Raw genomic sequence first — 142,105 nt, 5'->3', positions numbered from 1 at the left:
CAGAGCAGTGTCCCTTCACACCAGGGTGCTGTGTGCCCGGGGCAGTGACTCTGCTGCCTGCACGGGTCACCACTACCCAGAGAACTTCCCATGGTGTTGTGGGGAGAAGCTCTGGGTGGTAGGAGTGACCGCTGGTAGAAGAGTTCATTCTTTTGAGAGAGCGCTGTGCGGATCAGGGCTGCTCACAGCTCTGGTTCAGGCACAGGACATTTCTTGAGGCGACTTTGCAAAAGGAAGGCCAAGACAGATGTTTCCTGAAAGAAAAGGCTGTTTTCTGAGTTGGTGCTTTAAGTTTCCTTCTAGCTGGCATGGGGAAAATGGAAATGGAGCTGTCAGGTTGGGACAAGGGACTGAGATTCATTAACAGTTTCAAAGAGCAATCAATAGTTCAGCTAGGAACTTCTGAAAGACCCTTCAGCAACCCCTTAGTCTATAGACAGCAGCAGACTCCCCTTGGATGGTCTCCTCTTGAGGGTTCATCTGACCTGCTCCTTCTCACCTGCACGCAGGGGAATGTCCCTGGACAGTGCGCTGCTGCTGGGAGGTTTGTGCAGGGCAGACCTGAGCACCCTGGGGAAGGCGTTGGCACTGCACCACTGTCCCTGATTTGCCTAAATCCATCCTCCCATGCTGTTTCTGTTAGCAATCCCCTCTCATTCCCTGCCCATCTCTGCTGCCTGGAGCTTCCGGGACAGGGCACTGGCCAGGGCTATCTCTGTGCTCACAGGTCCTAAGGAGTGGGTCAGAAAAACCCTCTTGTGGCTGTGAAGGTGATGCTGGTGCTGTCTGTAGGCTGAGGTGGGGATGAAGGGACCTGCTGAGGTTTCTCACAGACCTTTGGATCTGTCTCTCCCTTTAGAGTCTTAGTGAGCTGTCTCCCTCTTAAGTCTTAAGGAAAGCCCATGTTTGGGACCCTTGACAGTTTCCCTGGGGTGTCCTGCCAATCTGCAAGCTGTCGTCCAGAAGAGCACAGCTTCCCTCTAGCATTTTGTGCTATCTGAGAGTCCTTGCTCTGGTCCTGTGAGTCAGAAGCCTTCTCACACTCTTCATTGCTCTCTCCATATCAGGCCTGAGAGAGAAGAATTTGGAAATCTTCCTTTTAAAACTGTACTCCTCTGCTCTCAGATCTGTGCAGTTTCAGAGGGTCTATCTCATTGGAACGGAGACATCGAGAAAGGAGCAGGTCAGCGCCTGCCTTCACCTCAGTGTTTCTTTTCCTTGCTGGAGTGGCAGCTGGTGTCACTGATTCAGATACAGACACCTCTGTGCAAGAGGTGCTCAAGGGTGGGGGAGAGGAATCCCTCACAAGGGTCTTCTCTTTCGGAGACAGCTGCCATGAGTGCTATATTCATCTCTCATTATGGAAAAAAGAGAAAATTCCCACTGGGTCACTGTACCAAAACCCATCCGTTCAGCTCATGGTGTCCGTCCATGGGAATCCCACCAAATACCTGGGACTCTTTGACACCTCCATTTACACCCCCCAGCAGGGCAGAAATGACTCCTCTAGAGACCACGGGCAGAGGCCCCTGCTCCGCACAGCACACTCAGCCAGCGCAAAGCAGAGCTCCAGACAGGGAGCAGAACCTGAATGTAAAGGACAGAGAAGACATGGTGGTTTCTATGAGAAATGGGATGGGTTTGCCTTAGAGAAGCCTGCTCTAACTTGTCGGTGTTATTTCCTCCTTGGACAGACGCCAAAGGCCAGAGGAAGTAAATGTCCAACAGCAGTTCCCTCAACAAATTCCTCCTGCTGGCGTTTGCAGATACGCGGCAGCTGCAGCTCTTACACTTCTGGCTCTTCCTGGGCATCTACCTGGCTGCCCTCCTGGGCAATGGCCTCATCATCACAGCCGTAGCCTGCGACCACCGCCTCCACAACCACATGTACTTCTTCCTCCTCAACCTCTCCCTCCTCGACCTTGGCTCCATCTCTGTCACTGTTCCCAAATCCATGGCTAATTCCCTGTGGGCCACCAGGGCCATTTCCTACTGGGAATGTACTGCACAGGTCTTTCTGCTTGCCTTTTTCTTCTCGACTGAGTATTCTGTTCTCACTGTCATGGCCTATGACCGCTACGTGGCCATCTGCAAACCCCTGCACTACGGGACCATCATGAGCAGCAGAGCTTGTGTCAAAATGGCAGCAGCTGCCTGGAGCACTGGTTTTCTCTATGCTCTCCTGCACACTGCTAACACATTTTCCATACCTCTCTGCCAAGGCAATGTTGTGGAGCAGTTCTTCTGTGAAATTCCCCACATCCTCAAGCTCTCCTGCTCAGACACCTACCTCAGGGAAGTTGGGGTGCTTGTGGTTAGTGGCTGTTTAGCTTTGGGATGTTTCGTTTTTATTGTGCTGTCCTACGTGCAGATCTTCACAGTTGTGCTGAGGATCCCCTCTGAGCAGGGCCGGCACAAAGCCTTCTCCATGTGCCTCCCTCACCTGACCGTGGTCTTCCTGTTTCTCAGCACTGTCATGTTTGCCTACCTGAAGCCCCCCTCCCTCTCCTCCCCAGCTCTGGATCTGGTGGTGACTGTCTTGTATGCAGTGGTGCCTCCAACAGTGAACCCCCCTCATCTACAGCATGAGGAACAAGGAGCTCAAGGACGCACTGAAGAAACTGGTTCAACTGCTACTACTTCAGCAGCGATAAACTGCCCATCTCTCCTCACAAGGGATTTCCAATTTACCTGGGCAACTCTTGTGGGCATTCTCTCTGTGATAATTCTGTTTGTAAATGCTTGAATTCATCCCACTTCTCCAGCAGCACAGAGCCCATCAGTCTGGCCTGGAAGCCTTCTATAAATCTGCATAGCACTGTGTCAGGGCTGGCCTCCCTGACAGCATGTCTGTAATAAAAGGGGATTTCCTCAGGACAGTGCCTGAAGGTTGGGCTCTTCTTCCCAAGCTGGAGCCAAGAATGCGCTCAGGGAGTTGCACCCAAAAAGGCCCTTTGCTGTGCTTGGGTTTTCCATGGGCGAAGGGGCATGAGCTCACAGGGTGATGTGTTTGGGCAGGAGGGCTGGAGTCAGCTGTAACTTGTGGGTGCCCAGTGTCCCTGGAGCAGGTGAGTGGTCAAGTGGTGTCTGCTGGGGACTGTCTGCCATATTACAGGGCTGGTGAGAGATGTCCATGCTTCTGGAAGGGAATATGGAGCCACCGCGAGAGCACAGGGGATCTCCTGGGACAGCATGTGCGTGGGATGGGCAGTGAGTGGAGACTCCCAAAACCAGGTGGAGTCACCCAAAGGTAAAGGGCTAAACAGAAGAATGCACTGAATGAGAGCTCAGAAATCTCAGGAGAAGCAGTGGGCACCCAGCAGGCACAGGGAAGGGAGCCTCAAGAGTGGTTCATGTCATCTAAAAGGAAGAAAAAGCCCACATTCATTCTGCCAAATGACACGTGAACACCTCCTGAGCCATTTGATATGCCCTGTGTTTGCTTCCAGCATCGTCCACAGCCACAGAGCCTGGGAGGGGGTGGTCAGGCACAATGGTGCTGGTCCAGCTGGGTCTGCCCTGACCAGCACAGCCAGTGCGGAATCACCCTGTGGCCCCACAACCCGCTCACTCTGCAGAGCAGCACTGCCAGCCTGGGGCCCTTTGGGGAGCACAGGGGAGGGATGCAGGAATGGCCAGCGAGGCCAGCATGGACACACTCCCCTGGGGAAAGGCTCTCTGGGAGCAGAGACATCGAGGGGGGAGTAGGGGTGCATGTGTGTGCAGGGGAGGAACACCAAGAGAAACCCTTTCCTGTGTGCACCAGCTCGGGGCAGGCATCTCTGTTGCTGGGGCAGCAGGATCTGCCTGAGCAGCCCTGGGACCAGGACTCTGGTGCTGTCCTGGACAGGGGCTGGGGCTGTGGTGCAAGTGCCCAGAGCTCTGCAGCCACCTGTGGTGGGCACTGCTGCAGGGCCCCCCTCAGCCTGGGCTGCTCTGCTGGGTGGTCTGGGGAGAGGGTAGGGGAGGTGGGGAGAGCTGGGGAGTTGCTGAGATGGGCTGGAAAGGGCCTGGGAGAGGCAAAACGCCAGCAGGCAGCTCCTGTGTGTGAACAGCAGTGTGGGAGCACCCACCAGTGTGCTTGCAGACAAATGCAGGTCTCCTGGGAAAGGCACCAGGACATGGAGGGTGCAGAAGAGAAGAGCCCAGGGTGTTCCCTGTGTTGCATGGACACACTGGGGAAGCTGCCCCACAGCCATCGTCCTGGACCAGCCCCTCACATGGCCCCTTTCTGCCGTTGGCTGCTCACCCCAGCTGTGGGGTGGTGCATGGCCAGCTCCATCCTCCTGCAGGTCTCCATATCCCGATGGAGGGGAAAAGGCCGGCCTTGCATGGTCACTCTTCTGCACCAGACTCAAGCAGATCTGGGAGCACGGCTGTCTGCTAACAGCTGTGGGGGGCCCAGCCCAGACTGGTCAGGGCCCGGGTGCTTGGATCCCCCAGACTCTGGGGATCATTTCATAGTCATTTAATAATACTCCAGCCCTTTCCATGTGCAAGGTCTCTGGTTCCATCTCCAGCTGAGTTCTGGCTTTCCTCACTCCATCCCTGTGTGCACGAACTAGGTCTCAATGCTCTCCCTGGGCAGACCGTCCCCCTTCCACCCTCTGTGCGCTTCCATCCTGGCACTCTGAGCATGGGTGCTGCTGCCAGGGCAGAAGTTCAAGATCACCTGGGGCAGCTCCTCAGGGAGATCCCCAGGGAAAAGCTTAGCCCAGCCCCGGCCTCATGCCCAGCCACAATGAGGCAGAGGGGAGCTGCCCTCTCCCAAGCCACCCTGGCAGTGCACTGGACAGGTGATGCCTTTGTGGCCAACCAGCCTCCAGGTTCAGGCTGGATGCCAGCTCGAGGGTAGGAGCGCTGGGATTTTCATGGGCTTCCAGTGGTGAAGGCAAGTGGGCAAAAGTGCAAGTGCAAAGGCTGGGGGTGGAAAAGGCAGTGTGGGGCTGGTGAAGGCCCTCCCTCTGCTCCCCATGGGGTGGAGAGTCCCCAGGCAATGCTGAGCTCCACTTTGTCCAGCTGGAGGGGAGCACAGGGCAGGGTGGAAGAGGCAGACGGAGCCTCTCGGGATGCATGAGGGAGTTTTCCAAAGCCCACCACTGAGCCAGGGACATTTGCATCTTACCCCTGACTCTGGACCAGCCAGGCTCACTCTGCCCTGCCTGAGGAGCTCTCATCCCTGAGCCAGCCATGCTGGAGCAGAGGCTGAGAAGCTGGAGGTGCCTCAGGCCAAGCTGTGCCAGCCCCGGGGAGCTGTCCCTGAGTACAGGGCAGGCCAAGTACCTCCTCGCGCATCCCATCCTGCTGGGAGGGCAGCACAGGAACGGGAGAACAGCCTGTTCCAGCCTGGGGGTTGTGCGGGACCTTTTGCAAGGGAGGTGAAGGTGGCAGCCGTTGTGCTGCAGCAGCACCCGCTGTGCCCTCTCCATGAGGCCCCTGCTGCTTCCCTGCCCACCCCTGCCCCTGCCTGGCCTGTTGCCCCCTCACTCCCACCCCTGGACCCTCTCCTGGCAGTTTGGGGACCAGCTTTGCAGGCAGGACCTCCCTGGCCCCCGACCATCCCCACCTCTCTCCACATCGGGGATCCAGCACCATCCAGGCAGCAGGACACCTGCTCAGAGGCAGAGGAGGACAGGGGAGAGTGGGGCTGGACAAGGGCTCTTGCTGCTCCCAACAACATCCTCTTTGTAGCAGGAACCCAGATGCAAATGGTGCTTAAACACTTGAGCTGGGATACAGAAACACTTGCTCTCGTAACTATGCATCATCAAATCAGACCCCAAGTGGCTGCCCTCACCTTTTCATTCAGCTGTTCGTCTCTGGGCAGTGTTACGTGGGTAGGGGCTGAAATCTGAAGCCCTCCTTACACCTTTGAATTGGCTTTCAGGCAAGAGTTGCTGTGGGGATATGCGGTCACCTTTTGTACCTACAACCTTCTCTGGGATCTGCTCGGATCCCAGCTTCCCTTGCCAAGACTTTCTTGCCTGTAGTGAGGGGGCAGGTCCGAGGCAGAGATGGGGAGTCAGGTCAGCAGGACGGGGCAGGTCAGGTCAGCACCCGAGAGGTGCAGGGCCAGGCACAGGCATGTCACAGCGTAACTCAGGCCAGGCCCCAGGACAAATGGAGCAGCTCTCCAGCAAAGAGGAGGAGGCCCCGCAATGAGGCCGGTCACTCTCTGTCTGCCCTGCTCTTGTGTCCAGCAGATCCCCCTCCCTCTCTGCCTGCAGCCTCTCTTTGCCCACCCTGCTTCCCAGCACAGCACGAGAGCCCTGGCCCTGCAGCTCCTCTGGCAGCTCCTGCTGCCCCAGGGACAGAACTGCCTGCCCTGAGCTCGTGCACAGAGAAACCTGTTTCTTGTTCTCATTTTCTCTCTGTGAATGCTGCCCTCCTCTTTTCCTGGGACGTCCCTGCTCCCCAGAGAGCCTTTCCCCAGAGGAATATTTCCGTGCTGGTCTGGCCGGCCGTTCCTGCATCCTCCCCTGTGCTCCCCACAGGGCCCTGGGCTGGTGGTGCTGCTCAGCAAAGCGAGCAGGCTGTGGGGCCCTGAGGCCACAGGGTGACTCCAGACTCTGCGCTGGCCGTGCTGGTCAGGGTGGGAAGCAAAACCAGCTGGACAGGGCTCACCACCAGTGATTCTGCTGCCACCCATCCGAGCTCATGGACTGTGCTCAGAGTGAGCCCAAGGTGTTTGCAATGGCAGGAGATGTGTTTGGATGTGCATGAGCTGCAGCCTGTGGTGTTTCACTGAGGGTGCAGGAATCACTCTCCAGTGCCCCTTCCCTGGGCCTCCACTGCCTCTCCGAGATTGCAGAGCCCTTCTTTCCCTATCCATACCTGGGTTTAGTGCTTTACCTTCTGGTTACTCCACCATGGACTGTCCCTCATTTTGTGAGGCTCCACTCACTGCCCACCCCAAGGCACATGATGTCCCTGGAGATCCCCTGAGCTCTCCTGGTACCTAAGATCCCTCTCCAGAAGGATGGGCATCTCTCATCGCACTGTCACCTGTGGCACAGCCCTGAGCAGGCAATTCAGAGACCCTTCCCCATCGCCACTGGCACTGGTCACTGAGAGATGAGCCCTGGACCCAGCCCTTGCTCCCTAACAGATCACTCTGGCACTCTGAGCTCATCCTATGGAGCCCACAGAGTTCACAAGCAGAGCAGAGGCCCTTTTGTGGTGCAGTTCCTTGGGTGTGTTTTTGGCTCCATCTGTGAAGAAAGGCCTGAGATCAGGCACGTCACAGGGCAGAGCTCCTTTTATTATGGAAATGTTATTCTGGAGGCCAGGGCTGGCAGAAAGGTGCCCAATGCCTGGTTCCCTTGGTGCTCACAGGAATGCACCATCACCACCACATTATGACAGCTCACAGGCCATATACACACTTCAGAGCACAGCAGGCCAGTGTGGAAGTGAGGAAAAGAAGCCCTGAAGAAAGAAAGTCCTGCTACTGTTGGTGGCTGTGTCTCCAGGAGGGCTGCAGCCCCCATGCAAAGGCTGCAGTGAGGAAATGTGGGCTGTGGTAGTGGGGGGATGGTCGTGAGGAGCAGAGGGTCTGTCCCCACAAGCTGCATCCAGACTGCCCTGCTGCATCCAGACCCTCCACTCCAACTCCACTGTGAATGATGGGAGCACAGTATGGGGAAGGGACCAGCCCACGGTGACTCCTGGCTGCCACCCTTGCAGAAGAGGTGTACGAGATCACACCCTGGCTGTGGCCAGGGAAGCTGAGCTCTCCTAATGGACATGGTCTCACCCTGCCTGTACTCACCTGAGCTCCCTTGGTGTCAGTGCCAAGAAAGACACTGCAAAGGGAAACTCTGCTCATTGCACTGGGGGCATCAGAGGGAGCTCAGAGTAGCAGGCTCTGAGGTTCCCCCATCTCTGCTGATGAAGTGGGACGCCTGCCTTCCTGGTTCAACACAAGCTCTGGCTCAGATTCAAATGAGAGATTCCTGAGGACAACTGGCATGAATAAGTGAGAAAGAAAGAAATGAACAACACACATGCTTGATGCCAGATACCCTGGGAATGAGAAGTAGACGCACACGAGACGCACCTTTTCCCCATTGAACCATCTTCCCCAGCACATCCTTGAGCTCCTTCTTCCTCATGCTGTAGATGAGGGGGTTCAGTGTTGGAGGAACCACTGCATAGAGAACAGCCACCACCAGATCCAAAGCTGGGGAGGAGAGGGAGGGGGGCTTCAGGTAGGCAAACATGATAGTGATGATAAACAGCGAGACCACGGCCAGGTGAGGGAGGCACATGGAGAAGGCTTTGTGCCGGCCCTGCTCAGAGGGGATCCTCAGCACAGCAGTGAAGATCTGCACATAGGACAACACAATGCAAATGAAACACCAAACAGACACTAAACACAAGCACCCCAAGTTCCCTGAAGTAGGCATCTGAGGAAGAGAACTTGAGGATGTAGGGAACTTCACAGAAGAACTGCTCCACAACGTTGCCTTGGCACAGTGGTGTAGAAAATGTGTTAGCGGTGTTCAGGAGACCATAGAGAAAGCCAGTTCTCCAGGCAGCTGCTGCCATTTTGACACAAGCTCTGCTGCTCAGGACGGTCCCATAGTGCAGGGGTCTGCAGATGGCCACGTAGCGGTCATAGACCATGACAGTGAGAAGAGAATACTCTGCTGTGAAAAAGAAGAGAAGCTGAAAGACCTGTGCAGCACATTCCCAGTAGGAAATGGCCCTGGTGTTCCAGAGAGAATTAGCCATGGATTTGGGGACAGTGGCAGAGATGGTGCCAAGGTCAAGGAGGGAGAGGTTGAAGAGGAAGAAGTACATGGGGGTGTGGAGGCGGTGGTCACAGGCTATGGCTGTGATGATGAGGCCATCGTCCAGAAGGGCAGCCAGGTAGATGTCCAGAAGGGCAGCCAGGTAGATGCCCAGGAAGAATGCAAAGTGCAAGAGCTCCACTTCTATATTCACTTTTTGAATCAGATTTAATCCACTGCTCACGTAGAAGGGCTTTCAGCATCTTTACTGCCAGTTCTAAATAATGGGAGTTCATTAAGAGTTTTAAGGATTTGTTTGTTTTCTTTTCTTTTCTTTTCTTTTTGGTGCCCTCATGACACCCGAGGAAGATTCTTACAGACAGAAATCCTCAGCACTGCTGTTGCACTCAGAGTGACCAGCTGTGGTTCCTGAGAGGCCAGAGGATTCACTGTAGCTTTAGAGCAGAGTGAGGAGAGCTGGTCTGACCATCCGTCTTGTTCCCAGCTGCCCTGTGCTCGCACCTCAGAAGTGGAGGACAATTGCACTCATGTTACCCTAAAAAGAAACAACACCAGTAAGGGCAGAGGAAGCCAGTCTCAATGTGCAGATCAACAAACTCAGCACCCTTTCCTTGAGCATCTGATAGACATCTCAGCACTCCCCTTCTAACCAGGAGCACCTTGCACTCATTCCAGTTGCCCACATGCAGCCTGCCAGCAGTATTTCCGTGTCTGCAGTATCTAGGTGGCTTCTCCATGGGGCACCTAGATAACACCAAGATGCAATGGGGGATCTGTGCCCTTCTGGAGGGCAGAGTGCAGCCCAGCTGGACACCCCAAGGAAACAGTGGAATGTCCTAAGATGGGGTGTCCTGAAGAGAGAGTTGGCTCATTCCCAGTCCCCCACACTGCATTGCCCAGAGCCCCACACGTTAGAGGGGTGCTTGGGCACCTCAGTGTCAAGGACACGTCTGCATGGCAGGACCCACAGGGTGAATGTCTGAACTGCATCAAAAACCCCCCTGCCCAGAGAATCCAAGGGCAAGGACAAGGGCAGCATGGACAGGTGGGTACCGGAGAGCAATCCCATGATATTTCTGCTGAGGGAGGGAAGCAGAGGGAGCTGTGCCATAGCTGCGGCTCTGCAGCCCAAATATCTGCAAATGTCTTCAGCCTGGGGCACAGGCAGGAGCAGGTGGAGATGCACAAGCTTTCACAATGCTGCCACATGGCTGGAATAGCTGAAATGTGTGGAATTGCTCACAGCACTGGAGGGCTGTGATGGCAGGCTACAAGCTCTTCAGGAGAGATTGTTGTGGAAGATGAGGAGGGAGGATGCCTTTTGTGTGAAGGGGCAGCTTGGATGTATGGAGGTCTTGCCTGGGATGGAGCAGGGGCTGGGTGAGAGCTTGTGGGTGAGCGTGAATTTCAGACCACTCAGGCTGAGGAGGTGGATGCATCTCCTTGAATCAATGAGAGGAAGCCTGTGGATCACAGCGCCTGCTTCTTTGCAGGGAATTTCATGCCCCTGTCACAGCAGAGTGCAAGCAGTGCAGGAGGTTTCTGGAGAGTGTCAGGACATTGAGAGGGCTGGCCACTATCACAACAAGGCTCTTCTTTGAAAGGTTGTGGAGATCGGGGGAGGTGCCAATGGCGAGAAAAAGGAAGATGTTGTGCCCATCTGCCAAAAAGGCCACAAGGACAACGCGGGGAGCTGCAGGCCATTCTGCCTCACTTGAGTGAGGAGTGTGTCATGGAGCGATTCATCTTGGCTCACCTTTCTGGCCACATGAAGGAGAAGAAGGTGACTCTGAAGAGTCCACATAGATTAAGTGAAGGGAAATCATTCCTGACCAGCCTGATTGCCTCCTGTGATAAAAGACCAGTCTTGTGGAGGAGCGGAGAGAAGTGGAGATTCCTTACCATGACTTTAAGCAAAGTGTTTGACACGGTCTCCCACAATATTCTTGTATACAAGAAAGGTGTTGTGACAGGCTGGGTAGACAACCAGATGGCAAACAGGCTGGCTGGATGATCGAGCTCAGAGGGTTTTAGGAAGGGGTCGTTCTTTCCCTGGAAGCTGCTGACAAGCGGAGTATGCAGGGGTCTCTACTGCCACCTGACCTGTCTAACAGGTTCATCAGTGACCTGGAGGAGGCAACTCTCATCACATTTGAGATGACACCTCATCAGGCAGAGCAGTCACATGCTTGAGGACTGCCATTCGGAGGGACCTCAGCAGGGAGGAGGAATGGGCTATCAGGATCTTTGTGAAATTCAAGCAGGACAAATGCCACGTCCTGCACCTCGCATAGACCAACACCCTGAAGCGATACAGGCTGGGGAGTCCCTGGCTGGGCAGCAGCTCAGTGGAAAAGCACCTAGGAGACTTTGAGGGCAGGGAGCTGACCGTGCATCAGCAGTGTTCCTTGGCAGCCAAAGAGGCCACAGCATCCTGGCCTGCATGAACCAGAACAAAGGCAGGAGATTGAGGAAGTGATTATCCCCCTCTACTCTGCCTCATTAGAGCACATCTAGAAGCTGCATCCATTTGGGGGCCCTGTAGAAGAGCACTACTGATCACTGTGAGTGATTTCAGTGGCAGGCCCCCCAAGGTGATCACGGGCTGGAGTACTTGTCCTGTAAGAAGAGGCTGAGGGAACGAGTTTGTTCAGCCTGCAGAAGGGAAGGCTTTTGGAGCGACTTGGAGCAGCTTTCCAATTCAAGGTTGCCACCCATAGTGAACCAGGCTTTTACAGGGATTCATGGCAAGAGAATGAGAGAATGAATCAAGGTTTAATTATGAAGGACTGCTTGTCCAGAATGGGTCCTCCTCACCGTCTACAACACCACTTCACTACAACATGACTCCCAGTGAGTGTGATGCATGCAGAAAGTCATGGCATGAGGGTGATTGCACTCTAACAGGCCTCAGGTTCTTTGCAGATCCAGTAAAATCCAGAAGGATTGGGAGGGCCTTCAACACCCTAGGCACACATTTGTAAGGTCAACTTTGTCACTGTGGGAGGCTGAGGGAGCTGGGTTGGTTCAGCGTGGAGAAGAGGAGGCTTTGGGAAGACCGAATAACAGCCTGCCCATCCCTACCAGGAGGTCATCAAGAAGATGGAGCCAGGCTCTTCACCGCTGTGCACCATGGGAGGATGAGGCCCAGTGGGCATGAGCTGAAAGAAGAGAGGTTCAGGCTGGGGATAAGGGCCAACGTTTTACTCATCCAAACAGCGAAGCACTGGGGCAGGTTGCCCAGAGGGTTTGTGCCACCTCCATCCTCAGAGGTTTTCAAGACCTAAATGACTGAAGGCCTCATCACGCTGGTTGGAGCTGAGGGCTGAGCCTGCCGTGAGAAGGAGGTTGGGCTAGAGACAACCTGAGGTCCCTTCCAGGCTGAAGCATTTGGCATTTCCTTCCACCCTGGGCCTTCCCTTCTTGATCTTAGGGAAAACAGTCAGCTTCCCCATGGCCATAGAAGTACAAAAGTATGTCAGACAAAAGGATGAGCAGATCAGCTGCATGTGTCTTGTCCTGCTCTGGTCAGAGTAGTTCAGATTCAGGGCTGCTTGGCAGGTACCCCCACATAGCCCTGGGCTTTCATTTGCTCCACCTTTCATTGCATTCTCCCCTCTTTTCCACCTTACAAGCTCTTCTCCTTTACCACCCTGATCTCCTCCCACGCAGTCAGCCCACCTCTCTTTACCCTGTCCCCATTGACCCTGCTTTTGCCGCCTTTGTACCTTCCTTTGCCTTCTCCGAGATGGTTGCCATGCTCATTTCCACCACTGCCAGCACTTCCTTTAAAATACTGCCCCCTTTATTATCTGTGGTGTCCTGCAGTTCGTCATGCTGTTATCCTGTGAGAGGCCTGGCAAGATGGGAAGAGGCATCTGCACGCACACATTCAGAGCTGACAGAAAGGAGCTTGAGTGGAGAGGGAGCTGGAGAAGCTTGGAGATGAGGCCAACAGAAGCCTGCTGAAGTTGTGCAAGGGGAAGTGGCAGGTGCTGCCTTGGGGGAGTGACCCTGAGGAGAAGGGCCTGGACATGACGAGGGATGCCATATGAGCCTGTGGCGCGTGCTCACCACAGATGAGGCCAGCTGCATACGGGGCTGCATGAGGAAGCGTCTGCCCACCCAGACAAGGACAGTTACTATCTCCCATCGACTCAGCACTGGCGTGGCCACATCTGGAATCATGTGTGCCAGTGTGGGATGCCTAGTGCTGGAGGAATGGGGAGAACGTGGAGAGGGTGCAGAGGAGGTCTGCCAAGATGGTGCTTGTTGCCTGCAGCACATGACCTGTAGAGGGAGGCTGAGGCACCTGGGCTACATTATCCTGGTGAAGTGGAAGCTAAGGGCAGTACAGTAGTAGCCTGCCCTTTCTTTTGCTTCTTTTTCGTTGAGGCTGCCAGGTTATTTCATGTGTCCCACTGCACTTGCCCTTTTATTTGTCTGTACTCTTCCTGATACAAATCCACGATAACGATGGCCATCTTTGCTACAGGAGCACCCTGTTGACTTCTTGTCAACTTGCTGAGCACCAGAACACCCCAATCCTTTCCTGCAAAGCTGCTCTCCAGCCAGTCTGCCCCAGCTTGCCCTGCTGCACGGGGTTATTTCATCCCAGGGACAGGACTTGCTTGAACTCCCCGTGTCCCTTTCAGCCCCTATCACCAGGCTGTCACTGCCCCTCAGCTGAGCAGCCCTGCCCTCCAGCGTGTCAACCACTCCTCCCAGGTGGGTATCGTTCATGAACTGGCTGAGCGTGCGCTCCATCCCACCATCTTAGTCTTTCACAAAGACAAATGGCATTGGCTCCAGTATTGACCTCTGAAGAATGTCACTCCTAACCATTAGTCACTTGGACTTTGTGCCGCTGTTCTCCACTCTTCGAGGCAGGCAGCCTCCAGCTAGTTTCCCCCACGTGCCATTGCTTACGCCTCCATTCTCCATCTCCCCAGTTTGGCTACAAAGGTGCTAGGGAAGACCATGTCAAAGGCCTTCCTAAATTTCAGGGTGTACAACATGCTCTGTACTGGTCCACAGAGCCAGTCATCCCATCACAGAAAGCAGTCAGGTTGCTCAGACACAATCTGACTTGATGGCTTCATGCTGGCTTTTCCCAATCCCTTTATGTGACTGGAACAAGCATCCCAGAAGATTTGCTTCCCAGGGACTGATGTGATGCTGACCAGCCCTCATTCCCCAGATCCTCTTTCTTATCCTTTTTGAAGATGGATTTAATATTTCGGGAGGAGGTGGGGAGGGCCAGGGGCTGGGCAGGGGCTGTGGGGCTGTGGCAGCTCCTGCTGCACTGCTGGTCCCTGCAGCGTGCGGAGGGGACAGGAGCTGGGGCAGTGAGGAGTGGGGGCAGGTCAGCAGGGACATGGGCAGGAGGGCAGTGGGGGCTGCAGCAGGAGGTTGTAGCTGGTGTTTCTGCAGGGTAGCAGCTGTCGCGTTCACCTCACATGCAAAAGTCCCACACTGAACCCAGGCAGAAGCGGGCCATTTCCCTGGTGCCCCTGCCACCCTCCCAGCAGGACAGGGGCATACAGGAAGGGTGCTCTGCCTGTCTCGGTGCTCAGGGCAGCTCCGCGAGGCTGGCACAGCTTTGCCAGAGGGACCTCTTGGTCCTCGGCCTCTGCTCTGGCATGGCTGGAGCAGGCACAAGAGCTCGTGGGGCAGGGCTGGGAGAGCTCTCCTGCGAGTTCCTCTTTGGAGTGGAGTGGTGAGGAGCATCGGGGCTCCCATCTGTGCCCTGCCCTTGCACTGGTCCAGCCCCACTGCCTTGCACATGGCCCCATGGCCCCGCTGGGCAGGCACTGCACAGGGCAAGGTGCGTTCAGGGCTGGGGAAACATCCCCCCCACCACAGTGCCCACAAGAGCCCTCGGTGCCCTGTGCCCTCTCTGCTCTCCTCCTTTGGCAGCCTCCCCCAGTGCCTGGGCCCTGCACAGCCCCAGCCGTGTCCCACGTAGGGGTTAGCACACAGCCATCACCTGCTGTTTGCCAGGGTTTGGGTTGGGAGAGAGGCTGGGGAGGGCAGGGTTGGCCCTTCCCCTCAATACAGGCACTGATCCCAGCAGGACGGAGCTGGGCATGCAGCAAAACACACCCAGAAACCTGGGGTGCGTGGCCAGGGCTGGAAACAACCAATGTGAGAGGCTGGTCTGTGACGAATGCCTGGGGACACCTACCTGCTCAGTCCATGCAACCAAGGGCACAGACCGGCCTCCTCTCTTCTGCACCCAGCATGTCTTGGTTCCCCTCACGGAATCACAGAATCACAGAATCACAGAATCGCTGAGGTTGGAAGGGACCTCTGGAGATCATCTAGTCCAACCCCCCTGCTCAAGCAGCGTCACCTAGAGCACCTTGCACAGGATTGTGTCCAGGCGAGTTTTGAATATCTCCAGAGAAGGAGACTCCACAACCTCTCTGGGCAACCTGGTCCAGTGCTCTGTCACCCTCACAGTAAACAAGTTTTTCCTCATGTTCAGATGGAACTGTCTGTGTTTCAGTCTGTGCCCGTTGCCTCGCGTCCTATCTCTGGGCACCACTGAAAAGAGTCTGGTCCATCCTCTCGACACGCTCCCTTCAGATACTTGTACACATTGATAAGCTCCCCTCTCAGCCTTCTCTTTTGCAGGCTAAACAGGCCCAGCTCTCTCAGCCTTTCTTCATAGGGGAGATGCTCCAGTTCCCTCATCATCTTTGTAGCCCTCTGCTGGACTCTTTCCAGTAGTGCCATGTCTTTCTTGTACTGGGGAGCCCAGAACTGGACACAGTACTGCAGATGTGGCCTCAGCAGGGCTGAGGAGAGGGGGAGAATCACCTCCCTCGACCTGCTGGCAACACTCTTCCTCATGCACACCAGGATACCATTGGCCTTCTTGGCCACAAGGGCACATTGCTGCCTCATGGTCAACCTGGTGTCCACCAGCACTCCCAGGTGCTTCTCCGCAGAGCTGCTTTCCAGCAGGTCAACCCACAACCTGTACTGCTGCATGGGGTTATTCCTCCCCAGGTGCAGGACCCTGCACTTGCCTTTGTTGAACTTCATGAGGTTCCTCTCCGCCCAGCTCTCCAGCCTGTCCAGGTCCTTCTGAATGGCAGCACAGCCTTCTGGGGTATGAGCTACTCCTCCCAGGTTTGTATCATCAGCAAATGGTCAGACACAAGCCCTGGCTCTGCACCACAAACCCACCAGTGTGTGTCCTCACCCTGCCTGTTCATACAGCTGAGCTAACATTGGCATTTCCTTCTCTTGGGCCCTTACCAGCCCAGCCCAGCCCAGTCCTCCCCGGCTCTCCCCACCTCCCCTGCCCTCTCCCCAGCCCACCCAGCAGAGCAGCCCAGGCTGGCGGTGGCCCCGCAGCAGTGCCCACAACAGGGTGCTGCAGAGCTCTGGGCACTCACACCACAGCCACGGCCCCCCCGTGCAGGCACAACAGCTTGGGGCGGGGGGGAGAGGTGCAGGGGTGTGTGTGTCAGCTGCCCCATCATCCTCCAAGCTGGAATGGACCCCAACCCCCTGCTGAGGCCTCTGTGGGCCTGGACGATGCTCTGAGCAATTGCAGGGCATGTCAAATGGCTCAGGCTGTGTTCAGGTCTGTCACTACATAAAGCCCATGGCTTTTCGTTGAAGGTGACGTGGACCACTCTCCAGGCTCCCTTCCCTGGGCCTCCTCGGTCCCCAATGCCTCTCGTGGGATTGCAGAGCTCTCACTAGCCTGGACATTCATGCGTTTAGCCCTTTCTCTTTGGATGAATCCACTGGATTTTGTGAAGCTCCATTCGCTGCCCACCCTGAGGCACATGGTGCCCTTGGAGATGCCCTATGCTCTCCTGATGGATCCATACACCCTTTGAGAAGGACAGGCATCAGTGTCCAGCCTTGCCATATGGCACATACCGCTTGACCATTCACCATCTCCAGGAGCACTGGGCACCCACAAGTGAGAGCTGAATGCAGATCCCCAGAAAAGCAACAGGCCCTTTCAGGGAGAAAGTCCTTGAGCACCTTCTTGGCTCCAGCTTTCGAAGGAGAGCCCAACCTTCCAGCAGTGCCCTGAGGAAATCCCCTTTTATTAGAGAGAGGCCAGCTCTGACACAGTGACAGACACATTGACAGAAGACTTCTGGGTCAGACAGACTGGGTTTGTGCCTGTAAGCAAGTGGGATGAATTCCAACACTTCTGCACAAACGTGATGATCACAGCGAGAATGCCCAAAGCACAAGAGTTGTGTGAGGTACTTAGAAACCACTTGTGAAGAGGGATGGGCAGCTCATTGCTGCTGCACTAATACCAGTTGAACCAGTTTCTTCAGTGCATCCCTGAGCTCCCTGTTCCTCATGCTGTAGATGAGGGGGTTCACTGTTGGAGGCACCACCGAGTACATAATGGCCAGCAGCAGATCCAGAGCGGGGGATGAGATGGAAGGGGGCTTCAGGTAGGCAAACACTGCAGTGCTGATAAACATGGAGACCACAGTCAGGTGAGGGAAGCACATGGAAAAGGCTTTGTGCCGGCCCTGCTCGGAGGGGATCCTCAGCACAACTGTGAAGATCTGCACGTAGGACAGCACAATGAAGATGAAACATCCAAAAGATAAACAAACACTAACAAACAAACACTAGAACCCTCCACGTTTCCTCTCTTCTCTAGCTTGGTTCAGTCCCTTTTTCTTATCTCTGGTTTGTGCTCACTGAGTGTGCTGTGCAGAGCAGGGGCCTCTGGGTGAGGCTTCCAGAGGAGTCAATCCTGCTCTGCTGCGGTTGTAAATGGAGGCGTCATATTGCCCCGAGTATTTGGTGGAGATTCCTGGAGACGGGTACCGTGAGCAGAGTGAAGGGCATTCGGTCCAATGACCCAGTGGGAACACTCTCTACGTATCATTGTGAGAGCTGAATACAGCACTCCTGCCAGTTTTGACTGGAAGAGAAGACCCTTGTGAGGAATTCATCTCCCCCAACCTTGCCCTCCTGAACAGAGGTGTCTGTAACTGAATCAGCCACACCAGTTCGCTCTCTGGCAGGCAAAAGAAACACTGAAGTGAAGGCAGGGGATGACCCCACCCTTTCTAAACATCTCTGTTCCAAAGAGATGGACCCTTTCCTCACATCGATTTGCCATCTGCACTCTTTCTCCAGGCGCTGTAATGGGAGTGGGACGTGACTAGCTCTGATGGACATATCCTACATCCGCCCATTTTGTGGAAAGGCTGTTCAACATCTTAACACTCATTTTCTCCAGAAAAATGGGCTGCAGTGAAGGGGTCTCATTCTATATTTCTTGAGCTTCTAGATGCCTCCATCACACTGTGGGAGCATCCTTTGATGGAGTAGAAATCTTTGGCATTTCAGTTATGCTCAGCATTAGACGTGTTGATTAATTCCTCTCAATCAGTCCCTGAAGCACGAGCAAATGAATGCCCTTCTTGTCCCTGTGCTCAGAAGGCTGAGAGGAGATCTAGAAGGCTGAGAGGAGATCTTATCAACGTGTACAAGTATCTGAAGGGAGGGTGTCGAGAGGATGGGACCAGACTCTTTTCAGGGGTGCCCAGAGACAGGATGCGAGGCAATGGGCACAAACTGAAACACAGACACTTCCATCTTAACATGAGGAAAAACTTCTTCACTGTGAGGGTGACCGAGCACTGGAACAGGTTGCCCCAAGAGGTTGTGGAGTCTCCTTCTCTGGAGATATTCAAAATGCACCTGGATGCAATCCTGTGCAATGTGCTCTAGGTGACCCTGCTTGAGCAGGGGGGTTGGACTAGATGATCTCCAGAGGTCCCTTCCAACCTCAGCCATTCTGTGACTCAGGAAAAGTCCTTATCCTTAAGGGAAGCCCTGCCATGGCTGTCGTCTTGAAAAGGCCCCCTGGCAATATCCTGAGGGTGAGCGAGATCCGAGAGCAGCCCTCACCCCCACAGCACCCTCTCAACAGGGGGATGAACCTGCCCTTCTCGGGGTCGCTCCTTCCACCCAGGGCTTCTCCCTGCAGAGCCCTGGGGAGTCCCCTGGGCAGGCTGAGTGCTGACCCTCGCAGGCAGCAGAGTCACTGCCCTGGGCACACAGCACCCTGCGGCAAAGGGACACTGCTCTGAATTACAGCCCACGCACACCTGGGTACACTCCCTGGCTTCACACCCCAGCACCGTCCCTGGGAGAAGGTAGCTGTGATGTCCTGTCCCTGGGACGGTGTGGCTGGGAATCCCTGCTCTAAAGCACCACCTGCTCCAAACAGGACACGCTGGCAGAGCTGCCCTGACAGACCCTACCAGCTGCGCAAGGCGGCAGCTTTCGAAGAACCCGCCGACAACCACAGCAGCAATGTTGCCCTGCAGCCAGAGACTTCCTGTGTTATGGGCTATGAAGATTTCTGCCTGCAGTGAGCTCTCCGGCATCCTCTGATTCCCGACTCTCTTCAACTTCTGAGTTGTTCATCTCATTCTGGCCCCTGCAGGTGGTGCCCTGAGTCCCGCTTCTCCATTAAGAGGAGCTGCACTTGCACAGAGCTGTCTCTCCGCAGCACCTGCCAGGTTGCCATGGGCTCTGGCAACCCCAGGAGTCAAGCCCAGCTCAGGAGCAGAGGCCCAGCTGAAGACTTTGTGACTTTGTCTGTCCACTGTGCACCCTCGAGATGTTCTCAGGACTCCAGGGCTGACAGCTCCTGAAGAAAGGCAGCAGGGTCACCCCTGGGAATTATCCACTGAAGTAGATTAAAATAATCCCTCTCTAGCAGTGGAGAGACTGAGTCTAGCATTGCAGTTGCTCTCATCAGAGCATGGCTATCTAAGAGGGGTGGAAACGTCCCACTCTAGAAAGCCCTGCTCCTATCTCCTAAGAGCACAGGGACAAGAAGGGTGTTCATTTGCTCGTGCTTCAGGGACTGATTGAGAGGAGTTAATCAACACATCTAATGGCCATTGAGAAACCCCTGGGATGGAGTGGGATACACTTCCCTCCCATGCTCTCCACAAACTCACAGGAGGTGGGATTCCCCTTGCCCAAGTTTTAGCGTGCACAAAATGCCTGTCTGCGTGGCAGCTCCTTGTTTAAGCTCCCACTGTAATCAGTGGAGATGGAGGGAGAGAGTCAGCTGTACATGCACACACCCCTTTGGGCATTTGAAGGGCCAGAGGTGGTCCAAGACATGGCCCAGTTTCTCCTTGCTCTCATGTAACAATTAGGAGACCCATATCCTTCCAGAGCATTAGCTGAGGGCCAGCTGGAGAATCTCCTTGGCCATCTGAAATGACGCTAGCTGCCGACTACTGCAAGAGCTCCGCTCATCAAGAAGCCGAGACATATGCAGATCCTGACATTGCAAACAGCTCATGTAATTCAGTGCACACACACACTTGATTTAAGGCCATGACAATAGGCTGGCAGGGCCATGTCAGATGCATGGGGTGTCCAGCACAAGCACCATTTTTCTAGCAGGTACAGCACAGGACCTACAGGAAAAGCATGTCCTTCCAGAGTGGTTCCTGGACAAACACTCCAGGGCACTTCGCATTTCCTGCCTGTTCCCAAACAATGGATTCCCACCACTGCCTTTAGGCAAACTCCATCCTGTCTACATCCGAGCACACTGCAAAGATGGAAGGCACATCCCACCAGGGTCTCCACACATATGCCTCCATTCTCAAACCCTGCTAGCTCTCCTCTCCCTAAACCTTTTCTCACCCCAATGATATGAACAGGGATTGTGTTAATGATGCAGCCACAGTGTGCCCGGATTGCAGGCTGTTCAGACCCGGGGACTTTCTCAGTGGCACCTTGTCTTTCCTGGAGATCTGGTCACCTCCGTCACAGGCCCCAAGGTGCTGCAGAGTCAGCTCAGGAGCCAAGCACCTCTCCTGCCACGGCTGCATGGCCCAGCTCTGTGTCTCTCAGGCCTTGTATACTGCAGGGTTTGCTCTCTCAGTGGGCACCTCACATCATCACTGCATTTGCTGTCTACACCAGCAGGTCTCTGCTCTGAACTTAGGCCTTTGTATACACAGTGCCCTTGGCTCTTGGGAACAGGTTTCACCGTGACAAGGCTGCACTCAGCCTTGGTGCCACAGCTGAGGGTCTGCAGCCCAAATATACACAAAAGCCCAAGGCCTGGGCCACGAGGAAGAAGAAATGGAGATGCACAAGCTGTTGCAAAACTGCAAAAGCTTTAAGCAGCCTGAGGAAGCCTGTGGATCACAGACACCAGTTCTTATGGGGGGACTTTAATCTCCCTGACATTCCGTGGGAGGGCAATGCAGCAGGCTGCAGAGTCCAGGAGGATTCTGGAGGGTGTGGAGGACAACTTCTTAGCACCGCTAAGCCTGCTAGGTCAACAAGGGTGACACTTTCCTGGGCCTGGAACCTGCCAACAAGGAAGAACTCATGAGGGCTGTGGTAATCAGGGTCAGCCTTGCCTGCAGTGGCCATGAGATGGTGGAGTTCCAGATCCTGAGGGGTGTGAGGAGGAAGAGGAGGAAGAGGAGCAGAGTCCAGACTCTGGACATCAGAGAGGCAGACTTGGGCCCACTGGTAGAGGGAATCCCATGGCAGGCAGCTCTGAAGGGCAGAGGAGCTCAAGACAGTTGGCAGGTCTTTAAGGACAGCATCCTCCAAGCTCAAGAATGGCCCATACTGATACCCAGGAGAACAAGTGGACGTCTCAGGAGACAGGGTGGCTGAACAGGCAACTCGCAACTGAACAACAGTACAAAAAGGCAGCACACGGGAACAGAAAGCAGGGAGAGGCTGCAAAGGAGGAATTCAAAAATGTTGTCCAGTGAAGCAGGGAAGCAGTTAGGAAAGCCAAAGCTTCTTTAGGACTGATGCTTGCAAGGATTTCTAGGGCACAGAGATGATCTGCTGTTGCTTCAGTAACAGGAAAAGCATAAACAAGGAAGATGTGGGCCCATGGCTGACTGGGCCAGGGAATCTGGTAACAACAGAGGTAGATAGGTCTGGGGAACTCAATCCCTTGCCTTCAGCCCCCACCAACAAGGTCTCCCAGGCCACTGCACCTACAGTCAGGACGCCTGAGGAGAAAAACAACCAGCGGTGCCTGAGGCTTGAGTCAAGAATTATTTGTAACTCTATGGGATTGGATGGGCTGCAGCTGAGGATGCTGAGAGAGCTGGTTGCTATCTAGCAAGGCCACTCTCTGGCATCTTTGAAAGCTGTGGAGACTCAGGGAAGCCCCAATGCCTGGAGAAGGGCAAATGTTACATCCCTCTTCCAAAAAGGCCACAGGACAACCTCCCTTGATGAGGAGAGTGTCATGGAGCAAGCCCATTCAGATCACATTTCTGGGTCACTGAAGGAGAATGAGGTGTGTGGGAACAGTCAGCATAGATTTACCGAGGGGAAATCATGCCACACCCACGTGATGACTTTCTGTGTTAAAAGAATTCTATTTGTGGACAAACAGAGAACAGTGAATGTCAGTCGCCTCGACTTTCGGAAGGCTTTTGACACTTTCTCCTGCAGTATACTTGCACACAAAATAGGCCTTCATGGTCTGAATGGTGAGACAACCAAATGGCTAGAGAACTTGTTGCATGATGGGTCTCAGAGGGTAGTGGTGAATGGGTAGTGTTGTTCCTGGAGGTTTGAATCACAGAATCACAGAATGGTTGACGCTGGAAGGGACCTCTGGAGATCATCTAGTCCAACCCCCCTGCTCAAGCAGGGTCACCTAGAGCACCTTGCACAGGATCATGTCCAGGCGGGTTTTGAATATCTCCAGAGAAGGAGACTCCGCAACCTCTCTGGGCAACCTGTTCCAGTGCTCGGTCACCCTCACAGTGAAAAAGTTTTTCCTCATGTTCAGATGGAATTGTCTGTGTTTCAGTTTGTGCCTGTTGCCTCGCATCCTGTCTCTGGGCACCACAGAAAAGAGTCTGGCTCCATCCTCTCGACACCCTCCCTTCAGATATTTGTACACACCGATAAGATCTCCTCTCAGCCTTCTCTTCTCCAAGCTAAACAGGCCCAGCTCTCTCAGCCTTTCTTCATAGGGGAGATGTTCCAGTCCCCTCATCATCTTTGTAGCCCTTCACTGGACTTGCTCCAGTAGTGCCACATCCCTCTTGTACTGGGGAGTCCAGAACTGGATGTAGTACTGCTGTGGCCTCAGCAGGGCTGAGTAGAGGGGGAGGATCCCCTCCCTTGATCTGCTGGCAACACTCTTCCTGATGCACCTCAGGATACCATTGGCCTTCTTGGCCACAAGGACACATTGCTGCCTCATGCTTAACTTGGTGTCCGCCAGCACTCCCAGGTCCTTCTCCGCAGAGCTGCTTTCCAGCAGGTCAACCCCCAACCTGTACTGCTGCATGGGGTTATTCCTCCCCAGGTGCAGCAACCTGCACTTGGCTTTGTTGAACTTCATGAGGTTCCTCTCCGCCCAGCTCTCCAGCCTGTCCAGGTCCCTCTGAATGGCAGCACAGCCCTCTGGTGTATCAGCCACTCCTCCCAGTTTGGTCTCATCAGCAACTTGCTGAGGGTGTATTCTGTGCCTTCATGCAGGTCATTGATGAAGAAGTTGAACAAGACTGGACCCAGTCCTGACCCCTGGGGGACACCGCTAGCTCCAGGCCTCCAACTAGACTCTGCACCACTGATCACAACCCTCAGAGCTCTGCCATTCAGCCAGTTCTCAATGCACCTCACTGTCCACTCATCTAACCCACACTTCCTTAGCTTGTCTATGAGGATCCAGCTGCACCCTGGCTCATCCGAGGGGGAGTCTGGAAAGCAAGATGGTCCAGTCTGAGCCTTGTGACTCAACAGGAGGGTCCCCTTTGCACACACTTCTTTAGACATAAACCGTTGACCAAGTCTGGGACTAGGACTGGATCCAGCCACACTTAGGCTCCTCTCTGAGGAGTTTAGAAAGCAAGGGGGTCCTTTCTGAACCTCACGACTCAATGGGAGGGTCTCCGTTGCACGTGCATCCTTCATGCAGTAAATAACCGAATGAACCTTGCCAATCGAACCTTGTGAAATCAGTCTTATTTACAGCTGAACTTTGTTAAGTCACTATCTTACCACAATAAACATAGTGCTGCTTCCCTCTCACGAGTGAAGAGCATCACTCCTCTGCGACAAGCCCCCAAAGACAGGACCACCATTTCAGTGACTTTATAAAAGAAACAATCAAGGCAGCAATGTTTTCTGCTTTCCCTTCTGCGCTAGGACCTGATTTTCCTCTCCCTCTTTCCTTTCAACAAATTCAGTATCCCCCATGCCTAGAGGCACATTTGGCACACAGCACATGCCTTTCCAGGTCCTTCGTGCCTGTTTAAAACAGAATCAAAAGTAACTTACTCCTTCAGGTCTGCAAGTACTGTGCCAGGGAGCACAGCGAGGGCCAGCTGCTCCCTAAGGGACAGGGAAGTGGGAGCTGAGCATGGTAACACGGTCAGGAGGGCAGGTGCCTCCCCAGGCAGGGCCCCATCCCATGGTCACCAAGTGAGTTTAGCAGGGAAGCCGGGGGTTGAAGCGGGGGTCACCTGAGAGTCCAGATCTCCAGCCACACTTTTGGTGATGAGGCAGGTGTGAGGTCAAGTCGGGACATCAATCCAAAGGTCAGGGTCAGGATCAGATCCAGTGATGGTAACCAGGGTGAGATAGAGCCCAGTGATCATCCGGCAGGTCCATAGTGATGAGACAGGTCTGAGATCAAGCCAGGAAATCAGCGCGAGTCTGGGTCCAGATCAGTTGGGTCCATAGCCAAGCACAGACATGACTGGGGCTGTGCTGGAGAGCAGCACTAGGTCAACATGGCTCAGAGAGGGACTTAAGCCCAGGGCTGAGCTGAGATGGGGCTCCTGGGCCCATGGACACAGGGTGTGGGGCTGCTCAGGGCAATTAAGGCCTAATTATGGGGTTCTGGGCATATAGACAATGACCAGGGTGCTGTAGAACACAGTAATGATGATGTGGTAGAGGAGCAGGCGGAGGAGGCCTTTAAAGTGCTTTGTTCTGTCCAAGAAGCCAGCTGCAAGAGGACCTCTGGGAAGGGGCACGTCAGAGGCACATCAAAGGCAGATGTATGCAGGACAGCCAGGAACCACATGTCACCCAGGTGCTTTCATCATAGGCAAACAGAGCCAAAGGAAGGCGAGATGTTCTGGGATTTTCTCCCTGTTCTAGAAAGTACTGCATTTTGCTGGAGTCATCTGCTAAAACGCAGGGAGCCCACTAGAAGTAAGAATCATCACCAAGCCTAAAAACCACTGCCTGAAAGAAGGGCCCCAGGGCTAGAATCCTTCGTGTTTCTTCATTTTCAGACAGTACATCTCTGTCTCATGGTTGCACAGTGTCTTTGTTCTGGGTGGAGGGATGCAGAAAAATCCATTTTGGCTTTGCTCCTCTCTCAGGGGTCGGGTTGAAGCAGCAGTGGAGTAAGGGCCCTGTCGTACGCTACTGGCAGGATTTAGTTACCTGCACACAAGTCCCGGTGCCCTCTGGACCCCCTGTAGCAACCAGGGGCTGCAAGACATGACACAAGCCCTGCTGCTCTCAGGATCTCAATGGAGTGGCCCACTCATGGGTGTCTATTGCTGCTGGCAGCGTCCTTGGCAACTGACTCAACTCTTTACTAATGGACATATGGAGACACTTAAGACAGGACTCATTTGCTAAAAGGTAAGTGCCTGCTTTCATTTTTGGTGCTAAAGGTGGGAATCTGTGCGGTCCTCTAGCAGTACCTCCGGAAGGTGACATTTATTAGTCCTTCCAGCCCTGTTTGCTGCCTCAGATGCCACAGAGTGCTTTGAATGCCCGTGTGTAAATCGTGCCATCCAGCCTTTATGTCGTAGCCTCCCCAAGATTGGTAAACTGACTCCCAGGCTGAAACATAAACCTCTGTGGATGAATGTGTTACCACCGCCTAAGCCTCCTGAAGACAGTTTTGAAGACACGAATACTATTCGATTTTGAGTGCCTAGGAAATTTGTGAACGTTTGGTCTTGCAAGAGAGGTCCAGTAATCGAGTGATGAGGGTTTCAGGGTGCTAGAAGTTGCTGGATCCAGTAGCCTGGCGGAGGTGAGGCTGCCCCAGTACCCTGTGCTCAGCAGGCACCCACGCGCACATGCACACAGTGCGCATGTACACTCATACACCGCCGGCCACAGAAGAGCAAAGACAGAAACACTCAACACTCATGCGAGCACAAAGAGCACCAGCAGCCTCAGCCTGTTCCCATCTCTGGCTGATCAGGAGGAAAGCTGGTAAATGGAAAATATATACCCATACATACATGTAGACCGTATGGATCTCTCCTGTAGCTGGTTGTAGATGCTCGGTCTATCCAGGAGCTGGGCCCTGGATCCCCCTGTCTCCCCACTTGCCTCACGTGCACACAAACACACACACAAATGGGTCTCTCTGGTGCAAAATCTCAGAAAGCAGTCTGTTTCCATGTGATCAGTTCCTTTCACCCTCTTTTTCCCTCGGTGTTCTCATGCTTGTAGCCCCTCAAAACACCTTCATCCCTCCCTTTTCCCGCCTTTGGTCCTTCCCTAAACATCCCATGGAAAGCCTTGCACAATCCCAAAATGGTCTTCCCAGCATCTCATAATAAGGCTCCTTCCCCTCTAGGCAGGAACTGCCCTCCTCAGTCTGCAAGGCCATCCTGAGAGGCTCTCCCATTGACCAATCTGGGCTAGTCTCACACATGGACTTCTTGGATCCATGTCTGAATGGATGTTGGATCTGGTTCGGAATGAATGTTTCTCCCCTGAACTGTTCCATTATTTCACTGAAAACAGGGTGATTTATGTCCTAGAAATGCCAATCCTTCATCTGTCTTTCTTACAGAAGTGTGGGGGTTTAGGCCAGATTAAAATGCTGTGTGGGATATGTGTGAAAAAGAGCAGGCCAAGCGCATCCCATCTGACCATGACCAAGTCCTGAGGACATCAACCCCACAGTGCATTTCCTTGCGCTGACCATACCTGATATGGGCCATAGCATCTGCGCATCTGTCTTGATGACCCACTAAGTCCTTTCCATTCTAGGCCTGTGTTATCCCCAGAAGGATGTGTCACGCATTCAAGATCCAAGGTCTGAAAGGAATTAAAGTGACGGAAATGCAAGCCAGCCAGACAACAACACTATTTCAAAGTTTTAACCGCAACAAACATATCAAGCAACAATTGCAAGCTGAGATTAAACACATCCTGGAGGATTTTCTTGTACATCATCTGAAGGATGCCTAGGGACTCTTTAGATACATCCATTGATTTGGAGGGTGTTTTGGATACTCTCCAGCATGCTGCAATTACAGTATAGTGATCTTCCAGAGAGTGGAAGTAGCGTTACATCAAGCCAGACATCGAACATCTCAGATCATGGTCTAGGCTCACGTTGCCCTGCTCAGACAGACAAAGGGAGAGTCTGGAAGATGATCCATCTCCTTCCAAGGGAGACACTGAAATAAGCCCAGTTAATCAGCCTGGCTCCCTTTTCTGCCAGTGCTCAGCAAGTCAGTTCAAAAAAAAGATGTCTTAGATCCTTGCTCTTCCCTGATCCCCTTCCCTAAACATTCCTTAGAAACTTGTATAGTCCCACAAGTGCCCCTTGAATAGCCAAAATCTTCATGTCTTCTTTCCCCCTTCTTATCAGTTGCAAAGTCCAGGGAGGACCTCTCCAAAGCTGCGCCTGTAGTTTCTTCACGGACCACCAATGAGTGACCAGAGACTTTTGAGCTTGCCATTGTTTCCGTTATCCCTTGTCTATCAAGTTTGTGTCACTGCGTGTTTTGTTAAGTGCTTCCCTCTTTGCTTATTATCCCTTTTGCCCTGAAAAGACCCATGCTCAGATAACCTTAATGTAGCAGATGCTCTCAAATGCCATGAACCCTTACATCAGCCAGACAGGCGTACTGACTAGTAGCTTGTTGACCCAGGACTGCTCCCTTTCTTCACCCCTCCTCTCCATTTTTCCATTCTTGATTCACCTTGATCTCTTCCTTTCCCTGCCTTTGGCCCTTCACCTGAACATCCCAGTGTAAGCGTTGTGCACTCCCACAATCTCCATCAAAAAAACATCTCAGCTCAAGTTCTACACAGTCTCACAAACCCCATACAATATCCCACAAGGAATTTGCTCTTCCCAGGAGACCCTGGATAATTTTCTCTCCTTGTGATCAGCTATAGAGTAGTGCTTGGCCCTTTGCAGGGCTCCCTCAGTGCCCATCCATCACTGACCCCAGAGCTCTGGTCTCTGTTATCTACTGCCTGATACTCTGGAGAGCTGGGTTGCTACTCAAGGGGACCTAAACACACTGCAGATTTGGGCTGGCAGGAGCCTCCTGAAATTCAGCCAAGGAAAGGGCAGAGTCCTGGACCTGGGCTGGAACAACCCCAACAGCCCCATGCAAAAGACGGCCTAGGTGCTGACTGGTGAGAGAGCAGCTTTGCAGGAGAGGACCTGGGGCTCTTCATGAGGAAGCTGAAGAGGAGTCAGTAATGTGCCCCGGTGGAAAACACCATCAACCGAGATGTGACTCCCAAGGCCCCCTACTGCAGACAGAAAAAGGAGTTGAGATCCGTGGAGAACCTGACCCCTAAGCCATGAATTTGCCCTCACTAGAGAAAAAAGATGACAAGGTTGCAAAATTTCCCACCGGTAGCAACACTACTTTATTGTCTTTATTTACACAATAGTGCACAACTGCTATGAGCTCTGGGTGAAAGCCAGAGCTTTCCTGAGCGCTTCTCTGAGGGCCTCCCTGACCTCCCTGTTCCGCAGGCTGTAGATGAGGGGATTGACCAGGGGCGTGAGGACAGTGTAGAAAAAGGAGAACACTTTGTTGAGCTGCCTTAGCCGGGGGGTTCTGGGCAGCATGTAGACAATGATGAGGGTGCCATAGAAAACAGTGACAACGGTGAGGTGAGAGGAGCAGGTGGAGAAGGCCTTCTGCCTGCCCACGCTGGATGGGATCCTCAGGATGGCAGCTATGATGCACATGTAGGAGGCCAGCGTGAACAGAAAGGGGAGGACCACATCCAAGAAGCCGAATATGAAAGCAACGAGCCTGACCTTCCTGGTGTCACTGCAGGCAAGCTCCAGCAATGGGGTAAGATCACAGAAGAAGTGGTCTATTGCCTCGGGGCGGCAAAACTTCAGCTGGGCCAAGAAAGGAGTCACTGCTGTAGGGATAAGGAATCCCGTTAGCCAAGACCCAGCCGCCATCTGGAAACAGACCTTCCAGGTCATGAGGCTGGCATAGAGCAAGGGCTGGCATATGGCCAAGTACCGATCGTAGGACATCATGGCCAGCAGGTAACACTCTGCAGCTGCAAAACCGCCAAAGAAATAGAACTGAGCAATACAGCCCTGAACGGAGATGGTCTTGTTCTCGGTCAGGAGGCTGGCCAGCAGTCGAGGCAGGATGGTGGAGCTGTAGCAGATCTCCAAGGAGGACAGATTGCCCAGGAAGAAGTACATGGGGGTATGAAGATGCCGGTCTGCAACCACCAGCACAACGATGAGGATATTCCCAACCACACACATCAAGTAGATCATGAGCGAGAGGAGGAAGAGTAGTCTCTGGAGTGCTGGGATATTCCCCATTCCCAGCAGGAGGAACTCCATCGGTGATGTCCCATTGTCCCATTCCCATTTCTCCATCAGCATCATAGATCTGTCTTTCTTTTTCCTGCTTTCAAGAAGGAGGCCTGTAAAAAAAGAATATTTCTTTCTGTATTAAAACATTGGATAGAAAGTTTTTGCCAGAAGAATAGTCACGTGATTCTGCACTCAGAGAAAAAAAAAAAAAAAAAAACACTAAAGAATCCCAGAGTCACAGAATAGTTGAGGTTGGAAGGGACCTATGCAGACCATCTGGTCTAACCCCCCTGCTCAAGCAGTCAGCTACTGCAGGTTGCCCAAGACCATGTCCAGTCAGGTACTGAGTATCTCAAGGATGGAGATTCCACCGCTTCTCTAGACCACCTGTTCCAGTGTTCAACCACCCTCACAGTGAAGAAGTTTTCTTATGTTCAGATGGAATTTCCTGTGTTTCTGTTCGTGTCCATTGCCTCTCATCCTGGCACTGGGCACCAGTGAGCAGAGTCTGGCCCTGTCCTCTTGACACCCTCCCTTCAGATATTTATACACATTGATAAACTCCCCCCTAAGTCTTCTCTTCACCAGGCTGAACAGTCCCAGCTCTCCCAGCCTCTCCTCGTATTAGAGATACTCCAGTAACCGCAATCATCTTTGTGGCCCTTTGCTGGACTTGCTCCAGAAAGTCCATGTCTTGTACTTGGGAGTCAGAACTGGACACAGTACTCCAGATGAGACCTCACCAGAGCTGAGCAGAGGGGAAGGATCCCCTCCCCTGACCTGCTGGCAATGCTCTCCCTAAAGCAGCCCAGGATACTGTTGACCACCTTTGCCGCAAGGGTGCATGGCTGGTTCATGTTCAACTTGTCCACCAGGACACCCAGGTCCTTCTCTGCAAAGCTGCTCTCCAGCTTGTCAGCCCCCAGAGTGTGCTTGTGCATGGATTTATTTCTCCTCAGGTGCAGGACTTCACACTTCCATTTATTGAACTTCACGAAGTCCCTCTCTGCCCGTTTTTCCAGTCTGTCAAGGTCCCTCTAAATGGCAGCACAATCACCTGGTGTATCAGCCACTCCTCCCAGGTTTGTATCGTTTGAAAATTTGCTGAAGGTACATTCGGTCTCATCACTCAAGTCAATAATGAAGATGTTAAACAGTATTGGCCCCAGTGTTGACCCTGGGGGACACCACTAGTGAGTGGCCTCCAGCTGGACTTTGTGCCACTGATCACAACCCTCTGAACCCAGCAGTCCAGCCCGTTTTCAGTCCACCTCATGGTCTACTTATCTAGCCACATTTAATCAGGTTGTCTATGAGCATGCTACGGGAGGCAGGGTCAAAAGCCTTACTGAAGCTGAGAAAAACAACATCGACAGCTGATGGATGAACATCCATTGACATTCCCTTTATTGGCTCCATGGCGAGAAACAGGATTTCCCAGAGGGGAAAACCACTCATCTGAGGAGCATCCCCTTTTGACCACAGGCGTGAGCTGCCCCACTGAGTCACTTCTTTATACTTTGACATTAACAGGGAATGTCCTCCTGCTCGAGCTGAGACAGCCTTGTTAACCGTGTTCAAAGTTATCCCCTTAGCACCCAGCTGAGATGTCGAGGAAAGAGATCCTTCCACTCTAAGGCCTGAAACAGATATCTCAGAGAGGGGGGAAAAGGAAATCCCACTCCCAAAAGGATTCCTAAGGTGAAAGCATATCATGCCAGGCACCTTTTCTCCTTGCACAAAAACAATCAGCCCTGCAAAGGCGGAGTGGTCCTGGCTCTCTGTAGCTCTTTTCTTTTTGGAGGAGAAAAGATTGTTCCTAGGCAGCCCAGCTTTTTACACGGACATAGCTCTGATCAAGGGTTTCAAGCAGAGATGCACAAAGGACTTCACAGTGGACTGTCTCAGTCGATAGCTAGAATCTCCTCATTGGAGCCTCTCTGGGGAGAAAAGTGAGAAGAAGAAACTTTTTGCAGGGAGCAAGGGAAAAGCACAGGGAAGATCATTGGCTTGACATCTTTTCCTCCTCAGCGGTGGTTCCGGAGGGTTCAGGGGCTGCCTGCCTGAACACCACAGCCCAGCAGCTGGACCTCAGCATGGACAGCTGTGCTCATGGGGCTCCCTGCTCAGCACTGCTGGGCACTGGCAGGGGGGGCCCCAGTGTGCTGGGGTGAGGGGGACAGGAGCAAGGTCAGAGGCATGGTGGTGCCCAGGACATGCCTGAATGCCTGGTCACGGAAAGTCTGTGCCTGAGACACGCAGCCCTCCGCCCAGTGCCCTTCCTGGGGGGGTTCACAAAAACAGGGAAGGAGAAAATCATTTCCCTGATGATTCCCTTCAGCTGCCATTAGACCTATTACAGTGACTTAGAGACGCCAAAGGCAGACACCCAGCTTGCCTAGAGGGTTCCCGGGAGGGATGAGTCCCTCCAAACAGCCACACTCCCCCAAACTGACTTTACACTCACCTTCTCAACCGGGATGAATTGCTTCTGCAGGTGATAATGACAGCGTTAGGAGAGGTCACCAGCATCGCTACAGAATGGCTGACATCCCCAAGCCTCTGCCTGGGTGGGTGAGAGTCAGTGCTGAAAAATCTGAGAGTCTCACACCAAAATTACAGGTCTTTGAATGACGGAGAGAAGAAAGATAGACAAGAGACAGAGACAGAAAAACAGGGAGACAGAGAGGCAGCAGAAGGGAAGCAGAGATCGAGAGCAAAAGAGACACAGAGAAGGAGAGAAAATGATAGATGGAAGGAGAGTAGGAAAGACTCCCTGCCCAGACTGTTCCTCCATCCCAGCTGAGGTGGGTTAATGCCCTGGGGTTGGCTCCAACACACCAGCAGCCCAGCTGTAAGTCAGCATCCCCAGTCCCACCCCAGGATCTCTGCTCTGCAGTGCCAGGGACTCGGGTGCGGGGGGAGTCTGGGGGAAGGAGGGAGCTGGGTGGGGAGACAAGAAGGAAAGGACAGGACTGAAACTGTGATCTCACTCGCAAACTTTCCCTTTGCAAACACCCAGCAGCAAAATAAATAGCACCCTGACTTGTCTCAGGACATCTAGCACCAACCTCCAACCGTCGGCACGCAGGGGTGACCTCTGCGCTGATGGTGCCTCAGAATGGCGATCAAGGTCGGGGTCCCACCCTCTGCAACTTCCCCATCACATCCTTGTCTCCCCTGAACTCTCTGCAAACCCCAAACCAAGGCTCAGGCGTTGTTCTGCCATTGCCATCTTCTTCCAGCTGTTCCTGCAGGGAGACCCCAGGAGTACCAGAATGTCCTGAGGTTTATAGCAGAAACGAATCTTTGAAGGTTCCTGCCACAGCTCAGCTCTCCCCAAGGATTGCAGAGAGCGAGCAATGCATAATTGGCTCTCAAAGGAGACTGGAACCTCTGATTTGGTTAGAACTTTGTAAATTCCTCTGGCAAGGCTTCCTTTCTTCATACTTCTGGGTCATTTCAACTCTGGGTCATGCTCTTTTGAAAAGGAACTGAAGAAGGCAGTGCTAGGACTCCTCCAGTCTCATGAAGCAGAACCAGGAGAGATGCCATGACATGGGATTCCCTTCCCCTCCCTGCAGGCAACTGTCTATTCACTGACTCTCTCAGGTTTAGAGAGCCCTGATCGCCTGACTTGGTCCCTCCAGCCTCCCGCAATGGTCAGCAGGGAGGAAGAGGCTGAGCCACAGGCATTTCCTCCCAGCCATGGAGACTCGTCCTGGGCAATGGGGTGAGTCCCCCTGGGGTGCCAGGCTCTGTCCCCCGAGGGGAGAGAGCCCCCTAACCTGTCTCTGAGGCACAGGGGCCTGGCGTGTTGGGGGTTGAAAGGATCAGAGCTACTGACATGTCCTCCTGGTTCAGGCCCATCTCTCCTTCCTGGAAGGTGCCCAGGGGCCTCCTTTTCTCCTGTTGTGGCACAAACGTAAGCTGCAGGAGGTCTGATTCCTCTTAATCGTGTTGGACTTGCGTGTCACGAGATGCAGTCTCTTCAGCCACTGCTCTGGCTGGAAGGGGAGGGGAACGTGGACCCATGGATGCAGACATTTGTGCTGTGGCTTCTAAGGACAAGAGACATTTGCCTCAGTGGGAGGACTGGGGTTTTTTAATGAGAATCACAGTCATTTCAGTATAAGTGCCAACACAGCTGTGCGCACTGGAGCTTGACGCATGCTCTCCTCATCCCTTCAGGAGTGCTGATGTGCAGGAGACCTTTCCCTCTCCCTGGCCCTTGTAGTGTGTCTCTGGCCTCCAGCTGCCTTTTGGGAAGTCTGGGAATCACCTTGAAGCTCCGTGTCACCTCTCCACACTCTCTCAGACTTTCTCTAGTACCCAGGAGTGTCAGAAATGGTCACAGAAACATGTATCATAAAATCGAATAATAATTTGTGTTGGAAGGGACATCCAGATGTCCATAGTTCCACCTGCTGCTCCAGGAAGGGTCAGGTTGACGTCAGACTACGTCGCTCAGAGCTTTATCCCATAAAGCCTTGAAAACCTCCAAGGATGGAGACTGCACAACCTCTCTGGGCAACCTCTTCCAATGCTTGACTACCCTCCTGGTGAAACAAATGCTACCTCTGCCCAATCTGAACCACTCTCCTTTCAACTTCTGCTTGTTGTCTCTTGTCCACCCACAGTGCACTACTGTGAAGGGCCTGGCTCTAACACCATTATAACCACATCATAGGTATTGGGAAGCTTCAATTACTGTCCTCAAAGCCATCTTTCCTCCAGGCTGAACAAGCCCTCTTCCTTCAGCTCTCCTCACAGGGCAAGTGCTGTAACACCCTGAGCTTCTTCATGACCCTCTACTGAACTCACTCCAGTTTGTCAATGTCTTTTCTATATTGCGGGCCTGAAACTGGACACAGTAATCTAGAGTGCTCTGGTGTGCACTCTACTGTGTCTAACAAGCACTGAGTCATGGGGAGTGATCACCTCGCTTGGTCACACAGCCCAGGATGCTGTTGGCCTCCCTTGCTGCATGGGCACACTGCTGGCTCATGTCCACCTTGCTGGGCACCATGACGGCCATGGCCTTCTCCACAGAGCTGCTCCCGGCCAGTCTGTCCCCAGCCTGAATGACTGCAAGAGGTCTTCCTTCCGAAGGGGAGGATCTGGAATCGTCCTGTGGTAGTCTGTGTAAGTATACAGACTAGGTAATCTATTTGGGGGTTCACCTGCTGTTTGGCAATTTAAAAGACAATCTTTGCTGGGGCATAATGTGGATGTTTCTTAACTCTTCTAGCACTTTCCTTCACAGACGAGCTGTAAGCAGAGTCACCAGTCAAAACCGGATCCAACTGGCCTTGAGGTGCAAGGGATGTATAACTATAGCATTCCATAAAAGGAAAGGCTTTTGATTATGACTTTTGATGGGTTAAAATGTTTCTCAAATATGTGAGAAAGCACATAAAAGGCCTTGTTCCTGGTGGCATGCAGAGACCACACCGGTGAGGCTTATTGTCGTCGTTGCCACCATGTGCTCTCTCCTACAGCTAGCTATGGTAAATGAAGCTTCTGCTGTGATGTAACCCCAAAGTACTGAGAATTTCTTAGACAGTCCTTTTCTGAATTCCATGAGGATCCTGTTGGCCTCTCTAGGTCCTTCTGGTAGCTGCCATGTCCTTGAGCGTATAGACCAGTCCTCCTGATTTCTTGTCATGTGCAGGCCTCTCCCAGGTGACTGATAATGTTGTAAAACAGGGCAGGTCCCAGGACAGACCCCTGAAAGATTCCACTTCTTTATGGCCCCCAGGGACAGTACAACCCATCCACCTCCCTATTCTGAGCACAGTCACCTAACCAGTGTTTCGTTCCTCTGGGCATCCACCCACCTAGACTATCACGTCCTGACTTTCATACAGGAGTATTGTGAAAAGTCCTGCTAAAGAAAACTTTAAGTGGCATTCACTGCTCTCCCCTCCTCCACAAATCCAGCTGTTTTATCCTAGCAGGCAATCAGGTTGGCCAGGCATGATTAATCCTTGGGAAATCCATGATGACGGTTCACAGGCACATTCTCCTCTATGTGCCCAGTGGTTTTCCAAGAGGATTCACTCCATGATTTCCCCGGGGACTGAAGTGAAGATGGACTGAACAAACAACCAGCCTGCTGTTCCTTGGATCATGCTTTTGGCCTTTTTTGAAGAAGGGTGCAAACATTGCTTTCCTCCTGCCATTGGGAAAGGATGCTGTCCAGTTTTCTCAGCATGGTCAGATGCAGCCCGCTGAGTCCCATGGACCTGAGATGTCGAGTTCTCACAGCTGAGTCAATCCTCATGCACTGCCGGATCTTCATCCACAGTTCTCCTTCTTGAGCTTTTGCGCTAATCACGGAGGTCTTCCTCAGCATTCTGTGTGTCCACTCTCACTACGCCTCCAACTCCATTCAGCAATGGCTCCACTGTTTCCTTTTTCAGCCTTTGACTGCTCATGAAGCCACAGAAGGTTTCCTGACAGGCAGCAGGGCCTGTGGCAGGAAGCGCAAATTCATGTGGCAATGGGCACATGTGCAGAGGGACACACAGCACCCATAACCATGCATTTAGACCCTTGGACATGTGAGGAGAGCCCCTGGCTCTCCCGCTAGCCTTACACCATCAAAACATGGCAGAAGCTTCTCAGCCAGCTGCAGAGCAATGGGGTTGGACCCCTTCATTTCCAAGTAGCTGTGGATGCTTCTCAGCAACATCAGGCTTTCCACACACATGTCCCTGTGAGCACCCTACAGCCACTCCATGATGTCTGGGAGGAGGCTCTGCATTTTCCTTGCCTGTGTGAAAGACAACTTCCTTTTGTGATGCAAGGAAAGACACCCCCCCCCCCGGCTGCCAAAAGTGCTGTGGTTGCTGATTTCCCATCAGGGCTCAGTGTCCAGGGCCAGGAATCTGCACACGCCATGGCTTGGCCACAGAGGGTGCAGTGCAGAGAACAAATCTCCAAGTGGGCCCTGATATATGGAGGGCCTCCTCTGTATGGAGGAAGGCTGCTGCCTCTAGGCCCAGGAGCAGCTGGCTGCGTTAGCCTGGTCCTGCGTTCTGGCTCATTGTCCCTCTCAGTGGGAATCTGGGCACAGCATTCTCACAACTGATGCCATTTGGAGCTGGCTTGCTTGGTGCTGGGACTGGATCTCTGCCGGGCACAGCCGAGAGATGCCAGCAGTGGGAGCTCTTCCCAGTGGGTACTGGAGCCTTTTTCCCTGTGCAGCACAGCCAAGCGCCTGGCACGAAAGACTTGGGGCAGCTGAATGGGTCAGCGGGGAGTTGGGAGCAGCCACTGCACCTCCTGATTGCCAGCAAAGTCCAAGCCACTGGGTGACCCACCACCTCCTGTCAAGCCCCAGGCTGCCAGCATGGCTTCGCTCAGCTGCCTTCCTGGGTCAGCATGACCATCATCGGGGAGGTCTCATGTATCATGCAGGCTCTGCCAGGGTCCCTGTCCCAGGCCTTGCTGCCTGCCCAGGTTTTGCAGGAGCCCTACTCCAGCCCCTAACTTTGCCCCAACCCTAGCCTGGGTTTCCAGCCTGCTGAGCAAGGTCGGCAGATGCAGGGACAGTGTAGGATGGAGACTGCCTGGGCATAGCCAGCCTAGGTGTTTGCGTGCAGAGAGGCACAAGCAGGATTCAGCAGCCCTGTGTGCTGGCAGTCGGAGGTCTGGCACTGGGCGTGTTGTATCCATCGGCCCAGGAGAGGTCCCTGCTTGGGGGCACACCGGGAGGGGAGAGGGGACCCAGAGAGGCAGGTGACAGCCTGGGGCAAGCGAGGCCTCGTCTGGTAACTCACAGGCAGGGGAAGAATGTGGGTGTTGTCCCTGTCGGGGCTGGACTGCTTGCGCAGCAGCTGGTCCTCCAGCAAGCTCAGCAGCTCCCGCAGCATGTCCGTCGCAGCCGTGGGCTTAGCCATCATCGCCTTCCACATGGTCACAGCAGTGCTGCAGGCCCAGAGCACTCTCTCAGTGGTGCCTCCTTGGCCACAGTGCCATAGCCTGGGCAAGCCCTGGAGGTTCCCGGCTGTGCGGCAGCCCTGCCCCTGCCAATCCCCTCCTCACTGGGAGCCCCAAGAGAGTTCTGCCCAGGCAGGCAGGACATGACCAAGCTGAAGTCCCTTGTGGGGCAGGCAGGGAGCATGGCAGCTGCACTCTGGGGCTGAAGGCATGGACACTTGGTCAGCTCTGGCTCCTGAAGGCCTGCTTGGTGCACCAGGGCTGGGAAATGGTGGGAGAGACAGACAGCCCTGTCCCTCAGGGGTGTCCTGGAGATCTCCTTGGCTCTCACCATCTTTGGGCCCTTCTCCCCATGGGATGAACTCTCGAGGCTGACGGGCGCCACATCTGTTGCAGAGTGGGGAGCAGTACCGCAAGCTCACGATCATCTCATCAGGGTTCGAGGAAGCCAGCTGGCAAAGGGTCCTGTTTAGGGCGACCCAGGCTGCCAACTCCCTGATGTACTTCAGGCTCCTGTAGAGGCACCTTATGATCTGTGGCACCTGGAAGAGACATGGGTGAGAGTGGGGCTGCTGCCAGAGAGCAGCCATTACCCCAGCCCCCACTGAGATCTCCTTCCCTCTCCATCACTCCCCCCACTCCTTGCTGCCTTCAAAGGCTGTCAGGTGCCCAAGAACCCTGGGTCTGGCGGGGAAAGCAATGCCCCAGAGGGCTCAAGCCCCAGGCACACCAGCCGCAGGCTGCTTACATCTTCCAGCAGAGAGACAGTGTCCAGCATGAACATTTTTAGCATGTGGGTAGCCACCACCATGCTGCAGGTGCTGCAGTTCCTCATGCCCTCAATGGCTGTGACAACAATGTCTGTCCTCTCGGAAGGCTGCAGGTCTTTCACAAACAGCTATGGGAGAAAGGAGGTGAGGGAAGAAATGCCACGCTTTGTGAGAGGGAGGAGCGGGGCAATGCTGGCACCATGGCCCCAGGAGAGCTGGGAGTAGATGCTGTGCTGAGCAGTGGCACCATGGGGCATGTGGACAGAAGGCCATCAGGCCAAGGGAGGGAGGCTGGGGTCAGGGTCACAGTGCACTGGTTCTGCAGGTGGTGGCCAGCAAGGCTGGAGCTGCTGCTGTGACACTTGGAGTGAAGCAGGAGTAGCATTCTTGAAGATAAGAAAAGCAGCAGCCTGCCTAGAGACGATGAAGGGGCCCAAGGAAGAAGGGGAAGACCCCAGACCTAACTATTACTATTGGTCCAAACTATCACTTGAGGGGTGGAGAATTTAGATTGTAAGGGTATAATTGCCCAGGAGTTTCTTTGTTCGGGGTCCCTCTTCGGAGGCACCCAGCTCGAGCTGTAATTACCGCACGTGTATCATTAAATTTTGTTTCTCTCCAATCTGACTTTGAACTTCTGCCTCAGCGGGAACCTAGGGTCGGACCCTGTTATGGTGGCTGGCGAGCCTAATTTTCCATAACAGTTTGGCACCCCCGATGGGACCCTAGGCGACCACCGTCGGGGCCTCTCGTCTCCAAACGATCATCTGGTGCCATCGGGTGAGTTCACCTGGGATCTCTGGCAACGGGAGGCACCGAGAGGGTGAGTCTTAAATTCCTGCCTAAATTCTAAATTCTGGTTTGGTAACAAAGGGCACTGTAAGGGGTACACAGGCTGATCACTGTAAGGCGTACCAGGTACTACATTCTAGGCAGAGTGGGTTCGAGTCCCACCCCCAGGGTTTGAGTGGGTTCAAGTCCCACCCCCAGGGTTTGAGAGGGTTCGAGTCCCGTCTCACCCTGGCTGGAAGGGGGGAGTGCGCAGCCTGATCAGCGTAAGGCGCACTGCAAGACTAACTTAGAGTTACTGTGACTAGTGTGAGTGCGTGTGACCTGGGAACCGAAGGGGGCACCCGTCAGCTGACAGAGCTGCCCACTGTGAAGGGACAGCAGTCCTAGCAGTCAAAGACTCGGGTGGTGTGAGTGCGGTTCCCAGAGAGAGAGTGAGAGAGAGAGAGTGTAAACATGCCGGCTGCAGGGGGTAATGAAAATTTAAATTCGGGTGTTGCTGAGGGGAGAAAAAAAAAAAGGTATATTATAAGGAAGTGCGCTGCCTGATCAGCGTAAGACGCACTTTTCAGGAACTCAATATGGGAAATAAGTCCGGCATAGAAAAGGGGACACCCTTAGCTGAAATTTTGCAAAACTAGAGTAAGATTGATGGTACCAAGAACCTAAGAAAAAGAAAAAAAAAAAAGTTTGATCCAACTATGTCAGGAGGATTGGCCGTTCCTGACAAAGGCTGGTGACCCAGCGAAACAATGGCTGCCGCAGGGAACCTTTGATCATCAGGAGTTAACTTTCCTGCGTCACCATTTGGAGGACAGGTTCCCCAGACAAATGGATTATTGGTGTGTATGGGACAGCTGGGCAAAGAAAAATTTTTCTCAGAATGCTGCAAGTAGTGCAGCTGCTAAAAATCATGTGGAAACCGCTCCACCCTATGTGCTATCCTCTGCTTCAAATTCTCTATACCCCCTCCTTGCCTTCCTCCTCCGCCTCTCAAACTCCTTCGCATGTCGTTCCTGTGCCAGGAGAGCCCCCGCCAGGTCTGGACGGGGCACCTCGGGTAGCTACAATGCAAATTTACTCATCCTGGGGCCCCCAAGATTGGATTGCATGGAGTCAACAAACTCCCAGGCTTCGGGAAGATTCATAGAAAGTGTTACAAATCGTAAGAGGAATAGTGTGGGCGTATGATCCTGCCTGGGGGGGATGTGCAAATGCTCCTTGAAGCCTTGTTCACTCACTCAATTCTGGATGCAAGTTGTCGCTGGACAGAACAAGGGGGTGTTGCAGCTGCTCGAACAGCCTGGCCGGCTGTGGACCCCGGGTGGAATTATAATGTAGAGGCAGCTTACCGGCAGTTGCAATTAGCCAAACAAGGCTTAGAAGAAGCTATATGTTTGGTAGGACAAAAGACTGTGAATTGGTCCTAAAATAAGGGAGTGTCAGCAACAACCTGAGGAACAGCCCTCAGCTTTCCTTTCCAGACTATTTAAACAAATCCGAATGTTTGGAGGGGGGATAGACCCAGAAGCCGAGGCTAACAGGCCTCTAATAGTTTCCACATTTGTAGATCAAACAGCCTCGGGCATTAAAAAGTATTTTTCTAAACATGTTCCTGACTGGCCAGGGAAGTCTATGGACGAAATAGTACGTTTAGCCACATTTGTATATAATGGTCGAGCTGAAGAGAAGGGGAAAGAGAAGAGATGACAAAAGAAAGAGGAAGTGAGTGTGTTAGTGGCTGCGTTAAGAGACAGGTTTAAAGAAACTAGAGGAAGGGGGCGAGTAAGGGCCGGAGAAGATAGACAGAATCAAAGCAAACATATTGTACGCTTAGGAGTTAATGATTACTGCCATTCTTGCAGGGAACAAGGGCACTGGAAGAGGGAACGTCCTGTGAAGCCCCGCATGCCCGGGAATAGAGGGGACGGCATGAGACAGTCGAGTACTGGGAATGACACCAGGCAATTCCCAGCCAGCCCACAATGACAGGAGATGGGAGACCCAGAAAATACTGTGGGAATTGGGGTAAATTCATGGGATATAGATTTGGACTTCAGGGGGCAGATAATGGCAAATATAGCAGGTCAAGAAATTCCCTTCTCCGTGGATACCGGAGCTACCCTTTCTCTTCTGAATTTTGAGCCTAAAGGATGTAAGTCATCAGATAAAATAACAGTACAGGGAGTAATGGGAAAAGGCAAACGAACATTAACTAAGCCCTTATTGCTCACTATTGGAGGTAAAGGAGTGTGGGGACATGTCATAATTTCCATGGATTCACCCTGTTGCCTTTTAGGGAGGGATCTCTTACAAGCCTTGGACACTCAGATCTGCTTACAGCCGGAAGGGATGAAATTAGTAATAATGGGCTCATGTGTTCTGGCTGAGCCACCAGAACCAGAGTCAACTAATCTGCAAATTCCGACAGGTTTAGAATCAGTTCCTGGAAAGTTATGGAGCTCTTCAGGAATGGATGTTGGACTATTGAAATCAGCTAGTGCAGTCTCGATCAAAACAAAGGGGGGATTACCTCCCGCGGTTAAACAATACCCTATCCCAAAGGAAGCAGAGAAGAGTATGCAAAAGCAAATTGACCACTATTTAAAATTGGGTGTCTTTAGAGTTTTGAATCCCCATACAACACCCCGATTCTGCCAGTGAGAAAAAATAGGCAGGATTCTGATGGCGATCCAGAGTATCGGTTTGTAAAAGACTAAAGAGTTATAAACCAACATGTAATTGCTCCACATCCAGTAGTTCCTGACCCATCAACTATATTATTACAGATACCCCATTGGGCAACTTATTTTACCGTGATTGATTTAAGTGCAGCCTTTTTTTAGTATACCAGTAGCTGAGGACAGCCAAGATCTTTTTGCCTTCATTGGAAGGGACAACAATTAACTTGGACTAGACTACCACGGGGATTTACTGGGTCTCTGACTATTTTTTCGCGTACACTTTAAAATGATCTTGCAGATATCGAACTTTCAGGATGTTCAGTGTTAATACAATATGTGGATGATTTGTTATTAGCAAGTAAAGATTATGAGATTTGTTTGAAAGACTCTGTTTCTCTATGTAACGCTCTTGCAGAGAAAGGGCATCGAGCATCTCCGTCCAAGCTCCAGCTGTGTCAACAAGAGGTAAAATATTTGGGGTTTATCTTGAAGGAAAGACACAGATTAATTGATCCAGAACGAGTAAAGGCAATTCTTGATATGCCCCATCCTATGACAAAAAAGCAACTCAGGGGATTTTTAGGAGCTGTAGGATTTTGCCGACCATGGATTCCTGGGTTGGGAGAGCTTACCAAACCTTTGGTCCAGGCAACAAAAAAGGAGGAGACAGAGCCTTTGACCTGGAGTCCAGAAAAAGAGAAAGCTTTAACATCTGTAAAAAGGGTGTTGGTCTCAGCCCTGGCTCTAGGACTACCAGATTATAGTAAGGCATTTGAATTATTCAGTCATGAACGACAGGGAGTAGCAAGTGGAGTACTCACTCAAAACCTAGGTCCTCATCGTAGGCCAGTGGCCTATTACTTCACCCAACTAGATGCGGTAATCAAAGGCACTCCAGGATGCATCAGAGCGATAGCAGCTACAGCAGCCCTTATTGAAAAAACACGACCTGTAGTTTTGGGTCACCCAGTGACTGTGTATGTGCCACATAAAGTAGAACTGTTAATGAAACAATATGCTACTCAAGCACTGTCCCCACGGAGAGCTCATTGCTATGAACTAGTAATACTCCACGCAGATAATGTGACCTTAAAGAGATGCAACATCTTAAATCCAGCAACATCCCATCCACCCAGTATCCCTCCTGGGAAACCTGCAGGTTCAATTACCTCTCTGAAGGGCCTGTACACCAATGCACGCAGCATGGGGAATAAACAGGAAGAACAAGAGATGTGTGTGCGGTCGCAGGGCCATGATCTCATTGCCATTACAGAGACATGGTGGGATAGCTCGCATGACTGGAGTGCTGTCATGGATGGCTGCATGCTTTTTAGGAAAGACAGGCCAGGAAAGCGAGGTGGTGGAGTTGCTCTTTATGTGAGAGAGCAACTGGAATTCATTGAGCTCTGCCTAGGGGTGGATGAAGAGCGAGTCGAGAGCTTCTGGGTAAGGATGAAAGGGCAGGCTAGCATGGCTGACACTGTTGTGGGTGTTTACTACAGGCCACCTGATCAGGAAGAGGAAGTCGATGAGGCCTTCTACAGACAACTGGAAGTAGCCTCATGATCCCAGGCCCTGGTTCTCATGGGGGATTTCAACCACCCTGATATCTGCTGGAGAGATAACACAGCTAGGCACAAACAGTCCCGGAGGTTCCTGCAGAGCATTGGTGACAACTTCTTGACACAGGTGGTGGAGGAGCCAACAAGGAGAGGTGTGCTGCTGGACCTTGTACTAACAAACAAAGAAGGACTGGTGGAAGATGTGAAGGTCAGGGGCAGCCTTGGCTGCAGTGACCATGAGATGGTGGAGTTCAGGATCCTGCGAGGAGGCAGCAGGGCACCAAGTAGGATCGCAACCCTGGAGTTCAGGAGAGCAAACTTTGGCCTCTTCAGGGACCTACTTGGAGGAATCCCATGGGTGAGGGCCCTAGAAGGAAGGGGTGTTCAAGAGAGCTGGTTAATATTCAAACATCACTTCTTCCAAGCTCAAGAGCGGTGCATCCCTATGAGTAGGAAGTCAAGCAAAGGAGGTAGGAGACCTGCATGGATGAGCAAGGAGCTCCTGGCAAAACTCAACCAGAAGAAGGAAGTCTACAGAAAGTGGAAAGGGGGACAGGCCACTTGGGAGGAATATAGGAATGTTGTCAGAGTATGCAGGGATGCGAGGAGGAAGGCTAAGGCCCGTTGGGAATTAAATCTGGCTAGAGATGTCAAGGACAGCAAGAAGGGCTTCTTCAAAGACATCAGTAGCAAGAGGAAGACTAGGGAAAATGTGGGCCCTTTGCTGAATGGGGTGGGTGCCCTGGTGACGAAGGATGCAGAGAAGGCAGAGTTACTGAATGCTTTCTTTGCTTCAGTCTTTACTGCTGAGGCCACCCCTCAGGAACCCCTGATCCTGGAGGCAAGAGAGAAAGTCTGGAGAGAGGAAGACTTTCCCTTGGTGGAGGAGGATCGGGTTAGAGATCATTTAAGCAAACTTGACACCCACAAATCCATGGGCCCTGATGGGATGCACCCACGAGTGCTGAGGGAGCTGGCGCATGTTATTGCTAGGCCACTCTGCATCCTCTTTGAAAGGTCCTGGAGAACAGAAGAGGTGCCTGAGGACTGGAAGAAGGCCAATGTCACCCCAGTCTTCCAAAAGGGCAAGAAGGAGGACCCAGGGAACTACAGGCCAGTCAGCCTCACCTGCATCCCTGCAAAGGTGATGGAGCAGCTCATGCTAGAGGCCATCTCCAAGCATGTGGAGGACAAGAAGGTGATCAGGAGTGGTCAGCATGGCTTCACCAAAAGGGGAAATCATGTTTCAGCAACCTGATAGCCTTCTCTGATGGAATGACTGGCTGGGTAGATGAGGGGAGAGCAGTGGATGTTGTCTCCCCTGACTTCAGCAAGGCTTTTGACACTGTCTCCCATAACATCCTCATAGGGAAGCTCAGGAAGTGTGGGTTAGATGAGTGGACAGTGAGGTGGATTGAGAACTGGCTGAATGGCAGAGCGCTGAGGGTTGTGATCAGCAGCGCAGAGTCCAGTTGGAGGCCTGTAGCTAGTGGTGTCCCCCAGGGGTCAGTACTGGGTCCAGTTTTGTTCAACTTCTTCATCAATGACCTGCATGAAGGCACAGAGTGCACCCTCAGCGAGTTTGCTGATGATACAAAACTGGGAGGAGTGGCCAATACACCAGAGGGCTGTGCTGCCATTCAGAGAGACCTGGACAGGCTGGAGAGGTGGGCGCAGAGGAACCTCATGAAGTTCAAAAAAGCAAGTGCAGGGTCCTGCACCTGGGGAGGAATAACCCCATGCACCAGTACAGGTTGGGGGCTGACCTGCTGGAAAGCAGCTCTGCAGAGAAGGACCTGGGAGTGCTGGTGGACACCAAGTTAAGCATGAGGCAGCAATGTGCCCTTGTGTCCAAAAGGCCAAAGGTATCCTGGGGTGCATCAGGAAGAGTATTGCCAGCAGGTCGAGGGAGGTGATCTTCCCCCTCTCCTCAGTCCTGTTAAGGTCACATCTGCAGTACTGTTTCCAGCTCTGGGCTCCCCGGTGAAAGAGGGATGTGGCACTACTGGAGCAAGTCCAGCGAAGGGCTACAAAGATGATGAGGGGACTAGAGCATCTCTCTTATGAGGAAAGACTGAGAGAGCTTGGCCTGTTTAGCCTAGAGAAGAGAAGGCTGAGAGGAGATCTTATCAATGTGTACAAATATCTGAAGGGAGGGTGTCAAGAGGATGGAGCCAGACTCTTTTCTGTGGTGCCCAGAGACAGGACGCAAGGCAATGGGCACAAACTGAAACACAGGAAGTTCCATCTGAACATGAGGAAATACTTTTTCACTGTGAGGGTGACAGAGCACTGGAGCAGGTTGCCCAGAGAGGTTGTGGAGTCTCCTTCTCTGGAGATATTCAAAACACGCCTGGATTCGATCCTGTGCAATTTGCTCTAGGTGACGCTGCTTGAGCAGGGCGGTTGGACTAGATGATCTCCAGAGGTCCCTTCCAACCTCAACCATTCTGTGATTCTGTGAACAGCACCCACCAAGCGCAAAGATGGTCCATACCAATACTCAGTAGACATCTCAGGACAACAGCTGGACTAAACAGTGTATTATTGTCTAGAAATTAGGGTTGGTGTTTGGGAAGCCAAAGCTCCTCTAGGATAGACACTTGCAGGGGATGTCAAGGGCATGAAGGAGAGCTGCTACTGCCTCAGTGACAGGGAAAGAGTAAACAAGGAACACATGGGCTCTGTGCTGAATGGCTAGGGAATCTTGGAACAGCAGATGCAGGTAAGTCTGAGGAGCTCAGTGCCTACTTGGCTTCAGGCATCACCAACAAGGTGTCCCAGGCTGTTATGCCTAGAGTCAGGACTCGAGATAAGAAAACCCATATGCAGTGCCCGAGGGTTGAGCGAAGGATGACTTGCAAGAACTCAACCCATACAAGTCTATGGGACTGGATGGGCTGCATCCGAGGACACTTAGGGAGCTGGCCACTGTCATAGCAAGGCCAATGGCCATCATCTTTGAAAGGCTGTGGAGATCAGGGGAGGTCCCAATGACCAGAAAAAGGGATATGTTGTGCCCATCTTCGAAAAAGGCCACAAGGACAACCCAGGGAACTGCAGGCTGTTCAGCCTCACTTGAGTGAGGAGTGTGTCATGGAGCGGTTCATCTTGGATCACCTTTCTGGGCACGTGAAGGAGAAGAAGGTGCCTGGGAACACTCGGCATGGATTGACTGAACATAAATCATTCCTGACCAACCTGATTGCACTTGCCCTGTGAGGAGAGGCTGAGGGAATGACTTTGTTCAGCCTGCAGAAGGGAAGGCTTTTGGAGCGACTTGGAGCAGCTTCCCAATTCAAGGTTGCCAGCAATAGTGAAACAGGATTTTACAGGGATTCATGGCAGGAGAATGAGAGAATGAATCAAGACTTAATGATGAAGGACTGCTTGTCCAGAATGGACCTAAATGACTGGAGGCCTCATCACCCTCTTTGGAGCTGATAGCTGAGCCTGCTGTGAGAAGGAGGTTGGGCTAGAGACAACCTGAGGTCCCTTCCAGCCTGAAGCATTTGGCATTTCCTTCCACCCCGGGTCTTCTCTTGTTGACCTTAGGCAAAACATTCCTCTTACTGTCTTGTGCTGCTCTGGTCAGAGTAGTTCAGATTCAGGGCTGCTTAGCAGGTACACCCACATAGCCCCGGGTTTTCATTTGCTTCAACTTTCATTGCATTTTCCCCTCTTTTCCACCTTACAAGCTCTTCTCCTTTACCACCCTGATCTCCTCCCATGCAATCAGACCACCTCTCTTTACCCTGTCCCCATTGACCCTGCTTTTGCTGCCTTTGTACCTTCCTTTGCCTTCTCCGAGATGGTTGCCATGCTCATTTCCACCATTGCCAGCACTTCCTTTAAAATACTACCCCCTTTATTATCTGTAGTGTCCTGCAGTTCGTCATGCTGTTATCCTGTGAGAGGCCTGGCAAGATGGCAGGAGGCATCTGCACGCACACATTCAGAGCTGACAGAAAGGAGCTTGAGTGGAGAGGGAGCTGGAGAAGCTTGGAGATGAGGCCAACAGAAGCCTGCTGAAGTTGTGCAAGGGGAAGTGGCAGGTGCTGCCTTGGGGGAGTGACCCTGAGGAGAAGGGCCTGCACATTACGAGGGATGCCATATGAACCTGTGGTGCGTGCTCATCTTGGGAGGTCTGCCAAGATGGTGCTTATTGCCTGCAGCACATGACCTGTAGAGGGAGGCTGAGGGACCTGGGCTACATTATCCTGGTGAAGTGAAGGCTAAGGGCAGTAGAGGCCTTTTTTCCTCCTCCTGCCTCCCAGGGCAGGCCTGGGAGATGCCATCTTGTTGTCCCTAACTCAGTGTTGCACACCCCCACACTGCCCCCACAAAGAGGCCTGAGCAAAGTGTGAGGGAAGGGATCACCCTACCCAGGGGCTGGGTGTCACTGCTTGGCCATGTTGTATGATGAAACACATCAAGGGTGACTTGGCATCAGAGCCACCTGCACATTTCCTTTGCCTACCTGCAATCAGAGCCTACAACTTTCTACTCTAATCAGCCCCCAGAGAGGCTCTGAGAGTAATGGCCCTCAGGGGGACCCATTAATGCTCCTCGAGGCTTTGGGACTGGCTTCTGAATTCAACTTCTTGAGAGGTTTGTTCAGTCTCCTCGCAGAATCTGACGTTCATGGACTCAGCACCAAATACACCCGAGGGTCATTCAAATTCAAAAAGCCCTAACAAGCCCTGTCTATCCCCATAATTTCCTCCAGTCCTCGTGTGGCTAATTGGAGAGGTTTCAGGAGTGTCTTTACAAGAGGAAGATTTCAATGAGCACCAAAAAAAAAAAAAAAAGAAAGGATTTCTGCTGGTAACGTTTTCTTTACTTTTCAGCTTACAAAATAAGTGATAGCCACATTCTCCAACTCATAGTGACTCAGAGGGTCTCCTAAGGAATCGTGATGTGTGAGAAAAGCAGTATTTCTGACAGGAGACATGTACGAACAGCCTTGCTCCTCACCTCCCCAGCCCTGCCATTTCTCTCATCAGCCACTGGGGACCTACCTCACTCTGGTTAAAATCGAAGCTTTCTTCCACTCAAGTCTGTAGCTGAATGTTACAGCTCCTATGCACCAATTCCCACCTGCTTTCCTTCGAGAACTAGCTGCAAATAGACACAGAAGGGTTCTTCTTTATTGGGATCCAGCAAAAGTAAAACATGATGGAGTTGAATGAAAAACAAAATAAACTCCTAAACTGTGTTTCAAGTCCAGGCTGCCTCCAGGGAGGTGCACTTTCCACAAGGGACAGCCTTAGTAGAAATGTTTTAGACAGATTGATGGGAAAGGATAGAGGAAAAACCCAGTTAAGGCATTGTCTAAAGAGACAATTAGCCTCCTGAAAGATGAGGCAAGCTTTACACTCCCCGAACATCAGAGCAGCGCCTAGAGAGAGCAGAGGTGTCTGAAGGAATAAAGAGAAAGGAGAGAAGGAAAAGTGGGAAACAAGGGAAAGTGCCTATGTCCAGACAGTCTGCTGCAAAGATGACTTTAGAAATGATCAATTTAATCAGGATGTGGGGAAATATGTGAACGCTTCCTGAGATTAAGTCCTTAGCATAACAGACAAAGCAGTGGTACACCAGCTTGAGGGGTAGATGAAAATTTCTTCTCCTGAGATTCACAACCTCCCTGACAATTTCCAGTGTTTCATCATGGGAAAACATGGACATTTTTATTACAATGAGTCAGTCTCCAAATCCAATCCCCACTGACTAATCAATTTGGCAGACAGGGTTTGTGCCTCTGGAGAAGTGGGATGAATTCAAGAATTTGTGTACAAATGACTATCACAGGCAGAATGCCCAAAGCACAAGAGTTGCCTGAGGTAAATTGGAAATCCCTTGTGAGGAGAGATGGGCACCTTATTGCTGCTGAAGTAGTAGCAGTTGAACCAGTTTCTTCAGTGTGTCCTTGAGCTCCTTGTTCCTCATGCTGTAGATGAGGGGGTTCACTGTTGGAGGCACCACTGCATAGAGAACAGACACCAACAGATTCAGAATTGGGGAGGAGAAGGAGGGGGGCTTCAGGTAGGCAAACATCACAGTGCTGACAAACAGGGACACCACGGCCAGGTGAGGGAGGCACATGGAGAAGGCTTTGTGCCGGCCCTGCTCAGAGGGGATCCTCAGCACAACTGTGAAGATCTGCACATAGGACAGCACAATGAAAACAAAACACCCAAACACTAAACAAAGACTAACCACAATAATTCCAACTTCCCTGAGGAAGGAGTCTGAGCAGGAGAGCTTGAGGAGCTGGGGAATTTCACAGAAGAACTGCTCCACAACATTGCCTTGGCAGAGTGGTATGGAAAATGTGGTAGCAGTGTGCAGGAGAGCATTGAGAAAACCAGTGGTCCAGGCAGCTGCTGCCATTTTGACACAAGCTCTGCTGCTCATGATGGTCCCGTAGTGCAGGGGTTTGCAGATGGCAACAAAGCGGTCATAGGCCATGACAGTGAGAACAAAATACTCAGTGGGCAAGAGAAAATTAAAATGAAAAACCTGTGCAGCACATTCCCAGTAGGAAATGGCCCTGGTGTTGCTCAGGGAGTTGGCCATGGATTTGGGGACAGTGGTGGAGATGGTGCCAAGGTCAAGGAGGGAGAGATTGAGGAAGAAGAAGTACATGGGGGTGTGGAGGCGGTGGTCGCAGGCTACGGCTGTGATGATGAGGCCGTTGCCCAGGAGGGCAGCCAGGTAGATGCCCAGGAAGAGCCAGAAGTGCAAGAGCTGCAGCTGCCGCGTATCTGCAAATGCCAGGAGGAGGAACTCATTGAAGGAGCTGCTGTTGGACATTTGCTGACGCTGGGCATGGGGGCCTGTCCAAGGAGGAAAAGACAGGGACAAATTAGAGCAGTCTTCTGCGAGACAAACCCTTTGCCTTTCTCATTGAATCTTCCACTTTTCCTCTCTCCTTTACCTTCGCTCAGCTCCCTGGTTCAAGCTCCGCTTTGTGCTGGCTGAGTGTGCCATGCAGAGCAGGGGCCTCTGCTAACGATTTCCAGAGGAGTCAGTGCTGCTCTGCTGGGGGTTGTAAATGGAGGAAGGTGACAAATATTTCCAGTTCTTTGGTGGGGATAGGAGGGGTTTGGGCTCCATGAGCTGAGCTAAGGAGTGTCAGGCCGGTGACACAGTGGGAATGTCAATATACTGATGCCCAGTGTTGTTACGGTGAGCACAGTATAGAGACCAGTAATGGGGATCACACTGGTATTGTGATTGAACTGATACTGCAATTGCTCTATTTTGCTATGCGTAACTCACACTTGTATTGTGATTTAAGGATATTACTGTGTCACTCTGCTAAATCAAAAATCCCGTGTAACGTCCAATATCTCCAAAGAAGTAAATTTTGATATTAAACATTACACCATCCATGTGTGGAATAGCTAAAAGAACCTGGTCAGGGAGAATTGGACTCTGACAAGCTCTCCTGCCAGCTGTCTTGGAAAGGGAAGATCCTTGTGAGGGATTCACCTCCCCCAGCCTTGCCCTCCTGAACAGAGGTGTTTGTATCTGAAGCAGCCACACCAGCTCCCATTCTAGCAAGGCAGGGAAACTCTCATGTGAAGGCAGCGGGTGCCCGACCCTTTCTGGATGTCTCCATTCCAATGCGATAGACCCTCTCCTCACACCAATTTACCATCTGCTCTTCCTCTGTAGTGCAAATGGGGAGTGACTAGCTCTGATGTACGCATCCTGCAGCACATTATATCTACCCCTTATGTGGAAAGACTATTCAACATTTTGGCATCTATTTTCCTCTCGAATATAATCTTCAGCAGAGGTGTCTGATTAGATATTAACTTTTAGATATCTCCATCTCACCGTGGGAGCATTCTTTGACAGGGTAGAAACCTTTGGCATTTCAACTGCTCTGAGGATGAGCATCTGTGCATCCCAAGAGGAAATAAGGGCTCACTGTGACTTTGTAGAGAGTCACAGGATGTGGTCTGTCCATGAGTTTTGCCCCTCATGGCCTTGCGCTTGCACCTCACTCACCTAAAGGACACTCACAGTCACAAGTTTCTCTCAGAAAGAAAGGGGACTGAGCTGAGAGCCGAGGACTTCAGGTTTTAGGGGAAGATCTCCACATTCTTCTCTCTCAGGCCAGATCCGGAGAGAGTGATGAAGAGCATGACAAGGTCAACTAATTTGCCAACCCCTTGCATTGCATTTCCTGGAGCATCACAGGGTTTGGGGGGCTGGGGACAGCTTACTCCTACACACACCCCTCTGTTGCACAGCTTGCAGAGCAGCTGTCTGAACTGCAGCTGAAACTCCCCAATCCCAGGCAGCCCAAGGGAAGAGCAGGAGCAGCAAGGCCAGGAGGGCAAAGAAGGAGCAACACAGTGATGCTGCTGCAAAGGGAGGCAAGGAGAGAGAGACAGATGGGCACTCAGGAAAGCTTTCATCTTCCCCAGCTGGACATGACACCTCAAAGACAGCAACACTGCAGGGCAGTCGCTCTCAGCCCCTTTGTTGGGCAGCACAAAATGGGCCCGTGGCAGGACAGGGGCCTCTCTCCTCTGCCGCAGGTCTGGCTGCAGAAAAGGTGGCCCATGGCCTGCACTCCATGGCTGTCAGGGCAGAGGATCTGCTGGGTGGGAGCAGAGACACAGGGGACTGGCTCAGAGGAAGGTGTCTGCGTCAGAGGGACTGACCATGACTTGCCCAAATCCTTCCTCCCATGGCGATTCTCTTTGCAGTTCCCTCTCATTCCCTGCCCATCTCACTGCCTGGAGCTGTCCCTGCTGGCAGCTCCTTCTCTATCCCAATGTCTTTTCCCTGACGGTGCTCACAGACCCCACCCCACCCTCTGCATGCTCTGTTCTGCCCGACAGAAACCTACCGGGACAGGGCGCTGGGCAGAGGCATTGCTGTGCTCAAAGGTCCTGAGGAGCAGGTCAGAAAATCCCTGACAAGGCCATGAAGGTGATGCTGGTGCTGTCTGTAGGCTGAGGAGGGGTTGAAGGGGTTTGCTGAGCTTTCTCACAGACCGTGTGATCTCTGAGAGGGAAGGTTTGAGAGTCTCAGTTCCTTCCCAAAGCACAAAACTCTTTCCTGCTTTTCCCTCTCCCCACATTAGGGAACTCAAAGCACACAGCCTAGAAGGAAAGCTCCTTCCCATTCAAGTATCCCCTGCCTTGACCTTCCTTTTGAAAAGTGCCCTCCAGAAATGTCCTCAGGGTGAGCTGGAGCTGTGAGCAACCCTGACCCACGCACCACCCTCTCCACAGCACACTCAACCTGCCCTGCCAGGCTCTCTCCTCCCACCCAGAGCTTCTCCCAGCAGCACTGTGAGGAGTTTGCTGGGCAGGCTGAGTGCTGACAATCGCAGGCAGCAGACTCACTGCCCGGGGCACACAGCACCCTGGGGTGCAGGAACACTGCTTTGAATGACAGCCCTGGCTAGACCTGTGGCACACCCTGGCTTCACACCCATGCAGCTCTCCCTGGCAGAAGGCAGCAGGACACCCTGTCCCTGGCATGCTGTGGCAGGGAATCCCTCCTGCACTCTGGAGAAGCCAGGAGAGCAAGCCTTAAGAAAACTCTCCATTGTGGGCTGGGTTTAGAAGACCCCTCCAGCAACAGCAGTAGCATTGCCCTGCAGCCAGAGGCTTACCGTGCAAAGGGCTGTGAAGATTCCTCCCACAAGGAGCTCTCCTCTGGCCTCCCACTCCACACTCCCTTTCACTTCCTCTGATTTCTCTAATGGATGTCAGCAACAGCAGGCAGTGCCCACAGTCCTGCTGCTCTTTGCAGATGAACTGCTCCTGCACACAGCTGTCTCTCAGCAGTGCTGCCAGGTTGCCATGAGCTCCCTCTGTCCCAGGAGCCTGGCCCCGCTTAGGAGCAGAGGCCCAGCTGAAGGCGTGAATTTCTCTGACCCTTGTGCTCCCTCCTCCTGGGACACGTTCACTAAAGTAGATGACAATAATGAGCTAGAGTCCCTCTCTAAACCATGCAGAGACACTGAGCATGACTATTAGTTTCATCAGAGGATGGTCATCTAGGACACATGGAAACGTCCCACTCTGGAAGACCCTATGCCCATCTCTTAACTACACAGCACACCTAGACAGGGACAAGAAGAGAGTTCATTTTTCCATGGTTCAGGTATTGATTTAGGTGAGTCCATCTGGGCCTCTCATGCCTGTGTAGAAGTCCCTGCGATGGAGTGGGATTCAGCTCTTTCCCACGAACTCCACAAACACACAGGAGGTGGGATTCCCCTTTCTCAACCTGTAGTGAGCACAACATAGACATCCGCGTGCCAGCTCCTTGTCTAAGCTCCCACTGTAACCAATAGGGATGGAGGGTGGGAGTCAGCTGTCGGCACACAAAAACCTGGTGACATTTGAAGAGACAGAGGTGGTCCAAAGCATGTGTTTGCTTGCTGTGATGGAGCAAGTGTGAGACCCACGTCCTTCTAGATCCTCAGCTGGGGGCCATGTAGGGAATTTCCTTGGTCATCTGAAATGACAACGATGCCTAATACTGCTAGAGCTCCACTCCTGAAGCTGAGGCACAAGCAGATCCCTACACTGTGAGCAGTTGATGTAATTCAGTGCAGACAATTGATTTAATGACAGAAATAGGCTGGCAGGGATATGTCAGATTCCTGGGGTTTCACAGAACCAGAGAATGACAGAATGGTTGAGGTTAGAAGGGACCTCTGGAGAACGTCTAGTCCAACTCCCCTGCTCAAGCAGGGTTACCTAGGGCACATTGCACAGCAATGCATTCAGGCAGCTTTTGAATATCTCCAGAGAAGGAGACTCCACAACCTCTCGGGGCAACCTGTTCCAGTGCTCTGACACACTCACAGTGAAGAAGTTTTTTCTCATGTTCAGATGGAACTGTCTGTGTTTCAGTTTGTGCCTGTTGCCTCGCGTCCTGTTTCTGGGCACCACTGAAAAGAGTCTGGTCCCATCCTCTTGACACCCTCCCTTCAGATATTTGTATACAGTAATAAGATGTCCTCTCATCCTTCTCTTCTCCAAGCTAAACAGGCCCAGCTCTCTCAGCCTTGCTCATAAGAGAGATGCTCCAGTCCCCTCATCATCTTAGGAGCCCTTCACTGGACTTGCTCCAGTAGTGCCACATCCCTCTTGTACTGGGGAGCCCGGAACTGGACACAGTACTCCAGAAGTGGCCTCACTAGGGCTGAGTAGAGGGGGAGGATCACCTCCCTCAACCTGCTGGCAACACTCTTCCTCATGCACCGCAGGATACTATTGGCCTTCTTGGCCGCAAGCGCACATTGCTGGCTCATGCTTAACCTGGTGTCCACCAGCACTCCCAGGTCCTTCTCCACAGAGCTGCTTTCCAGCAGGTCAGCCCCAGCCTGTACTGGTACAAGGGGTTATTCCACCCTAGGTGCAGGACCCTGCACTTGCCTTTGTTGAACTTCATGAGGTTCCTCTCCGCCCACCTCTCCAGCCTGTCCAGGTCTCTCTGAATGGCAGCACATCCCTCTCGTGTATCAGCCACTCCTCCCAGTTTTGTATCATAGGCAAACTTGCTGAGGGTGCACTCTGTGCCTTTATCCAGGTCATTGACAAAGAAGTTGAACAAGACTGGACACTGCTAGCTACAGGCCTCCAACTAGACTCTGTGCCGCTGATCACAACCCTCTGAGCTCTGGCATTCAGCTAGTTCTCAACCCACCTCACTGTCCACTCATCTAGCCCACACTTCCTGAGCTTCCCTGTGAGGATGTTATGGGAGACAGTGTCGAAAGCCTTGCTGAAGTCAAGGGAGACAACATCCACTGCTCTCCCCTCATCTACCCAGCCACTCATTCCATCAGAGAAGGCTATCAGATTGCTTAAGCATGAGGCACATGGCTCAGCTGTTGATGATGAGGTCACTTCCACTGGAGTACCTGATAGGCCAGGTGGAGGAACAAGGCTTGACTGTTGCTTGTGAGGTCACTCACTTAGAACTGCTTAGCTGATTGGATAGCAGGAGCCATGTGGCTGGAGAGGTGATTGTGAGGTCATTTCTACCTGAGTGGTTGATAGGGAAGCAGCAGGTCCACGGCTGGGATCTGTGGTCTTGAGATCATTTCTGCCTGTGCAGCTGATAAGCCAAGATTTGTCTCATGGCTGGGGAACTTGCAGTGAGGTAATTTCTGTCTTAGAGACTTCTAGGCCAGTGACAGAGCCATGGCTGTGAAGGTGACTGTGAGGTCATGTCTTCCTGAGTGCCTGCTAGGCCAGCAGCAGGCAGTTAGGCATGGGCGTTGATTGTGAGGTCCCTTTTGTCAGAGTACCTGATAGGTCAGCAGTAGTTCATGGCCGGGGAAGTTATTTGGAGGGAACATGTGTCTCTGAAGCCCATAGGCCAGCAGCAGGCCTGTGGTGGGGGTATGTACCTGTGAGGTCACCTCTATGTGAGCAGCTGATAGGTGAGGAGAAGACACATGGCTTGGATGTTGGTGGTGAGGTCACTTCTGGGTTTGTTGCATGTGCTCAGAGGAGGGATTGACCCCTGCAGAGCTCTACAGCAATACAGAAATGCAACTCATTAATCAAGCAGAAGTAGATGTTCCACATCATCTGGCACAAATTGTATTCCACTCTGTCATCATGAGTTAGTACTGCTACATTTCAAATGTGGATGATGTTCTCTAGCGAACATGGAGATGGAGTTTGAGTCTCCACTTCTTGCGAAGCAGAAGCTTGCAGCCTCCTCCCAGTCAGCTAGGGAGTCCAAGTAGACTTCTGAGGCTGCTAAATGAATCTAGTGCTGGTGTGAGCAGTGGTGTTAGTAATCTCTTATTGCCACAGTGTGTGTGTTTTAGAAATTGCCCCTGTCAAAAGAGCAGGGAGCTTGTGAGATTTTCCTGCAAGGTCTGAATGCTGTGTCTGTCTTTGAGGTGTCCACCTGCTTTTATGACACATTTGGAACTGTAACACGTTAGAAGTCTCTGGTTTTCTGTCCACGTATGCAGTCACTGGAGAATGGGTGCAAAGGCTGTTGGAGGAGGCAGAAGGAATGTCACCTCCCAGAAAGGTATGGGCCACATATTCCAAGAGATTTCTTTTTCAGGGAAGTGGAGGCACAAGCGAGAGGCAAGAGCTGGCCTGATGAGCCCCTGTGAGAGCACTTGCTCTCTGCTTCCTGGAGGTGGGAAGTGAGCAGGCCCTGGGCTGTGAGTGGCTGTTCAGAGGAAGTGCGTGTTGCAAGGCCTTGGAGGCCTAGAAGGGAATGGAAGGGCTGGAGAGTTGGGCTTTCTGTGTGTTGGGGTGCTTGGGGGTGCCCTGCCTGCTGCCATGTGTGGTGCTGTGCCCTGTGTTTTGCTGATGCAGAGGCGTGTATAGGCTGCCAACCCTCTGTGAGGTGCGGGGGTAGAGGCGTGTTACAGTGCAGGGTGCCCTGTGGTGGGGTCGGGTGGTGGTCCCAGTGTTTTGCTGCTCAGCATGGGAGGAGGTGGCTGGAGAGAGCAGTGCTCTGCTCCCAGAGCCCAGCCCACCATCACGGTGTCCTTCAGGGAGACCTGGGTGAGGACTGTTGGTGACCATGTTCCCTCCTTGGAGCATCATGTTGCGCACCAGGGATGCTCACAGTTTGGTGGTTTGTGTCAGCTGAGGTCCAGGCTTGCAGTTTCGGAAGGTCTTGATGCTCCCCTGAGCCCTTGGGATTTTCCTGACTCCCCTGGAGAAAGTTCTCTTCTCTCTCCTTAAAGGCTTTCTGTTGAAGCTGGACCCTCATTGCATCTTCCCATTCCAGACCCTAATTCATTCCGATCCATCAGAGAGCCTCTCATGCTATTAGTGTGCACCTCCAAGAAAATCTGGCTCCATCTTCCCTGTGCCCTCCGTAAGAGAGCTGTGCACAGCATGAAATCCCCCTTGGCCTTCTCTTCTCTACGCTGAACAAACTGAGCTCTCCCAGCCGCTCGTTATATGCCCCATGCTCCAGCCCCTGACCATCTTGGTGTCCAGGTGCTGGACTCCCTCCTGTGTGTTAGTGCCTTTGCAGAACTGGTGAGTCCAAATGGGACGCGGTGTACAGACATGGTCTCCCCTGTGCCAAAAAGAGGGGTAGAACGTCTCGGTGGCCCTGCTGGCTGTGCTCTCACCAATACAGCTCAGCATAGAGGGGAGACATTTGCCCCTGACTGTTGCGACTGAGCAAGGCCTGCAGAACTGACAGTAACACTCCGATTCTTTCTTTCTTTCTTTCTAGGTTGCTGCACCCATGTAGGTTCCCAGTGCAGTCCTAGAGCCCCTGAGGATGGAGGCAGGGTCCCAGGATATGTCCCTGCAGCTGTCAACATCTTTGCCAACATCGTGAGCCCTCTCTGAAAGCAGCTGCAAGTGATGAGATGAGGCTGCATATGGATGCGAAGGCTTCCATAAATGCGCCTGGCATCAGTGGGTGACTTGGGGTGTGGGTTCACCTCCTGGTACCTCTGCTCTGCTGCAAATTCCGCATCCCACAACTGCTGTTACTACCAGCCCGCTCAGCAAATGCTGTTGTGCCCCCTCCTTTTCCTAGAAGGTTGCGGTGCCATATAGGACAAGTCCAAGACCCTTATAATAAATGCCAGCATGTCTTGGGTGCCTTTGTGTGAGTGCCCCAAAGCGTCCGTAGCTTGACCTGAGGAAGTCTCAGAGCTCTTGGGCTGCTGGCTCTGCGAGGGGTGAAGATGTGCCCAGGGCCAGGTTGCCCGTGGCACCCAGCCCTCAGTGCTCTGTGGACCCAGCTGTGGAGCCCGGACTGCTGCTGCAGAGCCTGTGGAGCCCGGACTGCTGCTGCAGAGCCTGTGCAGCCCGGAGAGCTGGCATTTGAGCAGACCTCCAGGCTGGGGCTGTCTCATTGCTTGGGCCTCATTCCAAAGCCTCTGCACCCTTTGTCCCTTCCCCGGGGCTCCTTGTGCAAGTAACTAAAGGGAAGGAAGGAGGTTCCTTTGGGCTCAGGAGGCCTTCAGGACTCTCAACTCTTTCTCCATTGTATCTGTAACTTTTGTATACCTAAAGAAAATGCCCATCCCCCCATGCCTAGCTGGAGGTTGCTGAGGGGATGGGTGTGGAAAGCAGCAGCCTGCTGTGCCCAAAGAAAGCAGGATCCTTCCCCCTGAAAACAGCAGCATCGCCCAAGGAGCCAGCTCTGTGCCTGCCTGATCTTGTGCTGCTCATTTGCACAGGCCTTGTGAGCCTAGAGTGCCTTGGCCACCTTGTGGTGTTTCCACAAGAGCTTCCCTGTGTGTCTGGGCTGAGGAGCCAAGGGAAGGCAGCGAGCAGAGCAGTGGCTGGGGAGTGTGCAAGTGGCGAGTGTCCTGCATCCATCTCTTCTTGCTGGCACCTGGTTGTATGGAGCAGACCAGCCAGCTCTGAGGGGCAGAGACAGTGTGTTTGTAGACTAGGGGGCAGAGCAGAGGTCTGGCGTCAGGTTGATGCCTGCTGCAGTGCTGAGTTGATCTGAGAGTGTCCGAAACGCTTTCCAGTGCAGCTGCTCCCTCAGCTGATCTCTGCACCTGGGCACTAGGAGTGGAAGTGGCATCATGCTGCCATTGTGTAGGTGCTGCAGTGCAAAGGCTGCCAGCTCAGACTTGATGGTACTAAAGGAAAAGCAAGACCAATTGTTCCCTTTTGTGATTTGTGCCCAGGGTGACAGAGTGGAGCTGTCGCATGACCTGGAGAGAGTCTTGCCAGGAGATGAAAGCCATTTGCAGAAGACTGTTCTGTACGGAGTGATAACAGCATAATCAAGGGCCATGCGAGTGGCCCAGGTGAGCTTGTCCTCTGTGAAGGTTTGCACTTTTGAGATCCCTTGTGACTCGGTCCCAGATAGGGCAGCAGCAGGCACATCGATGCCATTTGTGCTTGTGAGGTGAGTTGTGCCTCTGAAGCTGGTAGGCCAACAGCATGCCCATAGCTTTGGTGATGATGGTGAGGTCCCTTGTGTCTCACTGTCCCATAAAGCGGGAGCAGACCCTTTGCTGCTGTTTGTGCTTTTGCGGTCAGTTGTGCATCAGTATGTGACTGGCGATCAGCATGCACATTGCTGCTGTTTGTGCTTGTTTAGGTCAATAGTGCCTCAGTCGCTAACAGGCCAGGAGCAGATATACGGCTTCATGGCAGCCTGTGAGGTCACTTCAGCCTCAGCACCTGACAGTCCAGCTCGATGCATTTTGCTGCTGTTTGTGTTTGTGGAGTCCTTCGGCCTCAGGATCTGCTAGGCCACCAGCAGCCCCATTGCTCCTTTTTGTACTTGTGAGGTGACTTTTGCTTCAGTACCTGCTTAGACAGCATCAAGCACATTGGTGCTTTTGTGCTTGTGAGGTCACTTGTGTCTCAGGGCCTGATAGGCCAGTGCTGGTCATGCGGCTGCTGTTTGTGGTTGTGAGGTCACTTGTGCCTCAGTCGCAGAATCACAGAATCACAGAATGGTTGAGTTTGGAAGGGACCTCTGGAGATCATCTAGCCCAACCCTTCTGCTCAAGCAGGGTCACCTAGAGCACCTTGCACAGGATCACGTCCAGGCGGCTTTTAAATATCTCCAGAGAAGGAGACTCCACCACCTCTCTGGGAAACCTGTTCCAGTGCTCTGACACACTCACAGTGAAGAAGTTTTTCCTCATGTTCAGGTGGAACTGTCTGTGTTTCAGTTTGTGCCCGTTGCCTCGCGTCCTGTCTCTGGACACCACTGAAAAGAGTCTGGTCCCATCCTGTTGACACCCTCCCTTCAGATACTTGTACACATTGATAAGATCTCCTCTCAGCCTTCTCTTCTCCAGGCTAAACAGGCCCAGCTCTCTCAGCCTTTCTTCATAGGAGAGATGCTCCAGTCCCCTCATCATCTTTGTAGCCCTCCGCTGGACTTGCTCTAGTAGTGCCACATCCCTCTTGGACTGGGGAGCCCAGAACTGGGCACAGTACTGCAGATGTGGCCTCAGCAGGGCTGAGGAGAGGGGGAGAATCACCTCCATTGACCTGCTGACAACACTCTTCCTGATGCACCCCAGGATACCATTGGCCTTCTTGGTCACAAGGACACATTGCTGCCTCGTGCTTAACTTGGTGTCCACCAGCACTCCCAGGTGCTTCTCTGCAGAGCTGCTTTCCAGCAGGTCAGCCCGCAACCTGTACTGCTGCATGGGGTTATTCCTTCCCAGGTGCACGACCCTGCACTTGGCTTTGTTGAACTTCATGAGGTTCCTCTCCACCCACCTCTCCAGCCTGTCCTGGTCCTTCTGAATGGCAGCACAGCCCTCTGGTGTATCAGCCACTCCTCCCAGGTTTGTATCATCAGCAAATGGTCAGACACAAGCCCTGGCTCTGCACCACAAACCCACCAGTGTGTGTCCTCACCCTGCCTGTTCATACAGCTGAGCTAACATTGGCATTTCCTTCTCTTGGGCCCTTACCAGCCCAGCCCAGGCCAGTCCTCCCCGGCTCTCCCCACCTCCTCTGCCCTCTCCCCAGCCCACCCAGCAGAGCAGCCCAGGCTGGCGGTGGCCCCGCAGCAGTGCCCACAACAGGGTGCTGCAGAGCTCTGGGCACTCACACCACAGCCACGGCCCCCCCGTGCAGGCACAACAGCTTGGGGCAGGGGGGGAGAGGTGCAGGGGTGTGTGTGTCAGCTGCCCCATCATCCTCCAAGCTGGAATGGACCCCAACCCCCTGCTGAGGCCTCTGTGGGCCTGGACGATGCTCTGAGCAATTGCAGGGCATGTCAAATGGCTCAGGCTGTGTTCAGGTCTGTCACTACATAAAGCCCATGGCTTTTCGTTGAAGGTGACGTGGACCACTCTCCAGGCTCCCTTCCCTGGGCCTCCTCGGTCCCCAACGCCTCTCGTGGGATTGCAGAGCTCTCACTAGCCTGGACATTCATGCGTTTAGCCCTTTCTCTTTGGATGAATCCACTGGATTTTGTGAAGCTCCATTCGCTGCCCACCCCGAGGCACATGGTGCCCTTGGAGATGCCCTATGCTCTCCTGATGGATCCATACACCCTTTGAGAAGGACAGGCATCAGTGTCCAGCCTTGCCATATGGCACATACCGCTTGACCATTTACCATCTCCAGAAGCACTGGGCACCCACAAGTGAGAGCTGAATGCAGATCCCCAGAAAAGCAACAGGCCCTTTCAGGGAGAAAGTCCTTGAGCACCTTCTTGGCTCCAGCTTTCGAAGGAGAGCCCAACCTTCCAGCAGTGCCCTGAGGAAATCCCCTTTTATTAGAGAGAGGCCAGCTCTGACACAGTGATAGACACATTGACAGAAGACTTCTGGGTCAGACAGACTGGGTTTGTGCCTGTAAGCAAGTGGGATGAATTCCAACACTTCTGCACAAACGTGATGATCACAGCAAGAATGTCCAAAGCACAAGAGTTGTGTGAGGTACTTAGAAACCACTTGTGAAGAGGGATGGGCAGCTCATTGCTGCTGCACTAATACCAGTTGAACCAGTTTCTTCAGTGCATCCCTGAGCTCCCTGTTCCTCATGCTGTAGATGAGGGGGTTCACTGCTGGAGGCACCACTGAGTACAAAATGGCCAGCAGCAGATCCAGAGCTGGGGACGAGATGGAAGGGGGCTTCAGGTAGGCAAACACTGCAGTGCTGATAAACATGGAGACCACGGCCAGGTGAGGGAAGCACATGGACAAGGCTTTGTGCCGGCCCTGCTCGGAGGGGATCCTCAGCACAACTGTGAAGATCTGCACGTAGGACAGAACAATGAAGATGAAACATCCAAAAGATAAACAAACACTAACAAACAAACACTAGAACCCTCCACGTTTCCTCTCTTCTCTAGCTTGGTTCAGTCCTTTTTTCTTATCTCTGGTTTATGCTGGCTGAGTGTGCTGTGCAGAGCAGGGGCCTCTGGGTGTGGCTTCCAGAGGAGTCAATCCTGCTCTGCTGCGGTTGTAAATGGAGGCGTCATATTGCCCCGAGTATTTGGTGAAGATTCCTGGAGACGGGTACCTGGATTCCTGGAGAAGGGCATTCGGTCCAATGACCCAGTGGGAACACTTTCTATTTATCATTGTGAGAGCTGAACACAGCACTCCTGCCAGTTGTGTCTGGAAGAGAAGACCCTTGTGAGGAATTCATCTCCCCCAACCTTGCCCTCCTGAACAGAGGTGTCTGTAACTGAATCAGCCACACCAGTTCCCTCTCCGGCAGGCAAAAGAAACACTGAGGTGAAGGCAGGGGATGACCCCACCCTTTCTAAACATCTCTGTTCCAAAGAGATGGACCCTTTCCTCACATCGATTTGCCATCTGCACTCTTTCTCCAGGCGCTGTAATGGGAGTGGGACGTGACTAGCTCTGATGGACACATCCTACAGCCGCCCATTTTGTGGAAAGGCCGTTCAACATCTTAACACTCATTTTCTCCAGAAAAATGGGCTGCAGTGAAGGGGTCTCATTCTATATTTCTTGAGCTTCTAGATGCCTCCATCACACTGCGGGAGCATCCTTTGATGGAGTAGAAATCTTTGGCATTTCAGTTATGCTCAGCATTAGAACTTGTGTGTCCAAGAGGAAAAGGGCTCACGGTGACTGTACAGAGTCAGGGGATCCGGACTGTGCATGAGTCTTGCTCCCTGCTGCCCTGTGCTAGCACCCCTCCCGGCTAAAGGACAATCACACTCACAAGTTACTCTAAGAAAGAAACTGGACTGAGCTGAGAGCAGAGGAATGTAGTTCCTGAGTGAAGATTTCCACATTCTTCTCTCTCAGAGTAGATATGGAGAGCGTGCTATGGAGAGCTCTTCAGAGCATGTGATGAGGGTTCTGACTTGCATGAGCAGCGCAAAGACTCTCAGCTATCACAAATATGCTGTGGCAGAGCTGGGGTCTTGTGGAGGGCAGCTTGCAGCCTGGCAGGACACCCCAAAGAGACAGTCAAGAGTTCTAAAGATGGGTGGGCAGCCTTAAGAGAGAGTCAGATCATTCCCCAACTGGATGAAATACATTGCCTAGAAGGCTGGAAGGGACCTTGGGCATGTTGCTGCCATGAAGACAGCTCCACGCAGGACCCATGGGGTCCATGCCTTAACTGCAGCTGAACCCCTCTCCTTAACCCCGGAGAGCAGGAGAGCAAGAACCAGAGCAGCCCCGAGAGGAGAGGAAACCAGGAGCAATACCATGACCCTGCTACCAAAGGGAAAGCAAGGAGGGAGAGCCGGACGGGCAGTTAGGAAAGCCTCCACCTCACCCAGCTGTGCACACCACCTCTCAGACAGTGACATCGCAGGACAGTCACTCTCAGCCCCTTTGTCATGCGCTGCTGGGAAATGGGCACGTCACAGGAGAGATGCCCCCCTCCTCTGCTGGAGCTCAGGCTGCTGAGGAGGGGGAGCATGCCCTGGACCCCGTACGGGGCCTTGAGGGCAGAAGCTCTGCTGGGCACGAGAGGAGACACAGCGGGGCTTCCTTAGAGGAAGATGCCTGCATTGCAGGGACTGACCGGGAGTTTTCCAAATCCCCCTTCCCACAGCATTTATGTTTCTGCTTTCCTCTCTTTCTCTGATCATATCTCCACTGCCCAGAGCTTTTTCTCCTGGGAGCTGTTTCTCTGTCCCATCTCTTTTCCCTGTCAGCGCTCACAGACCCCATGCCACCCTCTGCGCACTCAGTTCTGCCCTGCAGAGACCTCCCAGCAGCAGGGCACTGTCCAGGGGCATCTCTGTGTCTGCAGGTGCTAGGGAGCAGGACACACAAACACCGATGAGGCCAGAGACGGTGCTGGTGGTGCTTTCTGTAGGCAGAGCACTGGCTGAAAGGACTTTAGGAGGTCCCTCACAGAACGACTCATTTCTCACTGTAATGGTCTGGGAGTATCAGTCTCTTGTCCAAAGCCCACAGCTCCTTCCCCCTCCCCTTCCACCTCCCATGCACAAACAGTAGGAAACTGAAAGCAGAGACTCAGGAAAAGTCCTTATCCTTAAGGGAAGCCCTGCCATGGCTGTCGTCTTGAAAAGGCCCCTTGGCAATATCCTGAGGGTGAGCGAGACCTGAGAGCAGCCCTCACCCCCACAGCACCCTCTCAACAGGGGGATGAACCTGCCCTTCTCGGGGTCGCTCCCTCCACCCAGGGCTTCTCCCTGCAGAGCCCTGGGGAGTCCCCTGGGCAGGCTGAGTGCTGACCCTTGCAGGCAGCAGAGTCACTGCCCTGGGCACACAGCACCTGCGGCAAAGGGACACTGCTCTGAATTACAGCCCATGCCCACCTGGGTACACTCCCTGGCTTCACACCCCAGCACCATCCCTGGGAGAAGGTAGCTGTGATGTCCTGTCCCTGTGACGGTGTGGCTGGGAATCCCTGCTCTAAAGCACCGCCTGCTCCAAACAGGACAAGCTGGCAGAGCTGCCCTGACAGACCCTACCAGCTGCGCAAGGCGGCAGCTTTCGAAGAACCTGCCGACAACCACAGCAGCAATGTTGCCCTGCAGCCAGAGACTTCCTGTGTTATGGGCTATGAAGATTTCTGCCTGCAGTGAGCTCTCTGGCATCCTCTGATTCCCGACTCTCTTCAACTTCTGAGTCGTTCATCTCATTCTGGCCCCTGCAGGCGGTGTCCTGAGTCCCGCTTCTCCATTAAGAGGAGCTGCACTTGGACAGAGCTGTCTCTCCGCAGCACCTGCCATGTTGCCATGGGCTCTGGCAACCCCAGGAGTCAAGCCCAGCTCAGGAGCAGAGGCCCAGCTGAAGACTTTGTGACTTTGTCTGTCCACTGTGAACCCTCGAGATGTTCTCGGGACTCCAGGGCTGACAGCTCCTGAAAGGCAGCAGGGTTACCCCTGGGAATTATCCACTGAAGTAGACTAAAATAATCCCTCTCTAGCAGTGGAGAGACTGAGTCTAGCATTGCAGTTGCTCTCATCAGAGCATGGCTATCTAAGAGGGGTGGAAACATCGCACTCTAGAAAGCCCTGCTCCCATCTCCTAAGAGCACAGGGACAAGAAGGGCATTCACTTGCTCATGCTTCAGGGACTGATTGAGAGGAATTAATCAACACATCTAATGCCCGTTGAGAAGCCCCTGGGATGGAGTGGGATGCACTTCCCTCCCGTGCTCTCCACAAACTCACAGGAGGTGGGATTCCCCTTGCCCAAGTTTTAGCATGCACAAAATGCCTGTCTGCGTGGCAGCTCCTTGTTTAAGCTCCCACTGTAATCAATGGAGATGGAGGGAGGGAGTCAGCTGTACACGCACACACCCCTTTGGGCATTTGAAGGGCCAGAGGTGGTCCAAGACATGGCCCAGTTTCTCCTTGCTCTCATGTAACAATTAGGAGACCCATATCCTTCCAGAGCATTAGCTGAGGGCCAGCTGGAGAATCTCCTTGGCCATCTGAAATGACACTAGCTGCCGACTACTGCAAGAGCTCCGCTCATCAAGAAGCCGAGACATATGCAGATCCTGACATTGCAAACAGCTCATGTAATTCAGTGCACACACACCCTTGATTTAAGGCCATGACAATGGGCTGGCAGGGCCATGTCAGGTGCATGGGGTGTCCAGCACAAGCACCATTTTGCTAGCAGGTACAGCACAGGACCTACAGAAAAAGCATGTCCTTCCAGAGTGGTTGCTGGACAAACACTCCAGGGCACCTCGCATTTCCTGCCTGTTCCCAAACAATGGATTCCCACCACTGCCTTTAGGCAAACTCCATCCCGTCTACATCCGAGCACGCTGCAAAGATGGAAGGCACGTCACACCAGGGTCTCCACACATATGCCTCCATTCTCAAACCCTGCTAGCTCTCCTCTCCCTAAACCTTTTCTCACCCCAATGATATGAACAGGGACTGTGTTAATGATGCAGCCACAGTGTGCCCGGATCGCAGGCTGTTCAGGCCTGGAGACTTTCTCAGTGGCACCTTGTCTTTCCTGGAGATCTGGTCACCTCTGTCACAGGCCCCAAGGTGCTGCAGAGTCAGCTCAGGAGCCAAGCACCTCTCTTGCCACGGCTGCATGGCCCAGCTCTGTGTCTCTCAGGCCTTGTATACTGCAGGGTTTGCTCTCTCAGTGGGCACCTCACATCATCACTGCATTTGCTGTCTACTCCAGCATGTCTCTGCTCTGAACTTAGGCCTTTGTAAACACAGTGTCCTTGGCTCCTGGGAACAGGTTTCACCGCGACAAGGCTGCACTCAGCCTTGGTGCCACAGCTGAGGGTCTGCAGCCCAAATATACACAAAAGCCCAAAGCCTGGGCCACGAGGAAGAGGAAATGGAGATGCACAAGCTGTTGCAGAACTGCAAAAGCTTTAAGCAGCCCGAGGAAGCCTGTGGATCACAGACCCCAGTTCTTATGGGGGGACTTTAATCTCCCTGACATTCCGTGGGAGGGCAATGCAGCAGGCTGCAAAGAGTCCAGGAGGATTCTGGAGGGTGTGGAGAACAACTTCTTAGCACCGCTAAGCCTGCTAGGTCAACAAGGGTGACACTTTTCTGGGCCTGGAACCTGCCAACAAGGAAGAACTCATGAGGGCTGTGGTAATCAGGGTCAGCCTTGCCTGCAGTGGCCATGAGATGGTGGAGTTCCAGATCCTGAGGGGTGTGAGGAGGAAGAGGAGGAAGAGGAGCAGAGTCCAGACTCTGGACGTCAGAGAAGCAGACTTGGGCCCACTGGTAGAGGGAATCCCATAGCAGGCAGCTCTGAAGGGCAGAGGAGCTCAAGACAGTTGGCAGGTCTTTAAGGACAGCATCCTCCAAGCTCAAGAATGGCCCATACTGATACCCAGGAGAACAAGTGGACATCTCAGGAGACAGGGTGGCTGAACAGGCAACTCGCAACTGAACAACAGTACAAAAAGGCAGCACACGGGAACAGAAAGCAGGGAGAGGCTGCAAAGGAGGAATTCAAAAATGTTGTCCAGTGAAGCAGGGAAGCAGTTAGGAAAGCCAAAGCTTCTTTAGGACTGATGCTTGCAAGGATTTCTAGGGCACAGAGATGATCTGCTGTTGCTTCAGTAACAGGAAAAGCATAAACAAGGAAGATGTGGGCCCATGGCTGACTGGGCCAGGGAATCTGGTAACAGCAGAGGTAGATAGGTCTGGGCAACTCAATCCCTTGCCTTCAGCCCCCACCAACAAGGTCTCCCAGGCCACTGTGCCTAGAGTCAGGATGCCTGAGGAGAAAAACAACGAGCGGTGCCTGAGGCTTGAGTCAAGAATTATTTGTAACTCTATGGGATTGGATGGGCTGCAGCTGAGGATGCTGAGAGAGCTGGTTGCTATCTAGCAAGGCCACTCTCTGGCATCTTTGAAAGCTGTGGAGACTCAGGGAGGTCCCAATGCCTGGAGAAGGGCAAATGTTGCATCCCTCTTCCAAAAAGGCCACAGGACAACCTCCTTTGAGGAGGAGAGTGTCATGGAGCAAGCCCATTCTGATCACATTTCTGGGTCACTGAAGGAGAATGAGGTGTCTGGGAAGAGTCAGCATAGATTTACTGAGGGGAAATCATTCCTCACCAATGCGATGGCTTTCTGTGTTAAAAGAACTGTATTTGTGGACAAAGAGAGAACACTAAATGTCAGTCACCTTGACTTTCGGAAGGCTTTTGACACTTTCTCCTGCAGTATCCTTACACACAAACTAGGCCTTTATGGTCTGAATTGTGAGACAACCAAATGGCCAAAGAAGTGGTTGGATGATGGGGCACAGAGGCTAGTGGTGAATGGGTAGTGTTGTTTCTGGAGATTTGAATCACAGAATCAGAGAATGGTTGAGGCTGGAAGGGACCTCTGGAGATCATCTAGTCCAACACCCCTGCTCAAGCAGGGTCACCTAGAGCACATTGCACAGGATTGCATCCAGGCGCGTTTTGAATATCTCCATAGAACGAGACTCCACCACCTCTCTGGGCAACCTGTTCCAGTGCTCTGTCACCCTCACAATCAAGAAGTTTTTTCTCATGTTCAGATGGAACTTCCTGTGTTACAGTTTGTGCCCGTTGCCTCACGTCCTGTCACTGGGCACCACTGAAAAGAATCTGGCTCCATCCTTTTAACACCCTCCTTTCAGATATTTGTAAACAATAATAAGATTCCCACCTCAGTCTTCTCTTCTCCAGGCTAAACAGGCCCAGCTCTCTCAGCCTTTCCTCATAAGAAACATGTTCCAGTCCCCTCATCATCTCTGTAGCCCTCTGCTGGACTCACTCCAGGAGCTCCATGTCTCTCTTGTACTGGGGAGCCCAGAACTGGATGCAGTACTCCAGATGTGGCCTCACCAGGGCTGAGGAGAGGGGGAGAATCCCCTCCCTCGACCTGCTGGCAACACTCTTTCTGATGCAGCCCAGGATACCATTGGCCTTCTTGGCCACAAGGGCACATTGCTGCCTCATGCTTAACTTGTTGTCCACCAGCACTCCCAGGTCCTTCTCTGCAGAGCTGCTTTCCAGCAGGTCACCCCCCAACCTGTACTGATGCAGGGGGTTATTCCTCCCCAGGTGAAGGACCCTGCACTTGCCTTTGTTGAACTTCATGAGGTTCCTCTCCGCCCACCTCTCCAGCCTGTCCAGGTCTCTCTGAATGGCAGCACAGCCCTCTGGGGTATCAGCCACTCCTCCCAGTTTTGTATCGTAGGCAAACTTGCTGAGGGTGCACTCTGTGCCTTCATCCAGGTCATTGATGAAGAAGTTGAACAAGACTGGACCCAGTACTGACCCCTGGGGGACACCGCTAGCTACAGGCCTCCAACTAGACTCTGCGCTGCTGATCACAACCCTCGAGCTCTGCCATTCAGCCAGTTCTCAATCCACCTCACTGTCCACTCATCTAGCCCACACTTCCTGAGCTTCCCTATGAGGATGTTATGGGAGACAGCATCAAAAGCCGTGCTGAAGTCAAGGGAGACAACATCCACTGCTCTCCCCTCATCTCCCCAGCCAGTCATTCCATCAGAGAATGCTATCAGGTTGCTGAAGCATGATTTCCCCTTTTGGTGAAGCCATGCTGACTACTCCTGATCACCTTCTTTTCCTCCACATGCTTGGAGATGGCCTCCAGGATGAGCTGCTCCATCCCCTTTCCAGGGATGGAGGTGAGGCTGACTGGCCTGTAGTTCCCTGGGTCCTCCTTCTTGCACTTTTGGAAGACTGGGGTGACATTGGCCTTCATCCAGTCCTCAGGCACCTCTCCTGTTCTCCAGGACCTTTCAAAGAGGATGCAGAGTGGCTTAGCAATAACATGCACCAGCTCCCTCAGCACTCGTGGGTGCATCCCATTGGGGCCCATGGATTTGTGGGTGTCAAGTTTGCTTAAATGATCTCTAACCGAATCCTCCTCCACCAAGGGAAAGTCTTCCTTTCTCCAGACTTTCTCTCTTGCCTCCAGAATCTGGGATTCCTGAGGGCTGGCCTGAGCAGTAAAGACTGAAGCAAAGGCAGCATTCAGTAACTCTGCCTTCTCTGCATCCTTTGTCACCAGGGCACCCACCCCATTCAGCAAAGGGCCCACATTTTCTCTAGTCTTCCTTTTGCTACTGATGTCTTTGAAGAAGCCCTTCTTGTTGTCCTTGACATCCCTTGCCAGATTTGACTCCAAATGGGCCTTAGCCTTCCTTGTCGCATCCCTGCATACTCTCACAACGTTCCTATATCCCCCCCATAAATTCCTATATAGTCCTGCTGTCCGTGTAACTTCTTTATCTCTCCAGCTTGAACCGGCCCTGGGTCCCCCTTTTACTTATCTAGGCAAAAATTCACAGCTTGAGGCATAAGGCGTCAGCAAATTTAGCTACTAGTGCTAAGCAAGTTATGCTAAGCGATTAATTCTAGACAGCTTCAGTCCGATATTCTCTAACAGTTACCGCCGATAAAGAACCAGGCTCTTTACAGAGATTCAGGGCAGGAGAATGAGAGGTTAGAAGCTGACACAAGTGCAGCTAGAATGGTTATAAGCTGGCACCAGTGCAGCTAGAATTGGATTTAAGGGAGAAACATCAATGAGGATAAAAAAAAATTTGAAGTGAGGTCCAGAGAGCTTTTGGACTCTCTGTTCTTGGGGCTTTCAGCATGCTGTTGGACAAAGCCCAGAGGAACTTAGTGTGAATTCAGTGTTGATCTTGAGTAGAGCAGGAGGCTGGACTACAGACCTCCCAAGGTCCCTTCCAACCGCAATGGTTTGGTGATTCTGTCCTCTCTGGTGACAGTTACTGTGATTCTTGCACTCCTGAATTCCTTTTCCGCGTGTGGGTTAGCACCACACATGGCATCCCCAGAGTCAGCCCCTCCCAGTGGTGGGAGGTTGCCTCTTGGGCCTGAAAGGTTTTCAGTTCAAAGCTTAATTATGAATGGCTACCTCTCCAGAATGGGCCCTCCTCACAGCCTGCAATACCTGTGCCTTACAACGTGATGCTTCTCACTGTTGTGATCAATGGAAGGATGAGGATCAATGAGCATTAGTTGAAGCAAGAGAGGTTCAGGCTGGGTATAAGGAAATTTTTTTTTTCTCTCCAGACAGGCAAATCCTGGGGCAGTGTAGTGAGAACCGCTGCAGGAGATCTGTTGAGGAGTCAGGGGAGCAGCAGAGTACGCTATCACAGCCCTGGAGTGTGCTCTGTACACACTGACCAAAACCGCTCAGGGCTGGACATGCCTATTCCCTTTTGTCAACAATGTCCAGCTGCTTCACAGCCAGTAATGACTCGAACTTTACATAGTGGAGATAAGGAACTAGCTCTAAGGGGCCCTTCGGATACACAAAGTAAGCCCCACCTGGGTGTCCCAGCCCTGTGTCCAGCATCTGCCCATCAGTGACCCCTCCGAGCAGTGTCCTGGGCTCCCCACACAGTTTAGAGTGTAAGTCCTTCATTAAACCTACTTTGTTTAACCCCTCACAAACCTTGAGTGTCTCTCTATACCGGTATCTGATCCTCCCTTTCCTGCCTTGCAGTCACAGGCAGGTTGCCCAGAGATGCTGTGCCATCTCCTCCCTTGCAGGTTTTCATCCCTAACTCAATAAAGCCATGAGCCACCTGGTCGGACCTGATAGCTGACCCTGCTGTGAGCAGGAGGTTGGCCTAGACACTTCCCCATGCCCCTTCCTGCCTGGATGATTTTGCCTTTCCTCCCACCTCGGATCTTCCCTTCCTGACGGTAGGGAAAGCCGTCAGGTTCCCCGTGACCATGGAAGTAAGTCAGAAACAATACGGTCAAAGCACACGCTGCTGTCTTGTTCTTTTCCAGTCACCGTTGCTCAGATGTAGGACTGTGTGGCAGGTACCCACAAACAGCTCTCTTCATAGGTTTCATTTCACCTTCTCTTTTGTTTTCCTCTTTCCCTCTTCCAAGTCCTTTGCTTTTATCATACAGATGCCCTCCCATACAAATAGCCCACCTCTGTTTACCCTGTCCCCCCGGCTCCAGTTTTGCTTTCTTTTTACCTTCATTTGACTTTTCCAGACCATCAGAGGAGTGACCCTGAAGAGAAGGGCCTGGAAATTATGAGGGAAGCCATATGAGCCAGTGGTGCGTGCTCACCAAAATCAGGCCAGCTTCACGCAGGGCCGCATTAGGAAGCGTCTGGCCACCCAGGCAAGGACAGCTATTATCCCCCTTGACTCAGCACTGGGGTGGCCACATGTGGAATAGTGTGTCCCAGTGTGGGTTGCCCAGTGCTGGAGGAATAGGAAGGACCACGAGAGGGTCCAGAGGAGGTCTGCCAAGATGGGGTTGGTGTCCAGAAGCACAAGGCCTTTATGGAGAGGCTGAGGGACCTGGCCTTCTTCAGCCTGGTGAAGTGGAGGCTAAGGGCAGTACAGCAGCAGCCTGTGAGTGCTTGAAGGGTGATTTCAGAGGTGATGGAGTTTTTCTGGGGAGTAGGAAATAGCATGAGAAGGGGAAAGAGCCAAAAAACACAGCCTGATTGGTTCACACTGAACTTCTGGAAAAGTAAAAGTCACTTGTGCTGTGGTTCAACAGGACACCCAAAGAGAGTCTGTGGTGAGCCCCTGGCTTTGTGTTTGAATGAAAAGCAAGTGAGGGGAAAGAGTGGGAAGATCCCAGGGTGAGATCAAGGTGGGGAAGCAGAGCAGGTGTTTACAGGCTTCAGGGGAACAGATGCAGGAGTTGGACAGCATAGGACAGCCTGCGGTGGAGACAGCTGAGGGCACTGCCAAGGCTGAAAGCCTCCACCAGAACTGAGGCCTTTATCCTCTTGGCTATGGCTAGTGCCTCTGCCACCAAGGCCTACAAGAAGATGCCGTTTCCTTAGGGCACTGGGGCCTAGTTGCCTCCTCATCTCTGCGGACCCAGGACGTGTCGTATCATTGTCCTGCCCTCGGCCTTGCACACCCCCACCCTCACACTGCCCCCACAAAGAGCCCTGAGCAAAGCATCATCCTGCCCAGGCACTTGTGGGGGCTTGGCCATTCTGCTTAATAAAACACATCCAGGTTTTCCTGGCATCAGAGCCACCTGCACATTTCCTTTGCCTACCTGCAACCAGGGCCTCCAACTTTCTGCTCTCATCAGCCCCTGGGCAGGGTTTGTCAGTAATGGCCCTCAGGGGGACCCATCAAAGCTTCAGGAAACTTTGGGATTTGCTTCTGAATTCAAATTCTTGAGAGGTTTCTTCAGTCTCCTCTCAGAATCTGAGGTTCAGGAACTCAGCACCTAATACACCCAAGGGTCATTAAAATGCTAAAAGCCCTAACAAGCCATGTCCATCCCCATAATTTCATTCAGTTCTCATGCATTTAATTGGAGAGGTTTCAGGAATGTCTTTACAAGAGGAAGATTTCAATGAGCACCTCAAAAAAAAAAAAAAAAAAAAAAGAGAAATTATTTCTGCTTTTAAAGGTTTCCTTATTTTTCACTTACAGAATAAGTGATATCCACATTTGCCAACTCATAGTGAGTGTCTTCTAATGAAGTCCAGACATGCAGGAAAACCAGCACCCTTGAGGTCAGACAGCAATCCTCCCCATCTCCCCAGCCCTGTCATTTCTCTCATCAGCCACCTGGGGCAGACATCTAACCTTTCTCCACAGGCGTCTACAGGTAAATTTTACAGCTCCTATGCACCAATTCCCACCTGCTTTCCTTCGAGAGCTAGCTGCAAATAGACACAGAAGGGTTTGTCTCCGATGCGATCAAACAAAAATAAAACATGACACAGCTTAATAAAAGATGAAATACCTTCTTTAACTGGGTGCTAAATCCAAGCTGCCTCCACTGAGGGCCACAGTCTACAAGGAATAACCTGCCTTGAAAAGCTCTTGACAAAGAGATAGGAAAGGATAGAAAGAAACACCATGAAGGTGCTGGCTAAAGAGACAATAGGTCTCCGGAAAGACGAGGCAAGCTTTACACTCCCTGAAGCTCAGAGCAGCACCTAGAGAGAGGAGAGGTCTCTAAAGGAAAGAAGAGAAAGGGGAGGAGGAAACCTGGAACACAAGGGGAAGTGCCTGTGTCCACATAGTCCGATGCAAAGAGGACATGTGGAGACATGTGAAAGATGCGTGAGATTATATACACAGCATACCAGACAGAACAGTGGTAATGTAAGTTCAGGGGGAGACCAGTAGTTCTTCTCCTGAGATTCATACCTTTCCTGGAAATATCCAATATGTCATCATGGGAATAAAACGACATTTTATTAAAATTCTTCAATCATCTCAGCTGATGAAAAGGTGCTCATATTTGTTTTTTAAATGTTGAAAATAGTTCTTCATGTATTGAGGCAGAGCTCAGGCACCTAACCATAAGCATGCAGTGGCACTTGGAGAGGCCTTGGTGTCTCCGAGGTACCTGCTTGGGCCTGGAAGCTCTCAGAGAGGACCTGCGGGAGACCGGAGGCCCCCAGAGCTGCAGAGGGAGGCTGGGCAGAGGGGACCAAGGCACCTACCGTGGCACCAGACCTCCTGACCATGGCACTCCAGCTTCTCTGCCATCCACATAACCCCCCAATCCGGTGAAATAAGAGTGGAGTGGGGTCCTGAGCTCTGCCTGCCAAAGGGCTCTCTCCTTGGGCATCTCTGCTGCAACCCGCACACTGCACACTGCCCCGGGCCCTGAAAGAAGACATCCAGGGGCTGACATCCAGGAGGAGGCCACAGAGAAGAGTTTTGACAAGGTGGGACTTTTTTCTCTGACATAGCAAGGAAATGGTCTTCTCCTGACAGAGCACTTGAAGATGCTCTTGCAAGTGGCAGTGCCTCAGTCGTTACCTTTTGAAATGGGCAAATAAGGAGGAATTCTAAAGACAAAGTATTTCTTCAGAAAACGATTGGCTGCTTGAAACAACTTCTCCCAGAGGCACATACTACAGTGAGTGACGTTTCAAGGGCTCAGAGCTTATTTTCTGTGCTGAAAATGAAGCAAGTCACAACATTGCTTTTGGACCCTGAGAATCATTGCCTGATGCTCAAGCACTTTCCTGTAAGTCGGCAAGAAATACTTAAAGGGTCATAGTTCAGAATCAGCTTGCAAAGTTGGAGTTGTTTTCTGCAAGTAACTCTTCAAGCCCCCTCGGTATGATGGTCCTCACCTTTCCACAGGCTCCTCTCTTCCCTAAGGGAGTCCTTTCTAACCTGGCAGTTCAGGTGTCCATCTCAGCTGAGCACATTTTGCAATGTGTCACTAGGTTGGTTGAGGCCTGCAGTTCCTGAAATTCTTGCTAGCATCTGCAGCCAGGACCCCCAGGTTCAGCTGATCACATACAAGCAACCTCACCATCAGCATCCAAGCCATAGGCCTGCTGCTGGTCTATCCTGTTAGGGCAGGAGTGACCTCACATGCACATGCCCCAACCATGTCAACATTTTCCCATGAAAAAATAATGGAAAATTTCAGGAATGCATCTCAGGAGAAGAAATATTGATCTGCCCCTGGCCTTGCATTAGCACTGCTCTGCCTATTATGCTGTGGATGTAATCTCACTAATCTTTCACATATTTTCACCTGTCCTGACTGAAGCGATCATTTCTAAAGTCCCCTTTGCATCAGACTCTCTGGACATAGGCACTCTCCATGGTCTTCCTCCTCCCCTTGCTCTTTATCCATCAGACACCTCTCAACTCTCCAGTTGCTGCTCTGAGCCTCAGGCAGTCTGAAACTTGCCTCATCTTTTGCGGAGTCTGATTGTCTCCTTAGACAACTCCTTAGTTGTGTTTCTATCTATCTGTCCCTATCTATTGGTCAATAACGTTTCAAGGAAAGTTATTCCTTGTGGAAAGTGACCCTCACTGGAGGCAGCTTGCACTTAACATACAGTAGAGGAGTGTATTTGACTTTTTATTAATCCGTATCATCTTTTGTTTGTTTGCAATTAAGAAAAATCCTCCTGTGTGTGCAAGGTGTTCTCGAAGGAAAGCAGATGGGAATTGGTGCGTAGGAGCTGTAACATTCAGCTACAGACTCCAGTGGAAAAAGGTTAGGTTTTAACAGGAGTGAGGTAGGTCCCCAGTGGCTGATGAGGGAAATGGCAGGGCTGGGGAGGTGAGGAGCAAGGTTGTCCATACATGACTTATATCAGAAATACTGCTTTTCCCACATGTCCAGACTTCATTAGGAGACCCTCTGGATCAGTATGAATTGGAGAATGTGGGTATCACTTATTCTATAGGTTAAGAATAATAAAAAACTTTAAAATCCTTTCTTTTTCAGGTGCTCATTGAAATCTTCCTCTTGTAAAGACACTCCTGAAACCTCTCCGATTAGCCACACAAGAACCAAAGAACTGAAGAAAATTAGGGGGAGTGACATGGCTCCTTAGGGCTTTGGGCATTTTAATGACCCCTCAGGTGTATTTGGTGCTGAGTCCATGAACCTCAGATACTGAGAGGATGCTGAAACAACTTTTCAAGAAATTAAAGTCAGAAGAAAATCTCAAGTTTCTTGGAAAAATAATGGGTGCCACTGAGGGCCATTACCAACAAAGGCTCCCCAGGGGCTGATTAGAGCAGAAAGCTGGAGGCCCTGATTGCAGGTAGGCAAAGGCAATGTGCAGGTGGCTCTGGTGACAAGTCACCCTTGATGTGTTTGATCAAGCAGCTCAGCCAAGCCCCACAGGCAGCCGCTGGGTAGGGTGAACCTTTCCCTCACACTTTGCTCAGGGCTCTTTCTGGGGCAGTGTGAGGGTGTCAGGTGTGCAACACTGGGTACAGGACAACAGTATGGCACCTCTTGGGCTCCGCAGGGACAAGGAGGCAGCAAGGCCACTGTTTGCTTCAATGAAACAGCGCCTTCTCCTAGGCCTTGGTGGCAGAGACAACAGCCATAGCTAAGGGGACAAAGACCTCAGTTCTGTTGGGTCCTTTCAGCCTTGGCAGCGCCTTCAGCCATCTCCACCCCAGGCTGTCCTACACTGTCCCATGCCTGCGCCTATTTCCCTGCAGCCTGTAGACACCCAACCTGCTTCCCCACCTTGCTCTTTCCCCAGGATCTCCCCACCTCCACTGATGTCTCTCTGTCCTCACTTGCTTTTACCTTGAAACACAAAGCCAAGGGCTGATCACAGACTCCCTCTGGGTGACCTGTTGCACCACAGCACTCCCCTTCAAGGGACATTCCCTTTTCCTGAAGTCCAGCCTGAACCTCTCTAGCTGCTGTTTGTGCCTCTTTCCCCTTCTCATGCTGTTTCCCACTACCAAGAAAGGCTCTGCCATCTCTGAAACCACCTTTCAAGCAGTCACAGGCCACTACTCTCCTGCCCTTTGTCTCCACTTCAGCAGGACAAAGAAGCCCAGGTCCCTCAACCTCTCCTCGTGGACGTGGTTATTCCCCACCAGGTGCAGGACTAGACACTTCTCTTGTAAAACTTCAAGAGGTATCTGTTGCCCGAATCACCCAAGTTTCTCAAGGGCCTTCTGGACTGAAGCTCTTCTCTTTCAAAAAAAGGAAAGCAGTGCCAATGGGGAAAGGGTATGAAGGGGTGGGCTGATTGCACTGGAAGGGAGCAGGATGGTAAAAGAGGCAAAAGGGGGCAAGGAAAAAATAAAGGAAACGAAAAGTGAAGCAAAGGATTGATCAGGGCTGTGCTGGGCATTCCTGCCAAGAAGCCCTGCACCTGAATAATTCTGCGTGGAGCAGGACAAGTAAGCTGACCTACTTCCACAGCCCATTCCTCCTGCCTGCCCATGTCCCTCTGAATAGCAGCTCTCAAGCATATGGCTGGTCCCCTCCACCTCCAGTCTGGGGTCATCTACAAGCACGATGAGCATTGCCTCCTCCGTGTCACTAAGCAAGATGGTAAACAGGACAGGCTCCTGGAGAGGTCAGTGGTGCTCCACTTCTCTCTGGCCTCTAGCAAGAGCACTATCCATTCACCACTGCCCTCTGAGCCTCATCATCCAAGCAGCTTTCTACCCACCTCGTTGTCTACCCCTCTAGACTGCAACGTTCTAACTTGCATACAAGAATATTGTGGGAGACAGCGTCAAACACCTTGCTAAAGTCTAGGCAAAAGACTTCTCTTCTGCATCCACAAATAAAGTTCTTTAATCATAGAATGCAATCAGGATGGTGAGGCACAATTTACCCTGGGTAAATCCATGCTGGCCATTCCCTATCAATCATCACCTTCGTCTCCCTCATGTGCCCAGAAATGTGATGCAAGAGGATTCACTCCATGACACACTCCTCACCAACGTGAGGCTGAACTGCCTGCAGCTCCCGGGTTGTCCTGTTGGCCTTTTTTTGAAGATGGATGTAACATTTGCCCTTCTCCAGTCATTGGGACCTCTCCCCATCTCCACAACCTTTCAAAGATGATAGCGAGTGGCCTTCCTATGACAGCAGTGAGCTCTCACAGCATCCTCGTCTGCAGCCCATCCAACCCCATTGACTTGTATAGTTTGAGTTCTCACAAGTAATGCCTCACTAACAATCATCCACTCTTGCTTGCTTTTCTCCTCGGGAGTCGTGACTCAAGGCACAACAGCGGGGAGACCTTGTTTGTGAAAACTGAAGCTAACCACACATTGATTTCTTCAGACCTAGCTGCATCTGCTGTTACTAGAGTCCCTGCCCCTTTCAGCAGTCAGCCCACCTTCTCCTTTTTATTCTTACGGCAGCAGTAGTAGCTCATCTTCATGCCCTTGACATCCACCACAAGTGTTAATACTAGGTGTGCTTTGGCTTCCCTAACACCATGCCTATGTCACTGGACAATATTTCTAAATTCCTCCTTCGCAGCTTCTCCCTCCTTCCCCTTCCCATGCTCTGCCTTATTGCCCTGGAGCTCAGGCACGAGTTCCCTGTTTAGTCAAGGTAGTCCTCTGACGTGCCTCCTAGTTTTACTGAGTAGTGCTATGAACCATTCCTGTGCTTGGCGGGTGCTGTCCTTGAAGGCCTCCTGCTTTTCTGGAGCTCCTGGGCCTTTCAGAGATGTCTCCCATGGCACTCCCCACCAGTCCCTTGGAGAGGCCCAAGTCTGCTCCTCTGAAGTCCACGGTCTGTACTCTGCTACAGTTCTTCCTCACTCCCTTCAGGATCTGGCACTCCACTTTTTCATGGTCACCTTAGGCAAGGCAGACACTGACTATCCCATGCCTGATCAGTTCCTCCTTGCTTGTAATTTCCACATCCAGGAAAGCATCACCCTTCTGGGTGCATCGTGCAGCTGTGCTAAGAAATTGTCCCTGACACCCTCCAGAAACCTCCTGGACTCTTTAAGCACTCTGCTGTTTGGCCTTCCAGTGAATGTCAGGAAGAAAAAGGTCTCCTGATAAGAACCAGAGCCTGTGATGCACAGACTTCCTCAGGTTGCTTAAGGGAGTCTGTGTCCACTTCCTCACCCTGATCAGGTGCTCACAATGTCACCCTTCCTCTCATGCTCACCCACAAGCGCTCACTCACTGACCATCCCATGGAAGAGCTCCATACATCTGAGCTGGCCCTTCACACAAAGGCCATCCTCCCTCCTCATCTTCCCTCACACTCTTTCCTGAAGATCTTGGACCCTGCTTTTACAGCCCTCCAGTCACGTGAGTGATCCCACCACATCTCAGCAATCCCAGCAATGCTGTAGTGCTGTGACAGCTTGTGCATCTCCATCTGCTCCTGTCTGTGCCCCAGGCTGCATGCACTTGTGTATACTTGGGCTGCAGAGCCTCAGCTGAAACACAGAGCACAGACTGGTTGTGGTGAAACCTGTTGCCAAGAGCAAAGGACACCATGTGTGCAATGGCTCCACTTCAGAGCAGAGGCAAGCTGGCATAGCTAGCAGGTGGCAATGGAATGGTGAAATGAGGTTCCAACAGAGCTGGGCTGTGCAGCAATGGCAGGAGAGGAGTTTGCTGCCTGAGCTGACTTGTAGCACTATGGGGCCTGTGACAAAGGTGAACCAGTCTCCAGGAAGGACAAGGTGCCACTGAAGAGTGGAGACCTTGGTGTGATGGGCCTCCCATCTATGCAGGACAGTTGGATGTAGACGTGATGGACTTTGCCTAAAGGTAGTGGTGGGATTCATTTATTTGGGCACAGGCAGGACACCTGAGGTGCCCTCGGGCACTTGCCCAGCAACCACTCCAAAAGGGCATGGTTTTCCTGTAGGTCCCACGCTGTACCTGCTAGAGACATGTGGCTGTGCTGAACACCCCAAGCATCAGACATGGCCCTGCAGGCCTATTGTCATGGCATTAAATCAAGTGTGTGCACTGAATTACATCAGCTGTTTGCAATGTAGAGATCTGCATGATTACTTTAGTCTGCCTCAGTGAACATCTCCCAGGAGGAGGGAATACAAAGGAGAAATGAAGTCATACTTTCAGCTGGGCCACTGTTCCCAAGTGGGGCCAGGCTCCTGGGACGGAGGGAGCTCATGGCAACCTGGCAGCACTGCTGAGAGACAGCTCTGTCCAGGAGCAGCTCCTCTGCAAAGAGCAGCAGGGCTCCGGGCACTGCCTGCTGCTGCTGACAAAAGATGAGACAAGATGGAGAGACTTGAAAGGCAGTGTGGAGTGGGAGGACAGAGGATAGGAGAGCTCCTTGTGGGAGAAATCTTCACAGCCCTTGACACGGTGAGTCTCTGCCTGTAGAGCAATACTACTGGGGTTCTTGGAGAGGTCTTCTAAACCCATCTCATCTCGTGACTGATAGTTTTGTTAGGATGTCTCACCTGGCTTCTTGAGAGCAGAGGAGGAGGAGGTGCTTCAGAGCAGGGATTCCCAGCCACACTGTCAGAGGGACAGGACATGCTGCTACCTTCTCCCAGGGACACTGCAGGCGTGTGAAGCCAGGGAGTGCACCCAGGACTGCACCGGCACCATAATTCAGAGCAGTGTCCCTCTGCCCCAGGGTGCCATGTGCCTGGGGCAGTGAGTCTGCTGCCTGCAAGGGTCAGCACTCAGCCTGCCCGGGGAATTCCTCACGGTGCAGCGGGGAGAAGCTCTGGGTAGGAGGATCGACCCCCAGCAGGGCAGGTTCATTCTCCCATTGAGAGGGTGCTGCATTGGTCAGGGCTGCTCACAGCTCTAGCTCCTGCACAGGGCATATTTGAGGGGTCTTTTCAAGAGCAAGGTGAAAAAACGGCTATTCGAAAGGGAAGGAGCTTTCCCTCTGGCATCTGCACTTTCAGTTTCCTTATTTTGGCAGGGAGAAAAAAGGAAAGAGCTTTCTGGTTTGGCAAGGGACTGCGACTCCTCAGCCTTCACTCTCAGAGTCAGTAGGTTTGTGAGAAACCTCAGCAAACCCCTTCAGCCCCACCTCAGCCTACAGACAGCACCAGCATCACCTTTACGGCCTCCTCGGGCTTTATCTGACCTGCTCCTTAGGACCTGCATGCACAGAGATGCCCCTGCCCAGTGCCCTGAGCCAGGAGGTTTCTGTCGGGCAGAACTGAACACCCACAGGGTGGGATGGGGTCTGTGTGCACTGACTGGGAAAAGTCATTGGGGCAGAGAATGAGCTCCCAGCAGGGACAGCTGCAGGCAGCAGAGATGGGCAGGGAATGAGAGCAACAAACAGAATCATCATGGGAGGATGGATTTGGGCAAGTCATGGGCAGTCCCTCTGATGCAGACACCTTCTTCCTCTGAGCAAGCCCCCCACATCTCCTCTCCCATCCAACAGAGCCTCTACCCTGACAGCAGTGGAGTCTGGGGCATGAGCCACCTCCTCTGCAGCCAGAGCTCCAGCAGAGGAGAAGGGCAACTCTCCTGCCACGGGCCCATTTCATGCTGCCAAAAAACGGGCTGAGAGTGACTGCCCTGCAATGTTGCTGTCTTTGAGGTAGCATGACCACCTGGGGAAGATGAAAGCTTTTCTGAGTGCCCATCTGTCTCTGTCTCCTTGCCTCCCTTGGCAGTAGGATCATGGTGTTGCTCCTTGTTTGCCCTCCTGTCCATGCTGCTCCTGCTCTTCTCTTGGTCTCCCTGGGGTTGGGGGCGTTCAGCTGCAGTTCAGACACCTGCCCTGCAAGTTGTGCAACAGCGGGGTCTGCATGGGAGCGAGGTTGCCCCAGCCCCCTTCTAACTTGTGGGGCTCCAGGAAATGCAGTCTGTGGGGCTGGGAAAAGAGCAGATTCTCCCTTAAGGACAGACCATCTTTTGGACATTTGACTGTTTCCCTGCGGTGTCCTGCCAGGCTGAGAGCTGCCCTCCAGAAGGGCACAGCTGTCTCATAGCATCTCTGTGATGTTTGAGAGACCCATGAAGAAGCTGCAGAGATGCAAAGAGTATGGAAATGGTGGTGGGCAGCTGTATAGGGGCAGCTGAAAAGAGCCCTGTGCATCCTTGGCTAGAAGGGGAGTGTGGAGACCTCCCTCTGGTGCTCTGAGAAAGGGAAAGAACGTTGGACATCTGCACTTTGGAACTGGACTCCTCTGCTCTCAGCAGGGGCTTGTTTCTTTGTAAGGCAGCATATGAGTGTTACCATCCTCCAGATCAAAGAGGTGGGAACACAGGACAGCTGGGATCAAGGCTAACAGACTAGCTGTCCTCACTCTGCACCAAGTGAGAGTGAATCCTTTCCTCTCAGAACTCAGGAGAAATGCCAAAGATTTCTAAGGAACACTCCCCAGGGATAACAAGGACATTGAAAAGAAAAGAAAAAATAATATTAAAAAAATCCCTAAAACTCTGTTCCTCGAAACCTCCTTCTTTAGAACTGGTGGTGCAGATGCCAAAAAGGCCTTCCACATGAGGAGTGGACTTCACCTGGCAGAAATTCTGTATGTCAGAGCTAGTCAACTCCATTCCCTCCTTCCCAACACTGTACAGCAGGATGGACTCCTCTGGAGCCCATGGGCAGAGGTCCCTGCTCCTCACAGCACACTCAGGCAGTGCAAAGTGGAGCTCAAGCAAGGGAGCTGCATACAGATCCTCTCAGCAAAGAGAGATGCAATATGGGGCATTGTATGAGAACTGGAACATTTGTTTTTTTTTTTTTTTTTTTTGCTTGAAAAGTGTCTCCTAACTTCTCAATGTCTTTTTCTCCTTGGACAGTCCCACATGCCCAGGGTGAACAAATGTCCAACAGCAGCTCCTTCAATGAGTTCCTCCTCCTGGCGCTCACGGACACACAGGAGCTGCAGCTCTTGCACTTCTCACTGTTTCTGAGCATCTGCCTGGCTGCCCTCCTGGGCAATGGCCTCATCATCACAGCTGTAGCCTGCGACCACCAACTCCACACTGCCATGTACTTCTTCCTCCTCAACTTCTCCCTCCTTGACCTTGGCTCCATCTCTGTCACTGTCCCCAGATCCATGGCCAATTACCTGTGGGAAACCAGGACCATTTCCTACTGGGGATGTGCTGCCCAGGTCTTTCTGCTTTTCTTCTTGTTCTCAGCAGAATATTCTCTTCTCACTGTCATGGCCTATAACCGCTTTGTTGCCATCTGCAAACCCCTGCACTATGGCACCATCATGGGCGGCAGAGCTTGTGTTAAAATGGCAGCAGCTGCCTGGGCCACTGGTTTAATCTATGCTTCTCTACACACTGGGAACACATTTTCATTACCACTCTGCCAAGGCAATGTTGTGGAGCAGTTCTTCTGTGAAATGGCCCAGATCCTCAAGCTCTCCTGCTCAGACACCTACCTCAGGGTACTTGGGGTGCTTGTGGTTAGTGTTTGTTTAGTCTTTGGGTGTTTCATCTTCATTGTGCTGTCCTATGTGCAGATCTTCACAGTTGTGCTGAGGATCCCCTCTGAGCAGGGCCGGTACAAAGCCTTCTCCACATGCCTCCCTCACCTGGCTGTGGTCTCCCTGTTTGTCAGCACTGTAATATTTTCTGCCATGAAGCCCCCCTCCCTCTCCTCCCCACTTCTGGATCTGGTGCTGGCTGTTCTGTATGCAGTGGTGCCTCCAGCAGTGAACCCCCTCATCTACAGCATGAGGAACAAGGAGCTCAAGGATGCCTTGAGGAAATTGGTTCAATGGGTACAATGTCAGCACCAATAACTGTTCCAGTGCATCCACTCATCATTCCCAGTGTATTTGGCCTCAAGGCTATGTGTTGTTCAGTTCTTTCTTTCTTTCCTTTCCTCTGTTACATTCTTGTCAAAAGACAAAAAGGGTTGGTTTGTGCCACTTGTCCTCAGGAATTTCTCCTTTGAATCTGACCGAGAGACCGTGTAGAAGCAGGAAGCCAGGCTTCCCCCTTCATCAGCAGCGATGGGGGAACCTCAGAGCCCACTAGTCTGAGCTCCCTGAGATGCCTTCAGTGCAAAGAGGAGAGTTTCCCTTTGCAGTGTCTCTTTTGCACTGACACCAAGGGAGCTCAGGGGACAGAGTGAGGCTCAGACAAATAAAGATGGGGTGAGACCATGGCTCCCATGTACATCAGGAGAGCTCAGCTTCCCTGGACCTTGTCAAGGTGTGATCTCACACGCCTCTCCCGCAAGGGTGGCAGCCATTTGTCACCTTGGGCTGGTCCCTTCCCTCTCCAGTGCTCCAAAACTGCAAGTGGAGGGGAAGCAGAGGGGAGGGGAGTCAGGCAGCAGCTTGTGGGGACAGACCCTGTGTTCCTCAGGACCATGCCCCTGCTGCCACAGCAGGCATTTCCTCACTGCAGCCTTTGGGTGGTGGCTGCAGCTTTCCTGAGACATGTCCACCAACAGCAGCAGGACTTTCTCTTTTTAGAGTTGTTCTCTTCATTTCCATGCTGTCCTTCTGTGCCCTATTCTGCGTATATGGGCCAGGAGTTCTCATAACCTGGTGGTGGTAGGGTTGTGTTTCCATGTGCATATGTCCTGTAAGTTCAGGCAGGACCAGGCAATGGGCACTCTTATACCAGACCTGGCCTCCAGAATAACATTCCTATAATAAAAAGGGGATCTCCTCTGTGACGTGCCTGAAGTCTGGCCTTTCTTCAGAAGCTGGAGTCAAGAATATGCCCAAGGGATTGCACCATAAAAGGGCCTGCTGCTCTGCCTGTGCACGCCGTGGGCTCCAGGTGACAAGTTCAGAGTCCCAGTGTGATCTTTCAGGGACCAAGGGCTGGATTCAGGGTTCATTCCTCGGTGACCATTGCCAGTGGAGATGCTGAATGGTCTCTGAATTGAATACTTGGGGCTGTCGCACAGGTGACAGTGCTAATGACAGCTGTCCATCCTTCTGGAATGGAACTTGAGCCCCCAGGAGAGCTCAGGGGATCTCCAGAGACATTGTGGGCCTGGGGGTGGGCAGTGAGTGGAGCCTCACCAAACAAGGGACAGTCCATGGTAGAGTCACCCAACAACACAGCACTCAATCCAGGTATGCCTACGGAAAGTAAGGCTGTGCAATCCCAGAGAGGCAGTGGGGACCCAGGAGGCCCAGGGAAGGGGCACTGGAGAGTGATTCATGTACCCCCAGTGAAACACCACAGGCCAGAGCTAGTGCACACCCGAAAACATCTCCTGCCATTGCAAACGCCCTGGGCTCACTCTGAGCACAGGCCATGAGGGCAGACACGTGCCAGCAGTGTCAGCGATGGTGAGTCCTCTTTGGCTGGGTCTGCTTCCCACACCAACCTGCATGGCCCTTGCGGAGTCAGGAGTCACCCTGTGGCCTTGGGGCCCCACAACCCGCTCCCTCTGCAGGGCCCTGCGGGGAGCACTGGGGAGAGGTGCAGGAATAGCCAGGCAGACCAGCATGAACACACTCCCCTGGGGAAAGGCTCTCTGGGGAGCAGGGACGTTGCAGGAGAAGAGCAGGGCGGCATTCAGAGATAGAAAATGAGAACAAGAAACAGGTTTCTCTGTGCACCAGCTTGGGGCAGGTGGTTCTGTCTCTGGGGCAGCAGGAGCTGCCGGAGGGGCTGCAGGGCCAGGGTTCTCGTGCTGTGCTGGGCAGCAGGGTGGGCATGGAGGGTCTGCAGGCAGAGAGGGAGGGGGATCTGCTGGATGCAAGACCAGGGGAGACAGAGAGTGACCGGCCTCACTGAAGGGCCTCCTCGTCTTTGCTGGAGAGCTGCTCCCCTTGTCTTGGGGCCTGGCCTGAGTTACGCTGTGGACATGCCTGTGCCTGGCCCTGCACCTCTTGGGTGCTGACCCGCCCTGTCCTTGTGTGGCAGCAATGAACTGCCCATCCACCCTCACAAGGGATTTCCAATTTACCTCGGGCAACTCTTGTGCCTTGGGCATTCTGTCTGTAATAATTATGTCATCTAAAATGAAAAAATATTAATTCTGCAAAATGACACATGTGAACACCTCCTGAGCCATTTGAAATGTCCTGTGTCTGCTTCAAGCACGGTCCACAGCCACAGACCCTGGGAAGGGGTGGTCAGGCGCAATGGTGCTGGTCCAGCTGGGTCTGCCCTGAGCAGCACAGCCAGTGCAGAGTCACCCTGTGGCCCCACAGCCTGCTCACTCTGCAGAGCAGCACCACCAGCCTGGAGCCCTGTGGGGAGCACAGGGAGGGGTGCAGGAATGACCAGCCAGCCAAGCATGGACACACTCCCCTGGGGAAAGGCTCTCTGGGAGCAGGGAAATCCAGGAGGGAGTAGGGGTGCATGTGTGCACAGGGGAGAAAAACAAAGAGAAACCCTTTCCTGTGTGCACCAGCTCAGGGCAGGCGTCTCTGTCACTGGGGCAGCAGGATCTGCCTGAGCAGCCCCGGGACCAGGACTCTGGTGCTGTCCTGGACAGGGGCTGGGGCTGTGGTGCAAGTGCCCAGAGCTCTGCAGCTCCCTGCGGAGGGCACTGCTGCGGGGCCACCATCAGCCTGGGCTGCTCTGCTGGGTGGTCTGGGGAGAGGGCAGGGGAGGTGGGGAGAGCTGGGGAGTTGCTGAGATGGGCTGGAAAGGGCCTGGGAGAGGCAAAACGCCAGCAGGCAGCTCCTGTGTGTGAACAGCAGTGTGGGAGCACCCACCAGTGTGCTTGCAGGCAAATGCAGGTCTCCTGGGAAAGGCACCAGGACATGGAGGGTGCAGAAGAGAAGAGCCCAGGGTGTCCCCTGTGTTGCATGGACACACTGGGGAAGCTGCCAGAAGGCCAACGTCCTGGTCCAGCCCCTCACCTGGCCCTTTTCCACTGCTGGCTGCTCATCCCAGCTGTGGGGTGGTGCATGGCCAGCTCCGTCCTCCTGCAGGTCTCCATGTCCCAACGGAGGGGAAAAGACCAGCCTTGCATGGTCACTCTTTTGTACCTGACCCCAGCAGATCTGGGAGCACAGCTGTCTGCTGACAGCTGTGGGGGGCCCAGCCCATACTGGGCAGGGGTTGGGTGCCTTGATCCCCCAGACTCTGGGGGATCATTTCATAATCATTGAATAATACTCCAGCCCTTTCCATGTGCGAGGTCTCTGGTTCCAGCTCCAGCTGAGTTCTGGCTTTCCTCACTCCATCCCTGTGTGCACGGACAAGGTCTCAATGCTTCCCCTGGGCAGCCCATCCCCCTTCCACCCTCTGTGCATTCCATCCTGGCACCCTGAGCATGGGTGCTGCTGCCAGGGCAGAGGTGGAAGATCACCTGTAGCGGCTCCTCAGGGAGATCCCCAGGGAAAAGTTGAGCCCAGTCCCGGCCTCATGCCCAGCCCCAGCGAGGCAGAGGGGAGCTGCCCTCTCCCAAGCCACCCTGGCGGTGCACTGGACAGGTGATGCCTTTGTGGGCAGCCAGGCTCCAGGTTCCGGCTGGATGCCAACTCGAGGGCAGGAGCGCCGGGATTTTCATGGGCTTCCAGTGGTGAAGGCAAGTGGGCACACATGCAAGTGCAAAGTCTGGGGGTGGAAAAGGCAGTGTGGGGCTGGTGAAGGTGCTCCCTCTGCTCCCCATGGGGAGGAGAGTCCCCAGGCAATGCTGAACTCCACTTTGTCCAGCGGGAGGGGAGCACAGGGCAGGGTGGAAGAGGCAGATGGAGCCTCTCGGGATGCATGAGGGAGTTTTCTTACCCCTCTTACCCCCCTTGCTTACCATCTTACCCCTGCTGCTGCCCCAGCCAGGCTCGCTCTGCCCTGCCCGAGGAGCTCTCATCCCTGTGCCAGCCATGCTGGAGCAGAGGCTGAGGAGCTGGAGCTGCCTCAGGCCAAGCTGTACCAGCCCCGGTGAGCTGGCCGTGATCATGGTGTTGGCCAAGTCCCTCCTCACCTGTCCCGTCCTGCTGGGAGGGCAGCACGAGGACAGGGGAGTAGACTGTTCCTGCCCGGGGGGCCGTGCGGGACCTTTTGCGAGGGATGCAAAGGCGACAGCTGTTGCGCTGCACCAGCACCATCTCTGCCTCCTTCATGAGGCTCCTGCCACATCCCTGCCCACCCCTGCCTGGCCTGCTGCCCCCTTGCTCCCAGCCCATGGCCCCTCTCCTGGCACCGTGGGGACCAGCTCTGCAGGCAGGAGATCCCTGGCCTTCCCCACCTCTCTCCACGCCGGGCATCCAGCACCAGCCATGCAACAAGATGCCCGCTCAGACGCAGAGCAGATGAGCAAGCATGGGACAGGACAAGGGCTCTTGCTGCTCCCAACATCATCTTCTTTGTAGCAGGAACTAGGAAGCAAACGGTGCTTAAGCACTTGAGCTGGGATACAGAAACACTTGCTCTCGTAACTGTGCATCATCAAATCAGCCCCCAAGTGGCTGCCCTCACTTTTCATTCAGCTGTTCGTCTGTGTGCAGTGTTAGGTGGGTAGGGGCTGAACTCTGAAGCCCTCCTTACACCTTTGAATTGGCTTTCAGGCAAGAGTTGCTGTAGGGATATGCGGTCACCTTTTGTACCTACAACCTTCTCTGGGATCTGCTCGGATCCCAGCTTCCCTTGCCAAGGCTTTCTTGCCTGTAGTGAGGGGGCAGGTCTGAGGCAGAGATGGGGAGTCAGGTCAGCAGGACGGGCACAGGGTCAGGTCAGCACCCAAGAGGTGCAGGGCCAGGCACAGGCATGTCCACAGCGTAACTCAGGCTAGGCCCCAGGACAAGGGGAGCAGCTCTCCAGCAAAGGGGAGGAGGCCCCGCAATGAGGCCATTCACTCTCTGTCTGCCCTGCTGTTGTGTCCAGCAGATCCCCCTCCCTCTCTGCCTGCAGACCCTCCATGCCCATCCTGCTGTCCAGGACAGCACAAGAGCCGTGGCTCTGCAGCTCCTCTGGCAGCTCCTGCTGCCCCGGGGACAGAGATGCCTGCCCTGAGCTTGTGCACAGAGAAACCTGTTTCTTGTTCTCCTTTTCTCTCTGTGAATGCTGCTCTCCTCTTTTCCTGGGATGTCCCTGCTCCCCAGAGAGCCTTTCCCCAAGGGAGTGTGTCCATGATGGCCTGGCCGGCCGTTCCTGCTTCCTCTCCTGTGCTGCCTGCAGGGCCCTGGGCTGGTGGTGCTGCTCTGCAGAGCGAGTGGGCTGTGGGGCCCTGAGGCCACAGGGTGACTCCTGACTCTGCACTGGCCATGCTGGTCAGGGTGGGAAGCAAAACCAGATGGACAGGGCTCACCACCACTGATACTGCTGCCACCCATCGGAGCTCATGGCCTGTGCTCAGAGTGAGCCCAGGGCGTTTGCAATGGCAGGAGATGTGTCTGGGTGTGCACTAGCTCCAGCCTGTGGTGTTTCACTGAGGGTGCAGGAGTCACTCTCCAGTGCCCCTTCCCTGGGCCTCCTGGGTCCCCACTGCCTCTCCGGGAATGCAGAGCCCTCCTTTCCCTTTCCATACCTGGGTTTAGTGCTTCACCTTCTGGTTACTCCACCATGGACTGTCCCTCATTGTGTGAGGCTCCACTCACTGCCCACCCCAAGGCACATGATGTCCCTGGAGATCCCCTGAGCTCTCCTGGGACCTAAGATTCCCCTCCAGAAGCATGGGCATCTCTCATCAGCACTGTCACCTGTGGCACAGCCCTGAGCAGGCAATTCGGAGACCATTCCCCATCTCCACTGGCACTGCTCACCAAGAGATGAGCTCTGGATCCAGCCCTTGCTCCCTAACAGATCTCTCTGGGACTCTGAGCTCATCCTATGGAGGCCACAGAGTTCACAAGCAGAGCAGAGGCCCTTTTGTGGTGCAGTTCCTTGGGTGTATTTTTGGCTTCACATTTGAAGAAAGGCCTGAGTTCAGGCACGTCACATACTGCATCCATTGGGGGCCCTGTAGAAGAGCACTACAGATCACTCTGAGTAATTTCAGTTGCAGGCCCCCAAGGTGATCAGGAGCTGGAGTACTTGCCCTGTGAGGAGAAGCTGAGGGAACGAGTTTGTTCTTCCTGGAGAAGGGAAGGCTTTTGGAGGAACTCGGAGCAGCTTCCCAACTCAAGGTTGCCACCCATAGTGAACCAGGCTTTAAAGGGATTCATGGCAGGAGAATGAGAGAATGAATCAAGGTTTAACGAAGAAGGACGGCTTGTCCAGAATGGGCCCTCCTCACCGTCTACAACACCAGTTCTCTACAACACGTCTCCCAGTGAGTGTGATGCATGCAGAAAGTCATGGCATGAGGATGATTGCACTCTAACAGGCCTAAGGTCTTTTGCAGATCAAGAAAAATCCAGAAGCATTGGGAGGGCCTTCAACATCCTAGGCACACATTTGTAAGGTCAGCTTTGTCACTGTGGGAGGCTGAGGGAGCTGGGTTGGTTCAGCGTGGAGAAGAGGAGGCTTTGGGCAAACCTAATAACAGCCTGCCCATCCCAACCAGGAGGTCATCAAGAAGATGGAGCCAGGCTCTTCACTGTTGTGCACCATGGGAGGATGAGGCCCAGTGGGCATGAGCTGAAAGAAGAGAGGTTCAGGCTGGGGATAAGGGCCAACGTTTTGCCTATCCAAAGAGCGAAGCACTGGGGCAGGTTGCCCAGAGGGTTTGTGCCATCTCCATCCTCAGAGGTTCTCAAGACCTAAATGACTGAAGGCCTCATCACGCTGGTTGGAGCTGATAGCTGAGCCTGCTGTGAGAAGGAGGTTGGGCTAGAGACAACCTGAGGTCCCTTCCAGCCTGAAGCATTTGGCATTTCCTTCCACCCCCGGGTCTTCTCCTGTTGACCTTACGCAAAACATTCCTCTTACTGTCCTGAGCTGCTCTGATCAGAGTAGTTCAGATTCAGGGCTGCTTGGCAGGTACCCCCACATAGCCCTGGGTTTTCATTTGCTTCACCGTTCATTGCATTCTCCCCTCTTTTCCACCTTACAAGCTCTTCTCCTTTACCACCCTGATCTCCTCCCACGCAGTCAGACCACCTCTCTTTACCCTGTCCCCATTGACCCTGCTTTTGCTGCCTTTGTCCCTTCCTTTGCCTTCTCCAAAATGGTTGCCATGCTCATTTCCACCATTGCCAGCACTTCCTTTAAAATACTACCCCCTTTATTATCTGTAGTGTCCTACAGTTCGTCATGCTGTTATCCTGTCAGAGGCCTGGCAAGATGGCATGAGGCATCTGCACGCACACATTCAGAGCTGACAGAAAGGAGCTTGAGTGGAGAGGGAGCTGGAGAAGCTTGGAGATGAGGCCAACAGAAGCCTCCCGAGGTTGTGCAAGGGGAAGTGGCAGGTGCTGCTTTGGGGGAGTGACCCTGAGGAGAAGGGCCTGGACATTAGGAGGGATGCCATATGAGCCTGTGGTGTGTGCTCACCACAGATGAGGCCAGCTGCATACGGGGCTGCATTAGGAAGCGTCTGCCCACCCAGACAAGGACAGTCACTGTCCCGCGTCGACTCAGCACTGGCGTGGCCACATCTGGAATCATGTGTGCCAGTGTGGGATGCCCAGTGCTGGAGGAACGGGGAGGACGTGGAGAGGGTCCAGAGGAGGTCTGCCAAGATGGGGCGTGTTGCCTGCAGCACATGACCTGTAGAGGGAGGCTGAGGGACCTGCTCTACATTATCCTGGTGAAGTGGAGGCTAAGGGCAGTAGAGGCCTTATTTCCTCCTCCTGCCTCCCGGGGGCAGGCCTGGGAGGTGCCATCTCATTGTCCCTAACTCAGTGTTGCACACCCCTACCTCACACTGCCCCCACAAAGAGGCCTGAGCACAGTGTGAGGCAAGGGATCACCCTACCCAGGGACTGGGTGTCAGTGCCTGGCCATGTTGTATGATAAAACACATCAAGGTTGACTTGGCATCACAGCCACCTGCACATTTCCTTTGCCTACCTGCAATCAGGGCCTACAACTTTCTGCTCTAATCAGTCCCCAGGGAGGCTCTGTGAGTAATGGCCCTCAGGGGGACCCATTAATGCTCCTAGAAGCTTTGGGACTGGCTTCTGAATTCAACTTCTTGAGAGGTTTGTTCAGTCTCCTCTCAGAATCTGACATTCATGGACTCAGCACCAAATACACCCGAGGGATCATTAAAATGCTAAAAGCCCTAACAAGCCATGTCTATCCCCATAATTTCATTCAGTTCTCGTGTGGCTAATTGGAGAGGTTTCAGGAGTGTCTTTACAAGAAGAAGATTTCAATGAGCACCTAAAAAAAAAAGGAGAACGGATTTCTGCTGGTAATGTTTTCTTTACTTTTCAGCTTACAGAATAAGTGATAGCCACATTCTCCAACTCATAGTGACTCAGAGGGTCTCCTAAGGAATTGTGATGTGTGAGAAAAGCAGTATTTCTGAGAGGAGACATGTACGAGCAGCCTTGCTCCTCACCTCCCCACCCCTGCCATTTCTCTCATCAGCCACTGGGGACCTACCTCACTCTGGTTAAAATCGAAGCTTTCTTCCACTCAAGTCTGTAGCTGAATGTTACAGCCTCTAAGCACCAATTCCCACCTGCTTTCCTTCGAGAACTAGCTGCAAATAGACACAGAAGGCTTTTTCTTAATTGGGATCCAGCAAAAGTAAAACATGATGGAGTTGAATGAAAACCAAAATAAACTCCTAAACTGTGTTTCAAGTCCAGGCTGCCTCCAGGGAAGTGCACGTTCCACAAGGGATAGCCTTAGTAGAAATGTTTTAGAGAGATTGATAGGAAAGGATAGAGGAAAAACCCAGTTAAGGCATTGTCTAAAGAAACAATTAGCCTCCTGAAGGATGAGGCAAGCTTTACACTCCCCGAACATCAGAGCAGCACCTAGAGAGAGCAGAGGTGTCTGAATGAATAAAGAAAAGGAGAGAAGGAAAAGTGGGAAACAAGGGAAAGTGCCTATGTCCAGACAGTCTGCTGCAAAGATGACTTTAGAAATGATCGGTTTAATCAGGATGTGGGGAAATATGTGAAAGCTTACTGAGATTAAGTCCATAGCATAACAGACAAAGCAGTGGTACACCAGCTTGAGGGGTAGATGAAAATTTCTTCTCCTGAGATTCACAACCTTCCTGACAATTTCCACTGTTTTATCACGGGAAAACAAGGACATTTTTAATACAATGAGTCAGTCTCCAAATCCAATCCCCACTGACTAATCAATTTGGCAGACAGGGTTTATGCCTCTGGAGAAGTGGGATGAATTCAAGAATTTGTGTACAAATGACTCTCACAGGCAGAATGCCCAAAGCACAAGAGTTGCCCAAGGTAAATTGGAAATCCCTTGTGAGGAGAGATGGGCACCTTATTGCTGCTGAAGTAGTAGCAGTTGAACCAGTTTCTTCAGTGCGTCCTTGAGCTCCTTGTTCCTCATGCTGTAGATGAGGGGGTTCACTGTTGGAGGCACCACTGCGTACAGGACAGCCACCACCAGATCCAAAGCTGGGGAGGAGAGGGAGGGGGGCTTCAGGTAGGCAAACATTGCAGTGCTGACACACAGGGAGACCACGGCCAGGTGAGGGAGGCACATGGAGAAGGCTTTGTGCCGGCCCTGCTCAGAGGGGATCCTCAGCACAACTGTGAAGATCTGCACATAGGACAGCACAATGAAAACAAAACACCCAAAGACTAAACAAAGACTAATCACAACAACCCCAAGTTCCCTGAGGTAGGCATCTGAGCAGGAGAGCTTGAGGATGTGGGGAATTTCACAGAAGAACTTCTCCACAACATTGCCTTGGCACAGTGGTATGGAAAATGTGTTAGCAGTGTGCAGGAGAGCATCGAGAAAACCAGTGCCCCAGGCAGCTGCTGCCATTTTGACACAAGCTCTGCTGCTCATGATGGTCCCATAGTTCAGGGGTTTACAGATGGCCATGTAGCGGTCATAGGCCATGACAGTGAGAACAAAATACTCAGTTGGCAAGAAAAAGGTAAAATGAAAAACCTGTGCAGCACATTCCCAGTAGGAAATGGCCCTGGTGTTGCTCAGGGAATTGGCCATGGATTTGGGGACAGTGGTGGAGATGATGCCAAGGTCGAGGAGGGAGAGGTTGAGGAGGAAGAAGTACATGGGGGTGTGGAGGCGGTGGTCGCAGGCTACGGCTGTGATGATGAGGCCATTGCCCAGGAGGGCAGCCAGGTAGATGCCCAGGAAGAGCCAGAAGTGCAAGAGCTGCAGCTGCCACGTATCTGCAAATGCCTGGAGGAGGAACTCGTTGAAGGAGCTGCTGTTGGACATTTGCTGACGCTGGGCATGGGGCCTGTCCAAGGAGGAAAAGACAGGGACAAATTAGAGCAGTCTTCTGCGAGACAAACCCTTTGCCTTCCTCATAGAACCTCCCACTTTTCCTCTCTCCTTTACCTTCGTTCAGCTCCCTGGCTTGAGCTCCGCTTTGTGCTGCCTGAGTGTGCCAAGCAGAGCAGGGGCCTCTGCTAAGGATTTCCAGAGGAGTCAGTGCTGCTCTGCTGGGGGGTGTAAATGGAGGAAGGTGACAAACATTTCCAGTTCTTTGGTGGGGATAGGAGGGGGTTGGGTTCCATGAGCTGAGCTAAGGAGTCTCAGTCCGGTGACCCAGTGGGAATGTCAATATACTGATGCCCAGTGTTGTTACGGTGATCATAGTATAGAGACCAGTAATGGGGATCACACTGGTATTGTGATTGAACTGATACTGCAATTGCTCTATTTTGCTAAGTGTAACTCACACTTGTTCTGTGATTTCGGGATATTTCTGTTTCACTCTGCTAAATCAAAAATCCTGTGTAACGTCCAGTATCACCAAAGAAGTAAATTTTGATATTAAACATTACACCATCCATGTGTGGAATAGCTAAAAGAACCTGGTCAGGGAGAATTGGACTCTGACAAGCTCTCCTGCCAGCTGTCTTGGAAAGGGAAGATCCTTGTGAGGGATTCATCTCCCCCAGCCTTGCCCTCCTGAACACAGGTGTTTGTACCTGAAGCAGCCACACCAGCTCCCATTCTAGCAAGGCAGGGAAACTGTCACGTGAAAGCAGCGGGTGCCTGAACCTTTCTGGATGTCTCTGTTGCAATGCGATAGACCCTCTCCTCACACCAATTTACCATCTGCTCATCAGCAGAGACACAGGGGACTGACTCAGAAGAAGGTGTCTGCATCAGAGGGACTGACCAAATGACTTGCCCAAATTCTTCCTCCCATGATGATTCCATTTGCAGTTCCCTCTCATTCCCTGCCCATCTTGCTGCCTGGAGCTCTCCCTGCTGGCAGCTCCTTCTCTATCCTAAATGTCTTTTCCCTGACGGTGCTCACAGACCCCATCCCACCCTCTGCATGCTCAGTTCTGCACAACAGAAACCTATGGGGACAGGGCGCTGGGCAGAGGCATTGCTGTGCTCAAAGGTCCTGAGGAGCAGCTCAGAAAATCCCTGACAAGGCCACAAAGGTGATGCTGGTGCTGTCTGTAGGCTGAGGAGGGGTTGAAGGGGTTTGCTGAGCTTTCTCACAGACCGTGTGATCTCTGAGAGGGAAGGTTTGAGAGTCTCATTTCCTTCCCAAAGCACAAAACTCTTTCCTGTTTTCCCCCTCCCCAAATTAGGGAACTCAAAGCACACAGCCTAGAAGGAAAGCTCCTTCCCTTTCAAGTATCCCCTGCCTTGACCTTCCTTTTGAAAAGTGCCCTCCACAAATGTCCTCACGGTGAGCTGGAGCTGTGAGCAGCCCTGACACACACACCACCCTCTCCACAGCACACTCAGCCTGCCCTGTCCGGGTCTCTCCTCCCACCCAGAGCTTCTCCCTGCAGCGCTGTGGGGAGTTTGCTGGGCAGGCTGAGTGCTGACCCTCGCAGGCAGCAGACTCACTGCCCAGGGCACACAGCACCCTGGGGGGCAGGAACACTGCTCTGAATGACAGCCCTGGCTAGACCTGTGGCACACTCTGGCTTCACACCCATGCAGCTCTCCCTGGCAGAAGGCAGCAGGACACCCTGTCCCTGGCATGCTGTGGCAGAGAATCCCCTCCTGCACTCTGGAGAAGCCAGGAGAGCAATTCTCAAGAAAACCCTCCATTATGGGCTGGGTTTAGAAGACCCCTCCAGCAACAGCAGTAGCATTGCCCTGCAGCCAGAGGCTTACCGTGCAAAGGGCTGGGAAGATTCCTACCACAAGGAGCTCTCCTCTGGCCTCACACTCCACACTCCCTTTCACTTCTCTCTGCCTTCTCTCATGGATGTCAACAAGAGCAGGCAGTGCCCAGAGCCCTGGTGCTCTTGACAGGGGAGCTGCTCCTGCAAAGAGTTGTCTCCCAGCAGGGCTGCCATGTTGCCAGGAGCTCTCTCTATCCCAGGAGCCTGCCTCTGCTCAGCAACAGTGGTCCAGCTGAAGGCGTGAATTTCTCTGTCCCTTGTGCTTCCTCCTCCTGGGACACGGTCACTGAAGTAGACTGAAATAATCGTCTATGCGCCTTTTCTAAAGAGTGGAGAGAGTCCCATTGCAGCATTGCAATTTGTCTCATCAGAGGATGGTCATCTAGGACACATGGAAATGTCCAACACTGGAAGACCCTATTCCCATCTCTTAACTAGGCAGGACACCTGTGAATATCTTTGACAACATCGTGAGCCCTCTGTGAAAGCAGCTGCAAGTGGATGAGATGAGGCTGCGTACAGATGCGAAGGCTTCCATAAATGCGCCTGGCATCAGTGGGTGACTTGGGGTGTGGGTTCACCTCCTGGTATCTCTGCTGTGCTGCAAATTCCTCCTCCCACAACTGCTGTTACTGCCAGCGCACTCAGCAAATGCAACTGTGCCCCCTCCTTTTCCTAGATGGTTGCGGTGCCATATAAGACCCTTATAATAAATGCCAGCATCTCTTGGGTGCCTTTGTGTGAGTGCCCCAAAGCGTCCGTAGCTTGACCTGAGGAAGTCTCAGAGCTCTTGGGCTCCTGGCTCTGCGAGGGCTGAAGATGTGCCCAGGGCCAGGTTGCCTGTGGCACAAAGCCCTCAGTGCTCTCTGGACCCAGCTGTGGAGCCCGGACTGCTGCTGCAGAGCCTGCGCAGCCAGGACAGCTGGCATTTGAGCAGACCTGCAGTCTGGGGCTGTCTCATTGCTTGGGCCTCATTTCAAAGCCTCTGCACCCTTTGTCCCTTCACCGGAGCTCCTTGTCCAAGTAACTAAAGGGAAGGAAGGAGGTTCCTTTGGGCTCAGGAGGCCTTCCGGACTCTCAACTGTTTCTCCATTGTATCTGTAACTTTTGTATTACTAAAGAAAATCCCCATTCCCCCCCACCCCATGCCTAGCTGGAGGTTGCTGAGGGGATGGGGGTGGAAAGCAGCAGCCTGCTGTGCCCAAAGAAAGCAGGATCCTTCCCTCTGAAAACAAAAGCATCACCCAAGGAGCCACCTCTGTCCCTGCCTCAGCTTGTGCTGCTCATTTGCACAGGCCTTGTGAGCCCAGAGTGCCTTGGCCACCTTCTGGTGTTTGCACAAGAGCTTCGCTGTGTGTCTGGGCTGAGGAGCCAAGGGAAGGCAGCGAGCAGAGCAGTGGCTGGGGAGTGTGCAAGTGGCGAGTGTCCTGCATCCACCTCTTCTTGCTGGCACCTGGTTGTATGGAGCAGACCAGCCAGCTCTGTGGGGCAGAGACAGTGTGTTTGTAGACTAGGTGGCAGAGCAGAGGTCTGGTGTCAGGTTGATGCCTGGTGCAGTGCTGAGTTGATCTGACAGTGTCCGAAACGCTTTCCAGTGCAGCTGCTCCCTCAGCTGATCTCTGTACCTGGACACTAGGAGTGGAAGTGGCATCCTGCTGTCATTGTGTAGGTGCTGCAGTGCAAAGGCTGCCAGCTCGGACTTGATGGCACTAAAGGAAAAGCAAGACCAATTGCTCCGTTTTGTGATTTGTGCCCAGGGTGACAGAGTGGAGCTGTCGCATGCCCAGGTGAGCTTCTCCTCTGCGAAAGTTTGCATTTTTCAGATCCCTTCTGACTCGGTACCAGCTAGGGCAGCAGCAGGCACGTTGATGCCATTTGTGCTTGTGAGGTGAGTTGTGCCTCTGAAGCTGGTAGGCCAGCAGCATGCCCATAGCTTTGGTGATGCTGGTGAGGTGCCTTGTGTCTCAGTGCCTCAGAAACGGGGAGCAGGCCCATTGCTGCTGTTTGTGCTTGTTTAGGTCAATTGTGCCTCAGTCGCTAACAGGCCAGGAGCAGATATACGGCTTCATGGCGGCCTGTGAGGTCACTTCAGCCTCAGCACCTGACAGTCCAGCTTGATGCATTTTGCTGATGTTTGTCTTTGTGGAGTCCTTTGGCCTCAGGATCTGCTAGGCCACGAGCAGTCCCATTGCTCCTTTTTGTACTTGTGAGGTGACTTTTGCTTCAGTGCCTGCTTAGACAGCATCAAGCACATTGCAGCTTTGGGGCTTGTGAGGTCACTTATGCTTCAGTGCCTGATAGGCCAATGCTGGTCATGTGGTTCCTGTTTGTGGGTGTGAGGTCACTTGTGCCTCAGTGCCTTGTTTGGGTTGTGAGGTCACTTGTGCCTCAGTGGCTGATAGGCAGTGCTAGTTATTTGGTTGGTGTTTGTGGTGGTGAGGTCACTACTTCCTCACTGGTTGATAGGCCATTGCTAGGCCCATGGCTCTGTTTGTGGTTGTGAGGTCACTTCTGTCTCATTGTCTGATAAGCCAGTGCTGGTCATGTGGTTGTTTGTTTTTGTGAGGTCACTTGTGCCTCAGTGCCTCATGGGCCAGTGCTGATGATATGGTGGCTCTTTGTGATGTCACTCTTGCCTCAGTGTCTGATAGGCCAGTGCTGGTCCTGTGGCTGTTATCTGTGGTTGTGAGGTCCCCTATGCTTCATTGCCTGATAGGCCAGTGCTAGGTCAATGGCTCCTGTTTGCAGTTGGAAGTTCGCTTCCTCCTGAGACCCTGATAGGCCAGTGCTGGTCCTGTGGGTGCTCTTTGTGGCCTGTGTGGCTGCTCTGAGGCCCTAATAGGGCAGGGCTAGGCCCATGGCTGCTCTTTGTGCTTGTGAGGTCACTTGTGCCTCAGGGCCTGATTGTTGCATATAACAGCACTTGCTTAGCACTTGGAGCTAAATCTACTGAAGCCTAAGGCTGCACATCACTGAACTTTTCCCTCAATTGTTTGAGCCATTTGGAACAGGCAGGGAACAAGCAGATAAGGAAGTAACAAAAGAGCTTCAGCAATGATTAGTGAGTACCATGACTCCACCTGGAGACAACAGGGAAACCAACCAGGACCAAAGAAGCTATTACTTGTCGAGCAATCATTGGTGCAAGAAATCGGAGAATGGACAAAGAACTTAAGCCGTAGGGGTATAAATACCCAAGGAATTTTCCATTCAGGGTCCCTCGGATGAAGCACCCAGCTCGAGCTGTAATACTAAGAAAATCATCTTGTAAAGAATTATTTTGTATCTTTTGGATAAAGTGGAAACCTAGAGTCCAACCCTGTTAGGGACACTGGATTGAACAATTTCCCTAACAGTCTGGCACCCAGATGGGACTCTAGGCAACTACCATCAGATCCTCTTAGCTCCAAACTTCCAATGGCTGGCATTCAGGTGAGTTCACCTAGGAGCTATGGTGAGGGGAGGTACCGACTGGTGTGTTTTCAAATTCTGCCTCTAAATTTTGGGGAGAGTGGGTTCGAGTCCCACCTCTGGGATTTGAGAGGGTTCGAGTCCCATCTCAATCTGGCTGGAAGGGGGAGTGCGCAGCCTGATCAGCGTAAGGCGCACCACAAGACTGATACACATGGGAAACGTACCCGGCGTAGAGAAGGGGACACCCTTAGCCGAGGTACTGGGAAACTGGAAAAAGATCGACATTACCATAGGGTTAGGAAAAAAGAAGCTAGTGACCTTGTGCCAGGAAGACTGGCCCCTCCTTCCCCAGGAGGGCAGCCCAGCTGAACGGTGGCCACCGCAGGGGACTTTGGACCAACAAGAACTGACCTTTTTACAGCATCGCCGAGAAGACAGATTCCTGGGACAAATGCATTATTGCTATGCATGGGATAACTGGGTGTTCACTAGAAAAAAGGAGACATCTAAAAACGAGAGGAAAGTTTCTTCCCAGAATACTGCAAGTAGTGCAGCTGCTAAAACGCTTGTGGAAACCGCTCCACCCTATGCGCTACCCTCTGCTTCAGCTTCTCTATACTGCCCCTTGCCTTCCACCTCCGCCTTTCAAGCCCCTTTGCACATCGTTCTTGTGCCAGGAACCGCCCCGCCATGTCTGGACAAGGTACATTAAGTAGCTACAATGCGAGTTTACAAACCCTGGGTGCCCCAAGATTTGATTGCATGGAGTCCACAAACTTCCAGGCTTAGGGAGGATCTGGAAAAGGTTTTTCAAGAAGTAAGGGAAATATTTCACACATATGACCCCACTTGGGGGGATGGGCACATGCTTCTTGAAGCCCTGTTCACTCCCAACAAGAAACACGCGATTCTGGAAGGAAATCGTCGTTGGGCTGAACAGGGAGGAGTGGCGGCCGCCCAAACAGCGTGGCCAGCCCTGGATCCCAGATGGGATCATAACACAGAAGCAGATTATCAGCAGTTACAGTTATCTAAACAGGGTATAGAGGAAGCCATACATTTGGCCAGAGAAGAACTGCAAATTGGTCTAAGATTCGGGAGTGTCAACAACAGATTGACGACCACCCCTCGCCATTTCTGTCCAGATTGTTTAAGCAAATTAGAATGTTCGGGGGAGGGATTGACCCAGAGGCAGAGGCTAACAGACTCCTAGTGGTTTCTACTTACGTAGACGAAACATCTCGAGGTATAAAAAATATTTCTCTAAGCATGTTCCTGATTGGCCAGGAAAATCCATGGATGAAATAGTGTGCTTGGCTACCTTTGTATATAATGGAAGGGAGGAGAAAAAAGCTAAGGAGAAGCAGCGGCAGAGAAAAGAGGAGGTCAGTATGCTGGCAGCAGTACTGAGAGATGGAATTCCAGGGAACAGGGGTAGAGGCCGAGGAAGACTTGGGGGAGAAAGGTGGAGTCCGAATGTAAAAGACAGACAAGCAGGATTGAGAGGACCCTGCCATTATTGTGAGGAGCAAGGTTAGCGTTAGGTTAGGTCCTGTTATTCCACAGGAGGCAGAAAGGAGTATCCCAAGACAGAGAGACTATTATCTAAATGCAGGCATTCTACGAACCTGTGAATCTCCGTATAATCCCCCAATTTTAGCAGTTAAAAACAATAGGTGAGATTCTGATGGTGACCCGGACTATCGATTTGCACAAGAATTGAGAGCTATTAATCGATACGTAATTGCTCCTCACCCAGTGGTTCCTGACCCTTCGACTGTATTGTTGCAAAAACCCCACTGGGCAGCGTGTTTCACTGTGACTGACCGAACGGCAGCCTTTTTCAGTATACCGATAGCTGAAGATAGTGCAGAACTCTTTGCCTTTACCGGGAAAGGACAGCAGTTAACTTGGACTCGATTGCCACAGGGATTTCCTGGGTCTCCAACTATATTTTCGTGAATACTTAAAAACGATTTGGAAGACATGGAGCTTCCAAAAGAATCAGTGCTAATACAATATGCAGATGATTTCTTGTTAGCCAGTAGAAATTATGAAACGTGTTTGAGGGCCACTGTTTTCTTATGTACTGCCTTAGCAGAAAAAGGGCACTGCACATCCCTATCCAAGCTCCAGCTGTGTCAACAGGAAGTAAACTATTTAGGTTTTATCTTGAAAAAAGGACATAGAGTAATTGATCCAGATCGAGTAACAGCAATTCTCGAGTTACCACGCCCAGTAACTAAGAGACAGTTCAGGGGATTTTTAGGGGCTGTAGGATTCTGCAGACCGCGGATTCCTGGACTAGAAGAAATTATTAACCCCCTAGTCCAGGCAAGAAAGAGAGAAGAGGTGGAACCACTGGCCTGGGGTTCAGAATGAGAAAAAGCTTTTATATCTGTGAAAAAGGCCTTGACTTTGGCTCCAGCATTAGGGTTACCAGATTATAGAAAAGACTTTGAACTGTTTGCCCATGAACGACCAGGAGTAGCAAGTGGAGTGCTCACTCAAAGGTTCAGCCCTCACTGCAGACTGGTAGCCTATTACTCAACCCAGTTTAGATTCGGTAGCTAAAGGTACTCCGGGGTGTATTAGAGCGATAGCTGCAACTGCAGCCATTATCAAAAAGGTGCAGCCCGTAGTTTTGGGCCATCCGATGACTGTGTAGGTACCTCATGAGGCAGAGTTATTGCTAAAGCAATGTGCTACCCAGGCACTGTCACCACAGAGAGCCCACCGATATGAACTTATGATTCTACCTGCAGATAATGTAACCCAAAAAAGGTGCAACGTTTTAAATCCAGCAACACTATTGCCTCTACCTGAAAATGGGGAACGACACCGCTCCTGTCAACAGGTGATTATCAGCTCCAGTAAACCCCGAGAGGACCTTAAAGATGCACCTCTCGAAAATCCGGATCTAATTCTCTTCGCTGATGGTCCATCTTACTACCTGAATGGAAAACGACATTCAGGCTATGCTGTTACCAGCCTCTTCGAAGCACTTGAAGGTGGCCCTTTGCCCCCAGCCATTAGTGCTCAAGGGACAGAACTAACAGCTCTTGCACAAGCCATGAAGTTGGGAGAAAACCTGCGGATCAACGTGTATACTGACTCTAAATATGCTTTTGGGGTATGTCATGCCACAGGAATGCTGTGGAAGGAGAGAGGATTCTTTACATCGGCTGGGAAGATGATTGCTAATGGACAAGAAGTGCAAGGGTTGTTGAAGGCAATTGAACTCCCTAAAAAAATTGCCGTTATATATTGCCCGGCCCATACAAGAGAAGTGTCTGATGTGGCACAAGGGAATAATCTAGCGGACAGAGCAGCCAAAGCAGCCACCCGATAACCCTTTTCTATATCTAACACAGAGCTCACACAAGAATGGCCAAACATATTAAGCCCAGCAAAAATCAATGAAGACATACCAAAGGAGAAAAAGAAAACTGGAGAAAATGGGAAGCAATTCAAAGCGATGAAGGAATTTGGACCATAGGTAATAAACGCATCCTTCCAGCGAGGTATGTACTCCTCATAGCTAGGTGGTACCACGATCGTGGACACGGAGGACCGTCAGCTATGGCCTCACAACTCTTACAAAAACCAGGTAGCTCCAGGAGTTTATGCTGTTGCAAAATGCATAACCACCACCTGCTTGAGGTGCCAGAAGTGTAATGCTACTTGACCAAAAACTGAGCAAGGAAGTTGCCCATAGGCATATTTCCCTTTCCAGCGCCTACAAATCGATTCTGCTGATCTCTCACCTGCTGAAGGCTACAAACACCTTCTCGTGATTGTCGACCAGCTAAGTGGTTGGGTAAAAGTCTTTCCTACTTGCAAGGCAGATACAGCCACAGTAATTAAGGCTCTATTAAGGGAAATTGTTCCTCGATATGGAGTACTGGAAACTATAAATTCAGACAGGGGTTCTCATTTTTCAGCTGGAATCTTAGAAAAACTATATCAAATGATAGGAATCCATGGAGAATTACATACACCCTACCACCCTCAGTCCTCGGGGCAGGTAGAAAGGATGAATAGAACCATTAAGGCTAAATTAGCATGAGTAAGTACACAAACCAATCTTAAATGGCCAACAGCTCTCCATTTAGATTTGTGGGAAATGAGAAGCACCCCAAGACAGCCGGTAGGGTTGTCCCCAGTGGAAGTTTTGTTTGGACGACAGCTAGTTGTACCTGGGGCTTATATCCCAGCAAAGACCAGCCTCTTGGACGGGGATGAGTGGTTAACCGAATGTGTGTTAACTTTCCCAGCTTCTTTCCAAAATGCATGGAACCAAGCCCAAGGGGCTCAGGCAGTACCTGCAGAAATCAAGGTCCAGAATGCTCAGCCTGGTGATGAGGTTATGATTAAGGTACACAGCAGAAGAAATAAACTTGAACCACAATGGGAGGGCCCTTATATGGTATAATAAACCTCTTACTATGCTGTAAAGGTCGCAGGAAAGGATCATTGGATCCATCATTGCCATGTCAAGAAATTAGCAACTTCCCAGGGGAGCGGGACCTCTACCCTGGAAGATAAAGCCATTCCAGTTCCCGAAAACTGAAGGAATTCCGTACGTGCCGCTCTTGTTTCCTTTCCAGGGCCAAGTGGACACGTGGGTCGCCGGATGCTTGGCCGAGCCAACCATCTCAGAGCGTAAACAAAGGACATTGCCCTCACTGGTGTCTTCATCACCCTTACAGGAGTGCCCTCCTCCTGAATGCTGCTCCGAGGGGGGGAAGGACCGAGATTTCAAAGACACGGGTGGCTCTGGGTGACAGGTAATAATTGTGGTCCTTGTAACCCTCGTTGGTGTGACCAGTGTTACCGAGGCCAGTGGATAAATAACCCTCATGGTTGGAGTTGGGGAGTGTAACCAGGCCAGGGGCGGCAGGACATATTAACTGGTGTTTGTTCCTGCCCATTACATCAACCCCAGGCTATAGAGGCTAGAATGCGTGCATTAACTTTATGGGCTAACTAACGACTCTATACAAATTATCAAAATGAGGAAGCTGCTAATAAACTTACTTACTATTTGGATGGCCAGTCCAAATTATCCATAATGGAGCATGAGATTATGCTAGAATTAGAACTAAAAGCCACCCAAACCCCAGAACATGGTCGCACCAAAAGAGGTAGCTCAAACCCTCATCTACCAAGGAACACAAGATCATACCCTAGAGGGTGAGTGGATAAGTAATCTGTTCACCAGCTGGGGACTCTCCTCATGGCTGAGCAGCCTATAAGGTTCCCTAATTAAGATATTCTTACCAATCATAATCATACTGTTATTGGTATGTTGGGTTATTACAAAATATGTTAGTGCGTTCTATGCAAGGATAGTGGAGAATGCTTGAAGAGCAACAATTATAGGAGGGCAGGGATGCCCACAAAAAACAAAAGAAGGGACTGTTGGATATAAGAGCATTTGCTTAGCACTAGTAGCTAAATTTACTGAAGCCTAAGGCCGCACATTGCTGAACTTTTCCCTAAATTGTTTGAGCCAGTTGACACAAGGAGGGAACAAGGAGATAAGGAAGTAACAAAAGAGCTTCAGCAATGATTAGTGAGTACCATGACTCCACCTGGAGACAACAGGGAAACCAACCAGAACTGAAGAAGCTACTACTTGTCGAGCAATCATTGGTGCAAGAAATCGGAGAATGGACAAAGAACTTAAGCTGTAGGGGTATAAATACCCAGGTATTTTTCTGTTCGGGGTCCCTTGGAGGAGGCACCCAGCTTGAGCTGTAATATTAATAAAATGATCTTGTAAAGAATTATTTTGTATCTTTTGGATAAAGCGGAAGCCTAGACTTGAACCCTGTGAGGGACACAGGATTGAACAGTTTCCCTAACAGTGACCAGCACTGGCCTATCATCCCCAGAGCCACAAGTGACCACACAACCACAAAGAGCAAGAACAGAACCAGCACTGGCCTATAAGGCACGAGGCACCAGTGACCTCAAAATGACAAACAGCAGCCATGTGAACAGCGCTGGCCTATGAGGCATTGCATGAGGCACAACCTCTCAAGCACAAGCAGCACCCATGTGAGCAGCACTGGCCTATCAGGCACTCAGGCACAAGTGACCTCACAACCACAAACAGCAGCCACATGACCAGCACTGGCCTATCAGGCCCTGAGGCACAAGTGACATCACAAGCCCCAAAGAACCAATGTGCCGGATGCTGTCTAAGCAGGTAGTGAAGCAAAAGTCACCTCACAAGTACAAAAAGGAGCAATGGGGCTGCTGGTGGACGAGCAGATCCTGAGGCCAAAGGACTCCACAAACACAAACATCAGCAATCTGCATCGAGCTGGACTGTCAGGTGCTGAGGCTGAAGTGACCTCGCAGGAAGCCATGAAGCCGTATATCTGCTCCTGGCCTGTTAGTGACTGAGGCACAATTGACCTAAACAAGCACAAACAGCAGCAATGGGCCTGCTCCCCGTTTCTGAGGCACTGAGACACAAGGCACCTCACCAGCATCACCAAAGCTATGGGCATGCTGCTGGCCTACCAGCTTCAGACACACAACTGACCTCACAAGTGCAAATGGCATCGACGTGCCTGCTGCTGCCCTAGCTGGGACCGAGTCACAAGGGATCTGAAAAGTGCAAACCTTCACAGAGGACAAGCTCACCTGGGCCACTCGCATGGCCCTTGATTACGCTGTTATCACTCCATACAGAACAGTCTTCTGCAAACAGCTTTCATCTCCTGGCAAGACTCTCTCCAGCTCATGCGACAGCTCCACTCTGTCACCCTGGGCACAAATCACAAAAGGGAACAATTGGTCTTGCTTTTCCTTTAGTACCATCAAGTCCGAGCTGGCAGCCTTTGCACTGCAGCACCTGCACAATGACAGCAGGATGCCACTTCCACTCCTAGTGCCCAGGTGCAGAGATCAGCTGAGGGAGCAGCTGCACTGGAAAGCGTTTCCGACGCTGTCAGATCAACTCAGCACTGCACCAGGCATCAACCTGACGCCAGACCTCTGCTCTGCCACCTAGTCTACAAACACACTGTCTCTGCCCCACAGAGCTGGTGGGTCTGCTACATACAACCAGGTGCCAGCAAGAAGAGGTGGATGCAGGACACTCGCCACTTGCACACTCCCCAGCCACTGCTCTGCTCGCTGCCTTCCCTTGGCTCCTGAACTCAGACACACAGCAAAGCTCTTGCAGTAACATCACAAGGTGGCCAAGGCTCTCTGGGCTCACAAGGTCCCTGGAAGCGATCAGCACAAGCTGAGGCAGGGACAGAGGTGGCTCCTTGGGCGATGCTTTTGTTTTCAGGGGGAAGGATCCTGCTTTCTTTGGGCACAGCAGGCTGCTGCTTTCCACCCCCATCCCTGCAGGAACCTCCAGCTAGGCATGGGGGATGGGCATTTTCTTTAGGTATACAAAAGTTACAGATACAATGGAGAAACAGTTGAGAGTCCTGAAGGCCTCCTGAGCCCAAAGGAACCTCCTTCCTTCCCTTTAGTTACTTGGACAAGAAGCCCCAGTGAAGGGACAAAGGATGCAGAGGCTTTGAAATGAGGCCCAAGCAATGAGACAGCCCCAGACTGCAGGTCTGCTGAAATGCCAGCTGTCCTGGCTGCGCAGGCTCTGCAGCAGCAGTCCGGGCTCCACAGCTGGGTCCACAGAGCACTGAGGGCTGGGTGCCATGGGCAACCTGGCCCTGGGCACATCTTCACCCCTCCCAGAACCAGGAGCCCAAGAGCTCTGAGACTTCCTCAGGTCAAGCTACGGAGGCTTTGGAGCACTCACAAAATGCACCCAAGACATGCTGGCATTTATTATAAGGGTCTTATACGGCACCGCAACCTTCTAGGAAAAGGAGGGGGCACAAGAGCATTTGCTGATTCGGCTGGCAGTAACAGGAGTTGTGGGAGGAGGAATTTGCAGCACAGCAGAGGTACCGGGAGGTGAACCCACACCCCATGTCACCCACTGATGCCAGGCACATTTACGGAAGCCTTCGCATCCATACACAGCCTCATCTCATCCACTTGCAGCTGCTTTCACAGAGGGCTCACGATGTTGGCAAAGATCATGACAGGTGTCCTGCCTAGGTAAGAGATGGGAATAGGGTCTTCCAGAGTGGGACATTTCCATGTGTCCTACATGACCATCCTCTGATGAGACAAATTGCAATGCTGGAATGGGTCTCTCTCCACTCTTTACAAAAGGCCCCTAGGGCTCTGGGCACTGCCTGCTCTTGCTGACATCCATGAGAGAAGGCAGAAGAAGTGAAAGGGACTGTGGAGTGGGAGGCCAGAGGAGAGCTCCTTGTGGGAGGAATCTTCCCAGCCCTTTGCACGGTAAGCTTCTGGCTGCAGGGCGATGCTACTGCTGTTGCTGGAGGGGTCTTCTAAACCCAGCCCATAACGGAGAGTTTTCTTAAGGCATGCTCTCCTGGCTTCTCCAGAGTGCAGGAGGGGATTCCCTGCCACAGCATGCCAGGGACAGGGTGTCCTGCTGCCTTCTGCCAGGGAGAGCTGCATGGGTGTGAAGCCAGGGTGTGCCACTGATCTAGGCAGGGCTGTCATTCAGAGCAGTGTTCCTGCCCCCCAGGGTGCTGTGTGCCCCAGGCAGTGAGTCTGCTGCCTGCGAGGGTCAGCACTCAGCCTGCCCAGCAAACTCCCCACAGCGCTGTGGGGAGAAGCTCTGGGTGGAAGGAGAGAGCCTGGCAGGGCAGGTTGAGTGTGCTGTGGAGAGGGTGGTGCGTGGGTGAGGGCTGCTCACATCTCCAGCTCACCCTGAGGACATTTCTGGAGGGCACTTTTCAAAAGGAAGGTCAAGGCAGGGGCTACTTCAAAGGGAAGGAGCTTTCCTTCTAGGCTGTGTGCTTTGAGTTCGCTAATTTGGAGAGGGGGAAAACAGGAAAGAGTTTTGTGCTTTGGGAAGGAACTGAGACTCTCAACCCTTCCCTCTCAGAGATCACTAGGTCTGTGAGAAAGCTCAGCAAACCCCTTCAACCCCTCCTCAGCCTACAGACAGCACCAGCATCACCTTTATGGCCTTGTCAGGGATTTTCTGACCTGCTCCTCAGGACCTTTGAGCACAGCAATGCCTCTGCGCAGCGCCCTGTCCCGGTAGGTTTCTGTCAGGCAGAACAGAGCATGCAGAGGGTGGGATGGGGTCTGTGAGCACCGTCAGGGAAAAGACATTGGGATAGAGAAGGAGCTGCCAGCAGGGAGAGCTCGAGGCAGCAAGATGGGCAGGGAATGAGAGGGAACTGCAAAGAGAATCACCATGGGAGGAAGGATTTGGGCAAGTGATGGTCAGTCCCTCTGATGCAGACACCTTCCTCTGAGCCAGTCCCCTGTGTCTCTGCTCCCACCCAGCAGATCCTCTGCCCTGACAGCCATGGAGTGCAGGCCATGAGCCACCTCCTCTGCAGCCAGACCTGCGACAGAGGAGAGGGGTATATCTCCTGCCATGGGCCCATTTCATGCTGCCCGAAAAAGGGGCTGAGAGCAACTGCCCTGCAGCGTTGCTGTCTTTATGGTAGCAAGTCCAGCTGGCGAAGATGAAAGCTTTCCTGCATGCGCATCTGTCTCTCTCTCCTTGCCTCCCTTTGCAGCAGCATCACTGTGTTGCTCCTTCTTTGCCCTCCTGGCCTTGCTGCTCTGGTTCTTCTCTTGGGCTGCCTGGGGTTGGGGAGTTTCAGCTGCAGTTCAGACAGCTGCCCTGCAAGTTGTGCAACAGAGGGGTGTGCATAGGAGTAAGCTGTCCCCAGCCCCCTTGAAACCTGTGCGACTCCAGGAAAGGCAATCCAAGGGATTGGCGAATTAGTTGACCTTGTCATGCTCTTCATCACTCTCTCCCTATCTGGCCTGAGAGAGAAGAATGTGGAGATCTTCCCTTAAAACCTGAAGTCCTCGGCTCTCAGCTCAGTCACGTTTCTTTCTGAGAGAAACTTGTGACTGTGAGTGTCCTTTAGGTGAGTGAGGTGCAAGCGCAAGGCCATGAGGGGCAAGACTCATGGACAGACCACATCCCGTGACTCTGCAGAAAGTCACGGTGAGCCCTTTTTTCCTCTTCGGATGCACAGATGCTCATCCTCAGAGCAGTTGAAATGCCAAAGGTTTCTACCCTGTCAAAGAATGCTCCCACAGTGAGATGGAGCTATCTAAAAGCTAAATCAATATCTAATGAGACACCTCTGCTGAAGATTATATTCCGGAGAAAATAGATGTCAATTCTTGGACAGTCTTTCCACATAAGGGGTAGATATAATCTGCTGCAGGACACGTACATCAGAGCTAGTCACTCCCCACTCGCTCTACAGACGAAGAGCAGATGGTAAATTGGTGTGAGGAGAGGGTCTATCGCATTGGAATGGAGACATCCAGAAAGGGTCGGGCACCCACTGCCTTCACATGACAGTTTCCCTGCCTTGCTAGAATGGGAGCTGGTGTGGCTGCTTCAGATACAAACACCTGTGTTCAGGAGGGCAAGGCTGGGGGAGATGAATCCCTCACAAGGATCTTCCCTTTCCAAGACAGCTGGCAGGAGAGCCAATTCTCAGAGTCCAATCCTCCCTGACCAGGTTCTTCCTGGTGTAGCTATTCCACACATGGACGGTGTAATGTTGAATATCACCATTTACTTCTTTGAAGATATTGGACGTTACACAGGATTTTTGATTTGCAGAGTGACACAGAAATATACTGAAATCACAATACAAGTGTGAGTTACACTTAGCAAAATAGAGCAATTGCAGTATCAGTTCAATCACAACACCAGTGTGGTTCCCATTACTGGTCTCTATCCTGTGCTCACTGTAACAACACGGGGCATCAGTATATTGACATTCCCACTGTGTCACCGGCCTGAGACTCCTTAACTAAGCTTATGGAACCCAAACCCCCTCCTATCCCCACCAAAGAACTGGAAATGTTTGTCACCTTCCTCCATTTACACCCCCCAGCAGAGCAGCACTGACTCCTCTGGAAATCGTTAGCAGAGGCCCCTGCTCTGCATGGCACACTCAGCCAGCACAAACCAGAGCTTCAGCCAGGGAGCTGAGCGAAGGTAAAGGAGAGAGGAAAAGTGGGAGGTTCTGTGAGGAAGGCAAAGGGTTTGTCTCGCAGAAGACTGCTCTAATTTGTCCCTGTCTTTTCCTCCTTGGACAGGCCCCCATGCCCAGCGTCAGCAAATGTCCAACAGCAGCTCCTTCAATGATTTCCTCCTCCAGGCATTTGCAGATAGGCGGCAGCTGCAGCTCTTGCACTTCTGGCTCTTCCTGGGCATCTACCTGGCTGCCCTCCTAGGCAACGGCCTCATCATCACAGCCATAGCCTGCGACCACCACCTCCACACCCCCATGTACTTCTTCCTCCTCAACCTCTCATTCCTTGACCTTGGCTCCATTTCCACCACTGTCCCCAAATCCATGGCCAACTCCCTGAGCAACACCAGGGTCATTTCCTACTGGGAATGTGCTGCACAGGTGTTTCATTTTAACTTTCTCTTTTCAGCTGAGTATTTTGTTCTCACTGTCATGGCCTATGACCACTTTGTTGCCATTTGCAGACCCCTGCACTATGGGACCATCATGAGCAGCAGAGCTTGTGTCAAAATGGCAGCAGCTGCCTGGAGCACTGGTTTTCTCTATGGTCTCCTGCACACTGCTAACACATTTTCCATACCACTCTGCCAAGGCAATGTTGTAGAGCAGTTCTTCTGTGAAATTCCCCAGATCCTCAAGCTCTCCTGCTCGGACACCTACCTCAGGGAACTTGAGGCTGTTGTGATTAGTGTTTGTTTAGTCTTTGGGTGTTTCATTTTCATTGTGCTGTCCTACGTGCAGATCTTCACAGTTGTGCTGAGGATCCCCTCTGAGCAGGGCCAGCACAAAGCCTTCTCCATGTGCCTCCCTCACCTGGCCTTGGTCTCCCTCTTTGTCATCACTGTCATGTTTGCCTACCTGAAGCCTCCCTCCCTCTCCTCCCCAGCTTTGGACCTGGTGGTGGCTGTTCTGTACTCGGTGGTGCCTCCAACAGTGAACCCCCTCATCTACAGCATGAGGAACAAGGAGCTCAAGGACGCACTGAAGAAACTGGTTCAACTGCTACTACTTCAGCAGCAATAAGCTGCCCATCTCTCCTCACAAGGGATTTCCAACTTACCTTGGGCAACTCTTGTGCTTTGGGCATTCTATCTGTGATAGTCATTTGTACACAAATTCTTGAATTCATCCCACTTCTCCAGAGGCATAAACCCTGTCTGCCAAATTGATTAGTCAGTGGGGATTGGATTTGGAGACTGACTCATTGTAATATAAATGTCCATGTTTTCCCATGATGAAACACTGGAAATTGTCAGGAAGGCTGTGAATCTCAGGAGAAGAAATTTTCATCTACCCCTCAAGCTGGTGTACCACTGCTTTGTCTGTTATGCTATGGACTTAATCTCAGTAAGCTTTCGCATATTTCCCCACATCCTGATTAAATTGATCATTTCTAAAGTCATCTTTGCAGCAGACTGTCTGGACATAGGCACTTTCCCTTGTTTCCCACTTTTCCTTCTCTCCTTTCTCTTTATTCCTTCAGACACCTCTGCTCTCTCTAGGTGCTGCTCTGAGCTTCGGGGAGTGTAAAGCTTGCCTCATCCTTCAGGAGGCTAGTTGTCTCTTTAGACAATGCCTTAACTGGGTTTTTCCTCTCTCCTTTCCTATCAGTCTGTCTAAAACATTTCTACTAAGGCTATCCCTTGTGGAAAGTGCACCTCCCTGGAGGCAGCCTGGACTTGAAGCACAGTTTAGGAGTTTATTTTGTTTTTCATTCAACTCCATCATGTTTTACTTTTGTTTGATCCCAATAAAGAAAAAGCCTCCTGTGTCTATTTGCAGCTAGTTCTCGAAGGAAAGCAGGTGGGAATTGGTGCATAGAGGCTTTAACATTCAGCTACAGACGGGAGTGGAAAAAGCTTTGATTTTGACAAGAGTGAGGTAGGTCCCCAGTGGCTGAGGAGAGAAATGGCAGGGCTGGGGAGGTGAGGAGCAAGGCTGCTCGTACATGTCTCCTCTCAGAAATACTGCTTTTCTCACACATCACGATTCCTTAGGAGACCCTCTGAGTCCCTATGAGTTGGAGAATGTGGCTATCACTTATTCTGTAAGCTGAAAAGGAAAGAAAACGTTACCAGCAGAAATCCTTTCTCTTTTTTTTTTAGGTTCTCACTGAAATCTTCCTCTTGTAAAGACACTCCTGAAACCTCTCCAATTAGCCACATGAGGACTGAAGGACTGAAGGAAATTATGGGGATAGACAGGGCTTGTTAGGGCTTTTTGCATTTTAATGACCCCTCAGGTGTATTTGGTGCTGAGTCCATGAACGTCAGATTCTGAGAGGAGACTGAGCAAACCTCTCAAGAAGTTGAATTCAGAAGCCAGTCCCAAAGCTTCCAGGAGCATTAAGGGGTCCCCCTGAGGGCCGTTACTCACAGAGCCTCCCTAGGGGCTGATTAGAGCAGAAAGTTGTAGGCCCTGATTGCAGGTAGGCAAAGGAAATGTGCAGGTGACTCTGATGCCAAGTCACCCTTGATGTGTTTTATCGTACAACATGGGCAGGCAGTGACACCCAGACCCTGGGTAGGGTGATCCCTTGCCTCACACTTTGCTCAGGCCTCTTTGCGTGGGCAGTGTGAGGGTGGGGGGGTGCAACACTGAGTTAGGGACAACAACATGGCACCTCCCAGGCCTGCCCTGGAAGTAGTAGGAGGAAACAAGGCCTCTACTGCCCTTAGCTTCCACTTCACCAGGATAATGTAGCCCACGTCCCTCAGCCTCCCTCTACAGGTCATGTGCTGCAGGCAACAAGCACCATCTTGGCGGACCTCCTCTGGACCCTCTCCATGTCCTCCCCGTTCCTCCAGCACTGGGCATCCCACACTGGCACACATGATTCCAGATGTGGCCACACCAGTGCTGAGTCGAGGGGGGATAGTAACTGTCCTTGTCTGGGTGGCCAGACGCTTCCTAATGCAGCCCCGTATGCAGCTGGCCTCATCTGTGGTGAGCACGCACCACAGGCTCATATGGCATCCCTCCTAATGTTCAGGCCCTTCTCCTCAGGGTCACTCCCCCAAGGCAGCACCTGCCACTTCCCCTTGCACAACTCCAGCAGGCTTCCGTTGGCCTCATCTCCAAGCTTCTCCAGCTCCCTCTCCACTCCAGCTCCTTTCTGTCAGCTCTGAATGTGTGTGTGCAGATGCCTCATGCCATCTTGCCAGGCCTCTCACAGGATACCAGCATGACGAACTGCAGGACCCTACAGATAATAAAGGGGGTAGTATTTTAAAGGAAGTGCTGGCAATGGTGGAAATGAGCATGGCAACCATCTCGGAGAAGGCAAAGGAAGGTACAAAGGCAGCTAAAGCGGGGTCAATGGGGACAGGGTAAAGAGAGGTGGTCTGATTTCATGGGAGGAGATCAGGGTGGTAAACGGGAAGAGCTTGTAAGGTGGAAAAGAGGGGAAAATGCAATGAAAGGTGAAGCAAGTGAAAACCCAGGGCTATGTGGGGGTACCTGCCAAGCAGCCCTGAATCTGAACTACTCTGACCAGAGCATGACAAGACGGTAAGCAGACTGTTTTCTCCAAGGTCAACAGGAGAAGACCTGTGGTGGAAGGAAATGCCAAATGGTTCAGGCTGGAAGGGACCTCAGGTTGTCTCTAGCCCAACCTCCTTCTCACAGCAGGCTCAGCCCTCAGCTCCAACCAGCTTGCTAAGTCCTTCAGTCATTTAGGTCTTGAAAACCTCTGAGGATGGAGATGGCACAAACCCTCTGGGCAACCTGCCCCAGTGCTTCACTGTTTGCATGGGTAAAACATTTGTCCTTATCCCCAGCCTGAACCTCTCTTCTTTCAGCTCATGCCCTCTGGGCCTCATCCTCCCATGGTGCACAAAGGGGAAGAGCCTGGCTCCATCTTCTTGATGACCTCCTGGTAGGGATGGGCAGGCTGTTATTCGGTCTGCCCAAAGCCTCCTCTTCTCCACACTGAACAAACCCAGCTCCCTCAGCCTCCCACAGTGACAAAGTTGCCCTTACAAATGTGTGCCTAGGATGTTGAAGGCCCTCCCAATCCTTCTGGATTTTGCTTGATCTGCAAAGGACCTTAGGACTGTTAGAGGGCAATCACCCTCATTCCATGCCTTTCTGCATGCATCACACTCATTGGGAGTCGTCTTATAGTGAACTGGTGTTGTAGCCAGTGAGGAGGGCCCATTCTGGACAAACAGTCCTTCATAATTAAATCTTGATTTATTCTCTCATTCTCCTGCCATAAATCCCTGTAAAAACTGGTTTACTATGGGTGGCAGCCTTGAGTTGGGAAGCTGCTCCCATTTGCTCCAGAAGCCTTCCCTTCTCCAGGCAGAACAAACTAATTCCCTCAGCCTCTCCTCACAGGACAAGTGCTCCAGCCCCCAATCACCTTGGGGGCCTGCACCTGAAATCACTCAGAGTGATCAGTAGTGCTCTTCTACAGGGCCCCCAAATGGATGCAGTATCTAGATGTGCTCTAATGAGGCAGAGCAGAGGGGGATAATCACTTCCCTCCATCTCCTGGCTTTGTTCTGGTTCATGCAGGCCAGGATGCTGTGTCCCCTGTGGCTGCGAAGGAATGCTGCTGACTCACATTCAGCTTCCTGCCCACAAAGTCTCCCAGGTGCTTTTCTGCTGAGCTGCTGCCCAGACAGGGACTCCCCAGCCTGTATCGCTTCAGGGTGTTGGTCGATGCAAAGTGCAGGACCCGGCATTTGTCCTGCTTGAATTTCACAAAGATCCTGATAGCCCATTCCTCCTCCCCGCTGAGGTCCCTCCCAATGGCAGCCCTCAAGCATGTGACTGCTCTGCCTGATGAGGTGTCATCTCAAATGTGATGAGAGTTGCCTCCTCCAGGTCACTGATGCACCTGTTAGACAGGTCAGGTGGCAGTAGAGACCCCTGCGTACTCCACTTGTCAGCAGCTTCCAGGGAAAGAACAACCCCTTCCTGAAAACCCTCTGAGCTCGATCATCCAACCAGCTTTTTAGCCATCTGGTTGTCTACCCAGCCTATCACAACACCTTTCTTGTATACAAGAATATTGTGGGAGACAGTGTCAAACACTTTGCTTAAAATCATGGTAAGGGACCTCCACTACTCTACGCTCCTCCACAAGACAGCTCTTTCATCACAGAAGGCAATCAGGTTGGTCAGGAATGATTTCCCTTCACTTAATCTATGTGGACTGTTCCGAGTCACCTTCTTCTCCTTCATGTGCCCAGAAAGGTGATCCAAGATGAATCTCTCCATGACACACTCCACACTCAAGTGAGGCAGAATGGCCTGCAGCTCCCCGAGTTGTCCTTGTGGCCTTTTTGGCAGATGGCCACAACATTTTCCTTTTTCTCGTCTTTGGCACCTCCCCCGATCTCCACAACCTTTCAAAGAAGAGCCTTGTTGTCATAGTGGTCAGCCCTCTCAATGTCCTGACACCCTCCAGAAACCTCCTGCACTGCTTGCACTCTGCTGTGACAGGGGGATGAAATTCCATGCAAAGAAGCAGGCCCTGTGATCCACAGGCTTCTCACATTGATTCAAGGAGATGCATCCACCTCCTCAGCCTAACTGAGTGGTCTGAAAGTCACGTTCACCCACAAGCTCTCACCCTGCCCCTGGTCCATCCCAGGCAAGACCTCCATACATCTGAGCTGCCACTTCACACTAAGGGCATCCTCCCACCTCATCTTCCACGACAATCTCCCCTGAAGAGCTTGTAGCCTGCTATCACAGCCCTCCAGTGGTTTGAGCGATTCCAACACATTTCTGTTATTCCAGCCATGTAGCAGCATTGTGAAAGCTTGTGCATCTCCACCTGCTCCTGCCTGTGCCCCAGGCTGAAGACATTTGCAGATATTTGGGCTGCAGCGCCACAGCTATGGCACAGCTCCCTGTGCTTCCCTCCCTCAGCAGAAATATCATGGGATTGTTCTCCGGTACCCACCTGTCCATGCTGCCCTTGTCCTTGCCCTTGGACTCTCTGGGCAGGGGGGTTTCCGATGCAGTTCAGACACTCACCCTGTGGGTCCTGCCATGCAGATGTGTCCTTGACACTGAGGTGCCCAAGCACCCCTCTAACGCGTGGGGCTGTGGGCAATGCAGTGGGGGGGGCTGGGAATGAGCCAACTCTCTCTTCAGGACACCCCATCTTAGGACATTCCACTGTTTCCTTGGGGTGTCCAGCTGGGCTGCACTCTGCCCTCCAGAAGGCCACAGATCCCCCATTGCATCTTGGTGTTATCTAGGTGCCCCATGGAGAAGCCACCTAGATACTGAGGCCATGGAAATGCTGCTGGCAGGCTGCATGTGGGCAACTGGAATGAGTCCAAGGTGCTCCTGGTTAGAAGGGGAGTGCTGAGATGTCCCTCAGATGCTCAAGGAAAGGGTGCTTAGTTTGTTAATCTGCACATTGAGACTGGCTTCCTCTGCCCTCACTGGTGTCGTTTCTTTTTAGGGTAACATGAGTGCAATTGTCCTCCACCTCTGCAGTGTGAGCACAGGGCAGCTGGGAAGAAGACAGATGGGCAGACCAGCTCTGCTCACTCTGCACTAAAGCCATGCTGAAATCTTTTGCCTCTCAGGAATCACAGCTGGTCACTCTGAGTGCAGTAGCAGTGCTGAGGATTTCTGTCTCCAAGAATCCTCCTCGGGTGTGAGAAGGGCACCTAACAGAAAAGAAAAGAAAAGAAAAGAAAAGAAAACAAAACAAAACAAAACAAAACAAACAAATCCTTAAAACTCTTAATGAACTCCCATTGTTTAGAACTGGGAGAGAAGATGCTGAAAGCCCTTCTACATGAGCAGTGGATTAAATCTGATTCAAAAGGTGAATATAGAAGTTGAGTCACCCCTGCTCCCATGTATGCAGTGCTGTAGGTCAGGGCTGACTCCTCTGGAGCCCACGGGCAGAGGCCCCTGCTCCTCAAAGCAACCTCAGCCAGCACAGACCAGAGCTCCAGCCATGGAGCTCAATGACAGTCATGCTGAGATGGCGAGAGGTAATGTGTGTGCGTTTGGGGGAGGTTATGTGAAAATTTTCCGCAGAGAAGTCTGTCCTAACTTGTCAATGACTCTTCTTCCTCAGACAGTTTCCTCAGCCAGGAGGGAGCAAATGTCCAATAGCAGCTCCTTCAATGAGTTCCTCCTCCAGGCATTCGCAGGCACACAGGAGCTGCAGCTCTTGCACTTTGCGTTCTTCCTGGACCTCTACCTGGCTGCCCTCCTGGGCAATGGCCTCATCATCACAGCCGTAGCCTGCGACCACCGCCTCCACACCCCCATGTAATTCTTCCTCCTCAACATCTCCCTCCTCGACCCTCACTCCATCTCTGTCACTGTCCCCAAATTCATGGCTAATTCCCTGTGGGACACCAGGACCATTTCCTACTGGGGATGTGCTGCCCAGATCTTTCTGCCTCTCTTCTTTTTCCCCCAGTGCAATGAGCAGAGTTTCCCTTTGCAGTGTCTTTCTTGGCACTGACACCAAGGGAGCTCAGGTGAGTACAGGCGGGGTGAGACGATGGGTCCTGTGTCCATTAGGAGAGCTCAGCTTCCCTGGCCACAGTCAGGGTGTGATCTCACACACCTCTTCTGCGAGCCCCTGCATGGGCTGGTCCCTTCCCCATACCGTGCTGCCATCGTTCACAGTGGAGCGGGAGTGGAGGGTCTGGATGCAGCAGGGCAGTCTGGATGCAGCCTGTGGGGACAGACCCTCTGCTCCTCAGGACCAGCCCCCCCCACTACCACAGCCCACATTTCCTCACTGCAGCCTTTGCATGGGGGCTGCAGCCTTCCTGGAGACTCAACCACCAACAGTAGCAGGACTTTCTTTCTTCAGGGCTTCCTTTCCTCATGTCCACACTGGCCTGCTGTGCTCTGAGGTTTGTATATGGCCTAAGCACTGTCGTAATGTGGTGGTGGTGCATTCCTGTGAGCACCAAGAGAACCAGGCATTGGGCACCTTTCTGCCAGCACTGGCCTCCAGAATAACATTTCCATAATAAAAGGAGATCTGCCCTGTGACGTGCCTGAACTCAGGCCGTTCTTCACAGATGGAGCTGAAAATACACCCAAGGAACTGCACCACAAAAGGGCCTCTGCTCTGCTTTTGAACTCTGTGGGCTCCATAGGACGAGCTCAGAGTGCCAGAGTGATCTCTTAGGGAGCAAGGGCTGGATCCAGGGCTCATCTCTTGGTGAGCAGTGCCAGTGGAAATGCAGGCAGAGAGGGAGGGGATCTGCTGGACACAAGAGCAGGGCAGACAGAGAGTGAATGGCCTCATTGCGGGGCCTCCTGCCCTTTGCTGGAGAGCTGCTCCCCTTGTCCTGGGGCCTGGCCTGAGTTATGCTGTGCACATGCCTGTGCCTGGCCCTGCACCTCTTGGGTGCTGACCTGACCCTGTCCCCATCCTGCTGACCTGACTCCCCATCTCTGCCTCAGACCTGCCCCCTCACTACAGGCAAGAAAGCCTTGGCAAGGGAAGCTGGGATCCGAGCAGATCCCAGAGAAGGTTGTAGGTACAAAAGGTGACCGCATATCCCCACAGCAACTCTTGCCTGAAAGCCAATTCAAAGGTGTAAGGAGGGCTTCAGATTTCAGCCCCTACCCACGTAACACTGCCCACAGACGAACAGCTGAATGAAAAAGTGAGGGCAGCCACTTGGGGTCTGATTTGATGATGCACAGTTATGAGAGCAAGTGTTTCTGTATCCCAGCTCACGTGTTTAAGCACCATTTGCCTCTGGGTTCCTGCTACAAAGAGGATGTTGTTGGGAACAGCAAGAGTGGGGCTGCTCCATGTGGGAAGGGGAGTCGGGAGCCAAGGGTGCTGGCAAGGCAGGCAGGGCAGTGCCCCACCGATGAGAGGTGCCATCCCGCAGTACCCAGACAAGAGGAGCAGAGGAGGTTTGGGCATGGTAACCGGGGTCAGGCACAGTCCAAAAATCTCCAGACAAGACTGTAGGGCTCCAAGCAGCCCTGCTTTGTGCAGGAGGTTGGACTAGAGACCTCCAGAGGTCCCTTCCCACTGAAACTCCTCTGTGACTCCATGAATGGGAAGACACCGGGTACAGAGACAGGCTCTGTCTTTCCCACGTGCTGTGATCCTGGTGGGTGAGAGGCAGAGCCCTTGTCCAGCCCCACTCTCCCTTGTCCTCCTCTGCCTCTGAGCAGGTGTCCTGATGCCTGGCTGGGGCTTGATCCCCGATATGAGGAGAGGTGGGGATGGTCTGGGGCCAGGTAGCTCCTGCTTGCAGAGCTGGTCCCCACACTGCCAGGAGAGGGGCCAGGGGATGGGAGCAAGGGGGCAGCAGGCCAGGCAGGGACAGGGGTGGGCAGGGATGTGGCAGAGGCCTCATGGAGGGGGCGCAGACAGTGCTGCTGCAGCACAGCGGCTGTCACCTTTGCCTCCCTTGCAAAAGGTTCTGCAGGGCTGCCAGGCAGGAACAGGCTCTTCCCCCATCCCTGTGCTGCCCTCCCAGCAGCATGGGACATGTGAGAAGGGGCTTGGCCTGCCCTGTCCTTGGGGCCAGCTCCCCAGGGCTGGCACATCTTGGCCTGAGGCACCTCCAGCTCCTCGGCCTCTGCTCCAGCATGGCTGGAACAGGGATGAGAGCTCCTCGGGCAGGGCAGAGCGAGCCTGGCTGGGGCAGCATCAGGGGTGAGATGCAAAGGTGTCTGGCTCAGTCCCGGGCTTTGGAAAATTCCCTCATGCATCCTGAGAGGCTCCATCTGCCTCTTCCACTCTGCCCTGTGCTCCCCTCCCGTTGGCCAAAGTGGAGCTCAGCATTGCCTGGGGACTCTCCTCCCCATGGGGACCAGAGGGAGGGCCTTCACCAGCCCCACACTGCCTTTTCCACCCCCAGCCTTTGCATTTGCACGTGTGCCCACTTGCCTTCACCACTGGAAGCCCATGAAAATCCCGGCACGCCTGCCCTCGAGCTGGCATCCAGCCTGAACCTGGAGCCTGGCTGCCCACAAAGGCATCACCTGTCCAGTGCACTGCCAGGGTGGCTTGGGAGAGGGCAGCTCCCCTCTGCCTCGCTGGGGCTGGGCATGAGGTCGGGACTGGGCACAGCTTTTCCCCAGGGATCTCCCTGAGGAGCCACTCTGGGTGCTCTTCCACCTCTGCCCTGGCAGTACCACCCATGCTCAGGGTGCAAGGGGGAAGAGCAGAGAGGGCAGAATGAGGACGGGCTACCCAGGGGGAGCATTGAGATGTTTTCTGTGCACACAGGGATGGAGTGAGGAAAGCCAGAACTCTGCTGGAGATGGAACCAGAGACCTCGCACATGGAAAGGGCTGGAGTATTATTCAATGATTATGAAATGCTCCCCCAGAGTCTGGGGGATACAAGCACCTGGCCTCTGCCCAGTCCAGGCTGGGCCCCCCACAGCTGTTAGCAGACAGCCGTGCTCCCAGATCTGCTGGGGTCTGGTGCAGAAGAGTGACCATGCAAGGCTGGCCTCTTCCCCTCCATCGGGATATGGAGACCTGCAGGAGGATGGAGCTGGCCATGCACCACCCCACAGCTGGGGTGAGCAGCCAGCAGTGGGAAGGGGCGATGTGAGGGGCTGGTCCAGGACGATGGCTGTGGGGCAGCTTCCCCAGTGTGTCCATGCAACACAGGGAACACCCTGGGCTCTTCTCTTCTGCACCCTCCAGGTCCTGGTGCCTTTCCCAGGAGACCTCCATTTGCCTGCAAGCACACTGGTGGGTGCTCCCACACTGCTGTTCACACACAGGAGCTGCCTGCTGGCGTTTTGCCTCTCCCAGGCCCTTTCCAGCCCATCTCAGCCCCTCCCCAGTTCTCCCCACCTCCCTTGCCCTCTCCTCAGCCCACCCAGCAAAGCAGCTCAGTCTGAGGGTGGGGAGGGACACTCCCTTCCCTGTGCCTGATGGGTCCCCACTGCTTCTCCTGAGATTTCTGAGCTCTCATTCAGTGCATTCTTCGGTTTAGCCCTTTACCTTTGGGCGACTCCACTTGGTTTTGGGAGTCTCCACTCACTGCCCATCCCAGGCACATGCTGTCCCAGGAGATCCCCTGTGCTCTCGGGCTGGCTCCATATTCCCTTCCAGAAGCATGGACATCTCTCAGCAGCCCTGTAATATGGCAGACAGTCCCCAGCAGACACCACTTGGCCACTCACCTGCTCCAGGGACACTGGGCACCCACAAGTTACAGCTGACTCCAGCCCTCCTGCCCAAACACATCACCCTAGGAGCTCATGCCCCTTAGCCCATGGAAAGGCCAAGCACAGCAAAGGGCCTTTTCGGGTGCAACTCCCTGAGCACATTCTTGGCTCCAGCTTGGGAAGAAGAGCCCAACCTTCAGGCACTGTCCTCAGGAAATCCCCTTTTATTTCAGACATGATGGCTGGGAGGCCTGCCCTCACACAGTGCTATGCAGATTTACAGAAGGCTTCCAGGTCAGACAGAAAGGGTTTGTGCTGCTGGAGAAGTGGGATGAATTCCAGCATTTACAAACGGAATTATCACAGAGAGAATGCCCAAAGCACAAGACTTGCCCAGGTAAATTGGAAATCCCTTGTGAGGAGAGATGGGCAACTTATTGCTGCTGAAGTAGGACCAGTTGAACCAGTTTCTTCAGGGCATCCTTGAGCTCCTTGTTCCTCATGCTGTAGATGAGGGGGTTCACTGTTGGAGGCACCACTGCGTACAGAACAGCCACCACCAGATCCAAAGCTGGGGAGGAGATGGAGGGGGGCTTCAGGGCGGCAAAAATTGCAGTGCTGATAAACAGGGAGACCACGGCCAGGTGAGGGAGGCACATGGAGAAGGCTTTGTGCCGGCCCTGCTCAGAGGGGATCCTCAGCACAACTGTGAAGATCTGCACATAGGACAGCACAATGAAAACAAAACAACAAAAGAGTAAAAAAATACTAATCACAATAAGCCGAAGTTCCCTGAGGTAGGTGTCTGAGCAGGAGAGCTTGAGGATCTGGGGAATTTCACAGTAGAACTGCTCCAGGACATTGCCTTGGCAGAGTGGTATGGAAAATGTGTTAGCAGTATGCAGGAGACCATGGAGAAAACCAGTGGTCCAGGCAGCTGCTGCCATTTTGACACAAGCTCTGCTGCTCATGATGGTCCCATAGTGCAGGGGTCTGCAGATGGCCACGTAGCGGTCATAGGCCGTGACAGTGAGAACAAAATACTCAGCTGAGATGAGAAAGTAAAAATGAAAAACCTGTGCAGCACATTCCCAGTAGGAAATGGCCCTGGTGTTGCTCAGGGAATTGGCCATGGATTTGGGGACAGTGGCGGAGATGGTGCCAAGGTCGAGGAGGGAGAGGTTGAGGAGGAAGAAGTACATGGGGGTGTGGAGGTGGTGGTCGCAGGCTATGGCTGTGATGATGAGGCCGTTGCCCAGGAGGGCAGCCAGGTAGATGCCCAGGAAGAGCCAGAAGTGCAAGAGCTGCAGCTGCCGCGTATCTGCAAATGCCTGGAGGAGGAACTCGTTGAAGGAGCTGCTGTTGGACATTTGCTGACGCTGGGCATGGGGGCCTGTCCAAGGAGGAAAAGACAGGGACAAATTAGAGCAGTCTTCTGGGAGACAAACCCCTGCCTTCCTCACAGAACCTCCCACTTTTCCTCTCTCCTTTACCTTCGTTCAGCTCCCCGGCTCGAGCTCCGCTTTGTGCTGCCTGAGTGTGCCATGCAGAGCAGGGGCCTCTGCTAACGATTTCCAGAGGAGTCAGTGCTGCTCTGCTGGGGGGTGTAAATGGAGGAAGGGGACAAACATTTCCAGTTCTTTGGTGGGGATAGGAGGGGGTTTGGGCTCCATGAGCTGAGCTAAGGAGACTCAGTCCGGTGACCCAGTGGGAATATTCTCTGTTTAGCAGAAGGAGAGAGGAATATAGCACTTGGACCAACCAATAAACCCCTACAATGGAAGAAGGCTCAGGGGAGATGGGCAAGGGGCATGTGCCCATGGAGCTCAGGGGATAAGGTAGGGTGTGACTGACCACAGCTGTTGCACAGAAAGCTGACTTTATCTCAACACAAAGGGGACCAGGACTGGAAGGTACCCTTGGTTTTAGATAAACAGCTATGTCAGTTGAGTGGATCAAGTGACTACACCCCAACTGAGTGGATCAGCTGGTGTCAGTGTTTTCCCCTGAGTTCATGAAAAGAGTGTGAATGTCCCCCTCAGTTAGCCATACCAGCATGAGTGGGAGTGTATTCGTGGCTCAGCCCAACACGGAGTATAAAAACTGAACAACTAACAAAAGAACCTGGAAGAGAGCAATGGGATCAAGCCGGTTTCATCCCATGTCTTCCTTCCCAGTGACTGCGGATGCCCAGTGTTGTGACGGTGAGCACAGTATAGAGACCAGTAATGGGGATCACACTGGTGTTGTGATTGAACTGATACTGCAATTGCTCTATTTTGCTAAGCGTAACTCACACTTGTATTGTGATTTCAGCATATTGCTGTGTCACTCTGCTAAATCAAAAATCCTGTGTAATGTCCAATATCTTCAAAGAAGTAAATGTTGATATTAAACATTACACTGTCCATGTGTGGAATAGCTAAAAGGACCTGGTCAGGGAGAATTGGACTCTGACAAGCTCTCCTGGCAGCTGTCTTGGAAAGGGAAGGTCCTTGTGAGGGATTCATCTCCCCCAGCCTTGCCCTCCTGAACAGAGGTGTTTGTATCTGAAGCAGCCACACCAGCTCCCATTCTAGCAAGGCAGGGAAACCCTCATGTGAAGGCAGCGGGTGCCCAACCCATTCTAAATGTCTCTGCTCTAATGCGATAGACCCTCTCCTCACTCCAATTTACCATCTGCTCATCAGCAGAGACACAGGGGACTGGCTCAGAGGAAGGTGCCTGCATCAGAGGGACTGACCATGACTTGCCCAAATCCTTCCTCTCATGGCGACTCTCTTTGCAGTTCCTTCTCATTCCCTGCCCATCTTGCTGCCTGGAACTCTCCCTGCTGGCAACTCCTTCTCTATCCCAATGTCTTTTCCCTGACGGTGCTCACAGACCCCATCCCACCCTCTGCACGCTCAGTTCTGCCTGACAGAAACCTACCGGGACAGGGCGCTGGGCAGAGGCATTGCTGTGCTCAAAGGTCCTGAGGAGCAGGTCAGAAAATCCCTGACAAGGCCATAAAGGTGATGCTGGTGCTGTCTGTAGGCTGAGGAGGGGTTGAAGGGGTTTGCTGAGCTTTCTCACAGACCGTGTGATCTCTGAGAGGGAAGGGTTGAGAGTCTCAGTTCCTTCCCAAAGCACAAAACTCTTTCCTGTTTTCCCCCTCCCCAAATTAGGGAACTCAAAGCACACAGCCTAGAAGGAAAGCTCCTTCCCTTTGAAGTAGCCCCTGCCTTGACCTTCCTTTTGAAAAGTGCCCTCCAGAAATGTCCTCAGGGTGAGCTGGAGCTGTGAGCAGCCCTGACCCACGCACCACCCTCTCCACAGTACACTCAACCTGCCCTGATGGGCTCTCTCCTCCCACCCAGAGCTTCTCCCTGCAGCGCTGTGGGGAGTTTGCTGGGCAGGCTGAGTGCTGACCCTCGCAGGCAGCAGACTCACTGCCCGGGGCACACAGCACCCTGGGGTGCAGGAACACTGCTCTGAATGACAGCCCTGGCTAGACCTGTGGCACACCCTGGCTTCACACCCATGCAGCTCTCCCTGGCAGAAGGCAGCAGGACACCCTGTCCCTGGCATGCTGTGGCAGGGAATCCCCTCCTGCACTCTGGAGAAGCCAGGAGAGCAAGCCTTAAGAAAACTCTCCATTACGGGCTGGGTTTAGAAGACCCCTGCAGCAACAGCAGTAGCATTGCCCTGTAGCCACAGGCTTACCGTGCAAAAGGCTGTGAAGATTCCTCCCACAAGGAGCTCTCCTCTGGCCTCCCACTCCACACTCCCTTTCACTTCTCTCTGCCTTCTCTCATGGATGTCAGCAAGAGCAGGCAGTGCCCAGAGCCCTGCTGCTCTTGACAGGGGAGCTGCTCCTGCAAAGAGTTGTCTCCCAGCAGTGCTGCCACGTTGCCATGAGCTCTCTCTGTCCCAGGAGCCTGCCTCTGCTCAGCAACAGTGGTCCAGCTGAAGGCATGAATTTCTCTGTCCCTTGTGCTTCCTCCTCCTGGGACACGTTCACTGAAGTAGACTGAAAGAATCACCTATGGGCCTTTTCTAAAGAGTGGAGAGAGACCCATTGCAGCATTGCAATTTGTCTCATCAGAGGATGGTCATCTAGGACACATGGAAATGTCCCACTCTGGAAGACCCTATTCCCACCTCTTAACTAGGCAGGACACCTGTGAAGATCTTTGCCAACATCGTGAGCCCTCTGTGAAAGCAGCTGCAAATGGATGAGATGAGGCTTCATACAGATGCGAAGGCTTCCATAAATGCACCTGGCATCAGTGGGTGACTTGGGGTGTGGGTTCACCTCCCGGTACCTCTGCTGTGCTGCAAATTCCTCCTCCCACAACTGCTGTTACTGCCAGCCCCCTCAGAAAATGCTATTGTGCCCCTTACTTTTCCTAGAAGGTTGCGGTGCCATATAGGATGAGTACAAGACCCTTACAATAAATGCCAGCGTGTCTTGGGTGCCTTTGTGTGAGTGCCCCAAAGCGTCCGTAGCTTGACCTGAGGAAGTTTCAGAGCTCTTGGGCTGCTGGCTCTGCGAGGGGTGAAGATGTGCCCAGGGCCAGGTTGCCCGTGGCACCCAGCCCTCAGTGCTCTGTGGACCCAGCTGTGGAGCCTGGACTGCTGCTGCAGAGCCTGCGCAGCCAGGACAGCTGGCATTTGAGCAGACCTCCAGGCTGGGGCTGTCTCATTGCTTGGGCCTCTTTTCAAAACCCCTGCACCCTTTGTCCCTTCACTCGGGGCTCCTTGTGCAAGTAACTAAAGGGAAGGAAGGAGGTTCCTTTGGGCTCAGGAGGCCTTCCGGACTCTCAACTGTTTCTCCATTGTATCTGTAACTTCTGTATACCTAAAGAAAATCCCCATCCATCCATGCCTAGCTGGAGGTTCTGGAGGGGATGAGGGTGGAGAGCAGCAGCCTGCTGTGCCCAAAGAAAGCAGGCTCCTTCCCCCTGAAAAGAGCAGCACTGCCCAAGGAGCCACCTCTGTCGCTGCCTGATCTCGTGCTGATCATTTGCACAGGCCTTGTGAGCCTAGAGTGCCTTGGCCGCCTTGTGGTGTTTCCACAAGAGCTTCCCTGTGTGTCTGGGCTGAGGAGCCAAGGGAAGGCAGCGAGCAGAGCAGTGGCTGGGGAGTGTGCAAGTGGCGAGTATCCTGCATCCATCTCTTCTTGCTGGCACCTGGTTGTATGTAGCAGACCAGCCAGCTCTGAGGGGCAGAGACAGTGTGTTTGTAGACTAGGGGGCAGAGCAGAGGTCTGGCGTCAGGTTGATGCCTGCTGCAGTGCTGAGTTGATCTGAGAGTGTCCGAAACGCTTTCCAGTGCAGCTGCTCCCTCAGCTGATCTCTGCACCTGGGCACTAGGAGTGGAAGTGGCATCCTGCTGTCATTGTGTAGGTGCTGCAGTGCAAAGGCTCCCAGCTCGGGCTTGATGGTGATAAAGGAAAAGCAAGACCAATTGTTCCCTTTTGTGATTTGTGCCCAGGGTGACAGAGTGGAGCTGTCGCATGACCTGCAGAGAGTCTTGCCAGGAGATGAAAGGTGTTTGCAGAAGACTGTTCTGTACGGAGTGATAACAGCGTAATCAAGGGCCATGCGAGTGGCCCAGGTGAGCTTCTCCTCTGTGAAGGTTTGCACTTTTCAGATCCCTTGTGATTCGGTACCAGCTAGGGCAGCAGCAGGCACGTCGATGCCATTTGCACTTGTGAGGTCAGTTGTGCCTCTGAAGCTGGTAGGCCAACAGCATTCCCACAGCTTTGGTGATGATGGTGAGGTGCCTTGTGTCTCAGTGCCTCATAAACGGGGAGCAGGCCCATTGCTGCTGTTTGTGCTTGTTTAGGTCAATTGTGCCTCAGTCGCTAACAGGCCAGGAGCAGATATATGGCTTCATGGCTTCCTGCGAGGTCACTTCAGCCTCAGCACCTGACAGTCCAGCTCGATGCATTTTGCTGCTGTTTGTGTTTGTGGAGTCCTTCGGCCTTAGGATCTGCTAGGCCTCCAGCAGCCCCATTGCTCCTTTTTGTACTTGTGAGGTGACTTTTGCTTCAGTGCCTGCTTAGACAGCATCCAGCACATTGCTGCTTTGGGGCTTGTGAGGTCACTTGTGTCTCAGGGCCTGATAGGCCAGTGCTGGTCATGTGGCTGCTGTTTGTGGTTGTGAGGTCACTTGTGCCTCAGTCACAGAATCACAGAATCAGAGAATCACAGAATGGTTGAGTTTGGAAGGGACCTCTGGAGATCATCTAGTCCAACCCTCCTCCTCAAGCAGGGTCACCTATAGCACCTTGCACAGGATCACATTCAGGTGGGTTTTGAATATCTCCAGAGAAGGAGACTCCACAACCTCTCTGGGCAGCCTGTTCCAGTGCTCTGTCACCCTCACAGTCAAGAAGTTTTTCCTCATGTTCAGATGGAACTGTCTGTGTTTCAGTTTGTGCCCGTTGCCTCGCGTCCTGTCTCTGGACACCACTGAAAAGAGTCTGGTCCCATCCTGTTGACACCCTCCCTTCAGATACTTGTACACGTTGATAAGATCTCCTCTCAGCCTTCTCTTCTCCAGGCTAAACAGGCCAAGCTCTCTCAGTCTTTCCTCATAAGAGAGATGCTCCAGTCCCCTCATCATCTTTGTAGCCCTCCGCTGGACTTGCTCCAGCGGTGCCACATCCCTCTTGGACTGGGGAGCCCAGAACTGGGCACAGTACTCCAGGTGTGGCCTCAGCAGGGCTGAGGAGAGGGGGAGGATTCCCCTTCCTCGACCTGCTGGCAACACTTCCTGATGCACCCCAGGATACCATTGGCCTTCTGGGCCACAAGGACACATTGCTGCCTCATGCTTAACTTGGTGTCCACCAGCACTCCCAGGTCCTTCTCTGCAGAGCTGCTTTCCAGCAGGTCAGCCCCCAACCTGTACTGGTGCATGGGGTTATTCCTCCCCAGGTGCACGACCCTGCACTTGCCTTTGTTGAACTTCAGGAGGTTCCTCTCCGCCCACCTCTCCAGCCTGTCCTGGTCCTTCTGAATGGCAGCACAGCCTTCTGGGCTATGAGCTGCTCCTCCCAGGTTTGTATCATCAGCAAATGGTCAGACACAAGCCCTCACTCTGCACCACAAACCCACCAGTGTGTGTCCTCACCCTGCCTGTTCATACAGCTGAGCTAACATTGGCATTTCCTTCTCTTGGGCCCTTACCAGCCCAGCCCAGCCCAGTCCTCCCCGGCTCTCCCCACCTCCTCTGCCCTCTCCCCAGCCCACCCAGCAGAGCAGCCCAGGCTGGCGGTGGCCCCGCAGCAGTGCCCACAACAGGGTGCTGCAGAGCTCTGGGCACTCACACCACAGCCACAGCCTCCCCGTGCAGGCACAACAGCTCGGGGCGGGGGGGAGAGGTGCAGGGGTGTGTGTGTCAGCTGCCCCATCAGCTGCCAAGCTGGAATGGACCCCAACCCCCTGCTGAGGCCTCTGTGGGCCTGGACGATGCTCTGAGCAATTGCAGGGCATGTCAAATGGCTCAGGCTGTGTTCAGGTCTGTCACTACATAAAGCCCATGGCTTTTCGTTGAAGGTGACGTGGACCACTCTCCAAGCTCCCTTCCCTGGGCCTCCTGGGTCCCCAACGCCTCTCGTGGGATTGCAGAGCTCTCACTAGCCTGGACATTCATGCGTTTAGCCCTTTATCTTTGGATGAATCCACTGGATTTTGTGAAGCTCCATTCGCTGCCCACCCCAAGGCACATGGTGCCCTTGGAGATACCCTACGCTCTCCTGATGGATCCATACACCCTTCGAGAAGGACAGGCATCAGTGTCCAGCCTTGTCATATGGCAGATACCGCTTGACCATTTACCATCTCCAGGAGCACTGGGCACCCACAAGTGAGAGCTGAATGCAGATCCCCAGAAAAGCAACAGGCCCTTTCAGGGAGAAAGCCCTTGAGCACCTTCTTGGCTCCAGCTTTCGAAGGAGAGCCCAACCTTCAAGCAGTGCCCTGAGGAAATCCCCTTTTATTAGAGAGAGGCCAGCTCTGACACAGTGATAGACACATTTACAGAAGACTTCTGGGTCAGACAGACTGGGTTTGTGCCTGTAAGCAAGTGGGATGAATTCCAACACTTCTGCACAAACGTGATGATCACAGCGAGAATGCCCAAAGCACAAGAGTTGTCTGAGGTACTTAGAAACCACTTGTGAAAAAGGATGGGCAGCTCATTGCTGCTGCACTAATACCAGTTGAAGCAGTTTCTTCAATGCATCCCTGAGCTCCCTGTTCCTCATGCTGTAGATGAGGGGGTTCACTGTTGGAGGCACCACCGAGTACAAAATGGCCAGCAGCAGATCCAGAGCAGAGGACGAGATTGAAGGGGGCTTCAGGTAGGCAAACACTGCAGTGCTGATAAACATGGAGACCACGGTCAGGTGAGGGAAGCACATGGACAAGGCTTTGTGCCGGCCCTGCTCGGAGGGGATCCTCAGCACAACTGTGAAGATCTGCACGTAGGACAGCACAATGAAGATGAAACACCCAAAAGATAAACAAACACTAACCACAAGCACCCCAAATTCCCTGAGGTAGGTGTTTGAGCAGGAGAGCTTGAGGATCTGGGGAATTTCACAGAAGAACTGCTCCACAACATTGCCTTGGCAGAATCTTACTGGAAATGTGTTAGCAGTGTGCAGGAGAGCATTGGGAAAACCAGCGGCCCAGGCAGCTGCTGCCATCTTGACACAAGCTCTGCTGCTCATGATGGTGCCATAGTGCAGGGGTTTGCAGATGGCCACGTAGCGATCGTAGGCCATGACAGTGAGAACAGAATACTCCGCCAAAATGAAAAAGATAAGAAAAAAGACCTGGGCAGCACATCCCCAGTAGGAAATGGCCCTGGTGTCCAACAGGTAATTGGCCATGGATTTGGGGACAGTGGTGGAGATGGTGCCAAGGTCGAGGAGGGAGAGGTTGAGGAGGAAGAAGTACATGGGGGTGTGGAGGTGGTGGTCGCAGGCTACGGCTGTGATGATGAGGCCATTGCCCAGGAGAGCAGCCAGGTAGATGCCCAGGAAGAGCCAGAAGTGCAAGAGCTGCAGCTGCCGCGTATCTGCAAATGCCAGGAGGAGGAACTCATTCAGCAAACTGCTGTTAGGCATTTGCTTCCTCTGAGCTTTGGGCACTGTCCAAAAAGGAAAAGGCATTTGTAGGTTAAAAGAGTTTTCTCTCAGCCAAATCCCAAACTATTCTTAATAGAACCCTCCACATTTCCTCTCTTCTCCAGCTTGGTTCAGTCCCTTTTTCTTATCTCTGGTTTGTGCTGGCTGAGTGTGCTGTGCAGAGCAGGGGCCTCTGGGTGTGGCTTCCAGAGGAGTCAATCCTGCTCTGCTGCGGTTGTAAATAGAGGCATCAAATTGCCCCGAGTATTTGGTGGAGATTCCTGGAGACGGGTACCTGGATTCCTGGAGAAGGGCATTCGGTCCAATGACCCAGTGGGAACACTTTCTATTTATCATTGTGAGAGCTGAATACAGCACTCCTGCCAGTTGTGTCTGGAAAAGAAGACCCTTGTGAGGAATTCATCTCCCCCAACCTTGCCCTCCTGAACAGAGGTGTCTGTATCTGAATCAGCCACACCAGTTCCCTCTCCGGCAGGCAAAAGAAACACTGAGGTGAAGGCAGGGGATGACCCCACCCTTTCTAAACATCTCTGTTCCAAAGAGATGGACCCTTTCCTCACATCGATTTGCCATCTGCACCCTTTCTCCAGGTGCTGTAATGGAAGTGGGACGTGACTAGCTCTATGGACACATCCTACAGCCGCCCATTTTGTGGAAAGGCCGTTCAACATCTTAACGCTCATTTTCTCCAGAAAAATGGGCTGCAGTGAAGGGGTCTCATTCTATATTTCTTGAGCTTCTAGATGCCTCCATCACACTGGGGGAGCATCCTTTGATGGAGTAGAAATCTTTGGCATTTCAGTTATGCTCAGCAGTAGAACTTGTGTGTCCAAGAGGAAAAGGGCTCACAGTGACTGTACAGAGTCAGGGGATCCGGACTGTGCATGAGTCTTGCTCCCCGCTGCCCTGTGCTAGCACCCCTCCCGGCTAAAGGACAATCACACTCACAAGTTACTCTAAGAAAGAAACTGGGCTGAGCTGAGAGTGGAGGAATGTAGTTCCTGAGTGAAGATTTCCACATTCTTCTCTCTCAGAGTAGATATGGAGAGCGTACTATGGAGAGCTCTTCAGAGCATGTGATGAGGTTTCTGACTTGCATGAGCAGCACAAAGACTCTCAGCTATCACAAATATGCTGTGGCAGAGCTGGGGTCTTGTGGAGGGCAGCTTGCAGCCTGGCAGGACACCCCAGCGAGACAGTCAAGAGATCTAAAGATGGGTGGGCAGCCTTAAGAGAGAGTCAGATCATTCCCCAACTGGATGAAATACATTGCCTAGAAGGCTGGAAGGGACCCTGGGCATGTTGCTGCCATGAAGACAGCTCCACGCAGGACCCATGGGGTCCATGCCTTAACTGCAGCTGAACCCCTCTCCTTAACCCCGGAGAGCAGGAGAGCAAGAACCAGAGCAGCCCCGAGAGGAGAGGAAACCAGGAGCAATACCATGACCCTGCTACCAAAGGGAAAGCAAGGAGGGAGAGCTGGACAGGCAGTTAGGAAAGCCTCCACCTCACCCAGCTGTGCCCACCACCTCTCAGACAGTGACATCGCAGGACAGTCACTCTCAGCCCCTTCGTCATGCGCTGCTGGGAAACGGGCACGTCACAGGAGAGATGCCCCCCTCCTCTGCTGGAGCTCAGGCTGCTGAGGAGGGGGAGCATGCCCTGGACCCCGTGGCCTTGAGGGCAGAAGCTCTGCTGGGCACGAGAGGAGACACAGTGGGGCTTCCTTAGAGGAAGATGTCTGCATTGCAGGCACTGACCGGGAGTTTTCCAAATCCCCCTTCCCACAGCATTTATGTTTCTGCTTTCCTTCTTTCTCTGATCATATCTCCACTGCCCAGAGCTTTTTCTCCTGGGAGCTGTTTCTCTGTCCCATCTCTTTTCCCTGTCAGCGCTCACAGACCCCATCCCACCCTCTGCGCACTCAGTTCTGCCCTGCAGAAACCTCCCAGCAGCAGGGCACTGTCCAGGGGCATCTCTGTGTCTGCAGGTGCTAGGGATCAGGTCACACAAATGCCGCTGAGGCCAGAGAAGGTGATGGTGGTCCTCTCCGTAGGCAGAGCCCTGGCTGAAAGGAGTTTATGAGGTCCCTCACAGAACGACTCATTTCTCACTGTAATGGTCTGGGAGTATCAGTCTCTTGTCCAAAGCCCACAGCTCCTTCCCCCTCCCCTTCCACCTCCCATGCACAAACAGTAGGAAACTGAAAGCAGAGACTCAGGAAAAGTCCTTATCTTTAAGGGAAGCCCTGCCATGGCTGTCGTCTTGAAAAGGCCCCTTGGAAATATCCTGAGGGTGAGCGAGACCTGAGAGCAGCCCTCACCCCCACAGCACCCTCTCAACAGGGGGATGAACCTGCCCTTCTCGAGGTCGCTCCTTCCACCCAGGGCTTCTCCCTGCAGAGCCCTGGGGAGTCCCCTGGGCAGGCTGAGTGCTGACCCTTGCAGGCAGCAGAGTCACTGCCCTGGGCACACAGCCCCTGCGGCAAAGGGACACTGCTCTGAATTACAGCCCACGCACACCTGGGTACACTCCCTGGCTTCACACCCCAGCACCGTCCCTAGGAGAAGGTAGCTGTGATGTCCTGTCCCTGGGACGGTGTGGCTGGGAATCCCTGCTCTAAAGCACCACCTGCTCCAAACAGGACATGCTGGAAGAGCTGCCCTGACAGACCCTACCAGCTGCGCAAGGCGGCAGCTTTTGAAGAACCCACCGACAACCACAGCAGCAGTGTTGCCCTGCAGCCAGAGACTTCCTGTGTTATGGGCTATGAAGATTTCTGCCTGCAGTGAGCTCTCTGGCATCCTCTGATTCCCGACTCTCTTCAACTTCTGAGTCGTTCATCTCATTCTGGCCCCTGCAGGCGGTGTCCTGAGTCCCGCTTCTCCATTAAGAGGAGCTGCACTTGGACAGAGCTGTCTCTCCGCAGCACCTGCCAGGTTGCCATGGGCTCTGGCAACCCCAGGAGTCAAGCCCAGCTCAGGAGCAGAGGCCCAGCTGAAGACTTTGTGACTTTGTCTGGCCACTGTGCACCCTCGAGATGTTCTCGGGACTCCAGGGCTGACAGCTCCTGAAAGGCAGCAGGGTCTCCCCTGGGAATTATCCACTGAAGTAGACTAAAATAATCCCTCTCTAGCAGTGGAGAGACTGAGTCTAGCATTGCAGTTGCTCTCATCAGAGCATGGCTATCTAAGAGGGGTGGAAACATCGCACTCTAGAAAGCCCTGCTCCCATCTCCTAAGAGCACAGGGACAAGAAGGGCATTCATTTGCTTGTGCTTCAGGGACTGATTGAGAGGAATTAATCAACACATCTAATGCCCGTTGAGAAGCCCCTGGGATGGAGTGGGATACACTTCCCTCCCGTGCTCTCCACAAACTCACAGGAGGTGGGATTCCCCTTGCCCAAGTTTTAGCGTGCACAAAATGCCTGTCTGCGTGGCAGCTCCTTCTTTAAGCTCCCACTGTAATCAATGGAGATGGAGGGAGGGAGTCAGCTGTACACGCACACACCCCTTTGGGCATTTGAAGGGCCAGAGGTGGTCCGAGACATGGCCCAGTTTCTCCTTGCTCTCATGTTGCTCCCATATCCTTCCAGAGCATTAGCTGAGGGCCAGCTGGAGAATCTCCTTGGCCATCTGAAATGACGCTAGCTGCCGACTACTGCAAGAGCTCCGCTCATCAAGAAGCCGAGACATATGCAGATCCTGACATTGCAAACAGCTCATGTAATTCAGTGCCCACACTTGATTTAAGGCCATGACAATGGGCTGGCAGGGCCATGTCAGATGCATGGGGTGTCCAGCACAAGCACCATTTTGCTAGCAGGTACAGCACAGGACCTACAGGAAAAGCATGTCCTTCCAGAGTGGTTGCTGGACAAACACCCCAGGGCACCTCGCATTTCCTGCCTGTTCCCAAACAACGGATTCCCACCACTGCCTTTAGGCAAACTCCATCCCGTCTACATCCAAGCATGCTGCAAAGATGGAAGGCACATCACACCAGGGTCTCCACACATATGCCTACATTCTCAAACCCTGCCAGCTCTCCTCTCCCTAAACCTTTTCTCACCCCAATGATATGAACAGGGACTGTGTTAATGATGCAGCCACAGTGTGCCCGGATTGCAGGCTGTTCAGGCCCGGGGACTTTCTCAGTGGCACCTTGTCTTTCCTGGAGATCTGGTCACCTCCGTCACAGGCCCCAAGGTGCTGCAGAGTCAGCTCAGGAGCCAAGCACCTCTCCTGCCACGGCTGCATGGCCCAGCTCTGTTTCTCTCAGGCCTTGTATACTGCAGGGTTTGCTCTCTCAGTGGGCACCTCACATCATCACTGCATTTGCTGTCTACACCAGCACGTCTCTGCTCTGAACTTACGCCTTTGTAAACACAGTGTCCTTGGCTCTTGGGAACAGGTTTCACCGTGACAAGGCTGCACTCAGCCTTGGTGCCACAGCTGAGGGTCTGCAGCCCAAATATACACAAAAGCCCAAAGCCTGGGCCACAAGGAAGAGGAAATGGAGATGCACAAGCTGTTGCAGAACTGCAAAAGCTTTAAGCAGCCTGAGGAACTCTGTGGATCACAGACCCCAGTTCTTATGGGGGGACTTTAATCTCCCTGACATTCCGTGGGAGGGCAATGCAGCAGGCTGCAGAGTCCAGGAGGATTCTGGAGGGTGTGGAGGACAACTTCTTAGCACCACTAAGCCTGCTAGGTCAACAAGGGTGACATTTTCCTGGTCCTGGAACCTGCCAACAAGGAAGAACTGATGAGGGCTGTGGTAATCAGGGTCAGCCTTGCCTGCAGTGGCCATGAGATGGTGGAGTTCCAGATGCTGAGGGGTGTGAGGAGGAAGAGGAGGAAGAGGAGCAGAGTCCAGACTCTGGACGTCAGAGAAGCAGTCTTGGGCCCACTGGTAGAGGGATCCCATGGCAGGCAGCTCTGAAGGGCAGAGGAGCTCAAGACAGTTGGCACGTCTTTAAGGACAGCGTCCTCCAAGCTCAAGAATGGCCCATACTGATACCCAGGAGAACAAGTGGACATCTCAGGAGACAGGGTGGCTGAACAGGCAACTCGCAACTGAACAACAGTACAAAAAGGCAGCACACGGGAACAGAAAGCAGGGAGAGGCTGCAAAGGAGGAATTCAAAAATGTTGTCCAGTGAAGCAGGGAAGCAGTTAGGAAAGCCAAAGCTCCTTTAGGACTGATGCTTGCAAGGATTTCTAGGGCACAGAGATGATCTGCTGTTGCGTCAGTAACAGGAAAAGCATAAACAAGGAAGATGTGGGCCCATGGCTGACTGGGGCGGGGAATCTGGTAACAGCAGAGGTAGATAGGTCTGGGCAACTCAATCCCTTGCCTTCAGCCCCCACCGACAAGGTCTCCCAGGCCACTGTGCCTAGAGTCAGGACGCCTGAGGAGAAAAACAACGAGCGGTGCCTGAGGCTTGAGTCAAGAATTATTTGTAACTCTATGGGATTGGATGGGCTGCAGCTGAGGATGCTGAGAGAGCTGGTTGCTATCTAGCAAGGCCACTCTCTGGCATCTTTGAAAGCTGTGGAGACTCGGGGAGGTCCCAATGCCTGGAGGAGGGCAAATGTTACATCCCTCTTCCAAAAAGGCCACAGGACAACCTCCTTTGAGGAGGAGAGTGTCATGGAGCAAGCCCATTCTGATCACATTTCTGGGTCACTGGAGAAGAAGGTGTGTGGGAACAGTCAGCATAGATTTACTGAGGGGAAATCATGCCTCACCAATGTGATGGCTTTCTGTGTTAAAAGAACAGTATTCATGGACAAACAGAGAACAGTGAATGTCAGTCACCTCGACTTTCAGAAGGCTTTTGACACTTTCTCCTGCAGTATACTTACACACAAACTAGGCCTTTATGGACTGAATGGTGAGACAACCAAATGGCCAAAGAAGTGGTTGGATGGTGGGGCTCAGAGTGTAGCGGTGAATGGGTAGTGTTGTTCCTGGAGGTTTGAATCACAGAATCACAGAATGGTTGAAGTTGGAAGGGACCTCTGGAGATCATCTAGTCCAACCCCCATGCTCAAGCAGGGTCACCTAGAGCACCTTGCACAGGATTACGTCCAGGCGGGTTTTGAATATCTCCAGAGAAGGAGACTCCACAACCTCTCTGGGCAACCTGCTCCAGTGCGCTGTCACCCTCACAGTAAACAAGTTTTTCCTCATGTTCAGATGGAAGCATCTGTGTTTCAGTTTGTGCCCGTTGCCTCGTGTCCTGTCACTGGACACCACTGAAAAGAGTCTGGCCCCATCGTCTTGACACCCTCCCTTAAAATATTTGTACACATTAATAAGATCCCCTCTCAGCCTTCTCTTCTCCAAGCTAAACAGGCCCAGCTCTCTCAGTCTTTCCTTACAAGAGAGATGCTCCAGTCCCCTAATCATCTTTGTAGCCCTTCGCTGGACTTGCTCCAGTAGTGCCACATCCCTCTTGTACTGGGGAGCCCAGAACTGGACACTGTACTCCAGATGTGACCTCAGCAGGGCTGAGGAGAGGGGGAGAATCACCTCCCTCGACCTGCTGGCAACACTCTTTCTGATGCACCCCAGGACACACATTGCTGCCTCATGCTTAACTTGGTGTCCACCAGCACTCCCAGGTCCTTCTCAGCAGAGCTGCTTTCCAGCAGGTCACCCGCAGCTTGTACTGGTGCATGGGGTTATTCCTCCCCAGGTGCATGACCCTGCACTTGCCTTTGTTGAACTTCATGAGGTTCCTCTCCACCCACCTCTCCAGCCTCTCCAGGTCTCTCTGAATGGCAGCACAGCCCTCTGCTGTATCGGCCACTCCTCCCAGCTTGGTCTCATTAGCAAACTTGCTGAGGGTGAACTCTGTGCCTTCATCCAGGTCATTGATGAAGAAGTTGAACAAGACTGGACCCAGTCCTGACCCCTGGGGGACACCGCTAGCTACAGGCCTCCAACTAGACTCTACGCTGCTGATCACAGCCCTTGAGCTCTGCCATTCAGCCAGTTCTCAATCCACCTCACTGTCCACTCATCTAGCCCACACTTCCTGAGCTTGCCTATGAGGATGTTATGGGAGACAGTGTCGAAAGCCTTGCTGAAGTCAAGGGAGACAACATCCACTGCTCTCCCCTCATCTACCCAGCCAGTCATTCCATCAGAGAAGGCTCTCACATTGGTTCAGCATGATTTCCCCTTTTGGTGAAGCCATGCTGACTACTCCTGATCACCTTCTTTTCCTCCACATGCTTGGAGATGGCCTCCAGGGTAAGCTGCTCCATCACCTTTCCAGGGATGGAGGTGAGGCTGACTGGCCTGTAGTTTCCCGGGTCCTCCTTCTTGCCCTTTTTGAAGACTGGGGTGACATCATTGGTTTTCTTCCAGTCCTAAGGCACCTCTCCTGTTCTCCAGGACCTTTCAAAGAGGATGCAGAGTGGCCTAGCAATAACCTCCACCAGCTCCCTCAGCACTTGTGGGTGCATCCCATCTGGGCCCACGGATTTGTGGGTTTCAGGTTTGCCTAAATGATCTCTAACCCGATCCTCCTCCACCAAGGGAAAGTCTTCCTTTCTCCAGACTTTCTCTCTTGCCTCCAGGGTCTGGGCTTCCTGAGGGCTGGCCTCAGCAGTAAAGACTGAAGCAAAGGCGACATTCAGTAACTCTGCCTTCTCTGCATCCTTCGTCACCAGTGCACCCACACCAATCAGCAAAGGGCCCACATTTTCCCTAGTCTTCCTCTTGCTACTGATGTATTTGAAGAAGCCCTTCTTGCTGTCCTTGACATCTCTTGCCAGATTTAACTCCAAAGGGGCTTAGCCTTCCTCGTCACATCCCAGCATACTCTAACAACATTCCTATATTCCTCCCAAGTGGCCTGTCCCCCTTTCCACATTCTGTAGACTTCCTTCTTCTGGTTGAGTTTTGCCAGGAGCTCCTTGCTCATCCATGCAGGTCTCCTGCCTCCTTTGCGTGACTTCCTACTCATAGGGATGCACCGCTATTGAGCCTGGAGAAAGAGATGCTTGAATATTAACCAGCTCTCTTGGACCCCCCTTCCTTCTAGGGCCCTCACCCATGGGATTCCTCCAGGTAGGTCCCTGAAGAGGCCAAAGTTTGCTCTCCTGAACTCCAGGGTTGCGATCCTAGTTCTTGTCCTGCCTCCTCCTTGCAGGATCCTGAACTCCACCATCTCATGGTCTCTGCAGCCAAGGCTGCCCCCGACCTTCACATCTTCCACCAGTCCTTCTTTGTTTGTTAGTACAAGGTCTAGGAGCACACCTCTCCTCGTTGGCTCCTCCACCACCTGTGTGAAGAAGTTGTCATCAATGCTCTGCAGGAACCTCCGGGACTGTTTGTGTCTAGCTGTGTTGTCTCTCCAGCAGATATCGGGGTGGTTGAAGTCCCCCATGAGAACCAGGGCCTGTGATCATGAGGCTACTTCCAGTTGTCTGCAGAAGGCCTCATCGACTTCCTCTTCCTGATCAGGTGGCCTGTAGTAAACACCCACCACAGTGTCACCCATGCTAGCCTGCCCTTTCATCCTTACCCAGAAGCTCTCAGCTCACTCTTCATCCACCCCTAGTATCAATACAAAGCCAGGGGCTCACCACAGACTCTCTTTGGGTGTCCTGTTGAACCACAGCACAAGTGACATTAAGTTTTCCAGAAGTTCAGCCTGAACCAATCAAGCTGTGTTTTTTGGCTCTTTCCCCTTCTCATGCTATTTCCTACTCCCCAGAAAAGCTCCATCACCTCTGAAATCACCCTTCAAGCACTCACAGGCTGCTGCTGTACTGCCCTTAGCCTCCACTTCACCAGGCTGAAGAAGGCCAGGTCCCTCAGCCTCTCCATAAAGGCCCTGTGCTTCAGGATGCTAACCCCATCTTGGCAGACCTCCTCTGGACCCTCTCGCAGTCCTTCCTATTCCTCCAGCACTGGGCAACCCACACTGGGACACACTATTCAACATGTGGCCACCCCAGTGCTGAGTCAAGGGGGATAATAACTGTCCTTGCCTGGGTGGCCAGGCTCTTCCTAAGGCAGCCCTGCATGAAGCTGGCCTGATTTTTGGTGAACATGCACCACTGACTCATATGGCATCCATAGTAATGTCCAGGCCCTTGTCCTCACGGTCACTCCTCTGATGGTCTGGAAAAGCCAAATGAAGGTAAAAAGAAAGCAAAACTGGAGCCGGGGGGACAGGGTAAGCAGAGGTGGGCTATTTGGATGGGAGGGCATGTGTATGATGAGAGCAAAGGACTTGGAAGGGGGAAAGAGGAAAACAGAACAGAAAAGGTGAAATGAAGACTATGAAGAGAGCTGTTTGTGGGTACCCGCCAAGCAGTCCTACATCTGAGCAACGGTGACTGGAAAAGAAGAAGACAGCAGCGTGTGCTTTGACCATATTGTTTCTGACTTACTTCCATGGTCACGGGAAACCTGACGGCTTTCCCTACCATCAGGAAGGGAAGATCCGAGGTGGAAGAAATTGTGAAATCATCCAGGCAGGAAGGGGCATGGGGAAGTGTCTAGGCCAACCTCCTGCTCACAGCAGGGTCAGCTATCAGGTCTGACCAGGTGGCTCATGGCTTTATTGAGTTCGGGATGAAAACCTGCAAGGGAGGAGATGGCACAGCATCTCTGGGCAACCTGCCTGTGACTGCAAGGCGGGAAAGGGAGGGTCAGATACTGGTATAGAGAGACACTCAAGGTTTGTGAGGGGTTAAACAAAGTAGGTTTAATGAAGGACTTACACTCTAAACTGTGTGGGGAGGCCAGGACACTGCTTGGAGGGGACACTGATGGGCAGATGCTGGACACAGGGCTGGGATACCCAGGTGGGGCTTACTTTGTGTATCCTAAGGGCCCCTTAGAGCTAGTTCCTTGTCTCCACTATGCAAAGCTCGAGTCATTACTGGCTGTGAAGCAGCTGGACATTGTTGACAAAAGGGAATAGGCCTGTCCAGCCCTGAGCGGCTTTGGTCAGTGTGTACAGAGCACACTCCAGGGCTGTGATAGCGTACTCTGCTGCTCCCCTGACTCCTCAACAGATCTCCTGCAGCGGTTCTCACTATGCTGCCCCAGGATTTGCCTGTCTGGAGGGAAAAAATTTCCTTATACCCAGCCTGAACCTCTCTTGTTTCAACTAATGCTCATTGGCCCTCATCCTTCCATCGATCACAACACTGAGGAGCATCATGTTGTAAGGCACAGGTATTGCAGGCTGTGAGGAGGGCCCATTCTGGAGAGGTAGCCATTCATAATCAAACTTTGAACTGAAAACCTTTCAGACCCAAGAGGCAACCACTGGGGAGGTTCCCACACCACTGGGAGGGGCTGGCTCTGGGGATGCCATGTGTGGTGCTAACCCACATGCGGAAAAGGAATTCAGGAGTGCAAGAATCGCAGTAGCTATTGCCAGAGAGGACAGAATCACCAAACCATTGCGGTTGGAAGGGACCTCGGGAGGTCTCTAGTCCAGCCTCCTGCTCTACTCAAGATCAACACTGAATTCACACTAGATTCCTCCGGGCTTTGTCCAACAGCACGCTGAAAGCCTCCAAGAACAGAGAGTCCAAAAGCTCTCTGGACCCCACTTCAAATACTTTGTTATCCTCATTGATGTTTCTCCCTTAAATCCAATTCTAGCTGCACTGGTGTCAACCTATAATCATTCTAGCTGCACTTGTGTCAGCTAATAACCTCTCATTCTCCTGCCCTGAATGTCTGTAAAGAGCCTGGTTCTTTCTTGGTGGTAACCTTGAGTTGGGAAGCTGCTAGGAGTCCCCCCAGAGCCTTTCCTTCTGCAGCCTGAACAAGGCCTGTTCCCTCAGCCTCTCCTCACAGGGCAAGTTCTCCAGCCCTGATCCCCTTGGGGGCCTGCCACTGAACTCACTCTGAGTGTTCAACATCATTCTTCTGCAGGGGGCCCCGAAATGGGGGCCATCTCTAGATGTGCTCTGACGAGTGCTGAGTAGAAGGGGATAATCACTTCCCTTGATCTCCTGACTCTGCTACTGTTCATGCAACCCAGGATGCTGTGGCCTCCTTTGCTGCTAGGACACACTGCTGGCTCTCATTCAGCAGCTCCCCGGGTTGATCTGGTGGCCTTCTTTGAAGATGGGCACAACATATTCCTTTTTCTGGTCATTGGCACCTCCCCTGATCTCCACAACCTTTGACGATTGTGAGTTGCTTTGCTGTGGCAGCAGGCAGCTCTCTCAATGTCTGAGCATGCCACACATCCAGTCCCATAGACTGTATTGGCTGAGTTCTTGCAAGTCATCCCTCTCTCAACCCTCATGCACTGCAGGCTGGTTTTCTCATCTGCAGTCCTGACTCTAGGCACAACAGCCCAGGAGACCTTGTTGGTGCAGCCTGAAGCCAAGAAGGCACTGAGCTCCTCAGACCTATCTACATCTGCTCTTGCTACATTCCCTGCCCTATGCAGCACTGAGCCCCCATTTTCCTTCTTTACTCTTTTACTGTTACTGAAGCAGTAGCAGCTCTCCTTTGTGCTCGTGATGTCCCCTGCGAGTGTGTATGCTAGGGGAGCTTTGACTTCCCTACTTCGCTGGACAACACTGTATTTCTGAATTC

General features: G+C 52.6%; 2 protein-coding genes across 2 annotated transcripts; both read right to left on the bottom strand.

Moving 5' to 3' along the window:
* Window positions 1-28,437: 28,437 nt before the first annotated feature.
* LOC136994108 (olfactory receptor 5AP2-like) lies at window positions 28,438-29,400 on the bottom strand. Its single transcript, XM_067310360.1, has one exon. It carries the CDS (start codon window positions 29,398-29,400, stop codon window positions 28,438-28,440), a length of 963 nt encoding a protein of 320 aa, XP_067166461.1.
* A 6,263-nt stretch (window positions 29,401-35,663) lies between these two features.
* Window positions 35,664-130,316, bottom strand: LOC136994107 (olfactory receptor 14C36-like; the record flags this gene model as incomplete). The annotated part of the gene is made up of 6 exons (XM_067310359.1): window positions 35,664-35,789; window positions 37,119-37,266; window positions 37,690-37,820; window positions 38,027-38,176; window positions 117,436-117,585; window positions 129,582-130,316. Coding segments are annotated over 6 exons (1,440 nt in total), but the record flags the coding sequence as incomplete, so codon positions are not given.
* Window positions 130,317-142,105: the final 11,789 nt, after the last annotated feature.

This window comes from Apteryx mantelli, chromosome 24, assembly GCF_036417845.1.
Source record: "Apteryx mantelli isolate bAptMan1 chromosome 24, bAptMan1.hap1, whole genome shotgun sequence".
Lineage (NCBI taxonomy): Eukaryota > Metazoa > Chordata > Aves > Apterygiformes > Apterygidae > Apteryx > Apteryx mantelli.
This window is presented reverse-complemented; position numbering and strand designations above follow the sequence as displayed.

Bases quoted from the DNA above. Each gene is read 5' to 3' on its own strand.
- LOC136994108 (XM_067310360.1), bottom strand. From the start codon at position 29,400: ATGCTGATGGAGAAATGGGAATGGGACAATGGGACATCACCGATGGAG.